This window comes from Rhinopithecus roxellana, chromosome 4, assembly GCF_007565055.1.
Source record: "Rhinopithecus roxellana isolate Shanxi Qingling chromosome 4, ASM756505v1, whole genome shotgun sequence".
NCBI classification, from domain to species: Eukaryota; Metazoa; Chordata; class Mammalia; order Primates; family Cercopithecidae; genus Rhinopithecus; species Rhinopithecus roxellana.
Genome location: NC_044552.1, coordinates 31,262,534 through 31,404,592, shown reverse-complemented (window position 1 = coordinate 31,404,592; position 142,059 = coordinate 31,262,534). Strand labels below are relative to the sequence as shown.

Here is a 142,059-nt window from a genome sequence, read left to right as displayed (position 1 = left end):
AATGTTTAAACAAGATAACATATTTCTTATTTCTCACGTATTTCTTCTTAACCTTCTGGAGGTGAGTGGTTCAGGGCTGGTGTGGTAGTTCTACTCCAAGAAATCCTCCAGGTTCCCTCTATCTACTATGAGTGGCCTCCATTCCAAGGGTTACCTCATGGCTTAAGATGGCTGCTTCGGCTTCAGCCATCACGTTAGCATTCCAGCCAATAGGAAAGAGGAAGGCACCAATAGTAGCATGTTCCCTCTACTTAAGAGGTCACTTCCTCAAAGTCTCCTATATTATTTTTGGTTATATCTCATTCGCTAGAACGTAATCCTATAGTTACAACCTAACTGCAAGGCAGTCTGGGAAATGTAGTCTTCATTCCAGGTAGCCATATGCCCAGATAAGTTTCTTTTACTTAGAAAAAATTATGGATATCAGGGGACAACTAATCATCTCTGCCCAGGGGAAGGAAACAAGCATTATCTTGATCACTTTAGGGAATGGGTTTGGGAAGGGGCTTAAAAAGCAGTTGAATATTAATATATATTTCTTTACATCCTAAACCTTTGTGTTGTTTGACTTATTTGAATCATTATTTTAAAAGTATGAGCCAGCTGGGTGCGGTGGCTCACGCCTGTAATCCCAGCACTTTGGGGGGTGGAGGCGGGCAGATCGTGAGGTCAGGAGTTTGAGATCACCCTGGCCAATATGGTGAAACCCTGTCTCTACTAAAAATACAAAAATTAACTGGACATGGTGGCGTTCACCTGTAGTCCCAGCTACGTGGGAGGCTGAGGCAGGAGAATCGCTTGACCCCGGGAGGCGGAGGTTGCAGTGAGCTGAGATTGTGCCACTGCACTCCAGCCTGGGCAACAGAGTGAGATGGCATCTCAAAAAGAAAAAAAAAAAAGTATAAGCCATGTGCAGTAGCTCATGCCTGGAATCCCAGCACTTTAAGAGGCTGAGGCAGGCCAGGCATGATGGATCACACTGTAATCCCAGCACTTAGGGAGGCCGAGGTGGCGGATCACGAGGTCAAGAGATCAAGACCATCCTGGCCAACATGGTGCAACCCCGTTTCTACTAAAAATACAAAAATTACCTGGGCATGGTGATGCGAGCCTGTAGTCCCAGCTACTCGGGAGGCTAAGGCAGGAGAATCGCTTGAACCTGGGAGGCAGAGGTTGCAGTGAGCCGAAATTAGACCACTGCACTCCAGCCTGGCAACAGAGTGAGGCTCCGTCTCAAAAACAAAAACAAAAAATAAAATAAAATAAAAAAAAGAGGCTGAGGCAGGAGGATTACCTGAGTCCAGGAGTTTTTGCGCCCAGCCTGAGCAACATAGTGAGATCCTGTCTCAAAAAAAAAAAAAAGAGAGAGAGAGAAGAAAAGAGTATTACTTGTATTACTTCTGAAATTTTAAAATCCCCAATAACATAGTCTTATTTTTTAATTATTTATTTTTTGCCCCATTCCAAACGTATTCTTAAAAATCTCTTGCATGGCTCTTACTATTCTAGTATGAATTCTAAATCTCCTAGCCTTGGATTTAGGCCCTCTTGGATCTGTCTGGGTCATCCTTTGAGCTTCCTCCTTCCTCCCTGCAGTCTTAATGTGGACACACTGATTCCCTCACTTTTCCCCATAAACTCCCTGGCTCTGTGACTTTGCATATTCTGGTTCCTGTCTCTACATGCCCTTCCTGCTCCCCATTTTGTCTTTACAAACACCACTCGAAAGTTGTTTCCCGGGAGAAATCTTCCCTCCTTGTCTGGGCAGTCCTCCTCTGCCTGCGCCTCTGCTGTCTTCAGCACTCTTTTTTTTTTTTTTTTTTTGGTGGCATGATCTCGGTTCACTGCAAGCTCTGCCTCCTGAGTTCACGCCATTTTCCTGCCTCAGCCTCCTGAGTAGCTGGGACTACAGGCGCCCACCACCACGGCGGCTACATTTTTTGTTTGTTTTTTTGGTATAGACAGGGTTTCACCAAGTTAGCCAGGATGGTCTCGATCTCCTGACCTCGTGATCTGCCCGCCTCGGCCTCCCAAAGTGCTGGGATTGCAGGCGTGAGCCACCGCGGCCGGCCCTTCAGCACTCTTTCTGAGCATGCACTGTGCCGTCCGGTGGTTTATCTCTTCTGCATGCACTTTCCCCACTAGGCCAGGGGCTCCTCCAGGACAGGGACTGCCACCCATTTGTTCCTCTGCTTGGGCACTCATGATAGCACCTGTTATATAGTGGATGAATCTGCCTGATGCTCTCTGCAAGCATTTCTCTCATTTGTCTTCACATCAACCTGTGATGTCAGTATCATTATTGGCCCCATTTTACAGGAGTGGGTGCAATATTGTGCAGTGGTTATAGATGAGAGCCAGCAGCCCTGGGTTCCAGTAATAATATTTAGGTAAATTACTTAACTTGCTAAAGTCTCAGTTTCCCCGCTTATAAATTGGAGTTCAGGTCAGCATGCCATAGGCACTCAATACATGGTAGAGATTCCTAGTAGATGCCTGGGGCTGGGATCTTTCTCTTTTCCCTGAACTCTTTACCCTTCTTCCAGCTGGGTAGAGTCATGTCACCCACACCCCCTGCCTAGCCCTGCGGCCAGTTCCCAGGTCATGTCAGGCCAGGCCCAGCCCATCCTCCCACCAGCCCTGATGTGGAAACTGGAGGTACAAGGCAAGAAGGAGGAGGGTGGAAGTTTGATGGCCCTTAAGTGACCTAATCCTCTCCCAGTGCATCCTCCCAGAGGGCACAGCCTATGCAGTGTCCCTGGTACTGGCTCTGGTTCCCTTCCTATTGATTAGAAGGGACATCCTACCCACAGGATGTCACATCATTCTTTTGGGATGGGATGAGCACTGGGCAGAAACAGTTCTTCAGGACCCTGAAGAAAACAGGTGCCCAAAATGGGGAGAGACTTTTACCCCACAGTCCCCAGTGTCAGCCGACGTCCTCCTCAGCAGCCTGCTCCACAGCCTCTGGCTGGGCAGCCCTCACCCATCCTCAGGTACCCATTCACTGGGTCTGCCACCCCAGGAAGAGAGAAATCATCCTGAACTTTGGGGAGAGGGACACCTTCAAGAAGAGTTTTCCATGCAGAGGAACTTTAGTGGAGGAGGGAGATTCAGGTCTGAGTGCAGGAACCCTGTAGACCTGCTCTGTAGATGTGTGACTGGACTCTACATACACAGGCTAGCAGTGGCCTCTTGGGAACCCCTTGGCTCCTCTCCTAAGTCCTGTGCGGCCAGAGGACATCAAGCCTCCCAACCCCCTCGCATACATTGTAGGCTATGGCGAGAAAAATGGCTGTCCTCTGGCACCGGCTGTGTCCGGAACCAGCTTCTCATTCAGTGGCACCTTCTGTGCTGGGTGAAGTGGCAGTCAGCAAACTGCAACCAGGTTCTGACTTTGGTCACACACACCCCCTGCCACCAAACAAACATGAGCAGAGGCACCTGGGAGACAGGACTGAGGGAATGAGCATGAAGGATTCTGGAAGGATCCCCTTTCCTCCTCTCAGGTGGACCGTGGCTCTGCAGCTGGGAGTACTGAGAAAATTGTCTGTTCATCTTCTCCCCTCCCCTCCCATCGTCTTATGGGTGAGGTAGGGGAGCCAGTGACCTAAGGCAGGTGGCCCTTCACTGGCCTGACTGGGTGACTTTTGGGTTCTGTGCTTAGAAGCCCTGGCTGTCACTTTTGTCACTTGTTTTCCCAGTTTCTGAGATTGTGTCTTTTTTTTTTTTTTTTTTTTTTTGAGACTGAGTCTCACTCTGTTGCCCGGCTGGAGTGCAATGGTGCTATCTCAGTTCACTGCAACCTCCACCTCACAGGTTCAAGCAATTCTTGTGCCTCTGCCTCTTGGGTAGCTGGGACTACAGGCAAGGGCCACCATGCCTGGCTAATTGTTTTGTATTTTTATTAGAGACAGGGTTTCATCATGTTGGCCAGGCTGGTCTTGAACTCCTGACCTCAGGTGATCCGCCCACCTCGGCCTCCCAAAGTGAGCCACTGCGCCCTGCTGAGATTGTATCTTAATAGCCAAGCCCTAACTGTTCCTCCAGAGTGCCCCCTCAGATGGACGGGGGTGGCGTGGGTGTAGGAACCTCGGCCTCCTCTGCCAGAAAGGGGCCTCCTGAAAGCCAGCACCTGTGTCCTCTGGCAGATGGGAAACCCAGCAAAGGCTGGGAGAGGACAACTCCTCCTGTCACACTGGACACTGATTCCCAGAGGATGAGTCCTGCCTGCCCCAACAGACTGGACAGCCAGCTTGGCCTCAGGGGTCCTCCAGCTGGGCTGGGGTGGTTTGGGCAAGAGGAGGCAGGAAGGGGGCTCTGGCGCCTGTCCTCTGTTTGCACGCAAATTGCCTCCTTCACCTTTCCCAGGTTGTGTTTACCTTGTCCTCCTCCCCCTGCACTGTTCTCCCAGCCGATCTGATTGCTGTAATTAGTTAATCAGTAACTGGCATAATTTCCCCCTGATTAATGCAGGAATAATCACCCGCCAGGGCTGCCAGCAATTTGCTTATCAGAGTCACTTTGAAACAGCTTTGAAAATGAACGATTGGCACCTTCCTCAGGGTTAAAATTAGAGCCCAAGGAGGCCGCCCTCTGCCGTGGGCGTCTGGGACTGTCGGGACCAGCAGGGGAGTCCCAACTCCACTGTCGGAGCCAGGGAACACCACGGTTCCCGTGTCTGGCTGGCTCCAGAAATGTTTGCTGAACGGGGAGAGTATGGATACTGTTTCTTCCCACTGTACACCGGCTGCACAGGGTTCCCAGGGACACAAGGGAGACAGGTGGAAGTGCTGGGGTTCCCTCCGGGATGAAGCCAGCAGTTGGAGACAAGGACAGGAGACTTGTCCTGGAGCAGAAGGAAAGGGCAGCCGATAAAGGGGCAGAGTGATAGGGCCAAAAGGAGGGTCCAGCTCTAGAGAGTAATAATAATAATAATAGTAATAGCAAAATAGCATCGTTCCCATCTTTTATGGAGTAGAGGAACTGTACTAGTTCTTCATATACATTATCTCATTTCATCTATTTTTCTCTTTTTTTGAGAGGGCATCTCACTCCGTCACCTAGGCTGGGAGTGCAGTGGCATGATCTCGGCTAACTGCAGCCTCCACCTCCCGGGATTAAGCGATTCTCGTGCCTTAGCCTCCAGAGTAGCTGGGATTACAGGCATGCGCTAGCATGCCCGGCTAATTATTTTGTAATTTTAGTAGAGATGGGGCTTCGCCATGTTGGTCAGACTGGTCTCGAACACCGTGCTGGTATTACAGGCATGAGCCACCGCGTCTGACCTCATTTAATCTTCATGCAATAATAATAAACACTTAATGCGCACATACTATGTACCAGTACTGCTTTACTTTTACAATTTTATTTCCCCCTACCCCTTTTTTTCGAGATAAGGTCTCACTCTGTCAACCAGGCTGGAGTGCAGTGGTGCAATCATAGTTTACTGCAGTTTCAACATCCTGGCCTCAAGTGATCCTCCCGCCTCAGCCTTCCAAGTAGCTGAGACTACAAGTGCACACCACCACATGCACCAACACACCTGGCCAATTTTATTTCACTTTGTAGAGACGCGGTCTCACTATGCTGCCCAGGCGGCTGGTCTGGAACTCCTGAGCTCAAGAGATTCTTCTGCGTTGGCTTTCCAAAGTGCTGGGATTACAGACATGAGCTGCTGCGCCCCTCCCCCGCCACTGAAATTTTGTTTTTAATTATGGAAAATTTAAATAAAAAGAGAATTGCAATAATAAACTCCTATGAGTTCAACACCCAGTTTCAAGTTATCCACGTTGTTTTAATGTTGTTTTATCTATCTTGCCCTCCATTCTTGTCCTTTTTGTTATTCAAGTATTTTAAAACCAGTCCCAGACATCATATCATTTCACCGGTAAAATGAGATGCAGGTAGTAAGAGCCTCTTCCCCATAAGACTGTTAGCAAGGATTTAATGAGATCATGCATGCTCAGATCATAAGCACACAGACACTCCATAGGTATTGGTTATGATTATTAAAGCAGTGGGGGAGAGTTAGTTCGCTTGCTTGTTTAAATCTGTAGGGTCTAGAGGAAAAGTGAAAGACAGCCAGGGTGTGCAGCAGGTATCCTGTGCACTGGTTACTTGCCCAAGTCTGGTGAGACAAAGCGCTCACACACACAAGTTACGTCAGGCAGGTTTATTACTCACAGATAGGCAGTAAGGGCAGCAGAAGCCCAGGAGCCATGATGAGCTGATCTCCCAAGACCCAAGAAAGCTATCCTGGGTGAATAGTCTTGTTTGTGTGTGCCGCACTTGCACCATAGCTGAGAGATTCTAGAAAGCAGCGTGCCCTGGGTTTTATATCCTGGAGGATGTAGCAATCACTGGGCTAAGCAAGGATGGGCATCCTGTTTTTAAGAGGCACCCAGCTGGTCTAGCTAGTCCCTCCTTTTCTCAGGATGTTGCATTCTCAGCACATTCTGCAGTTATTTCTGAGAACTACGAGGAAGAAAGGGGAGAGAACTGGTTGGTCCAAGGCCACCCAGGGAACAATCCTACACAAGCATGTGCAAGAATCTCCAGGTGCTGGTGCAGGAGTTGCTCAGATAGGTCTTGGGGGTACAGAGAGGCAAGGCTAGTGTGATTGTTATTAACATTTCCTGTGCCTGTGGGTTGTTGCAGGGATTTCATGAGATCCTGCATGCTCAGGTCTGCAATGGAGCTGACCTGTGGAGCTGTGATGGGGAACCAAGGGAATGATCACAGAGAATGCTGCATCCTTACAGCTGAGCTGTGGCCCCTAGCATGTTCCATTTGGCTCATGATGTATATTCCTTTATCTCTAGCTCTCCTTCATTGGCTTGAAGAACTGAGGGATGAGGGACAGGCTGGTAATCAGGGACACTGGAGGGGACTAGTTTCAATTCTCTCAGATGGGGGCATCACGGCATTGAGTTGCGAAATCTGGGCAGTCCGTTGGGTACCTCTTTGTGCTGGAGTGCTAGAGGTGCTGTGTCATATTTGCTCCCAGGCACACTGCTGGGTAATGAGGGAGATGAGAAAGAGATGACAGAAGCTGTTGCCCCTGCCCACATGGAGCCCACAACCTGGTTGGAAGACAATGAGTTAAGCAGCGATCTATACCAAGACAAGCATGATCATGTGGCGGTGTGTGGTTGTCCAGGTCCGTTTCCGCACCTGGCCTGCCAGGGCCCTGAATCCTGAACATGGGAATGCCATGTGTGCACGTGTTTGTGTGCACATATGTGTGCATGCATGTATGCACACACGTGGACGCACACTTCTGGCTTGCAAATGAGCTGTCCTGTGCACACATCATCAAGGAACACCTGTCACAGAGAAGCTTTTGTCAGGGTGAGAAATAATAAGAAGTTAATTTAGAAACACTTCTCTGTCAAATAGGTGAGACTGTATGACTAGCTACATTTAAAAAAATAACTTAAATTCCACAAAAGAATTTAAAAATGGCCTTTATTTTAAATGAATCAAGCTGTTTTCTGTGCTCGGGGAACTCCCATGGCCAATTTGCAGGGAGCACAAGCAAATAAGCTTGACAGATTAGGCAAGGGAGCCAGTGTCTCCCTGACCCTGGGTAAGCCACACTTTTCATGGGCGAGGAGCTGGGTTAGCCCACTCCCTTTGCACAGCTTTGGTATTTTGTATCCATCTTCTTCCTTGTTAAAACCTGACCCTCTCCACTTTGTGGACACGAACTCATTCACTTCTTTTTCTCTTTTTTGTCTTTGAACGAAGTTTTACTCTCGTTGCCCAGGCTGGGGTGCAATGGTGCAATCTCAGCTGACTGCAATCCCTGTCTCCCAGGTTCAAGCAATTCTCCTGCCTCAACCTCCCAAGTAGCTGAGATTACAGGCATGTGCTACCAGGCCTGGCTAATTTTGTATTTTTAGTAGAGATGGGGTTTCACCATGTTGGTCAGGCTGGTCTCGAACTCCTGACCTCAGGTGATCCGCCTGCCTGGGCCTCCCAAAGCCCTGGGATTACAGGCGTGAGCCACCACACCCGGCCTGAATTCATTCACTTCTCCTCATGCCTCTTTGATGACTCTTCCCTACTAGCTCCTTGTTCTAACCTCCCCTTAAATGCAGGCAGCCCCCTGAGACTCCATCTCAGCAGAGTTCACTTCCCGCACCAATGCCCCCTTGTGTGATCTCTTTGATTGTCTTGTCTTCCAAGTCTTTTATTACCACCAAGCAGACAACACCCAAATAATTCCCTACCCCTTGTTCTGATCTTTCTCCAAGGACGCCAGACAGCAGTTCCCCTTGCGTACCGGACACTTCTACTAGACTGTCCTGCTGGAAACTCAAATTCAATTTGTCTGTATCAATTTGTCAGACTCTTCCTCTGCAAATTAGATTATCCTTCTGCAATCCCCAAGCCTTCAACCAGCACCACTGCCCTTTCAGTCTCTCAATCCAGAAACATGGGAGTCATACCCTGTCCCCGCCATAACCATGGGGGTTCAGCTCTTAAATATCTCTTTCTTCTACTCGCTTCTCACCCTCCCCACTGAGCACTCTCCCAGCTGGAGTCTCAGACATCTCACAGGGACTCTGCCTCTCATCTTGTCCTCCTCCCATCCACCCTTCAAACTCTAACCAGGGTATCAAGTCCAGACCACTCAGGAAGGCAGATGTGAGCTCTTTAAGACTGACCCAAACCAACTCCATCCCTCATCTCCCTGTAATCGCTCCCCTCTCCCCGAGCCCTGCGCTCAGGCGTCAGCCCTGTGTTTGACCCCTCCAAATCTCATGTAGAAATTTGATCCCCAGTGTTGAAGATGGGGCGTAATGGGAGGTGTTTGGGTCTTGGGGATGGATCCCTCCTGAATGGCTTGGTGCCATCCTCACAGTAATGAGTGGGTTCTCACTCTATTAGTTCCCGTGAGGGTTTTCTCCAGAGCTGGTTGTTAAAAAGAACCTGGCGCCTTCTCCTGCCCTCCCTTCCTCTCTCTCACCATGTGACCTCTGCACGAACCTGCTCCTTTCCCTTCTGCCATGAATAGAAGCAGTCTGAGGCCTCATCAGAAGCAGATGCTAGTGTCTGCAGAACTTTGAGCCCAGTAAAGCTCTTTTCTTTATAAATTACCCAACCTCAGGTATTCCTTTATATAGCAACGCAAAACAGACTAAGACACCCTGCATGTGGCGACTTTCCCAGAACACACCAGGCATCTGCATACATTTGTCCCTCAGCCACGGTGATTTCTACCTATCCCATTCCTACTCTTTTATTAGTTAGCATTAGGTTCAGCTGCCAGCAATAGAGACCCCAAATAATAGAACTTAAGACAGATGCAATTTCTCTTTCAAATAAAATTCCATATAGTCTTCAGGGACCCAGGCTTATTCTAGTTTACTGATTTGTCTCAAAGGTATGGTTCCCATCCTCATAATCCAAGATGGTGGCTAGGGCTCCAGCCACTACCTCTGTGTTCTTTTTTAAAACATTTTTAAAATTAATTAATTTATATATTTTGAGTTGGAGTCTTGCTCTGTCACCGAGGCTGGAGTGCAGTGGTGCAATCTCGGCTCACTGCAACCTCTACCTCCCAGGTTCAAGCGATTCTCCTATCTCAGCCTCCCGAGTAGCTGGAATTACAGGCACCTGCCACCATGCCCGGCTAATTTTTTCTTTTTTCTTTTTTTTTAATGGAGAGAGAGGTTTTCACCATGTTGGCCAGACTGGTCTCCAACTTCTGATCTTACATAATCTACCTGCCTCAGCCTCCCAAAGTGCTGGGATTATAGGCCTGAGCCACCACACCTGTCCTAACTCTGTGTTCTAAGCATCAAAGAGGACAAAGGCATGTGTGGCTCCTTTTAAGGAAACCTACCCAAGGTACCATGCTGCATTTTCACATACATCCCACTGGCCAGCCGCAAAGAAGCGGTGTGACATTTAGTCTTTATTTTGAATCATGTACCTGGCTAAAAATCTGATCTGGGATTGTATTACTACGAAAGAAGGAGCGAGAGCATATTAGGGAAAAACTAGAAGCCTCTAATGTCATTTGACAGAGGCCCATTCAAATGCCTCCTCCTTTAAGTGCCTCCTCAGATCCCCAAATGGAATTAGCTACTTATTCCTGAGCCCTTATCTACAGTTTTTACCAGATCTCTCTGTCATCTACTGCAGTCAGTTCTGGAGTTGGTTTCCCTCCTAGGTTATAAGTCCCTGGGAGACAGGAGTAGTGCATTCCATAACCTTGAACCTCCCCCTTCTATAATCTTCTATAACCTTGAGCTAGTTGCAAATGGGGCAGGGAAGGTGCTCAGTAAACATGTGTTGACCAAATGGAACTGGCTCCTAAGCATCTCAGGTCCTTCCTCCTGGGGACCAGTGGTGTAACTTTGGAGGTGCCTGATAGGTGTCAGGATCACAGCCTGGAGCTGATGCACGTATGGACCTATTCTGTGTTTATGTCTTATTTGCTTTTATTTAATAGCACTTTGTGGAGGTATAACTTATAGATGTTAAAGTTCTCTAATCTTAAGTCTAAGCACAATGACGTATTATAAATGTTCACATTCACGTTGCCACTGTTCCGAGCAAGAGGGAGAACATTTCCAGCACCTCAAAAGGTGCCCTTGTGCCCTTAGTAATAGCCCCTGCAAAGGGAACCATTGTTCATATTTTTTGTGTGGCTTTGGCTTTATTGATACTTGTCTTAACTGCAGCAACAACAGGCTGCTTAGTGGCTCTGAGGAAAGCCTGGGCTGGGAAGCATCTCTCTCTCCAGCTCCAAGTCCTTCCCCAACTCTCTACATGCCAGTCAAACTAGACTTTAAGTTCCTTTAACTCACTCAGCTTTCTCTGGCTGCAGGACCTTTGCACATACCATTTCATCTTCCTGGGGTGCTCTTCCCCCACACGTGGCCTGTCTCGTGCCTGTTTGAACTTCAGGTCTCAGCTCAGACATTATTGCTTCATAAGATTGTACCTGCCCCCACTCAGACTGGGTTCTTCACTCCCACAGAACATTGAACTTTTCCTTCTGAAATGATGATCACTCTTGTAATTCCATAATTCCCAGCATGTTGGTTGGACACATTCTAAAGTGACCCTGTGCCAGAGAGTCATGCAGTTGTATAATCCCTTCCCCTCGAGTGTGGGTGGGACCTGTGACTTGCCCCTAGTCCATAGACTGTGTCAAAGGTTAAGAGATTTAGCAGCTCAAAATTAGTTGATTGTGATTTAATAAAAAATGGATATTACACTGCGTGGGCCTGACTTAATCAGGGGAAAGGCCCTAAAAGAGGCACTGATGCCCTCCTTGAGGTGAAAGACTCCTGTCGGCCTTGAAGAATCAAGCCACCAAGCAAGGAAATGAACTCTGCCAAGGATCCTGAGGGAGCCTGGAAGCAGATTTTTTTCCAGTCAAACCTCTGCTGAGACTGCAGCCCAAAGCTTACCTAGGTGTTGTGCTCACGGTCTCACTTGGCGGAGCCTTTCGAGACCATAGGCAGAGGGCCCAGGCAAACGACGCCAGAACCTTTGACTCACAGAAACTGAGATAACAAATGTGTATTGTTTTAAGCGTCTAAGTGTGTAGGAAGTTGTTACACAGCAATAGCTAACGAGTCCATCTTCCTTTACCTCTAGAATGAGCTCCTTAAGAGCAGAGACCTTGTCTTTTTCTAAGTTGGAGATATCCCTGTTCTCTAATACAGAGGTTTCCAAACTTTCTTGGGTCACAGTTCCCTTAGTGTCTTAATTTTATTTTCATGATGCCCCTAGATCAACAGAAATAGCTAACATTTCCATTTATTAAGTAGCTTTATCCAAAGAACTTAATGTGTATTTATATCCTAATAATTTAGTAGACATTTGAAAAACAATACACATAAATTGAAAGAAAACATATATTTATTTATTTATTTATTTAATTTTTCTTTTTCTGTTTTTGAGACAGGGTCTCACTCTGTTGTTACCCAGGCTGGAATGCAGTGGTGTGATCATAGCTCACTGCAGCTTCAAACTCCTGGGCCCAAGCAATCCTCCTGCCTTGGCCTCCCAAAGTGGTAGGATTGTAGGTTTGAACCACTGCACCCAGCCAATATTTTAATTTCTTTTTTTTTTTTGAGACGGAGTCTCACTCTGTCATCCAGGCTGGAGTGCAATGGCACCATCTTGGCTCACTGCAAGCTCTGCCTCCCAGGTTCAAGCGATTCTCCTGCCTCAGCTTCCTGAGTAGCTGGGATTACAGCTGTCTGCCACCATGCCCAGCTAATTTTTGTATTTTTAGTAGAAATGGGGTTTCACCATGTTGGTCAGACTGGTCTTGAACTCCTAATCTCAGGTGATCCACCTGCCTTGGCCTCCCAAAGTGCTGGGGTTACAGGGATTAGCTACTGCACCCGGCCTTATTTCATTCTTAATTGTAGTTACTAACTTGTAGAATCTGTGTGCCTGTTGGCAAACCTTTTGTTTGCTTTTGTTTGTTTTTGAGACAGAGTCTCGCTCTGTCACCCAGGCTGGAGTGCAGTGGCACGATCATGGCTCACTGCAACCTACAGCTCCCGGGTTTAAGCGATTCTCCTGCCTCAGCCTCCTGAGTAGCTGTGATTATAGATGTGGACCACCATGGCCCAGCTAATTTTTGTGTTTTTAGTAGAGAGGGGGTTTTGCCATGTTGGCCAGGCTGGTCTCGAACTCCTGACACCAAGTGATTCATCCACCTTGGTCTTCCCAAGTGCTGGGATTACAGGCGTGAGCCACCACACCCGGCTCTATTGACAAACCTGGAAATCAGGCTGAATACCACCATCCTCATCCTCATTTCTTGTTTGCATTGATTTTCGCATCAATGAAAATCTATCTTTGCAAAGATATGACATCACCAAAAGAAATGTACGTAGTGCAATCTAATGTTTAGTATGAATGTGAACTACCTCAAGCTTGTGTGGTGTTGCTGCTTTCTTTGAAAATTTAAGACCGGGTGTTGTAGCTCACACCTGTAATCCCAGCACTTTGGGAGGCCAAGGTGAGGGGATCGCTTGAGCCCATGAGTTCAAGACCAGCCTGGGCAACATGGCAAAACCCCACCTCTACAAAAAATACAAAAATTAGCTGAGCGTGATGGCACATGTCTGTGGTCCTAGCTACTCAGGGTGCTGGGGTGGGAGGATCACCTGAGTCCAGGGTTGTCAAGGCTGCAGTGAGCCGTGATCATGCCCCCGCATTCCAGCCTGGGTGACAGAGTGAGGCTCTGTCTCAAAATATAAAAAAGGAAATTTTAAAATATCCCATTGTGCCCCTATGAGTTCACTGTGGTGCCCTGGGGTACCTTGGCACAGAGTCTGGGAACCATGAACTTGCTAGGTACATGGGTGTCACTCAGCAAACAGTCATGAACTGAGTGACTGACTGAATGAGCAAAATAACTGTGGCAGGAAGGGAACCCAGAGAGGGACAAAGAGAGGTTTGGGGTGGAAGGACCTCTTTATTTTCTCCTAGCACAGTGGTTCTAGAGGGCCATCAGTCAGAGTCCAAACAGGAAAGTGGAAGCCACTTCAGATGTTTCCAACAGGAGGAATGCAATACAGGGGGTTGGTTATACAAGTGTTGAGACCGTGGAGAAGCCAAATAACGGATGATGGGGTCAATGTGGAGACTAGTGAGAGTAAGAAACTCTATGGCCCTTGAGTCTGCAAGACATAGGGAGGAAGGTATTAGTGGGCCCCCAAGGAACCACAGCAGGCCTGTCGGGCAGCAGTTGAAGCCACGAAGGAGATGCAGCAGCTGCTAAAGATGCCAACCAAGACAAAGTGGTGGGGGGAGGAAGGGAGCAAATACCCGGCTTTTCCCTTCTTCTTGTCTTCCAATCTCATCAGCGCCTCCTATTGCCCCAAAGTGGCAGAAAACTAGTTGGCACAGAGCCTGATGAATGCAGGTTGCAGGTTGCAGGTTGCAGTGTCACCCCCTGTTACTGAGACGAGTGGGGGAAGAAATGGACATTAAAACAAAACATTTGTTGGCTGGACACAGTGGCTCACGCCTACAATCCTAGCACTTTGGGAGGCCAAGGTGGGTGGATTGCCTGAGCTCAGGAGTTCAAGACCAGCCTGGACAACATGGTGAAACCCTGTCTTTACTAAAATATAAAAAATTAGCCAGGCATGGTGGCGGGCGCGTAGTCCCAGCTACTTGGTAGGCTGGGGCAAGAGAATCGCTTGAGCCTGGGAGGCGGAGGTTGCAGTGAGCCGAGATCATGCCATTGCACTCCAGCATGGGCCACAGAGTGAGACTCCATCTAAAAAAAAAAAAAAAAAAAAAAAAAAAAAAAAAAAAAAAAAAAGTTGTCATGGGACAGAGACTGGGCTCTGGGAGGAAGGTCATCACCCCCAGGCTCTTGGCCTGGCTTGGGACCAAGCAGACATCCTTCAGAGAAGGGCCAGCATGTCCAGGACTGAACCACAGAGGACACCCTGTGTTCTCCCAGACACCAGGGAGGCCCCTCTTTCCAAACCTGGTACTGAGACTAAGCCCAAATTACACAGCTTTGAAGCTAGACCTGCTGCCAGCTGGCTGTGTGACTGCCATCAGGTCACTCAACCACTCTGATCTCTGGTCTCCTCAGTGTCAAAAATAGGGCTTGGACAAGACGGTCTCCTGGGTTCTGCCTATCTTAAGCATCCTTCAATGTACAACCCAACCAGACTGTGAAGGAGGAAGAAGTACCAGAAGGGCGACCTGTAGGTGGAGAAATGGGTGGGCAAGAAAGCGGGGCCAGGTTCTACCCATTCATCTGTGAAACAGGGTGTGTAGGTAGGTGGGTCACTGCAGATCACAAGCCTTTGAACCTCAGGCCTTTCTGGGCAGGATCCGTGGAGTTGTCTTCTTTCTGGAGCTATTATCCAGGGCCAGGAGCTTTCTCTGGAGGGAGAGGAGTCCCAGGACAGTCTATCCCATGGCCTCTCCTCTTAAAGAGAGAGCTTACTGTCTGAGAGAGGGCACCATCTGACTCTAGAGGCATTTGCAGTGATCTCAGGGAGGGGAATGGAGACTGGGAGGCAGATTAAAGGGGCCCTGAGAGATTGAAAGAGATTGAAACAGGGATGTGAGGAGGGAGCTGGACCAGAAGTTGTCAAATGTTTCAGAGGCCTGGAGAATTTCAGGGCTGGAATATACCCCCTACCTAGTGCAGCACTCTTACCATACTGATGAGGAAACCAAGGTCCAGAGAGGAACGGTGACTTGCTTAAGGTTCCTGATCTATTTCTAACCAGCCTCTGGACTCCCAGCCTGGTTCTTTCCTAAACGAGAGCTGTCTCCCACGTCAAACCCAGATCAAAACTCACTTGTTCTGTCTCTTTCTGTCACAGCCTTTAGGCTGTGCTTTGGATTACCTGTTGCTGTTGCAAGTGAACCAAGCAGTGAATTTGCATCAAAACATGGGTTTAGGCTGGGCACAATGGCTCACGCCTGTAATCCCAGCACTTTGGGAGGTTGAGGTTGAAGGATCACTTGAGCCCAGGAGTTCAAGATCAGCCTGGGCAACATAACGAGACCCTGTCTCTACAAATTTTTTTTTTTTTTTAACTTAGCTGGATGTGGTAACAGGCACCTGTAGTCCCAGTTGCTCAGGAGGCTGAGGTGGGAGGATTTCTTGAGCCACACAGGTGGAGGCTACAGGGAGCTGTGATAGCACCACTACACTCCAGCTTGGGGGAGAGAGTGAGACCCTGTCTCCAATGAAACTAAACAAGCACAGAGACAAAAACATGGGCTTAATGTGCAGTGCTACCAGATATCAGTTCCAGGAAGCCCAGGATAGTATCTGTTTTGTTTCCCACTGTATTCCTAGCACCCAGAACAGTGCCCACTACCTCATAGGAGGTGTTCATCCCCTCTTGGAAATCAGAAACCTGTTGAAGATGATGTTCTAGACACAAAGTGCATCCAACGGTAGATGTTTCGGGTTTTGGTTAGGGGAGTTATTTGAGGTTTCCCTCCCAAATCAGGAGGGCTATGTTCCCCATGTTCATCCTGAACACCCTGCCAATGACCCTGGGAAGACGGTTCAGTCCTTCCTCAGTCCCCCTCTCTCGATATCTCAATATCCTCATCTTTGAATTTCTCCAGCTGGATCTGCTCCAGTGTCTCTTTTGCTCCATCCTCCCCACAAATGCAGAGGATCAGGAGAGCAGTAAAAGACTCTTCCTCCCTCTTGGCCACAGCCTGGCACCACCATTGGAACTTTTTCTTCTGAAGGTGTTATTTTCTCTCTCTCTCTCTCTTTTTTTTTTTTTTTTTTTTTTTTACAGAGTCTTGCTCTGTCGCCCAGGCTGGCATGCAGTGGCACAATCTCTGCTCACTGAAACCTTCACCTCACAGGTTCAAGTGATTCCCCTGCCTCAGCCTCCCAAGTAGCTGGGACTACAGGCACATGCCAGCACGCCTGTCTAATTTTTTTTTTTTTTGTAGTAGACACGAGGTTTCACCATGTTGGCCAGGATGGTCTCAATCTCTTGACCTCGTGATCCACCCGCCTCGGCCTCCCAAACTGCTGGGATTACAGGCATGAACCACCGTGCCTGGCCTGAAGATGCAGTTTTCAAGATGCAGGGCTGCATTCTCAAATGCCCATTTGGCATCTCCTCTTGCAGGGTTGCTGTGGGTTGAGTTGTGTCCCCAAAAAGATTTGCTGGAGGTACCCATGAATGTGACCTTATTTGGTCAAGTTAAAATGTGCCCATACTGGATTGGGGTGAAGCCTAAGCCAATGACTGGCATCCTTATCAGAAGAGAGAAAGCTGGACACCAACTTGGACACAGACGTAAGGAGAACCCCACGTGCCCACAGAGGCAGAGCCTGGAGTGACACATCCACGAGCCAAGGAGAACCAAGTGGTTGGTTCTGGCAACCATCAGTAGCTAGGAAGATGCAAGGAGGGATTCCTCCCTAGAGCCTTTGGAGGGAGCATGGCCCTGCTGACACACCTTGATTTTGGCCTCCATAATTGCGAGATAATAAGTTTCTGTTGTTTTAAGCCACTCAGGTTTGTGCTGTTTGTGATGGCAGCCCTAGGAAACCCATACAATGATCTGCTGGAACCTCTTGAAGGTACAGTAATTCTTTTCATGACATCCCCCCTGGTCTTTAACCAGGCTTGAAAGATCTCAGCTCCATCCTCATTTATTATTTGGCAAATCCTTGCCAAGTCTTGTCCTTTTGTACCAATCATCTGTCTTTGTTCTCCCTCTCCCCTGCCACTCTCTCCATTTAGACTCTTAATCTGGACTCTTATTTTTGTTTCTATTTATTTATTTCTTTGAGACGGAGTCTCGTTCTGTTGCCCAGGCTGGAGTGCAATGGTGCGATCTCAGCTCACTGCAAGCTTCGCCTCCTGGGTTCATGCCATTCTCCTGCCTCAGCCTCCCCAGTAGCTGGGACCACAGGCGCCTGCCAACGTGCCCAGCTAATTTTTTTGTGTATTTTTAGTAGAGACGGGGTTTCACCGTGGTCTCGATCTCCTGACCTCATGTTCCACCCACCTTGGCCTCCCAAAGTGCTGGGATTACAGGTGTGGGCCTAATCTGGACTCTTATAATCCCTGCTTTAAACCATTTCACATAGGAGTGAATAAATAACTTTCCATCATATAACTGTCACATGATGCCCCACTGCCCCCAGCTGAAACCCAAAACAAACACCTTTGTAGGGGCCCCTGCTGATGGCCCACCGGCTCCCTTTAACCTGGTGGGGATGCTTGTGCCGCTGCTGTGGGTTTTGACTGATAACAACGCAGAACTGCTCCATCTTTGGAGAACTGCCCTGGACCCTGGGACCCATCGTGTCCAGGAATTTATGCACCCCCTTGGGGGCAGCCCACAGTCAGTGGGGCACACAAGACTATCTTTCTTGCCTCAAGCAGGGCTGAATCTGTGATGGAATTCATGCTCCAGAGCTCCCTGAGGAATGGGGCTGAGGCCAGACTCCTCAGGAGACCACATCCTTGCTTAGCCCCTTCCCCCACCCTCCCCTGCTTCCCTTCCTGCCCCTCTCCTGAGAGTTCTTCCTCAGTGATCACATCACGTGAGTACCTGTCTCAGGCTTTGCTTTTGGGGAGTCCACTTAAGAACACCCTCAATAGAGCAATGGGGTTACTTAGTAAAACCTGCACTCCTTCACCCGGCACTCAAGGCTCTCTGTGGTCAGACCCAGAGCACCCACTTTCCCCACCTTGTTCTCATGTCCCTCTTCCTTTGGTCTAGGTGCTGAGCACAGTAGATCATTGAACTGCATACTGAGATGGAAACTTGTTCCTCCACTTCTCACCTCCAGCCTTTGCTACGCTCTTCCTTCTGTCTGGCCTTCCTCCTCTGCCTCCCTCAACCATGCACAGCGAGGGTAGCAGGAAGTTAAATTGCATTATTTCTGTCTCAGTTGAGGTCCCAAAATCAGCAGGTGCCAACTAGTCCACAACCAAAGTGAGGTTAGAGACAACCCCAGCAGCACTTGCAAAAAAGCTGCCGAGAGCTAAGACTCCTTCGGACTATTCATCTCTAGGCCATAGAGAAGTTGGGAGGCTCCGGAGCTGGAGATTCTGAAGAGAGAGGTATTGGTGAGCTGAGCCTCATCTCTCCATGTGCGGAAGGTGAGATCTGCTGGCCGGGTTTAGGACTCATGACTGGGAAACCTAAGGGTAGGGGCTGCACCTGGCCTCCTGCTTAGATGGCAGGTGAGTCTGCCTTTTTAAGAACAAAGGGCGCCAAGGATTTCTCATGGAGCATCTGGGCGCTGGTTGGGGTTGGCTTGTATTCTTTCCAAAGGGGTGGACCAGCAGGTGCCGAGATTGCAGGCAGATGAAACGACAGCTGGATAATGCCACACCCATGTCGGGGACTGATGACAGGCGAAAACACTCAGCAAAGTGTTGGGAGGGGGTGTCTCCAAAGAACCTGTGAAGGCCTCCATGACAGGATGGGGCAGCGTTATCCACATGCTGAGCCCACAGAAAGCCTTGCTAGAGTGTGTGACCATACCAGGTAAATACATCCTGTGTTGCTCTATCTTTCCCCCATCCCAAACTTGGAGGGGCGGAAGTGGCCTGGTGGGTGGGAAAGGGGAAAAGGAGCTCTACTGGGGAAAGTGAAGAGAAGCAAGGAAAACATGTCCCTCCCCTCACACCGCAGTAGGCTGGCCAGGCCAGTGCCCACCTGGGGTGGGCCGACAGGGAGACCTTTGTATTCATATGAAGGGGCTCCCTGGCAATATGTAGACTGGATTTTAAAAAAACAGACAAGCAGTCTGTAATCCCAGCACTTTAGGAGGCCTAGGCGGGCAGATTACCTGAGGTCAGGAGTTTGAGACCAGCCTGGCCAACACGGTGAAACCCCCCTCTACTAAAAATACAAAAATTATCCAGGTATGGTGGCACACTACTATAATCCCAGCTACTCGGGAGGCTGAGGCAGCAGAATTGCTTGAGCCCGGGAGACAGAGGTTGCAGTGAGCCGAGATCATGCCACTGCACTCCAGCCTGGCCAATAGAGCGAGACTCTGTCTCAAAATAAACAAATAAATAAATAAATAAATAAACAAACAAAAAACAAAAACAGACAAGCGTTATCATGCAAAGTTTCAAACACATCCCTGAGTAAAGAGAATACTATCACGGACTGGTATATTCCAGGGCTCAGTGTCAATAGTAACCAGCACATGGCCAGTCTTGTTTCATCTGCACCCTACTTTTTCTCCTTCCTCTTCCCTTAGGGGATTTTTGTTGTTGTTGTTTTCCATTTTTTGTTTATTCTTGCTTTTTTTTTTAAGATGAGGTCTCACTATGTTGCCCAAGCTGGTCTCCAACTCCTGGGTTTAAGCAATCCTCCCACCTTGGCCTCCCATAGTGCTGGGATTACAGGCATGAGCCATCACATCTGGCCTAATGGATGTCTTAATTACCAAATGAAATAGATTTTTTATTATTTTGAGACAGGGTCTCACTCCGTTGCCCAGGCTGGCATGTGGTGTCACAATCTCGGCTCACTGCTGCCTCAACCTCCCGGGCTTAAGCAATGCTCCCATCTCAGCCTCCTGAGTAGCTGGGACTACAGGTGCATGCCACCACGCCTGGCTAATTTTTGTATTTCTAGTAGAGATGGGGTAACGGGGTTTCGCCATGTTTCTCAGGGTGGTCTCGAACTCCTCAGCTTAAGTGATCCTCCTACCTTGGCCTCCCAAAGTGCTGGGATTACCGGTGTAAGCCACTGTGCCTGGCCTGAAACAAACTCTTCTTTTTTTTTTTTTTTCTTTTGAGACAGAATCTCACTCTGTCACCCAGGCTGGAGTGCAGTGGCACGATCTTGGCTCACTGCAACCCCAGCCTCCTGGGTTCAAGCAATTCTCATATCTCAGCCTCCCGAGTAGCTGGGATTACAGGCATGTGCCACCACGCCCGGTTAACTTTTGTATTTTTAGGAGAGATGGGGTTTCACCATGTCGGCCAGGCTGGTCTAAAACTCCTGGCCTCAAGTGATCTGCCTGCCTTGGCCTCCCAAAGTGCTGAGATTACAGGTGTGAGCCACCGTGCCTGGCCTGAAACAGATTTGTAAATGCAAATGAACAAAAGGTTTTTACTGCCTCTGAGTAGTTTTGTCTCTGTGTGGCCAAGGGGTAGTGGCTTCTCCTCCTTGTGCTGTAGTTAACGCAAGTTCATGATCCCTGTCCTTCTGACCTCACGTAAGAGGCTGGTCATGGACCAGCATCTTATGGTCTTGTGCCAGGTGGATGGCTGAGATGGTGATAATGACAGTGATGATGACAATGACGGTTACCAGGATCAGAGAATAAGTGGATGGTATACAGGTGGCATGCCGTTGGTGTGGGTGGCATGTGAATATAATGTGTGCGTGTTGTGTTGGTGATATGTGGGTAGAGTGTGGCTGACATGCAGTTGTGTGCTGGCATGCGGTTGGCATGTGGGTGCCGGCCAATTCGCCTGGGCTCAGGGTGTGTGATGATTTATCTGATTTGCCTTCCCCTGTGCCTTCCCTCTCAGCGGCAGCCGACTGCATGTCATACATACCAAGGTTCTTATTACATCAAGAATTCATAATCATCCCAAAATATTCAATGGGGATATGAAATATTTACACATGAGGTGCCATGTGAAGCGAGCCTGTCTTCAGACCCTGGCAGAAACCTCTCTCCTGCAGGGACAGGAATGGGGCTGGGAAGGGTTAGGGTTATCCTTGTGGGTCTCCATCTCTGGGGCCTCCACAGCACATACTGGGTGTCCTTGTTTGGTGGGGGGCAATCAGATCTCCGGCCTCCTCCCTGCCCCTTGTGTGGCCTCCACTCCCTTACTCTCCTACAGGGGCAAGTTGCCTCTGCTTGGCAGGGCAAGTTCGGGGGAGCAGTGAGACAGGAACAGAGAGAGGGGCTTGACCTAGATCATAGAAACCCAGAATCTTGGAAACGGAAGCAATCTCAGAATTGATCCACACCTCTTTCCTCAAAGTGCTGCAGGGATCCTTGTTTATCTGCTTGCTTGACTCCAAAAACAGGGAGCTCACTCCCTCATTTAATAGCTGGAGACTTGTGGTTAGGAAGCTCTCCCTTGTATTGCAGTGCCTACAGGCTCCACTTGCCAGCCCTCTTCAGCCCCTCTGAGGGGTCAGCTTGTCCATCCCCCTGCCAGTCTGGGTCCTCAGTGTCTTGAGACCCCCCCCCAGCCCTGTCTGCTGCACGGTCAGACACCCTAGCCCTGTCTGCTGCACAGTGAGACCCCCCAGCCCTATCTGCTGCACGGTGAGACCCCCTAGCCCTGTCTGCTCCATGGTGAGACACCAGAGCACAGATGGGCCCCTGAGCAGCCGTAATGGTCTTGTCTGTTTAATTACTATGCAATTAGCCTAATGCATATTTTAACATTGCACCAGAGCTGCTCATCAATCATCCGCAGCCGGAGACAGACAGACAAACATATAGTCGGCCTGCAGAGTCTGGAGGAAGAAGGTTTTGTCAGTAACTTTTTAGGGCTCAGCACCCCCAGAGGGTTATGGAGCAGCCTGGAGGGCTGTGCCATTGTTGAAAGTACTAACCTGATTTCCTCCAGCTTCCGTGGTAGGAAAATGAGGCCCAGGCTTCCGTTTCCCCATTGCAGCTCCACCCCAACTTGGGTCGGCAGAATTGCTGTGGCTTCCCGCTGGTAATCTCAGCTCCCCAGGGATGCTGTCTCCCCCAACAGGCTGGGAATCCTTTGAGGATACGAATCCCGTCTTCTCTTTCTTCTGTCTTTTCCCTACTCCACCTGAATCTAGCTAAGAACGATGATCTAGAACAGGAAGGGCATTGGACTGGGAGTCACTGAACGCATGTGTAATGTTGACTGAGCCATGTCTTCTGAGAATGTGTTTTCACCAGAGTGGAGTGGAGACAACAGTGGCTGGCAAGCTCTGTGATCCATTTCAGCTCCCCCACAGCCTAGCTGAGTGACCTTGGGAAAATGTCTCAACCTCTCTGAGCTTCCATGACCTCAAATGCAAATGATTCTACTAATATCTACCTTGGTAGAGAATTAAATGAGTTAACACTGGGCCGGCACTTATACTTCAGACACAATCTTTTCTCCCTCGCTCCCTCTGTTCTATCTGACTACTGAATTCACAGGTCTCTTCATGGACTCTGACCACTTTGCTGGTGGGTAGGGAGATTCCCAGAATACACAGGACCCTTGTTGCCAGTGCTAGGTGGAGCCCCGAGTAGGGAGAGCTGGGGAGACCTGGGGTTTGTGTTCAAAGGTGGGGTGCAGCCTCGGGTGGGTAAGGCAGGGCATTCCTGACGGACATATGTTCCATGAGGATAAACTGGAAATGTGACACTGACACTGTCAGACCCTGAGCAGCGGAGCACGGAGGAGACTAAATATTTCATGATCAAATTCATCAATAATGGAGACGGAGACTAAATTACATAACTGTCACCTTTCCATTAAATAATATTTTCTGCAGGGGGCTGGGCGGGGCCATAAGGCCTTTATTGCAAGTCATGAATGATTTAGGCCAGCAAATAAAGGGGATCAGGAAGAGAGAAAGAGACAGGGATTCTTTTAAGATCAGCTGACACATCACACGGGGATGGCTGGAGGGAATCTGCAAGGTGTGAGGGTCGTGGGGAAGGGGTACTGCAGACATTTACAGGGAGGTGCTGGGGGCTGGGTACACACCTTCCAGAGCCGGGAAGGTGATTAATAGACTGGCTCTGAGTCTCACTGTCACATTGTTCATTTTACATGGACATGAACAGAAAGAAGCTCGGAGACAACCAGAAAGCAGGGGCTACGTCTCCCTATCAAATAGAAAGGAACTCTGTTGCAGGGCCCAGTCTACCCCACCAGACCAATGGCTTACTGAGGGCAAGAGGTATGTCTTCTCGGTCAGAGTTGAAGCCTCTATAGACAGGAACTGTGTTTTTCCCCATTACATTGGGGACTTCCAAAGCCAGGGCAGGGGCTGTGCTATCCCTTACAGACCTGGGGCTTCCCGAGGACAGGGCGTGACCTGAGTGCAGGCATTTTGGAGTACAGGGATTCCTGCCCTTCCAATCAGAGCGGGGCACCTGCTGGCAGGGATGGTATCTCCTCTGTTAGGCTGGGGCCTTCTTCAGGTCTTGGCCTACGCCCTCTCCATCTGCTTTGGGAAGCCCTGAGGGCAGAGGCTGTGTCCCCCTACTCAGACTGGAAGCTCCAAGGAAAGTACCTCAGTCCTTTCTCGCTTCTCCTTTGTGTAGTGGAGGAAGGAAGGGATGAGGGGAACCAGCGCCGGGTCTTAGCAGCCGGTCAGCCCTCTCCTCCCCAGAGAGGAAGGCTCGGTGGGCATGTGTGCAAACTCACCCTGCACTGTCGGCCCTCCGTGGGAAGGGTGAGGGTTGGGAGCGCTGGGCCCGCTAAGTGTATAATTACACAGTACTTGGGGTAATTTTCCTCTTCCTCAAGAAGCGCACGTTGGCCCTGATTTTCCTATCTGCAGATTGTAAGCTCGTAATTAGCAGCAAATTACCCACACAAGTGACAAATTTTTGTGCTTTCAAGTAAACAGACAAAATACCCACAGTTCATAAATTGCCTCTTGGTGCAGCAGGCACCTGGTTCCTGGAGATGCCCAGCCTGCCCACACGTGTCAGAGAAGGGGGGCGGAGAGCCAGGGTGAGGACCGAGGCTGCAGCCAGCGGGCTTACGGGTTGACCAGTTGGTCTCTAAAGTTGGAACTTCCTGCTTGCTGACCAGCACCCACAGATCAGAGTCCTTGGCCCAGATCAGCTTCAAGGTCTCCAACATGGATGTGGAGTACTAGGGTAGCAGCACCAGCCTCGAGGATGAGAAATAGATCCCTATGCCCCATCTGTGTCACTGAGGAGCTCATGGAAACCGGCTCTGCGTCATCTCTCAGTCAGTACAACTTCTCTGGACACCAAACGCCTCTTACTTGTTTTTGAACATGATTCTTAACTTTGTTTGAATCATGGAACTTTTGGCAGCCTAGGGAAGTCTCAGAACCCCTTCTCAGTGTAATATTTCAAATGCAAAAAATAAAACACACAAGAGTACAATGTATTGAAACGCAGTTCCAGCCTCATGCCCAGGGTTGGAACCCTTCTTGCCCTAGTTCTAGCACTCAAAAGAAGCCTAAACTTCAGCATCAGGTAGATTTGGGTTCAAACCCTGACTCTGCCACTTTCTGGCTGTGTGACCCTGGGTGAGCCAGGTAACTTCTCTGAGCCTGTTCCCTCCTAGGTGAAACAGATAATAGTAGAGCCTGACTGGACGTGGTGGCTCACACCTACAATCCCAGCACTTTGGGAGGCCAAGATGGGCAGATTGTTTGAGGCCAGGCGTTCGAGACCAGCTTGGGAAAAATGGTGAAACCCTGTCTCTACAAAAAATATAAAATTAGCTGGGCATGGTGGCATGTGTGTGTAGTCCCAGCTACTCAGTGGGAGGATCACTTAAGCTCGGGAGGTTGAGGCTGTGGTAAGCTGTGATCATGCCACTGCACTCCAGCCTGCACAACAGAGCAAGGCCACCCTGTCTCAAAAAAAAAAAGAAAAGAAAAGAAAAGAAAAAAGCCTCCCACATAGGACTGTAAGGATTAAATAAGATAATGTATGTAAAATTTCTACCAGAGTCTCTAGCACATAGTGAGTTCTCAATGTTAAGTATTAACAATAATAATGTTTCAGGATTTTGATGATTCAGTTCTTATTCTTCTTGCCCTTCCTCTTCGTGTTCATTCATGTCATTCCCACCACATTCCCAGATTTGACTAGCGCTCGTTTAGTAAGAACTGATTTCCTGTGCTCCTGGATACACTCAAGTTCCCTAATCCCATCTGAAAACTACAGTGCTCCTACCCTCCTGGAGAGGAGATGCCTCGCTACCGGAAGCAAATAGGATCCAAAGCTTCTACTCTGTCACCCTTCCTGAGCTCAGCGTTCTCATCACTAAAATGGGGTTAATAATACCTACTTCACCAGGCTGAAAAGGGGTAATATTTGCAAAGTGCCTGGTAGAACATCTGGTATACCTGGTGGGCCACTGGAACTGTACCTGTGATTAATGTCATTGTCCCTGGTAATCCATTACTTTGGTGGTCCCCAGTGAAGCACACCTTCCAGTATTCACACCCTTGTGTACGCCTCTCTCACATTGATTCTGGGCTGGCCTTGAGCGCTGCCTTAACCAGTAGGACATGGCAGAAGTGATGTTGTGTCAATTCCTGGCCTAAGCCTTAAGAAGGCCTGGCAACCCTGGTGTGATGGAGCTGGCTTGTACCAGCTTGCAATAACTGATAGTTAAATTTTCTAGAATTTTATGAGCATATTAACATCAAGTTGGTAACTTGAAATTAGTACTGGTAGAAATATTTACACCACAGAGATTGGCAAATACTACACATCAGGGATCTTTCTTTCCTTTTTATTTTCTTTGTTGTAAAGTCAGATACCAGCACCCCACTGCCTGGTAACTTTCACTTTAGAACTCTGGTGAGCTCTGAACCACGACCTAAAATGCTCTGCTATTCTTTAGGAAAGACTACCCATGGAAAAGCCTAGTGGAGGGGAGGAAGCCCTGAGACCACATGCAGGAGAACCAGGGAACCCAGATACATGACCCAGTAGAGCCATTCCAACCACCTTCAGCCTTCTGAGCCCTCCTAGCTGAGGCACCCATCTGTGAATGAAGAAATCATGAACTTCAAGCTCCGGGAGACGTCACATGGATCCAAGATGATCCGTCCCTACTGTAACCTGTCAGAATTCTTGAATCACAGAATTGTGATCAAACAAAACACTTACTGTTTTAAACCATTACATTTTGGGGTGCTTTATATGTGGCATAGATAATCAAGCCATCTATCCTTGAGGCATAGAACCAGGTGGTCCCATGTCTCCTGTGATGGTCTCTTCATTCTGTGACTTCTCATCACTTTCTGCATTATGTGGGTTCCAGGAAGCCCAAAAGAGAGGTTCCCCAGCTCTCTTCACCTCAACAGGGGCAGCCTCCCTTGCCCCGAGCCGCCCTGATCTTCTAGGGATCCCAGGAAGTGTCCCCACCCACATACCACCCCCATCCCATATATGCAGACAGGGAGACGTGGAGTGAGGGATTCTTCTGGGGAGACTGGTGTGGAGCTGAGAGAGGGACAGAGCCCCCCTCCCTTCCCTGTTGACATTTGAAAAGGACAAAATTGGAAGGAAGGTAAATGCTACTCTTCTCTTCTCCCAGGGAGGGAGGTGGCAGACACCCAGCATTCTGTTTGCTTCCAGTTTAGCAAGGGTACTGAGGCGTTAGGCACCTGGTCGCTGCAGGATGACAGGGTGGCTGCTGGTGGGCTTGGCATCCTCCAACCAAGGTTGCTTGGGGCTGGTGTCTGGCAAAACTGCCCTCCCTATCCATCCAGTGCCCCTGTGCCTGGGTGAATCCAGTGGTCCCAACCACAGGGGATGCCACCAGTCTGCACAGTGTGTCCAAATTTCTGAGACTAACTTGGGGGTTTGGGGAATGAGAAACTGGAATCCCTAAAAATTCTTGGGAACTTTTGAAATCATATGTTATTCTGTATTTCTCATAGCACTTTATTTTACACATTTTATTTTATTTTATTTCATTTTTTATTTTATTTTATTTTATTTTATTTTATTTTATTTTATTTTATATTTGAGATGGAGTCTTACTCTGTTGCCCAGGCTGGAGTGCAGTGGTATGATCTCGGTTCACTGCAGCCTCCACCTCCTGGGTTCAAGCGATTCTCCTGCCTCAGCCTCTCAAGTAGCTGGAACTACAGATGCAGACCGCCATGCCCGGCTAATTTTGTATTTTAGTAGAGATGGGGTTTCACCATGTTGGCCAGGCTGGTCTCAAACTCCTGACCTCAAGTGATCCACCCACCTTGGCCTCCCAAAGTACTGGGATTACAGGTGTGAGTCACATCACCTGGCCAATTTTACACATTTTAAATAATGATGATGATTATCATTATTAATGACTGTGGCCAAACATGGTGGCTCATGCCTGTAATCTCAGTGCTTTGAAAGAACAAAGTAGGAGGATCACTTGAGCCCAGGAGTTTGAGACCAGCCTGAGCAACAGCAAGGCGTTGTCTCTAAAAAAGTTTTAAATTATCCGGGTGTGTTTGTGCATACGTGTGATCCAACCTACTTGAGAGGCTGAGGCAGGAGGATCACTTGAGCCCAGGAATTTGAGGCTATAGTGAGCCATGATTGCGTCACTTGCTTTCCAGCCTGGGTGAGAGAGTGAAACTGTCTTGAAAAAAATAAATCAGTAAACAAAATGATTGTAAATAATGAGTGACTGTAAATAATAAATAGTAAATCATTTTTCTGTGATACGGTGATGTTAAAAGTTTCAGAGGTCTTTTGTTTATAAAAAAGATATATTAAATTCCTGACTCATTATTTCTATGAGCCAATATATTTTGACAAGATTATATATTTTAATAACATGTAAATTTTCTCCCTACCTGATGTAGACATTTCATAAGAGAAAACATTAAAATAAGGGAACATTAACACACAATTAATACCAAATAAAAATCATTTAAAAATTGAAAGCTAACACAAATACTTAATATTAAAATTTTTTCATCTTAAATGTACATTTTATTTTATTTATTCATTTTTTTTTTAGAGACAGTCTCGCTCTCTGTCACCCAGAGGGAGTGCGGTTGCATGATCTCTGCTTACTGCAACCTTCTCATCCTGGGCTCAAGCCATCCTCCCACCTCACCCTCCCCAGTAACTGGGACTACAGGTATGCATGATCATGTCCATCTAATTTTTGAATTTTTTCTAGAGATGGGGTTTCACCATGTTGCCCAGGCTGGTCTCAAACTCCTGAGCTCGAGCAGCCTTCCTCCCTTGGCTTCTCAAAGTGCTGAGATTACAGGCATGAGCCACTTCACCCAGCCTAAAAATGAAAAGTTTAAAACACACAAAGCAATAATTAACCTAACGGTCTTTTTAAAAAGTTTTTATCTTATTTCATTTTTAGAGACAAGGTCTCACTTTGTTGCCCAGGCTAGGGTACAGTGGCACGATCATAGCTCACTGCCGTCTCGAATTCCCTGGCTCAAGTGATCCTCTCGCCTCAGCCTCCTGAGTAGCTGGGACTACAGGCGTGGGCCACCACACTCAGCTAAGATTTTAGCCTGACGCTCTTGATCTTTGCTTTGTAACAAATATCCCAGATGTGGAAAAAAATATTTTGCGTTGATGTGGGTTGAATCATTAAGCATGTGTCTAAGCGCATCTTCAAGTTGGGTGTTCAAGCATGTGATAGGTTATATGCTTCAAATAAGCTCATTTATTTATCTTTTAACGATGAAAGTACTTTGCTTGCCCTGATTTTCTTTTTGTCACTGAAATAGATATTGCTTTTGTTAATTCAGACTTTAGATCAGTTTCTGATTTTGTATCTGAGAATTCTACCACATTCCTATCTTCTTCTCTTTGCATTTCTCCCATAGCAAATATTCAAATGCTGGAAAAGGGTAGTGACCGTGACTGCACAGTGTTTGAAGAATGTAATATTCAGATCCCCTAGCAAGGTTAACAGTAAGTACTATATGTACTACAATTGCCAATTTAAGGGCTTATTTTGCTTCCAAAACTTATTTCTTGAAATATTTCTCACAGGATTGGTATTAAGTATACTGTACTTATAACTTATTAATATTTATTTTATTTGTAAGAATGACTCACCATTGGCAGCAGACAGGGCCACAAACATGCATTGATATAAGGGCAACAACTCCCAGTCAGGAAGACTGACTGATTAGACGGTGACATTCTTGCCTATGAACTCCTAGCCCAGCTCCCAGACATATTGACTTTAACCTTCAACTCCATGTATCAGGGTTTCTGGCTCTTGCTTTCAATTTGACATCAGTTGATTCCTTTGAACAAGTAACATCTCTATGTTGATTATGAAGCTCTAATTCTCACGAGAGAATTATAATACTTTTTTCCATTTTTCAGATTTCTTGACTAACTTTTCTGGGGATTTTCCTCGGAAATGTTGCATTGTAACACTAGGTCTATAGCATGACTGAAGGGAGGTGAGCTTCATCCAAGCAGTGTGAACTCTTGACACGCTTGTTCTAGACAGGATGGGATGCTGTTGCCCAGGGTTGGAGAGGTCACTAAAGAGAGAGTTGGGCTCTGGTAGAAAAACCACCCAATACTTCACTGGTTCCTCAGGGTTCCGCCTCCCCTGCTGCACTCTTACAAGGCAACGTTCCCCAGGGACTGTCTCTAGCTCTCTTCTTGTCTTCATCTTCATGTTCTCTGGGGCACGGCATCCATGATCTTGGTTTCAATGCACTGGTGAAATCCAAATTCATGTCTCCAGCCCAGATCTCTCTCACTCTTTTACCTAAAGACCCATTTGCAAGTCTTTTCCTTCCCATCCGCACGACTCCAAACTTTCCTGGTTTAGAAGACTAATATCCAAGGTAGGAATGCTTCCACTGAAAGACAATAATGGTTCCATTGAACTGGAAGGTGAGATTGTCACCGGGCCCTTTTAGTTTGTCATGAAAAAGGGAGATCATAGTGTTGTCTGGGATGACTGACCCTAATTATGAATGAGAAACAATGGGGGCAGGGAAGGATAGGACTTGTAGGACAAGTAGTTCTAAGTCAGGTGGTAAAAGTTAACAGAGGCTGGGCGCAGTGGCTCAAGCCTGTAATCCTAGCACTTTGGGAGGCCAAGGCAGTCAAGAAGTTAGTCAAGACCTGAGGTCGGTTTCTCCATGACCAACATGGAGAAACCCTGTCTCTACTGAAAATACAAAAAATTAGCAGGGCGTGGTGGCGCATGCCTGTAATCCCAGCTACTCAGGAGGCTGAGGTAGGAGAGTTGCTTGAACCCGGGAGGCGGAGGTTGCAGTGAGGCGAGATTGCGCCACTGCACTCCAGCCTGGGCAACAAGAATGAAACTGTCTCAAAATAAAAGTTAATGGAAGGCCATACCAACCTGAAACAGGCAACACCATCAAAGGCTCAGCCTTCTCCGGAAAGGTTAAGATGACCTTAACCTTCTTTGATGACCTTGACCTTAACCTCACCAGATAAAGACCTATGAGTAGCTGAGGTACTCGTGAAGACAAGTGGGACATGGGATGAAATGACAAATACCAACTATAGCCTGTGATCAGTTGCAGAAACAACAATTATAGTATCCACCCATAGTGTACTCCTTGCTTTTCTTATGGATATATTTATCTCTTTTAACCAAATTTCCTTATTTCTCCCATCTTTATTTCCTATTATTTTTATATAAGGATATTTTTGATAGCTATATTAGCAATTGATTGCATAGATTCTAGAAGTTTGAAACGGAATCATGACAGAATTAGAGGGAGAATGGACCTCTGTGGTCATCCTGGTGTAATTACTGATAGGGACATGCGTTGTCCCCCTTTGGGGAAAAGGGCAAGTTTTCATTGTGAGGAATAATGACATCATGTTAGGTTTTGGTGGTGGTCACCGTGGCGGGTAGATCTGAGAAGGAAGAAGGGTATATATTAATGTTGGGCAGCCAAGAGGTGGACTGCAACAGACATTTGTCATTCTTCTTGGCTGCCTGGGGCTTTTTTAAACCTTCTTTCTTTATTTGGAACCTCCATCTTATGTGTCTGCGTCTCCCCTAAGTAGAAGCCAGAAGCTTACTTTCCTAGGCTCCCTTATACCAGGTATGTAATTTAGGCTGTGCCAAACAAACGTATCCAGAGGAGTCTCTGAAGAAGCATGGCCTCTATTTTGGAGAATGTAGCAGCAGAGGCACCCAACTTCCAGAGGCTGTGATGGCAGAAGTTCTAGGGAGTACCACCCCTTAGACCTGGGCAAGAGGAGTCCCTGCTTTGGCCCATGCATTTATAGAGTCGTACTCTGGTCCTCCTCCAGCCACATTCCTCCCATCAGGGTCAGGAATCTACAGGACCAAGGGACATCCCTACCCAGAGCCCACACCTCTACTTCTACATCATGCTTCGAGAACCAGGATCCCAGATTTCCTGTCCAAATGACCTTATTCCCACTTCCAGGGCCTGTACAGGCCTCTTTCCTGAGTCTGTCTTCCGAAGCTAGATCACACTGCAGTGGTATGCCCTAAAGCCTGAGAGGCAGCCTGGGGCGTTTGTTTGTGGGGGATGTGAAGAGAACTTAGGCCAGTAGGCAGGATGTGAAGAGAACTTAGGCCAGTAGGCAGGAATGTCTACACACAAGCCCAGAGGCCCCTTGCAGGGCAGGACAGGGCCAAAGGGAAGAAAGAGAAGGGGCAGGGGCTGGAGGTGGATTCCCTGCACCACCCCTTTGTAGCACAGTTCTGAGGATTCTGAGTCTGAACCTGACCTTCCTGGCTGTTATAAAGGTTTATGTGTCAAGGTGTAGAATCTGTGGAAGATTGTATTTTCTAAAAATGGTAACGGCAGTGTGTCATCTCGCTTGCTCTTTCAGATCTTTACATTCCCCACCAAGAGGCAGAGTCTACTTCCCCTCCCCTTGCATCTGGGCAGCACTTTGTGACTGCTTTGATGAACAGAGTGTGACAGAAGTGGTACCGCATGACTTCGGATGCTAGGTCATGAAAGGCAATCCAGCTTCTTATGGGTGTCTCTTTCTTAGGAAACTTGCCCTTGGAATCCATCCATCATGCTGTGAGGAAGCGCAGACCAGTCCTCACAGAGAGACACATGGAGAGGAACCGAGGCCTCCAGTCAACTACCAGACATGTGAATGAGTAAGCCTACAGATGCTTCCAGTCCCCAGCCTCTGAACCTTCCAGCTGAGGCCTCAGCATTACAGGGCAGAGACAAACCATTCAGGATCTGACTTCCTGATCCACAAAATCTAGGAGCATAATAAATGTTACTTTTATACCTCTAAGTTTTGGGACTTCTTATTCAGCCGTAGTAACAGGAACAGATTCTAATATATTTCATTTAATAGATTGTGAGCGCTGAGATTTTGAAATATACTTGGATATAGAGTGTGAGAGTCTCCATTTGTCCTCCTTCTCTGAGCCTCCCAAATGTTAGGGATGATCTCTAGAGTTCAGTGCCCAGTGTCATTAGTATAGCCTGCAGAGTTTGTGCCAGTTGTGGGGGTAGATGGGCATCCACAGCAACAGGTCTAGGGTGTCATTTGGATACTGTTCCCGACTGTGGTTTCCAGGCCTCGTCCTCTAGTCCTCCTAGAGATTGTGTGAACTACCTGATTTCCTTTGTAAATTCCTTTTCTGCGTAAAACAGCCAGTGTGATTTCTGTTGCTTGCAACTTAGAAACCCTGATTCAGACAGAAACTGTTTCCAAGTTATTTAACTTTGATTCAGTTCAAAAGACATTAACTATCTGGCACATGGCTGGCCATATTTTTGGCAATAGTAATAGGAAGATGAAAAGACAGAATCTTATATTAGATAATAATAGCTAACATTTTTTGAGCGCTTGGATTGAGCTAGACACTGTGCTTGGCACTTCTCCTGCTACATCAAGATTCTCACAACCACTTTCTGTGATAGGTACTACCATTAGCCTGCTATCACTGGAGATCAGGAAACTGAGACTCAAAGAGGTTAAGTAACTTGCCCAAGATCACACCATTAGTAAACGGTAGAGCTGGAGTCAGAACCTATGACCATCTGACTGCAATGCCTGCTTTTAACCATCTGCCTCCAGGCAACATCTGTGTTTGGTGGGACAACACATAGATAATGTCATTACAATTTCAATGAGTTAAGAGTATTATTCTAGGAGCATGAAGGAGAAGCATATAGTGGAACTCCAGCAAGACTTCTGAGAAGAGATGTTGCCTGAGCTGAGTCATGAGGGATGTGGGGGGCTGGTCAGACGAAGGACGATGGGCAGGACTCCACACTGTGCGAACCACATGTACAAAGGGCCGGAGGAATGAACTGGCATGCCCAGAGTGGCCATATTGCAGTGCGTGGGCTGGGAGCAGAGGAGAGGAAGGCAGGGCGTAAATCCCACAAGCACTGGTGCTAAGCTGGAGAGTCTGAACTTGATCCTGAAGGCTGTGGAGGGACACAGAGGGATTTTCAGTGGATTTGTGATTCAGAAATCTCCTCTGCCAGCACAGGGGGTTGGCTTGTAGCATGTGTGGGCTGGAAGCAGGAAGCCACTGCATAATCCAGAGGAGAAATGAGCAGGGCTGGACCGAAGCCTCAGTGATGGGAATAGGAAATGGATGGAAGGATGGAGATGAGAGTTGGAGGAGGCAGAGCTGCTGCATTTGAATGTGCATTTGCAGAGGAAAGGAAAAGTCCAGGGTTAGGTTCCAAGAGTCTGCCTGGGTGATGAGAGAATAGCGAGCCATTCACTGAGATGAGAAACACGGGAGAAGGAAAGGAGTTGTGTGGTTTTCTTTGTTGTTGTTTGTTTCTTTTGGTGTTGTTGTTGTTTTGTTTTGTTTTGTTTTTGAGATGGAGTCTTGCTCTGTCACCCAGGCTGGAGTGCAGTGGCGCAATCTCAGCTCACTGCAACCTCTGCCTCCTGGGTTCAAGTGATTCTCCTGCCTCTGCCTCCTGAGAAGCTGGGATTACAGGCATCCGCCACCATGCCCAGTTAATTTTTTGTATTTTTAGTAGAAACGGGGTTTCACCATGTTGGCCAGGCTGGTCTTGAACTCTTGACCTCAGGTAATCCTCCTGCCTTAGCCTCCCAAAGCGCTGAGATTACAAGCGTGAGCTACTGCGCCCAACCAGGGTTGTGTTTTAAGCAGCGAGCTGGGCAGCTTCAGGGGGCTCAACCAGAATATACAGCTCACGATGGCTAAACAATTACCAAGTGCAGGCAGCACTCCTGTTCTTGGGCTAAGGGCCAACCTCACTGGATGTGGTGTAGATTCAAGAGTTAATACTTGTAATTACTGTAGAATAGTGCCTCTCACAAAATAAGCACTCTGGAAGAATTTGCTGTTATTTTTACTACTGCTAGCTTCGTTTTACAGACAAGGAAACTGGTGCACAGAGAGGTGATATAACCTGCTTAAGGTCACACAGCTAAGAAGCTGACAGTCAGACTCCAGAGAAATGCCCCTGGCCCCACGACACGTTGTCTGTGGGTCACTGAGTGGTAATCAGAACCATGGGATGGATGAGCTCATGAGGGGGCAGTGTGACAAGCATAAAAGCGGGGGCCAAGGTCCTGGGCCAACTAGGGAGACCCTGGAGCTCACAGTGGACCTGTTCACCACAGAAATGGTGCTGAGGGTCCTTCGCTGGAAAGTGGAGATAAACATAGCACCTCTTAAAGGGCTGCAGTGAGGGTGGAGGGAGATAATGCTGCACATGGACGCCATAAAGCTTAGTTATTAGGCTTAGTGGTGCTTGTGTTTGCATCTCCAGTCACTAGGAACCTCAGTTTCCTCCTCTATAGACTGGAGACCCTAATCACATCACAGGGTTCCCACGATTACATGAGCGAATATGTGACTGCCCTTTGAGCACTGTGGAATGTTCTACAAAGTGGTGTATAGTCATCCACCAGCAATGGATCAGGAAAGAGAGAGTGGGAGGCTGCCTTGAACTGATGGGCAGCTCAGGCCCTCATCAGGCAATCGGGTGAGGTCGGCAGGGTGGCTGGGACGATGCAGGCCAGGCATGGGCTGGCACCGGCTCACCAGGCCTGTGAGGAGTGATTGAGGCTGATAGAGACTGAGGCCTCCCCCATGCCTCTCCTATTTCAAGTTGAACAGTGTGACATTCAATGGTGCTGCATTCTGGATGTGCTGTTGCCTCTGCACATGTGTGTGTATATGTGTGTGGACATGCACACATGGGGGAGCCCCAGCTAACTTCCAGAGTCAGGAGGTGGCACGTATGAAGTCTTTGTCAGGAAACCTGCTTCTTGGATGAATTCTATCCTGACCTCCTGCAACATTCAGTAAAGGTAGTTGGAGTCCTTTAGAGCATTTGGTCTGTTTGGGTGTCTGTGAGCCAAGCCTGTGCATGTGGGTCTGTAGAGGCCAAGAAACAGTGCCAGTGAGCCCCACAGGGAGTGACGACAGGGTCACTGTCACTGCAAGGTTGCGGTGGTTATATACCGTGGCATATGCTGGGGGTGCCAATGGTGGTGGTGTCGAGGGTGGTTCAATGGTGGCCTCTTGGCTGCCCCTTTCACAGACTGCAGCCGTTTTTCCTGCAGGTCGGGACTTTCCTTGAGAAGGAATGGTGATGAGGGGGAGGTTGGGAGGAGAAGCAAGGAAGAGGAGAGGTGTCCTTATCTCTCAGTACCTCGTGTTCTAACAGCAGCCCCTCCCTGACAGCCCAGCTTTTGCAATATCAATTTTTTCCTCCAGAGAGCAGTTCACTTTTGCTGGTATGATCGGGAAGGTAACAAGTGGGGAAAACTCCCTCCTATGGCATTTTAATCTAGGTGGGGTGAACACAGTCTGCCCGGCCTCCCTCCAGACCTTTGCTTAAATTGTCCCCACCACCTGGAACACCCTCCATTGAGGCAGACATCTCACCTCAAAGCCTCAGCCTCAAATATGCCTCCTTTGTTAAGCCTTCCTAGGTCTCACATGCTAGAACTGATTTCTCTGTTCTTGCTGTGCTCCTAGGTTGCAAAGGTGATTGTGTAGTAGCTCTGGATGACTTTGAGGCCAACAAATCTGGGTGGGCAAGATTGTGTTACACCATAAATTGGATCAATGTCCTTCTCTGTTTTAGACTGTCAGTCATTATGGTTTGACTTTGTGTGGCCTGAGACACCAGGGCCTGCTACAGTGGTGTGTTGGTAAGTGTTCAACAACCGCCTGTCTGGGGGAAAGGTCTTGGTTTGTAGCCTGAACGTGGAATTGAGAAGGGATGCTGCCAGCTTCTGAGCTGGTATGACTGAGAGTACACAGTTGCTGATTCATCTCTCTGAACCATAAATGTTAACATCAGCTAGTGCCTAGCACATAGTAGGCCTTCAATGCATGGCTGAATGAATAAATGATTATATAAATGAATAAATGAAGCATTGGGTGGGTAGGTAAAATTCAATTAAGTGGCTAGAGCAGTGGTGACTCATGGCTGGCTTCGGGGTGGCGAGGGCAGGAGAGAGGGGGTTGTATTCTTCGGGCAGAGGCATTGGTGGCCAGCACCAGGCAGATCCAAGATGCCACAGCCCACCACCCAGAAGGTCCTCCTGCCTCCCCTAGGCTTCCCCAAATGCCGAGGCTGCTTCGCATTCTCACATAAATAACCTGTAATGCTGCTGAATGCGGTTTTCTTGTTGGGGGTTTTGTTTCTTCAATCATGACAAAAGCCGCACTAATGAGTTATTGGAAAAACCAAGCCCTGCTCCAGGCCAAATAGGCTGGGTGAGCACAGAGCGGGAGGTGCTGAGCATGGCAGCCAAGGCTGGGCAGGAGGCTGAGTGAGTCTCTGAAGAGAGCTGTCATGCAAGAGGGGATTTAAAGCACCCCAATAGCTTACAAGTGCCCAGGGCTTTACAGTTCGCACAGACTCTCTCCAGGAACCCTCCACAGCCTGGCTGGGTGGGTATCATTAACACCCCACTCCTCCAGGGTTTTCCAGCTCAGGGCCTTTGTACCTGCTGCTCCCTCGGTCTAAAACGCCCTTGCCTCCAGCTAGTCATCTGTCTCCCCCCTCACTTTACTCGGCTTCCCAGAGAGACCTTCCCTGCCTAAAGTGACATCATCCCTCATTCTCCACCCCCTTGTCCTAGTATCATTTTGTTTTCCTGGCACCCATCATCACCTGATGGCTTGGGTTAGATTTTCCCAGAAGCAGGCCCTGAGACAAGGATTGCAGGGCAGGTGGTATTTGGTGACTCCAGGAAACACCCACAGGAGAATGGGGGAAGTGAAATAGGGGAGGGAAGGCAGCTCATAAGGGGTGTAGTATTTATCCAGTTACCACTGTGGGGAGCTGGAGCTCAGTCTCACTGGGGAACTCTGGGGGACAGTGTGGGACATGTCCTCTGGGATGTCCTGCCTGAGGGGTGAGGGAGCTGGTATTTATGCGGCTCCTGTGAATCACGGTCTGAGGGCTGCTCCTGGGGACCTCAGGGTCCTTGGCCCTTCTGGCTTCCATGCCTTTGGGCAGGCAAAGAAGGTCTTGGGCAGAGACGTGCAGTGATCCTCCCATTTTCCCATTTAATCCCTCTAATAGCCCTATGACGTGGGCACTATTTTTTTTTTTTTTTTTTTTGAGACAGGGTCTCACTCCGTTGCCCAGGAATGCAGTGGTGCAATCACAGCTCACTGCAGCCTCAAACCTCCAGACTCAAGGGGTCCTCCCAAAATCAAGTCCAGCCTGGACAATACAGGGAGACCCCATCTCTACAAAAAAATTTAAAAATTAGCCAGGTGTGGGCCAGGCGTGGTGGCTCACGCCCGTATCCCAGCACTTTGGGAGGCCAAGGTGGGCGGATCACGAAGTCAGGAGATTAAGACCATCCTGGCTAACACGGTGAAACCCCGTTTCTACTAAAAATACAAAAAATTAGCCAGGCATGGTGGCGGGTGCCTGTAGTCCCAACTACTCCTGAGGCAGGAGAATGGTGTGAACCTGGGAGGCGGAGCTTGCAGTGAGCCGAGATCACACCACTGCACTCCAGCCTGGGCAACAGAGCGAGACTCTGTCTCAAAAAAAATTAGCCAGGTGTGGTGTCATGCAACTGTGGTCCCAGCTATTTGAGAGGCTGAGGTGGGAGGATCACTTGAGTCCAGGAGTTTGAGGCTGCCATGAGCTGGGATCTCACTGCTATACTCCAGCCTGGGTGACAGAGCAACCTTGTTTCAAAGAAAAATAAAAGAAACTGAGGCACAGAGAGGGTCCTCAGGGTCATGATGCTGTTTAGTAGCAGGTTGGTACTTATTACTGTTTAATGTTCTTTCCCATGTTTCATTCCCCCACGGTCTGTGCAAATGAACATGTGAACGTGTGGGAGAGAATCTGTGTGTGTGTTCCTCATTTGCTCATTTGTTCATCACACAGAGCTCAGGAACCTGTTGTCCTCTATAGATAGAATATAAATTATATAAATAAAGTTAATATCATCTCAATTATGTAAAAAGCTGTGTATAGAATAAAGAGGGAAAGGACAGATAATACCATTTTAATGATTATCGTGGGTGATGGGATTATAGGTGATTTACATCTATTTCTCTCCAGTTTTCTACAAGCAGCATGTATTATTTTTACAATCAGAAATAAATGAATGTTATTTTCAAATACAGTTTTTCAAAAAATTAAGTTCCTTTTGTGTTTCCCCTGCAGCCTCCTCGGTGTGCCAGGCAGTCAGGCCTCACCTGGGGTTTGGCTTTGCCTGGCCAGACCTCCAAGAGGCCTCCTGTGTGTGGCTCTCAGCTCAGACCCCTTCATCCAGAGGCCCTCAAATCCCTCTGCACTGGAGTGTGTTTAAATTTACTCTGCAACATCCGCATGCAATAAATGTCATACTGTGTTTTTTTGTTTTTTTTTTTAAGTCAAATAAATTCTGATCCCAAATCTCCAATTGCCACAGTGCTGAGAAATCAGCCTTAGTTACGTTCAGGGGGATTCTCTAGGGTCACAGAAGAATCTGTGCCCTGTGCCTTGTGGTTGCCATGGTAGTTGACTCCTATTGCTGTGGCTCCTGAACCCTGGGTCAGGTCTCGGTCAGGTCCCAGGCAGGCCCTGCAGCCCTGGACACCTCTGAGAGGTATTCACAGTAGCCCTCTCGATGACCACAAGTGGGGCCCGAAGACCCTCAGGGCCTCAGTACACAATCAACCCCATCTGGCACTGCAGGCCAGAGGGACACAAAGGCCTCATCTCTGTTGCTTCCCAGCTTAGGGAGGCCCCATCTCCCTTCTCCTTCCACTTCACTCTCCATCAGGAGACCTCCACCTCCTAAACCTAACTGAGTCGGGCATCCCTCTGCTTTGACAACAAAACCCAAAGCTACTTGAGGCAACCCACCCCGCCCCCCGGGAAAAAAACCCAGACTCAGACACTGACTTCAGTTCTTTTCTCGGGATGGAAAATGGAAGGTCGTTATTGCAAGCGCAATGGGAAAACACAAAATAAAATTTCAGGATAGATCCTGGCTGCACAACTCATGCCTGAACCTTAATTTAAGGTTTCTCAAGCCTCTCCTTGCCAGGTCAACCAAAGACACAGGAGCACGTATGTGCCGGGGGTATAGGATGGAGTCAGGGCAGCCCTACCTCCCCCTTTGTAGAATGGGGGTTGGAAATGGGAGATATTGAAGGGAAGCCCAGGAATTGGAGTCAGAGAGACTCGACATGCGGACCCTAAGTAGATGCTCAGTAAATTCCTCTCATATGAATAAATCCAATCTTGGGCACAGTCCTTCACATCTCTGAGCCTTACCATCTGTATCTGAAAAATGGGCATCCACTCAGTCAACAACAATTTCTTGATTACCAGGCACCCTTTAAAGTATGCGGGATATAGCAGTGAACACGACAAAGATCCTTCCTGACAGAAGCTCCATTTTGTGGGTAAGACACAATAAAGAGGTCATGTCATATCCACTCCAGTAGGATGGGTTGGTACCCAGCCTCTGTCCCCTCATCCTAATTTCATTGCCCTTAGTGGACTTCTAATTGCCTCCCCACTGCAGCCTCCCAAAGTGCTGAGATTACAGGCATGAGCCACTGCACTGGGCCCCTCAGTTTCTTAATCTGTACAGTGAGGTTGAGGAAACCTCAATTAACCATCTTACAACATTTTCGGGAGGGCCAAATTCGGAAGTCCCTTATTGGCTGTAGTGATATCAGTAGGCCATGCGGTGGAATAAAAACAATTAGGAGCTTCAGCATCTGGTATTTAATTTGCTGTGTGGCTTTGAGGCAGTTCCTTAGTTTTTCTGGTCTTCAGCTACCCACTTTGTTAAATAAAGGACTGGCTTATGATTCCTAACAAACTAACAATGTTTAGTATGCTTACTATATGCCAGGCACTATGCCTAGCACATTTCATATACATTTTCTCATTTAATCCTTCTAATAGCCCTATGAGGTTGGCACTTTTTTGTTTTGAGACAGGGTCTCACTCTGTTGCCCAGGCTGGAATGCAGTGACTTGATCATGGTTCACTGCAGCCTTGACCTGCTCAAGGGATTCTCCTGCCTCAGCCTCCCAAGTAGCTGGCACTACAGGTGCGTGTCACCATGCCTGGCTAGTTTTCTTAAATTTTTGATTCACAGAGATGAGGTCTCCTTATGTTGCCCAGGCTGGTGTTGAACTCCTGCGCTCAAGCAATCCTCCCACCTCAGGCTTCCAAGGTGCTGGGATTACAGGCATGAGGCACCATGCCTGGCCTTGCACTATTCTTATGGAATGTGAGATACAGAGAGGTTAGGTAACCGGCCTGCGGTCGCTCAGCTAGTAAGCAGTAGCGCTGATATGAAAATTAAGGACTCCTGAGCACCGCTCTCCAATAAAACTCCTGTGATGAGGGTAATGTTCTATATCTTTGTTGTCCAACACGGTAACCGCTAGTGTGACTGTGAGCACTTGAAATGTGGCCAGCGTGACTGAGAAACTGACATCAATAGCTACTAGTAGCTATGCCTTGGCCAGCGCAGCTCTAGTGTGCCAGCTTTTGGCCCCACTTCTACGTCAGAGGCAGCACCAAGTAGTGGTGAATAGTATAGACTGTCTCTGGAGCCAGATTCTCTAGTTTGATAGAACACAACTTACTAACTGTCTGTGACTGAACCTCTCTGTTCCTCAGTTGCCCTACCTCTAAAATGAAGATGACAAAGGTGGTCATGAAAGCAAATGGCCTTTATGCTGGGCATTTGATACTTATGAATTTTAGTATACTCCTTCAGATAAGCCTTGGGTTAGGTGATGAAAAAGGGGACGGATGGGCAGGCCGGATCATTCTTTAGTGACTGAGTGGGCCGGTGCCTGGGGGTTCCTTCCAAGCCTATGCCAGACATGGATCCCAAAGGCCACCTGGGATGGTGGGCATGGAGGGTCCCCAAGGAGAGCCAGGAGAGCCACATAATAAGACGAGTTAATCAAAAGGGCAGCGAGTCCCCAGGGCTCACGGCTCTCGTCTCACAGCGAGCATGCGCAGGAGAACTGCCCATGGCTCCTTCCCCCAGTCTCTCTCTCAGCCATCCGCAGCGTGGCCTGCAAGAGTTGGGGCCAGACCAAAAGCGACCTGGAGGGTGAGGGGCCAAGACAGGAGTTGGGGGCGGGTGCTTGGGGGTGGGTTGGGAAGAGAAGGAGCGAGGGAAGTGAGGTACAGGGTAGGATGACCCGCCAGCTTGTCCTGGGGTCAGGTCAGAGCCGAGGGAGTGGCAGCAGGGCCCCCACGTTGCACTGGGGGTGGCAGGACGGGGTTGGGGGGAGCGCCACGTCTGTCGTATCCTATGTGAATGGCGCCCTCTGTAGTTTATGCTACGCAGCGGTCGCGGGTGTGCTGAACACCTCGAAGTCCACGCCAAATTTCCCGCCCCCCTCCACCCTCTTTTACGTGGATCAAAAAGACCTGATGGCTAAAGGAAAAAGAATTGGCTGGGAGGATTAAACAGAAAGGGAGCAAGAAGAGTCTCGGGCCCTGTCCCTGGGGCCCGGCCCTGGCCCCTCCCCTCCCAATACCGCAGATTGGCCGCCCCTCCTACCCTTCTTTCACCTCACACCCCAGTCGGGCTTTTCAAGCTGGAGAACATTTGATCCTGCTTCCCGCGGAGCTGCTGGGGAGAAAGTGAGAAAGACCAGCTCAGCGAAACTTGATGCGTTCCACTGGGGCTGCTGAGGCCTGGGAGCAGATGCCTGAGGACAGAGCCACCCTCAGCCTGGCAGAGCCCCCGTGCCTCCAGGAACGCACCTGATTCAGACCTCTCCTCCCAGACAGCATCCCAGAAGGAAGCAGCAGTGGGGGTTGCTAACCCCCTGCCGCTTGTTTACAAGGGGGTTTGCCAGAAGTTCTGGGCCTCACCTGCCTGCTTCCCCTCCCCAAGAATCAGTTTTCCTTCAGCCTGTACATAACTCAAACATTTCTTGGATCTTCATTATTTGTATTTGTCCCTAATCTACATATTGTCTGGATAATTTGGGCCTCCGTTATCCTGGTAATTTAGGTCTTGCCCAACACCTACTTTTGTTTGAGTTAGTTAGTGTAACAAACTCAGCTCATTTTATTTTATTTTTTTTTGAGACAGGATCTCACTCTGTCACCCAGGCTGAGTGCCATGGTGTGATCGTGGCTCACTGCAGCCTTGACTTCCTGGGCTCAAGGGAATCCTCCCATCTCAGCCTCCCAGGTAGCTGGGACCACAGGCGCATGACGCCAGGCCCGGCTTATTTTCTGAGTTTTTTTTTTTTTTTTTTAGAGATGAGGTTTTATTATGTTGCGCAAACTGGTCTCAAACTCCTGAGTAAGAGCAATCCTTCCACCTTGGCCTCCTAAAGTGTTAGGAACTCAGGCGTGAGCCACCGCGCCCTGCCCCGTTCATTTTAATGAGCATAAATCAAATAACTACTGTGTGCTCAGCTTGGCACTGGGTATTGTGAGTGATCCAGGCATGAGTAGGACGCTCCTTCTATCCTTGAGCTCACAGCACACATGGAAACAGAGCACAGAGGACGAATGCCCACTCTAAGCCTGGGGTGGAGGGGTGTCATCCATGAGGCCAGAGTAGCAGGTGGGGCCTTTGGAGAGGAGCTGATCTCTAGATGCCCTACAGTCTCCTTAATCAGAGGTATCTCCCTAGGGGAGGTCAGTGGAGTCAGATGGGGCTGGGACTTCTTGCTGGGGTGAAGCCTGGCTTCCAGAGAAATGGTGCTCTTCCCTGTGGGTGCCAACGGCTGCATGCCAGTTTCACAGTATTTCCTTCGAATAGGCCACTTTCCCAGGAGCCCAGAAGGACATTTGCATTAGGAGAAAATAACCCAAATAAAACACAGACAACTTCCTTTGGGTTTGGCTGAAATTTGGAAGGCTGCAGGCAACCAGGCTTGAAGAAAGTTTAGGGGCCAAGGCGGGTGGACCACCTGAGGTCAGGAGTTCGAGACCAGCTTGGCCAACATGGTGAAACTCCGTCTCTACTAAAAGTGCAAAAACAATTAGCCGGGCGTGATGGTGGGTGCCTGTAACCCAGGTACTCATGAGGCTAAGGCAGGAGAACGGCTTGAACCTGGGAGGCAGAAGTTGTAGTGAGCTGAGATCGCACCACTGCACTCCAGCCTGGGCAACAAGAGCGAATCTCTATCTCAAACAAAACAAAACAAAACAAAAAACAAAAAAAGAGAGGATAGGAGGACGGCTGGGTGTGGTGGCTCATGCCTGTAATACCAGCACTGTGGGAGGCCAAGGTGGGAGGATCGCTTGAGGCTGGGAGTTTGAGACCAGCCTGGGTGACATAGAGAGACTTCATTGCTATAAAAATAAAAAACAAAAATTAGCCAGGCGTGGTGACGCGGGCCTGCGGTCCCAACTACTAGGGGTACTAAGGTGGGAGGACCAATTGAGCCTGGGGGTTTGAGGCTGCAGTGAGCTCTGACTGCACCATTGCACTCCAGCCCGGACAATAGAGAGATCTTGTCTCAAAAAAAAAAAAAAAAAAAAAAAAAAAAAAAAAAAAAAAAACTTTTAGTAAGAGCCTAGAAATCAGAGTCACCAGCCGGTGTCTTCCTAGTTCTCCATCCTCTTCACTCTTACCCATGTAGTGAACACTTGGTTGCTGTTATAGAGTATCTGTCCCTAGATCTATAGCCTAGCTCCATTTGTATTCCAGGATCTATAACCCTATAATAGCAGTCTTCCCCCATCAGACTACGGGCCCATAGGGCCAGGGCTGTCTCCTCCATCAGACTTGGGCCACCTGAGAGCAGGGCTGTATCTTTAGCTGTTGGATGCCTCCAGCACAATGGGGTGCCAAATGAAGAGTCAAAAGAACTCCACTTTTCCAGCCCGTTTGCTTTTTCCCAGACCCACCCCAGTGGGGAAGCAGAGCCTGGTAAACCAGTGTTCCTTACACCTGCTCAGAGTGGGAAGACCATATATTTTTCAAGTCAGTATTAAAACAAAATTACTTGTGATCTACTGAACCATCAACTCACAAAAGTTAAACAAAACCTCCCCTTTTCCAACATTAGTGTAGACAAAGGAAGCCCAGGTGACCCTCACTTGGGAAATGGTGGCCTCACATATCAGGCCTTGGAGAGAGCTCACAAGGCTTTGGAGTCTAGTGCTGGGAGCAATCTCAGAGGTGGTCCAGGCACATATGCTCATTGTGGAAATGAGAATCCAGAGGCCAAAAGGGGAAGGTCACACAGTGAGTCAGGGTGTAGTTGTAACATAGTGGCCAGAAGTGGGAGAGGGACTCCTGTCTCCTTTGCGTTCTTCCCCACACCCAAGATTCTAGGACTGGTCACTTCTGTCATGCCCTGTTAAGCCAGTCAGCAAATGTCTGCTTACCTCAGTCTTCACATCTGTAAAATGGAGGGGGCCACATGTCTTAATTTACCTCATGGGAACAATTTTTTTTTTTTTTTTTTGAGACGGAGTCTCCCTCTGTCCCCCAGGCTGGAGTGCAGTGGCCGGATCTCGGCTCACTGCAAGCTCCGCCTCCCGGGTTTATGCCATTCTCCTGCCTCAGCCTCCCGAGTAGCTGGGACTACAGGCGCCCACCACCTCGCCCGGCTAGTTTTTTGTATTTTTTAGTAGAGACGGGGTTTCACCATGTTAGCCAGGATGGTCTCGATCTCCTGACCTTGTGATCTGCCCGTCTCGGCCTCCAAAGTGCTGGGATTATAGGCTTGAGCCACCGCACCCGGCCCCCTCACGGGAACATTTTAAGGACCAGGTAGGATAATGGATGTGGAATTCCTTGGAAAGTTTCAATATGAGGGCACCTATGGAGATGTTGTAAAATAATTTACAAGACAATCTAAATAAATTGGCCTTTCAAATGTGGGCATGGTTCCTAGTCTTGCAATCTAGCCCCATCAGTATTCATTAATCAACTCATATGATAAGGATTTACTGAGCACCTACTACTGGCCAGGCACAGTGCCAGCTGCCGAGGATACTGTGGCACCCCCTTCAGTTTATTCCCTACACAGCAGCCAGAGTGAGCCTGCTAAGTTAAAGTTAGATCCCTTCCCTGCTCTGCTCAAGACCCTGTCACAGCTCTTCTCATTGCGGTCAGAGTAAAACCCAACATCCTGCAATAATCCCAAGACCCGAATGACCTGCCCCCTAAATCTCTCCGATCTCAGCTCCTCCTACTCTCCCCTCACCTTCTCAGCAGCAGCCACATCCTCCTCACCACCGCAGGGACTTTGTCCTTGCTGTCCCCTCTCTCTGCAATGTCCTCCCCCTAGATACTGGCATGGTTAGGTCCCTCTCCTCTTTCAGGTCATGACTGAAATGTTAGTGGGGTCCTTCTGGATACCTTCTCTGACAGTTCAGCTCTTACATTTCCTACTCCTTTCCCTAGCTTTGGTGTTCTCCTTCATACCCTGTACTATCCAAATACCTTATTTTCCCCATTTGTGTAGTCTATTGTCTGTCTCTTCACTAGACTATAGCTTCCACAAAGGCAGGGATTCTTGTCTGGTTTATTTACCTTGAGTCTGCTGTGCCTAGGGCAGTGCCTGGCACATAGTAAGCACTCATTAAATATTTGTTAAATGAATTAATGGTGAACATATAGACAAGGTCCCTGCTCTCACACAGTCTGTATTCTACCAGCAGAAGGTCTGCCGGGTGTGGGATGAGGAGGGGGGTGGTGTGGGCTACACACCCTGAGTGACATATGTCTACAGGGCCCCTTTTCTCCAAGGGTATCATGGTGGGATTGCATTCTTACCAGTCTTGAGCCACCACAGTTTATAATAGGAGTTAACAGCCTACTAATTAGCAGCTGAAGCCATTAATTGGCTATTTGTTAGAGCCCGAATTAATAAACTGGTCTTTCGGCGGGGTCATAATTCTCCTGTTCCTCGCCCCTCCCAGTCATCCTTCCCCCACACGACCGGAAAGTGTCTTGCAATGAGATTGAATCAATACCTGCCACTGTATGATTTTCAAGACAATTTCTCTCGCAAGGCGATGACACCATCTAGCAAAGACTCTTCCTCTCTCTCTCTCCTTCTCTCCTCTTCCAGGCTGTCACTCGCCGGAGGCCAGCTAGTGGCAGGAGGAGATGGGAGAGCTTTCTAGTAACATGCTCTCACAACAAACCGCAGTTGCCCTCCGCGCTCAATGCCTGGAGCCCCTGGTTCCCTGGCCCCTGGCTTATGGTCAACAGCGAGTTCCTGAAACCTCCTGGGGCCCAAGTACTAGGTTTTCTTTGAGGCAAAAAATACATTTTTTCCTCTAGAGGGAAGTGACCTTAGAATGATCTTGGGTGGAACCCAAAACTTGGCAGCTGGGTGCTGACCACCAAGCCTCCAGACAGCCTGGCCTCAGGCTCATCCTGTGCCCTATGGCCCATGTCAGGTCTAGCAGTCTAGCTCTCATGTCCCCCCTACCCTTCATGCAATTTGGGGGCCAGAGTATTGTTCTCTGTGTCTGTAAAGGGAACAGGAAACACTTCTTGTGGAAACGTTATTAGATACCTAGGCCCTTGCCCCTCTTCAGTATAGAACAGTGGGAGAGGGCAAGATCTCCGAGCCAAGCTACTGAGGTCAAAGCTCAGTTTGGCCCCTTAGCAGCTGAGTGAGCCACTACATCTTCCTACGTCATTCCATGAGAATAACAGCCCTGTCTTACATAGCGGTTATGAGGATTAAATAGTTAATACAGTGCCTGGCATATGGTGTCGGCTGTTATTCTTATTACTCTACTTTTCTCTAGGAAGAGAGGGATCTTACCTAGTTTATATCTGGGGAAACTGAGGCCTAGAGAGGTTAGGACTGGAACACAGGACTGATGTCTAGGGCTGTTTCCCTTCTCCGAGGTTGCCTCCCATTGTCAGACACTGGGCTCTGTTGAGGTAGCAGGCAGGGCACACTTGGGGGAGGAGACAGCTGAATTTACAGGCACACACAAACAGGCTGTCAAGGTATTTACACTGCATACAATTAGCTGTAGAGTATTCACAAGTGGATTAGCTATAGCAAATGTTCAATCCCAGCCTGGCTAATTTGGTCCTCTGTTCCCCCAACCCGCCATCATGAACCTTCTCTCTCCTCCAGGCTAGTGTGTGAGTTTAGAGAAGGCAAAGTCAAGAGAATGTCAGCTGAGTCAGTGCAGTTCCCTGTCCCCAGTAACTCACCCCAAAGCCAAAAAGGAGCAATTGACTGCTGTTTGGTGTTGGAACAGCTAATTGGAAAATCAGAGGGCAGTTTCCCATGACATGGAGAAGTACACATTCAGCTCAGAATGGGCAAGCCACAGCGGCTGTGATCACTCCCTGAGAGCTTCCTGGAAGGGGTGGGGACTTCCAGGAATCCTCTAATAATGGGAAGAGGATGACAATAGAAGAAGCTAGCCCCCATCACTCTCTCAATTGGCACCACTTCCTTTTCCGACTGGATGGGGGGGTGGGTAGGAAGAGGCATGGTGGCTGTGTATCTCTGTGGGACAGAAAATGAAATTTTTGCCTTTGAGGTAACAGTCGGGGGCTGGGGAGTGAAAGGATGGCTACTTTGAGGGTATCCCAGGTCTGTGATATCTGGCCATGATGGGCATCATTCGTGAATTCACTGAACACGTCTGCAGCTAGCATCTGCTGCGTGCACCGCACTGAGTCTGGACCCCCTATCAGCCTTGGACCCACGGGGCAGAAAGGAGAGAGAAGAGGGAAGAGGGCACAAGGGAGGCGCAAACGAGTGGAGGTGGGCTAGAGAACAGGAGTCTTCGGATGTTCTCGGGCTTCCCGAGAAGGACAGAAAGGGGGCTGAGAAAGGGAGATGGAACCCCCCATGCCACCAGGCACTTCCCGACACCTCCCACTCCCCTCCCAGCAGTCAGGAGCGCGCGCTCTGGTGGGGCTAAGCCCTGGAGAGTCAGGGGAGGAGGGATCCAGCAGGAAATGGGCCTGGGAAAGGGGTGGTTCAGTATTATTATTTTTAAAAATTTATGTTTCAATTTATATGCAGACAAATTAACCCTTTTGGGGTGTGGAGATCTTTGAGTTTTGACAAATGCATAGAGTCGTGGAACCACCATCAAGATATTGAGCAATTCCGGGGGTCGAAGCGGGGGGGGGGGGTTGTAGTCTCCCCGCTTGTTAGCTGCTGTGATTGCACTCCCACGGGCCGACCTAAAACAATTCTTGCGCACACGCTGAGATAAAAAACGGCGACAGGTGGAGCAGGTGAGATTAGCAGGACCCGGGTTGGGCGCAGGGCGGGATCGGAGGCGCGGGGGAGGCCACCCGCCTGGCTTGCCAGGCTACGCCCCTCCCCGCGGGCGTTTGAGAGGAGCGTTCTCCGCACCCCTGCTCCGCGAGGGCCCCTTCGAGCCGGCTGAGACCCGACTGCCGGACTCCAGCAGCTGGAGCGGGGCCCGGGCTCGGCAGCCGGAAGGAGGTGTGCCCCCGGGGCGCTTGGGGGCGCCTGAGGTCCCGAGAGGAGGCAAGATGGGGAGAGTGGCTAGCCGAGGAAAATGTGGGGTGACTTAGGGAAGCTCTGGCGGAGGGGTCGTGAGAGCAAACCTATTGGCAACCTGTGGGCCTCGGCAAAGGCAGGAGCTCTCAGCGCGACCTCTCCGCCAGCTGCTCTGGCCTGGCCCCCGCACCAGACGCCTTTAAAGGGGCGGGGGCCTCCTGAGCCGGGCAGACAGCCTTGCAGACCCACAGCCGCCGCCCGGCTCGCGCGGCTTCAGGACCCCAGTAACCGCAGGCGCCCGGCCTTTCCCCGGGACCCCCGCTTCAGTCCCGCCTCCCCAAAGTGCAAAACATTTACGAAGTGTGCAGTGCCCTGAGAGCTTGGGTCCCCGGAGCGAGCGGCCGTGCTTGCCCCGCGGGCTGCTGGCAATGGTGCTTCCGGCTCGGCCAGCTAGTCTGGGTGTGCAAGGCTGGCGAACAACGAGTGTGCGAGCGCGCGGATGCAGAGCCCGCGCCGAAACCCAGGTCCCTCCGCCACTGTCCTCGGGATAGATGGATCCATTTCTGCTTTCTGACATTTTCCTGCTGGGCGGGGTTGCGGGGGGAATGTTAGGGGGCGGAGAGAGTAAGAGAGGGAGGGAGAGGAGAAAAGGAAAGAGAGGAGAGGAAGGCAGAGAGAGGAGAGAGGGAGAGAGAGAGGAGGAGAGAAAAGAGGAGAGAGAGAGAGAGGAGAGAGAGAAGAGAGAGAGAGAGGAGAGAGAGGAGGAGAGAGAGAGGAGAGAGAGAGAGAGAGAGAGAGAGAGAGAGAGAGAGAGAGAGAGAGAGAGAGAGAGAGAGAGAGAGAGAGAGAGAGAGAGAGAGAGAGAGAGAGAGAGAGAGAGAGAGGAGAGAGAGAGAGAGAGAAGGCAGGCAGTCAGCTTCCCCCAGCCCTGTTTTGTTTTCTCTAATTGGTCCTGGGGGAGGCGAGGGAATTGGACAGAGGCTGGGCCAGGCGAGCTGGGCTGCCTTTAATTGGCTCCTTTTTTTAACTGGAGGGGAATCAAACAGGAGAGCGAGCGACAACGGGTGGGAGAGCGAGAGACCGAACGAGGAGACGCGAGGAGGAGGGAGGAGGAAGGGAGGGAGGGAGGCGGGAGGAGAGCGGAATGAAAACCTCGGAGGGGCGAAAAAGCAGCACAGCAAAGCCCAAGTTGCTGAGCGAGCGGAGCGCTCCCGCGGCCCGGAGCCGAGCGGCCGCCGCGCCCAGGAGCCCGGCCCGGCCCCGCCCGCTCTGGGCCCCCGCAGGCCAAGGCCGCCGGGCGGGGGCGGGGACGACCAACTTGGGGTGCGGCGCAGCCCCGCTCTCCCGAGAGCTCGGAACCCGGGAGCGCCACGGCCGCGGCCAGAAGGCGGGAGAGGAGCGAGGCGAGCGGAGGCGGCGAGCGGCGCCCGCGCCGCAGCCCCGGCCTGGGGGAGAGCGCGAATATTTTTCAAAAGACTCAAACTTTCCTCCTTTCCCCGTTTTCTGGGGCCCCTCTTGCCTGGAATTGCACTCCAGATTCCCGCGGGGCGCCGGGCTGCTATTCCTCCCCCGGGTTTCTCGGCGACTCGGCTAACTTCACGGACCCGGGGACCCGCGGCGCTCGTCCCTCGGCCGAACCCAGCCCGCGCTGCTCCCCGGATCAGGAGGGCCGGACCCGGGGCTCCTTCGCCGCCGCGAGTGCGTTCAGGCCGGCCCCCTGAGTCGGGCCGCTGAACCCACGGCAGCGGCCGCAGGACTGGAAACAGCGGATTAACTCGAGCGGAGCCCCGGCCTCCCCGACTCCGCTCCGCTGAGGGGCGGCTCCAGTGCGGGGAAACGACAAGTTTGTCAGTCGTCCGTGGCCTGTTGAATCGAAGCGCCGCCGCCGCCGCCGAGAGGTCCCCGGCGCCCAGCATCCCGCGCGGACAGCCCTGGGGACCCGCGGCGGCTCGGCGGCCGGGCTCCTCGGGTCGGGGCGCTGGCTGCTGCGCCGGGCGCGCCGAGGCACCCGGGGCTGGGCCAGCGCCCCCTGCGTCCCCACGCGGGCAGCGACCCCGCCGGAGGAGAAACCCGGGTCGCCGCCACCTCCGCCTCTTCAATCTCCTGGTCTTCGTCGCCACTCTCTCTGTCACCACCTCTCAGGGAAAGGGGGGACATAGGGGCGTCGCGGGGCCCCGGCGAATGCGCCCCCCGCCGCCTCTCGAGCTGCGCCGCCTCGCGGGGATGAAGCACCGGCCGTGAAGATGGAGGTGACCTGCCTTTTACTTCTGGCGCTGATCCCCTTCCACTGCCGGGGACAAGGAGTCTACGGTAAGAGCCCGCGTCCCGCTCCACCTTGGCTTAGCCCCGCGCGGAAACTTTGCAAGAGGCGCAAAGTGCGCGCTGCCGGGGTTTGGTGGAGACCTCGACTCGGACTCTGGAGTGGATACCCGCGTCCCCGCCCTCTCCAGGGCGCGAGGAGACCGAGCTAGCGGCTTCGGAACACAGGGGCGGGTCGTAGGGTCTGGTGTGAAGCCGGGATGTCAGGGGGAGGTACCCAGTTTCCCACACCCTGCTAGAGGCGGGAATGATTAGGAACCCTTGAGAGCACCCGGTCGGCTCGGGAGACCCGGACAGACCCAGCCCAGGACTGGTGCAGCGACTTGCACCGAAAGCTCGTCCTGCCTCGGCCTCCGGAGTGGAAGCCAAGTGATGCATAAGCCGGAGTTGCCGCGCGGCTTGCGGGTGAGCCGGCTGTCAGCACCGCGGCCCGGCGGCGGACTCGCCTTCCCCGCTGTTGCTGCGGCTTCGCTTCTACTCACGGCTTGACAGCCTGATCAGGATGCCGACATTCCCTGGCTCCGGCGCCTACGACCCCGGCATCCCTTTTCGGACCTTCCCTGAACCAGTTCTTCCCGTCTCCGGTTCCTAGCTACAAACCCCAGCCCCACCTTCCTTCTTCCTGCGCGCACACACAGACACATTCAGCCACATTCAGCCACTATCCCCGGAAAACGCAAACACGGCACGCACCCACCGGGATACGTGTCCAAACTCTGCCTCCTGCCACGTAGCCTTGCTCCTGCGTCCGCACGTCTCGCTCTGGTTTCCAAGGGAGACTCTGGTTACCCCTTCCCCCTTCCATCCTGTGGGTTTTCCCAGGGAAGGCCCCCGAGGCAGGCATCATCCATTCAGTCACCTGGCTCAGCTTCCCGCAGTGCCTTAACCCCACAGCACTGAAAGTCATTCTCAGGGGCCCAGTGGCCGTTACTTTGCTTTCTCTTGACTGCAGGATGGCTTGTCCAGGTCCCTTTTTAGTGATGTGTGGCTGGGGCGGGCAGGATTCTCTCTCTCCTTTTCTGTTGGGTGGAGGGACTAATGATTCCTCTTTTAGATCCAGGGGAGTCTGACCTGTTCTTTGTGGGGTGGTAGTCACTGGCTGCCAGCCTCAGGTGCTGAGGCTAAAGCACCCTGGAGGGTGCCTGGCCGTCTGCCTGTGCCTGGCAAGAGGAAGGGGTGTCCTGAAGGGTGTCTGGGAGGTGACATGCTCCTGGCCCTACCCAGCTAGCTGGCTTGGGCTTAATTCTCTGGTAAGACTAGCCCAGGCATCTGGCCAAACTCTGCTTCTTAATTAGTTTGTGTGTGTCTTACTGCATGGCCCCTCACAGATGCCAGCAAAGGCAGGAAAGAATGCAGCAGGGACTGGGAGAGGCTGGGTTTGGGGGAGGAGGCCACGGGACAGGTCCTGGAGGCCTTGGCCTCTCCAGGGCAGATGAGGTTTCTCTGCCCTGGGGTTTCTCTTTCTTCTTTCTCCCCAAGTCAAGGTGCCTAAGAGAGGTGCTGCTGAGGTCTTTGCCTTCTCAACACAGCCCTGGACTGGGGAGAGTGATGGAGAGCCCTTCCTGCATGCTGCTGTCCTCCACCCTACCCTCCTTCCCTGTGCCATTGCGTGCATTTGGCAAGACCCATTCCTGGTCATCCCTGTCTTCTATCCCCTCCAGCTTCTCTAACCTCTAGGCTGCTTAGGGCTCATCTTCAGGAGGTTCCTCTGTTCCTAGTCTAGTAAACCCAGCAATGAGAGTGGGGTTTGGAGTCAGGGGCAGTGGACCCTCATTTCAGAGTACTCTAGGGCCAGGATTCAGCCATAGGCTTATCTATACCCTTTTCTCTCTGTGTTTTCTCCCCTCCCTCCTGTGCCTAGGTCCCAGTTGCTCTCACTCAGAGCCAATCAAAGTGGGCTGGGTGTGCTGGGCCCAGGGGCTGATCCCGGGCCCTTGGGTGACATGCCACTTTTCCTTTGAGAGCTTGGCTTCAGGCAGTGTTGAGGCCTCAGGGGAATTGCTGGGTTTAAAAGTCTTTATTGAGGTGGATGAAGGTGGGAGAAGATTTAGGAGGAGGAGGAGGATGACAGGAGGTCACTGAGTTCCTTGTGATGCTAGAATCTTTGGCCACATTCAGCAGAAGGGAGGATCTCTGTAGGACCAGGACTGGCTTAAGAAGTAGGTCAAAGATCTGGGACTAGTTCTTCTGGCCCCTCCCCAGCAGTCTTTCTGTACCCACAAAGCAGAATAAACAGCATGAGAGTGAAGGCGGCACGTAGGGACCAGGGATGGCCACTCCAGCCCAGCATTGCATCCAGCACCTAGCACGGTCCCCGTCATAACAGCAGGAGCTCGGCAGGTGTTTGTTGAATGAAGAAAGGGCCATAGTTGGAGGCAGGCTGGAAATTCTTTCTCCATGAGAAGTCTCTCTAGGACTTGGTTTCCAGCAGGGTATGGGGCATTGTTTAAGGGTCTCTGCTTAGGGCGAGTCCCAGAGTCCCAGCCTGCAGCCCTAGAAGAGAGAAGAGGCTAGAAGCCTAGTATTGCCCTGGCACTGGGGAGGGAGGCAGCAGGTCTAATTCAAGACATAGGAGAAGAATGTGTATCCTGAGGAGGGATCCCCTGCCCCTGCCCCTCTGCCCCCAGGCCTGTGTGGATAAGGGAGGGGCTGAACAGAGGGGAGGAAGACGAGCAGGCAGTGGAGGGCAAACCTGACGGCATTTGGCCTAGACTGTGTATCTCTGCTGAGGCTGGTAGGAGGTAGGTGCCTAGAACCCTATGTCCTGCTTCCCACTGAGGTCCACCACCTGCCCTAGGATCCATGGTCTGCAATAGGGTTGGGGAGGCGGCACTCTCAGTTTGGCCAGGTGGCTTTGTTCTTCTTTGGGGCACAGATGCTACAACAGCCAAGTGCTGGACCAGATGGTCCATTTGGAGCTGGTTCTCCCTCCCTCCCTCGCCTCCCAATCTCCTGGCCCAGTTTGTTGTCCTCTGGGGTGGATCCTGTAATCTGTTTTCTGGCAAGCCAGGGGGCTGGGCTGGCCCCAGTGGCCTAGTTCTGGGGCAAAGGCAGTAGCCAAATGATGGAAGAGGAATATCTTGCATGCGGATAGTGTCTGGGAACACCCCGCCTTCTGTCCTGGCTTCTCCTCCTCTCATAGCAGTTGGACCACAGGTCGGTGGGATTCCTCTCCCTTACAAAAACATAACAAACCCCTGAATTATTTAATATGCAGAGGTGGGAATTGACATTATCCTTAAGACAGGTTGTTTGCAACTTACTGGTGGAAGTCAAAATATTTCACCAAAGGTGTCATCAGAAACTACTATCCTATGCTAATTTTTGTAGGAACATGAAGACAGATGTTGAATAATTTGACAAGAGCAACATAGCTTACAGAATTATCACCAAATCCGTTTTTTTCCCTCCTCTGGGGAGTACGGAGAAGGAATTTCAGGAAGTGAGTGTCCCAGTGTCGTCTCCTGGGTGTTGATCTGGGTGTGGGTATTTGAGGTTTTTCACTGGAGTTCCTACCCCATGCCTTGAAGCTTTGGTTCCCTGGGGCTAACCGAGGCTTGGGGTTCTCTTGATGTCCTCAAGAAGCTCTGCGCTTCTGTTCTTTCTTTCTTCTCACTTACAGAAATTGCACAAGCGAGGGAGAGCACCTTGTGTCCACAAATCCAAGCTGCTTTGTTTGCTTTGCTGGCGTTACCTCCCCACCCCAAGTTGATTTTGGCCCCTTAGCCAGCCTGAGGGCTCCCCAGACCCTTGGTGTCAGGCTGGAGAGCCCCCGCTTTAGGGTCAAGATTCTTATGACATCCCGTCCTACATTACAGGATGAAACCTGTGCTTCATGGTTGGGCGGGGACTCTAGGTCAGGGGAGGAGGTCGGTTAGAGGGGATTTTATTAGCAAGAAAGCATCCTTGAGGGGGTGGGCAGGGGATAGCTGAGAGCTGCTTGGCTAGGCTTGGCTGTCAGCTGCTGGGGCCAACGTGGCAAAGCCTCATTTAGAGCCTGGTATATTAGCTCTGCTTTGCTGGAACATGGAGGGACAGGCTTGGAGGGGAAGCGGGGTGGAATCTGTAGGCAGAATGGAGGGAGCTAATCACAGCCGCCAAGGCCCAGCAAATGAATGATGCAGGAAATCAATACCTGGGGGCGGGAGTGGAAATCCGGGCAGTGGTAGCAGCCCCAGCTTCTCCCAGCTGCCCAGGAGGCATGGAGGAGGGCCTGGGAGGAGTGAGACAGAGGCAGGAATGTGGAAGACACCCCCCACCCCAAATGCCACTGTCCCCGTGTCCCTGCCACTCCCCCGCCACCCCCCACTTTCATCTCATGGCTGGTCTCATGGAAGGTGAACTAGGAGATGACCCACCCAGTGAAGACAGAGGACCTAGGAGATGGAGTCTTGGGCTCTCACTCCTGAAGAGCCCTGCCTCACCTCCCACCTCTGGACACCTGAGCCTCACATGGTCCCAGGTCCCCGGTGTGTGTGTAACTGCCTAGGGGCCCTGCCCTGTGCGGCTGCTGCTGCCGTTCCAGATGTGGCCAGCAGGGGGAGGGCTTGGCCGCCACATTGCTTCTTGCTTTTCCTGGGCTCCCGTGGGCCTCACCCTATCTAAGGGATGAGTTATGCTCATTCCTCAACCTGGGGCTGAAAAGGGCTCCTCAGGGCCTTCTGGAATTCCAAGCCTCCCTCCAGCTCCCACGTACCCACCCCGGTGTCCCTAGCACCTGCCCGTGGCCAAAGCCAAACTTGCTGTGATCTCAGATGAATCAGGTTTTCCCTAGGCCCCAGCTGGATGCTGGGGCTCAGCTTAGCCTAGTGGGCTCTTGCTCTGGTAAGGCTGTGGCAGGGGGAATGGGGGTGCTTGTGCCCATGCAGAAACGCCTCTGTATAAACCTGGCACATGGCCCCTCTTCTGCATCTTCTCCCCATGGTCAGAAGACCCTGCTTTGCAAGCATACATCTGCTGCTAGAAGGTACTATGTACCAAGGGGCTTCTCTGGCATTTAAATGCTGATACAGGAGGCAAGAGCAAGGCTTAGCTCAAAGGAATGAATATTTTTGTTTTTCAACAATGAAATCTCGTTTTTCCTCAAGTCTATGAATAACACCATGAGTAACTGCTGTGAGTAACATAGTGCTCTTTGCAAAACAATCAAGGAATACATAGAAGTATAAAGAAAGAAAGCAAACCTCACTTGATAACCCACTATTCATTTGGTCATGGTTTTTTCAGGCATCCTTTTGTGTGAGGGGGAATGAACCTTTTAGGGAGGATTGTTTGTTAGAACAATAATCCCTTATAAGTGTGTAAGTGCCACATGACTTACCAGGCATTTTCATGCCTCTGCAGCCTTTGCTTCCATGACATTCTGAGAGGTCAGCACAGGGTATACTATTGTCTCCATTGAACAGATGGGAAAACTGAGGTTCCAAGAGTTTTAGTGACCTGCTCAACATTGCACAGCTGGTAAGAAGTAGCGCTAAGACTCAGTCCCACTGGATCTTCTGATTTGCAGGGAAGGAAAGCAGTGTGGTGTTCCTTTCACTCATCATTCATTAAATGTTTACTGAGCCTCTAACTTGAGCAAGACCCAGTTCTGGGCATTGGCAGGGCTACTGAGATGAATAAGATGGAAGGTGAAGGGGAATCACATGTAAGATGGGGGAAGATTTTGATAAATGTCATGTAACAAGGGCAGATAAAAGGTTGTGAGAATTTGAAGGGTGAAGTAATTGCTTCCAAGGCCTTGTAGAAAAGGGAGCATTTGAACTGGCCTTGACAAATAGAAGTAAGGATTGAGAGGGGCATTCCTGGTGGAGGGCAGGTTGTGAAACGCCTGGAAGCTAAGGAACCCAAGTGTGTGAGGAGTTCGTGAGCTGTTCAGTTGTGCTGGAGCATGAGCTGAAAGGGAATTGAGGCTGTTAGGGCTGGAACAGTAAAGGAATTTTTTTTTTTTTTTGAGATGGAGTCTCACTCTGACTCCCAGGCTGGAGTGCAGTGCCACGATCTCGGCTCACCACAACCTCTGCTTCCCAGATTCAAGCAATTCTCCTGCCTCAGCCTCCTGAGTAGCTGGGACTACAGGCACACTCCACCACGCCCAGCTAATTTTTGTATTTTTAGTAGAGACGGGGTTTCACTGTATTAGCCAGGATGGTCTCAATCTCCTGACCTCGTGACCTGCCCGCCTTGGCCTCCCAAAGTGCTGGGGTTACAGGCGTGAGCCACTGTGCTGGGCCAGGAATAATTTTAAACATTGCTAACATTGACTGTCCAACCTGTGGTCATGAGTATGCTTTATCTTCAGTCTCATCACAACTCCTTGAGAAAGTCATTTATCAGTCCCTTGTCCAAGTGGCAGACCTGGACTTGAACCCAGAACTGCTCATTGCAAAGCTGTAAGGAGGATGTCAAACAGGGAGCTGGGTTGATGCAAGCCATATTATGGGCTAGGTAGCCATGCCGCTATGTGTGGGAAGAGGCCATGCTGGACAGACTGTCAGGTGGCTTTGCAGTTGTCCAGGGGAGTCATTGGGAGCTTTGTGGGCATGTGCAGTAGGTGTGTTCCAGGCAGAGGAATAGCCACTGCAAAGGCCCTGGAGTAGGAACCTGCCTGGCCTGTTGGAGCAACAGTGAGGAGTCCAGTGTGGCTGGAGCAGCATGAGCCAGAGGGAGGGGAGTAGAAGGTGGGGCCAGAGAGTTAGTAGGTCCAATTGTTTGGAGCCTTGAAGGCTATGAAAAGACTCTGGATTTTGTTCTGCATGAGATAGGGGACTATGGCAGGGTTTTGAGCAGAGAAGGGACATGAACTGACACTTTTTTAATAGAACCGTTCTGGCTGCCATGTAGAAAATAGATGGTAGGGGTTTGAGGATGAAGGAAGGGAACCAGTTAGAGGCTGTTGCAAAAGGCAAGACACAAGATTGTACCATCATTAAGCACTGAAAGTGTATTGGAAAGAGTTCAGGCAAGGAATAGGAGCTACAAACGGCTCTGAGATTTGGAGCTGGGAGACTTGGCACACAGTGATAACAGGTTGAACAAAAGCCACTGGAAGTCAGACAGGTTTGGAGAAATGAAGTAGTTAGGAGCCTCGACTTCTGCATAAGAAACCTGGGTCTGAATCCCAGTTCTGCCCCACACCAGCTGTAAAAGCCCAAGAAGTTACATCTGTTTTCTAAGCCGTGGCTTCTCCGCTTGTCAGATGGAGATCATCGTACTCACTGCATGGGTTTGTGATGAGACGGTGCCTAAGAAGCTCTGAGCACAGTGCCTGGCACATAGCAAGGCCTCAGTAAATAGTTTTAGTGACAATGTGAGTGAAGTTTTGAACTTCATGGGGTTCTGGTGCTGGAATGTCTGGGGGGGATATTGACAAATCGGGTGGACATGAGCACTGAGCTCAGAACAGAGATCAACTCAGGAGAGGTAGATTTGCACATCTGGATTTATGTCTGCAGAAGGATGTGGGTTGAAACCATGAGGTGGAATAAAATTGCCAGGGATTAGAGAGTAGAGAGAAGGGATTGGGCTGAGGCCAGAGCCCTGGGGAGCACCAACGTTTAGGGGGCAGGAGGAGGCCTGAGAGGGGACGTGGACCGGAAAGTCTGTGGCAGAGTCTGTGAGAGGAGGAGGTGCAATGAGAAAGGGCCACCGGGGAACTGGGGAGCTCGGGGGCAGCTGCAGCACAGAGTGGGGATCCTCAAACTTCCCTGTGCACAAGTCTCCCCTGGGATCTTGTGGAAATGCAGATTCTGATTCAGCGGGGCTGGGGCTGGGCTGAGATTCTGTGTGAATCTGGGTGGTGCGGACGCTGCTAGACTGGGGATTGGGTTACGCATAATGAGGGCTTCAAGTAAGAAGACTGGACTCAGGTTGGAGAACCAGGTGGGCAGCCTACTGCCTCTGAGGGTCCTTGCCCAGTGGCCTCGCCTCTCTAAGCCTCAGTTTCCCCATGTGAAGGCTGATTCAGGCACACTTACCTCTTGGGATTACAGAGAAGCCCGGGAGTGATAGCACTTTGTAAACTCGAAGGTGAACTATGAGGACTCTGTTTCACGAGCGCAGAGGGGGTGGCAGGCAGATGGCAGGGAGCTCCGGGTGTGGGTGGCATGTGGCAACAGGAGGTATAAGCTGCGCTTTTGAGAAATGTGGAAGGCCAGGGAGGCTGGAATAGCAGCTCCCCTTCCCCAAACCCAGCCTTTTGCCTGTGAAAGGCTGGAGCTGCAGGGGTGGGTGACCTTGGTGGCTGGGTGGTGGCTTGAGCAGGCTCAAGGGCACTGCTTGGCTGGCTTTGAAGATTCCACCCCAGGCTCTTCTTGGTTCTTTTCCAGTCCCAGAAACTCAGCCGAGATACATTAATTATCTGGAGGACTGGAAGCTGTGTAGAGAAGTGCTTCTCAGCCCTGGCGCATGTCAGAACCACCTGGAGAGCTTTTTCAACAACAGATGCCCGGCCCCACCCCGGGCCTCCTGAATCAGAAACCCCCCAGGTGGCATCAAGGTATCTGTGGTTGTAAGAGCTGTTTAGATGATTCTTGGGCACAGCTGGTATAGACGGTGTGTCTGAAAAAGCCAGGCCAAAACAGATGTCTTCTTCCCTTGGACTTTCTGAGGGCATTTCCTGGTTTTCCAGGTCACTGCCCAAGCCTAGTTTCAACCAAGTTCATCTGAACCTGGAGTCTTAGGGAAAAAAAATCCACTGATTATTTTCTAAACTGTGAGCAGGGAGACTTTCTGGTTTAATGGTGCTAACTGGAAGGTCCAGGCCAAGAGTCTGGGAGACTGGCCCCTCTTCTGGCTTCTAACCAAGGGAATTCCAGTCCCAAACCTAGAGAGATGAAGGAGTCTCCTTCAGAAACACAGTTTTCTTTGATTTTTAATAGGTAAATTATGGTACCTTTTTGAAATGTGGCCCTTTTGTTTATTCTCTTTCCTGTTTGGTTAAGAATAAAGTGAGGCCAGGTGTTGTGGCTCACACTTGTAATCCCAGCACATTGGGAGGCTGAGATGGGAGGATCACTTGAACCCAGGAGTTCCAGACCAGCCTGGGCAACATAGTGAGACTCTGTCTCTATTACAAAAAAAAAAAAAAGAATGAAAATTTCAGAGCTGGAGAACAAAGTAGCAATTCAATGTAAAACCAGCAAAATTTATTTTATTTGAGACAGGGTCTCACTCTGTCTTGCAGGGTGGAGTACAGTGGTGTGATCATAGCTCACTGCAGCCTCGATCTCCTGGGCTTGGGCAATCCTCCCACCTCAGCCTCATGAGAAACTGGGACTACAGGCATGCACCACCATGCCTGGCTAATTTTTTTTTTTTTTAGTAGAGATGGAGGTCTCACTATGTTGCCCAGGCTGCAAAGGTTGGGAACCCTGCCTTTTAACATTTTGCCTCAAGGTCACCAAAAGGCTGATGGGGCTCAGTCATCATGACACATTCCAGGAAGGAAGACAGCGGGAACGTTTGAAAGGCAGGCCTGTCCGCTGAGTCTGCTGTCTTTAAGGAGCTTTCCCAGAAACACCCTACAGTGACTTCTGCTTACATCTTACTGGCCATTCTTAGCTTCAAGGGAGGCTGAGAAATAGGGTTTTTTAGATGGGCACATTCCCATCTGAAAAAATATCTATATTCTGTTAGAAAGAAAGGGAAGTGGGTATTGTGTGGGTAATGAGCAGTCTTTGCCACAAACACCCGTTTTAGGGGCAGTTGGTGTTTCTTGAATGAGAGGGGATTTAGACAAATGTGAATGACTGCTCCCCTCCTCACTCACCCCACTCTGCCAGCCTATCCTCACCTCGCCCCACTCTGCCAGCCTATCCTCACCTCGCCCCACTCTGCCAGCCTATCCTCACCTCGCCCCACTCTGCCAGCCTAGCTCAGGTAGGGGTGGGGCGCGGGGGGTCCTGGCTGCTCTGAAGATGCCCAGAAGAGACCTGAAAGAAGACAGAGACCCAGAGGAGGGAGGTGACTTGCTTGGGTCACTCAGACGTTCAAGTGAGAGTCCCACCAGCTTCCCGTCTGCCAGCGGGCCAGACACTGTCTGTTCACACGTCCATGGGATTGTTGATTTCTGCCGGTTGGTGCCTCTCTACTAGTAGGTGTCTCCTTTCGGTCCCAACAGCAGAAGAGCTCTGTGGTTCCAGAAAAAGCAGCCTCCTGATTTCTGGGAACAGAAACGGCCGGGCTGTGTGAGAGGCTCTGGTCCGGAGGTGATCTGCCTCATCTTTCTGCCTCTCAGCAGGCCCACTGCTGTTTGCTCAGGGTCTCTGGTCCTTCATTTTGGGAAGTTCTTCCCATTGACCTTATTTCAACTTGCTGTAACAATTTATCAGAAAGAAAGATTCAGGAACCGAGACCTCTGAGTTGAACTTGAGTAACTCCTTGGCCCTGAGACTCTCCCCAAGTGATTCTTTTTTTTTTTTTTTTAATTTTTTGAGACAGAGTCTCACTCTTTTGCCTAGGCTGTAGTACAGTGGCACCATCTCAGCTTACTGCAATCTCTGTCTCCTGGGTTCAAGTGCCTCAGCTTTTGAGTAGTTGGGATTACAGGCGTGTGCCACTACACCCAGTTAACTTTTTGTATTTTTGTAGAGATGAGATTTTGCCATGTTGCCCAGGCTGGCCTTGAACTCCTGATCTCAAGCAATATGCCCGCCTCGGCCTCCCAAAGTGCTCAGATTACAGGTGTGAGCCACTGTGCCCAGCTGCCAAGTGATTCTTTAGAAACTCGTGATGAAGGCATTTCCCCCATCTCTGAGAGGGATACTGGGCGGATAGAGATGGGGAAATGAATTGAATTTCAGTGGCCTCATCTACTTGGGTTTGATTCCAGTGTTCCAGTAAAATGCAGAGGTCCTTGAGGAGGCCAGGTTACCTTCTGGCAAGATACATAAAGCCACAAGGCAAGGTGAAGTTCTGTGCCGTGGCAAGACCTGAATTCACTTTTCTTTCTGGAATGAGACCACAGGGTAGACACAGAGAAGGCCATGAGGAAGGGCACAAGGGTATGGCAAGGAGTCAGCTGCCAGCCAGTGGCCTTCAATGACCCAAAAACAGATCTTCCAGATTGATTGCAGGAAGAAACTGAGACCACAGAAGGCAAGTGGCTTGTCAAGGGCACACAGCAATTAGGTGCCAAGGCTGAAGTTAAAAGCCATGTCAAAGGACTTTCTCCAGCTGGATCTTTCTCATTCTCTTGTGTCACCTCCCAGGCTTAGGAGAATCCAGGACATGTCTGCATGGCGTTTATAATCTCATTGTGTGCCCACATCTCTATAATCCTCCCCCTCCCCTGTGAACCTCATTTCTTTTTTTTTTTTTTTTTTTTTTTTTTCTTTTTTTTTTTTTTGAGACGGAGTCTCGCTCTGTCGCCCAGGCTGGAGTGCAGTGGCCGGATCTCAGCTCACTGCAAGCTCCGCCTCCCGGGTTTACGCCATTCTCCTGCCTCAGCCTCCGGAGTAGCTGGGACTACAGGCGCCAGCCACCTCGCCCGGCTAGCTTTTGTGTTTTTTTAGTAGAGACGGGGTTTCACCATGTTAGCCAGGATGGTCTCGATCTCCTGACCTCGTGATCCGCCCGTCTCGGCCTCCCAAAGTGCTGGGATTACAGGCTTGAGCCACCGCGCCCGGCCTGAACCTCATTTCTTATTCTCAGACCTCATTGCATCCAGACTACAGAAGCTGGGGCTCATTCTGGGTGTAGTACTCTAGTTAGATGTTAGAGGCCCTTATTGGAAATGTCGGGGCACCCCCCCACCCTTGTGGGTGGGAAAGTGAGCCTACTTGGTAGTGTGAACTGGAGGTTGCTGCCAGTCTCCACCGGGTCCAACATCTTGTCACACTGCCTACAAGTTCCACTTTAGAGTTATTAACAAGTTAGCTGGCAGAAGCACTGCCACTGTTTCCAGAAGGTTACTTTGGGAATACCCGACAGCCCTAAGCCTTCTCCCCATGGCACAGGTTGGTTGATCAGATGAGTTGGATCTTGAGCCATGAGATTCAGGCAAGGAGGTTTCCAGGGGAGTGATGGGTGGAGGAAGAGGATGATGGTGGGGTATTTGATATGTGTGTAGAGGGGTCGTTAGGCAATATGTGGACTCTGTGTTGTGGCCATGTGAGAAATTTCATAGTGGACACCATGGACAGTCAAAACACACTTGGACTCATAGTCTTAGTTTGGGTTCCCCCAGAAGTAGACTCTGAGATAAGGAGCTGAATGCTGTAATTATGTGGGAGGTAAGTCCAGGAAACTCTGGTAGAGGAATGGGGAAGCGAGACAGAGAAGCAAAGGAAACCAATGAAAGATGCCTTATCAAGTCAGTTACATCGCTGTCCCATGGGGGAACTCTGGTACACTGTGAAACACACACTTCAGAGTTATTCCACCATGGGGTGAGGGAACTGGGGCATGTATACACCCACCCTGTGTCTGTCATTGGACGAGGCTGCTTCTGGGGGTGTTAATTCCCGGTACTCCTAAACGACTGCACACACAGGCAGCGCAAGCTCTAGTGGCCAGAGATGGCCCTCAGGCACCTGGCAATTGGGAGTTGGCTGGTGGCGCACTGAAGTGTTTAGGAAAGGGGGTGCAGGTGGGGCAGCAGCAGTCTGTATTACATCTTGCCTAAGCCATGGTCTTGCTTTTTCAGAGCCAGCCTGCTGTGTGGAGCTCTTTGTTTTTAGATCTCATGTTCTGGGCTGCATGTACAAGCTTCCATTCCAGGCTGAAAACTCTTCCCCTGCAGCCACCAGACCTGTGCACTGCTCATTTGCTTCCTTGGATTTTGTAGTCAGAAACCAAGTGTGTTGATTTCTCCAAGACTCTCCTGATATAATTCAGGCTCTCCCGGAAGGATGCCTTATACCTGCGGAGGACGGGGTTGAGCATCACTGAGGACACACCCAGAATCTACAGGGTCCTTTGGGCATTGCCATGAGAGGCACCATGTTCTCCATCCCACTGCATTTAAAACCAACATAGAGGTGGGGACAGTCTAGCCTAGAAGACCACTCCTTCTCCCTGTAGACAGGATTCTGGGTGAAACAATTGTTAGGGGTCAGAGAGTAGTAAGGTCGACTGCATTCTGTCTACTTCCCTGCCCAGGAGCCAAGCCATGGGCTGTGACCAGAGTGGCCTGCACCCCTGAATATACCTGAGCCTCCTGAGTCTGGCTCAGAGCAGCACTTCCACCCTGTTGTATATTTGTCTCTTCTCTAATAACTGGGACCTGAGATTAATTAATTCAATATGTATTGAACCTCCCCTGTGTGCCAGACTCTGTTCTAGGTGCTGAGGATACAGCAGAGAGCAAGAAGGAGATGATCTAGAATCACAGACTCATCGAGTGACAGAGCCGGGGTGAATCTTAGGGAAAATCTAATCATTTGTCAGGAGAGAAATCTGAAGCCCAGAGAAAGCAAGAGAAGTTCTCAGGCCACACAGCAGAGAGGGGGCTCAGCCTGGAATCATGGAAGGTCAGAGGTAATGGGCTTAGAGGTTGCCTGTTTCTACCTGCTCAGTTTTTTGTTGTTTTTGTTTGTTTGTTTTTTGAGGCGGAGTCTCTCTCTGTCGCCCAGGCTGAAGTGCAAGGGCATGATCTTGGCTCACTGCAATCTCCGCCTCTTGGGTTCAAGGGATTCTCCCTCCTCAACCTCCCAAGTAGCCGGGATTACAGGCACCCGCCACCACACCCAGCTAATTCTGTATTTCTAGTAGAGACAGGGTTTCGCCATGTTGGCCAGGCTGGTCTCGGACTCCTGACCTCAGGTGATCCACCCGCCTCGGCCTCCCAAAGTGCTGGGATTACACGCGTGAGCCACTGCACCCAGCCTACCTGCTCAGTTTTTAGAGGCAGAAACCAATGGTCAGAGGTGAAGGGTCTCACCAAGCTGATGGCCCTGCTGTATCTGCCAGTGAATACTCTCTTCTCTTCCACATCCATCTCCCAAGCCAGATCTAGATTCTCATTTCCTGAGGGGTGTGTATATGTGATGTAGGCAAGGGCAGTAGGCAGGGGACATGAGTACTTTCTTTTGATCAAGCCATGTACCTCCTTTACTGTGCCTGCTGGCAAAGTGGCCTCAAGTGATACTAGGAAGAGCTTGCTACTGAGGGATGCCCTGATATGCTCAAAGCACTGACGCCCTTGTCTGGTTCACTCCCTCCTTTCTGGGGACTTCAGGGAGCAGGGGCTGCAAAGTCTGGCTGGGGTGAGGGTGGGCTTCATCCCCGCATTGTCCCCTCCCTGTCTTCTGTTGGAGATCAGTGCGTATGTGTATCTGTGTATGGGGGCCACTGGTGTGAGATAAACTTCTCTCGCTGGGTATGTCAACAGAAGCTGTAATATATTCCTCCGGTTCTCTCTGCCTCATGCGAGTGCACATTATTTGTATTTTTTGTGCATGTAATATATAATGGCATGTGTGTGCTGTAGGTGTGTATATGTGTGACGATGTTGCACAAAAGAACATGTATGTATGTGTAGGGAACTATGTATATGTGTGGTAGGGGGGCCTGCAGACCTCTTTGGGGGCTTCTCTGGGTCCACTTTTATCTCACTGCCCTCCAGATGGCCTTTGCCTTGGTTGCAAGGCAGGGGGTGGGCACAGGCATCCAGCATCCTGGGTCATCAGTCAGGGACTTATGTCCAGCCTGGGTATGACCCCACCACCCTTCCCAGGAGACCTGAAGTGGGGGGCAGGGGCGGGCCGAAGCTGGCCTGGAGCTCCTGGCTAATTTTCCTGGCCTCGATCGATCCAGCAGCTTCTCCTGAGTCTATTAGCAGTCCGCAAGTGAAAATATCCCCCATCGCGAGCCCTGACCTGAGACAGGGAGGAATCCATAGCAATTTGTTCAAACAGAGGAGAGCGTTTCCCTCTGATTTGTATTCCAATTTATTCCAGGCAGGAAGGGGGTCAGGGTAGGAGGGCAAACCCAGGCACTGCCAGAGCTAGCCCCAGACCCGTCCCCTTTAACCCCCCATGCCAGCCTGGGTGGCAGCTGGACCTGCCCAGGGTTCCTGAGAGTGGGGGGCTGAGGAGGAAGGGTGGACCCCAGTAGGGGACAGGGAGGGAGGTCCACCAGCCTTCCCAGCAGGCTCTGCTTGGCTGGAGAGCTCAGTTGTGGATTTGGTTTTCACAAAACACAAAGTCGCCTGCTCGGAGCCTCTCTCCCGGGCACTGGGGCCTGCGCCAGGTGTGTGCTCACCCGCTGCACCCGTGCCAGATTGGGGGCTGGGCTGGGTGTGTGGAGACAGTGGCCCCAGCTGGGCTGAGGGGCAGGGGGGCTGCTGAGGCCCAGAGGGGAGCTGGCACCTTTGAAAAGTGCTGGTGCAGCGTGGAGAGCTCCGGCACGGCCTTCCGATCCAGTGCTCATGCTTCCTTCCCAGCCGGAGCAAACTGGGGCTCTCTGGTGTCCTAACCAGGGACTCTTTTGAGCACCTACACTAGTTACAATTCTGGCTGTATTAAGTCCATGCTGTTTGCCGGGCACTGGACTAGTGCTGCTGCATGTCTAGTGCTTGCAGGGTCTGGTCTTCATCTGCCTCAGTTTCCTCACTGGTGTTCCTCCCACCCTCTGCATACCTCTGTCACCTCCTTCATGCATCTCTGCTCAACCCTTCTCACTTCCTCTTGGGAGGTGCTTCTCCCTTCTAAGGGTAGCCCTAGTATCTGAGGGTCTCAGGGCTGATGCCTCTGAGAAAGCTGGCTTCATTTCTCCCAGATTGCTTCCTTTGGCCCCACTTTGCCTTCCCCGTCAGGGCACAGGCCTCCACAGAGTGCCATGGCAGCTGGAGAGGAGGATTCTGGGAAGGGTCAGGCAAGTGGTCCCGCATAGCTCACCTTCCGTCCCCACCTTTGCCTTCCCTGGTGTGTTAGCATCCCCCAGGGAGGGGAGTAACCAGAGAAGTTCTTCACACTGAGGTGTCAGCAACTAGCAGCTCTGAGGTCAACTGTCGCACATGACTTGCCAGGCTCCATGACACCATCGAGGTCTAATTTCAGAATCAAGTAACTAAATATAACGAAGTCGATGAATAACCATCTCTCGTTCAGGTAGGGAGGCAGTGTGGCCGGAAGGATAGGACCAGAGGCTTCTGAAACAGACCTGGGGTGGAGGTCTGCTCGGCCACTCACTAGCCATGTGATCGTGGGCAGGTGTTGCACTGTGCCTCACTTACCCCATGCACAAGACAGGGTAAATACTGGTACCTTCCTCAGAGGGCTGTGATAAAGGGGAAATGAGGAATGCGTGGGAAGCCATGTGCCTGGCATGTGGGAGTCAATGACCGCCACTGCTCGGAGGAGGGTTTGCTAAGTGAGTGATTCCACCGCCGAGGCCAGGCTCAGGAAGCTGCCGCTGTCATTGGTTGAGGCACAGAGGCTGCCACCAGGGAGGCGGCATGGGAGGCTCTGTGTACAGGCACGTGACACAATATTGGGACAGAGAGGGAACAAGACTGAGGCCCTCGCCCAGGAGGAAGGGCAGAAGAATTCCAGTCCTCCTTCCATTTTCCGTTTGGGGAAGTTTATAGCAAGAATCTTCCCTTTTAGCTACTGTACAGGCTGGGAGACAGGTGTTTTGTACCAGCCCTTTACTGCCACCCACCCACTGTCCATTTCAGACCCCATTTTCCTCCCAGGGGGCAGCCTCCCTCCTCCCGCATCCACAGCCCTCAGCTGTCTCCTGATAGGGGCTTTGCTGTCCCTGGCTGTGATTGAACTCTGGTCCAGTTGTCCTTCTCCATCCGCAAGTCCTTTTTTCTCCCCCAACCTACTCAATTTCAAGTCATTTACAAGTTGTTCAGAGGCTCAGCATTATAATCAGATCCTATGGAGCCTGCCACTTATGTGGTTTCTAAAATTTTAGGCAAAAAAGGAGAGGAAACCCTTCAGTGATGGAGAAAAAATGAGAGACTACTTAAGCAGGAGGGCAGGTATTGTGTTTCCCAATTTATAAATATACCTGATGCTAAATAAAATATGTTCCTAAACTTTATGTTTCCTGAATTGATGCTTGAAAAAATAGATTGTTCATCCCTTTAAGGGATTTAATGTGCTTTTGCTCCCAGGGGTGCTCGCCTTTTGAAAAGGATACAGAAAGAGAATAAACAAGTGACTATTTAATATGCAGGGTGTTGATTTGATCAGGGAAAGGGATTGAGTGTGATGGAGGTGAGGGCAGGCGGGCTGTCTTAAACAGGGAGGCCAGGGACAGCCTCTCAGAAGAGAGCTGAAGGAAGGGATGGAGCAGGCTCAGGAAAGCTGGGGAAGAGCAATCCAAGCAGTGGGGAGGGGGTGGGGCTGTAAGTGCAAAGGCCCTGAGGTGGGAGAGGGCCAGGCCTGCTTGAAGACTGACAAAGAGGGCAATGTGGCTGGAGTGGGGAGGGCGGTAGAACGGGAAGTGGGGCCGGGAGCAGATGGCAGAGGGCATGGCAGGCTGTTGAAAATGCATTGGCTTTGACTCCAAGTGGGATGGGAGTCATGGCAGGGAGAGCAGAGGAGAAATGGGATCCTCTGCCTGCACGTGGAGAACAGGCTACAGCAGGCAAGGGAGGAAGCAGGGAAGACCTATCAGGAGGCTGCTGTCATAATCCAGGCAGGCCTCGGTAGTGGGGGCTAAGACTAGGGTGGCATCGCAGGGGGGCAGATTCCGGACTGGCTCTGAAGGTCAAGCCAACAGAGCTTGCTGGTGAATTGGGTGTGGGGTGTGGGAGGGGGAGAGAGGTCATCGATGGCTCCCAGATTTCTGGCTGATACTTGGTTAACGGGAGACAACGTGTTCCCACTAATACAGGTGTGAGGGGGTGAGGAGTGGCTCCCAACCCTTGGGGGTACTGGGGGGCAGTGAAAGTTGGCTGCTGGAGGTCAGTGGATGGAGGAGCCATAAAGCTAATGAGGTCCTTGTTACATTTCTGCTCCCTGGTTCTTTAACCTCAGAGCTAATTTTCCTGTGGTCTCCTGGGTTGAGGCCAAGGCCTGGCCTGGAGGAATCAGGTAACTCCATATGTAGAGATGGCTTTAGGGGTTACTAGAAGTTGGGGTGCAGCACCTCTATCTCCCCCTGCAGCTGGGTGGGGTGTTTTCCATGAGCCGGAGCTCTACCCACAGACCCACAGTGACCCGAGGTCAGGGGGGTCAGAGTCTGCCTGGCTGTGGGAGAACCCCCAGAAATGCTATCCTTCCCTTCCTTTCTGTGCTACTATGGCCAAGTCCTCACAAGCTCTCAAGCTGCAAGATGGATTTGTTTTCATTGCTGTTATTGTTATTATTACCCACTTAAACAACTTCATAGGAAAAAAAGAAGCCTGGTGACTATCAAACATTAACCATTCATTCTAAACTCCCTGCCCACACCTGTCAATATATTTTTACATAGCGGTAAACAGTGGTCCGTTCTGCTTTCTCGGCTGACTTTATCTCCTACACACGTCTCCTGTTATTGACTGAGCCCTCAGACCTGTCACTTTAATGGCCGCAGGGCACCCCCTGCATCGATGTGCTAGAGTTCGGGTCACCGTTTCTCTGCTGCTGAGTGTTTGGGTAGGAGCCAATTTCCCTTTCTTTTAAATAGCTCTGCCATGAATATCCTTATGTGAATTACTTTTTCCTTTTAAATTATTTCCTTGGGGCCGATTCCCCAAAGTGAGATTGCCTAATAGGTCATAGGATAGGAGCAGTTTTATGGTTCTCATTTCGCACTGTCGGGTTGTGTGACAGAAAGTTTGAGCTGGTGTTGTGCACAGCCCGGCCACAATGGATTTTATCATTTTAATTTATTTTCACTGGTTTAATAGGTGCATTATGGCCTGCTTTTTAACTTCCAATTTGCACCTCCTGAAGCCATACTTGGGTTGTTTGGCACCTAATAATAATAAGACCTGATCTATGCAGAACTTTACAGTTTACATGATACTTTCTTAAATGTCATCTCACTTAATAAGACGCTATGAGCCTAATGTTATTGGCCTCTGTTTTATATGGAGAAATGGGGGCTTAGGCAAGTTAAGTGCTGGAGTGGAGCTTCTAACTAGTTCTTGCAGGTTTGGTTGCTTTTCTTTTCTTTTCTTTTCTTTTTTTCTGTTGAGACGGAGTTTCACTCTTTTTGCCCAGCCTGGAGTGCAATGGTGCAATCTCAGCTCACTGTGACCTCCACCTCCCGGCTTCAAGCAATGCTCCTGCATCAGCCTCCCGAGTAGCTAGGATTACAGGCGCAAGCCACCACACCCAGCTAATTTTGTATTTTTAGTAGAGTTGGGGTTTCACCATGTTGGCCAGGCTGGTCTTGAACTCCTGACCTCCAGTAATCTACCAGCCTTGGCCTCCCAAAGTGCTGGAATTACAGGTATGAGCCATCATGGCCAGCCAGGTTTGGTTGCTTTTCTATTGCACTATGTGGAAAGGACTCCCTGCCACCTATCTCCGTCCATTCTTATGTGAGGGCTCAGGGTCCCCAGATGCCCACTGCAGCCCAAATCCAGTGCCTTAGCCTCATTTTCTCCCTTTGGCCCCTACATCCGGGCCTATGCCAGAACCCCACGCTGAGCCTGCTTGAGGGTTGGGGTTTAGCCCTGTGGGCCTTGGAGACAGCCATGTTCCATCCCTTTGCCTCACTGGGCTTTTTGATCGGGTGGTGCTTTGGGGACTTCTTGCTTTAGCAAAGCCACTGCCATCCCCACGTCCTGGCCCAGGCTCTGCCTTCTGGGTTGGAGACCTGGATCTGGCAGTGTGTCTCCAGTCCTACCCTGGTGGTGCACTATCCCTAGCGACTGTGCTGCAGACTCCTAGAGACCTGGGGCTGTCAGGCTCCACTCTGGAATAGGAGGACCTTCTTAGAGCAGACACACTCTGAAGCATGAGTCTAGTTTTATTCCAGCCCCTTCCAACTGTACTTCTAGCGTATCTACTAGGCAGCATGCACTGTGCACAGGGCATTCCATTCTCAGTGGGTTTCACACTCACAATAGGGAGCCCTGTTATGTCCATTTTATAGTTAGGAAGCTGAGGCTCTAGACTAGATGGGTAAATGATTTGCCTCGAGTCACCCAGAAATTACTGTTTCCGTGGGCTTGGTTCAATAGGTATGCTTTGACAGGTGCAGGCTTGGTCAGATCTAGACCCTGGGCTGCTGCCAGGGACCGGTGCCAAGTGAATCTTGGAGATGGGGTCTCCAAGACCAGCAGAGCTTGGTGGGGCTAGAACTTTCCTTTCTGGGATCCAGGAAAGGAAATTTTACATGAGTAACCATGAGTAACCCTCCTTCCATGGGTCCCACATCCCTGGGCCAGGAAGGCTCAGACTTTGGGATCCTAGAAGTCATTCTCTGCCCTGATGGGTGGAAGCCTCTCTTTTCCACTGTCATCTTACATATTCTCACGGGGAGAGCTTTTCCTCCCAGTGATTACTACTTTCAGCCCACCTTAATATTCCGATCTCTCAGGATTACAAACTCCTGGTAATCCTCCAAAGTAGACCTCATTCAGTTTCACATTTTTTTCTTGCAAGACTTTGGAATAGGTTCCCAGAGCATCCTGGGCTATATTATTAAATGGAAATGGAACTGAAATTTATTAAGTACCTGCTGACTACAAGTCATTGTGCGATGTACCCGATATGCATTTTCTCATCGAATCCTCACGACAACCCAAAAGTTATCTCCACCGAAGCCTGAGATGTAGTATTATTCCCATTTTGCAGATGAAGAAACTGAGGCTAAAGGAGGTTAAACAACTTTCCCAAGGTCACTTGGTCACTGAGTAAAAGGCAGAGCACTCCTCCCTACCCCTCATCCTATGTCGTTGAGCAGCCCTCTCAGATTTGCATTTAAAGCCTCTGATCAAGCGTTGCCCAACTCGTCCTGCCTTTACTGATTGGAGATGACCTATGTCCCCTCATCATTAACGGTTTTTTGTTGTGTTTTTGCTTTTTTGAGATGGAGTCTCTCTCTGTCGCCCAGGCTGGAGTGCAATGGCGCGATCTCGGCCCACTGCAACCTCCACCTCCTGGGTTCAAGTGATTCTTCTGCCTCAGCCTCCCAAGTAGCTGGGATTACAGGCACCCACCACCACACCCGGCTAATTTTTTGTATTTTTAGTAGAGATGAGGTTTCACCATGTTGGCCAGGCTGGTTTCGAACTCCTGACCTCAAGTGATCCACCCGCCTCAGCCTCCCAAAGTGCTAGGATTACAGGCGTGAGCCACCGCGCCCGGCTGTCATTAACAGTTTTAATTCTGGCATCCTGGGACCCACCAGGAGAAAGTCCCTTTATAGTTTTCATCAGGAGACCTAAAAGTCCTCATTAAAGGGCTTTCCTGGTGGCCTTCCAGACACCCTCTAGTTCTATAAGTGGGTGTGCAGATTAGACTTCCATTGATAGACAGTGAAGATTCTATGAGCATCACCTGCCACTCTCCATACCTGTGTGCCTTCCAGTGAGATCAGGATGTGGGCACAGTGGTGCTGAACATCCCCAGGGAATGGGACATAATGGACCGGCCAGCACTTACAGCAGAGGAGAGTTGTAAGGGCGCCAGCCTCTCCCAGAAGCTCCAGGCGCCACAGTGGCAGTGTCTGCAAATGGAACAAGGCTGTGCAAACTGTAGCAGGCTTGCATCTGACTATGAAAGCAGAGCTTGTTTTTGCACTCAATTGTGGTTGCAGGGTGGCGGCCTGCACACTGAAGCTTTCAGCTGTGGCTGGTTGCCGTATTCAGTGACAGCGCCCTTGTACCCAGAGGTCAGAGACACATGCACTCTGGTTAGGGAGAGATTTTTGCAGCCAAAGGGAAGGTTGGCTGAATATGGATTTGGTTTTGATGAGCAAAAAAGGCCTTGTATCGGGGAACAGGCTTTAATATGGTTTGTAGCAGGGAGAGGGCAGAGGTTCTTCGCCCAGAAGGGCTATGCCTCATTTGGCTCTGTGTCCCAGCGCTGAGGGCAGGAGATTTCACATAATAGGTGCTCAGAAAATGTTACAAAGCCAATTAATGAATCAATGGCAAATTAAAAGGTGATTGTGTGTGCCCTTTGAGGGACTGAGAGGACAGGGAGCGAGAGGGAGGATGGGAAGGGAATGGACTCAAACATGGGTCTAATGACCGAAGAGAGAATGACCAGAACTGGATGGGCCAAAAGTCTGTTGCTGCTTTCCCTCAAGATGCTCTGCATTAGGGCAAGGCTGGAGGAGATGGTGTGGGTGAGTTGGGGCTGTTTCAAGCCGGCTTTCCTAGCACAGAACTGGAGCCCTCTCCAGCCTCAGAGCACCCCTGAGAAGTCACCTGGTCCACCCCCGGCTGGTGGTGAACAGAGGACAGGCTCCAGCCATCTCTGCAGAGAGCGGGACTGTGGTAAGGGCAGAGCAAACCCCGATGCAGTGAGCACAGAAGGGCAGGGTTAATTTTCCCGAGAGGCCCACGCTCGATGCCTCACAGTCTGCAGAGAGGCTCGGAACATCATCCCTGGCAGAAGGAGGCCCAGGTGGAGCAGGCCAGGCGCCTGCCCAGGAAAGCCTCCTCCCAGGCCCCCGGCCACCATTCTCTGAGCAGCTAATTAAAAGAGAAAAGCCTGTTAATATTTCAGCACTGTTAACTCCGCTAAATTATTAAGTGTCCATTTGCATTACATGCATAAAAGGATCAATAAACACGTGCGTACCAGGATCGGGGAGGGCGAGAGGTGTCACGGCGAGGGAGGGACGGTTTCTGAGGATGCTGCACAGTGTCGGTCCTACCAGGAACGCGGAGACTCCGTCCTGAGCTGTGAGCCCTGCACTGGGCTAGGCACTTGGGAAGTGGAAATGCATGGGGGTTAGCATGAAAGATGGAGAATCAGACAGGCTCCAGACCAATGGGGTGTCCTTGGGTAACTTTTATAACCTTGCTGAACCTCAGCTTCCTCATCTGAAAAGTCCGAACCGTAATAGGCTTGTTAGGAGCAATAAATACGATAAAAGATATAAAGCACTCAATATATTGCTGGCAGAGTAAATGTCAATAAAGGGTAGCTATTGCAGTTAATGTTATATTATGGGGATGGGGGTGGGGTGAGGCCTGAGACAGCACTAGTCTCTAGTTCACTGCAATCCCTCCCTGCTCCCTCTCTGCCTCTCAGTAGGCCTTTATAGGCATCGTTCTTATTCAGCTTTTCCAGCTATTCGCTTCCCTAGTCCAGAGCCTGAGTGCCATAGCTCCCTGTTACCTCAGAATCAAGTTTAGCACCTCATACTGATAAGGGCTTGTTGAATGACTGTCTGAAGGAAACCAGGACCAGAACACAGATCGCAATTCTGTACCTCTCCATCCAGAACACTCAGTGATGCTTCTGGGAGGTGGCTGAGGTGGTGGCACTTGCTCTGTCATCTGTGGGCAGATAGAACTAACTCTGGACGGGGAATTTTGCAGCCCTTCCTTCTCCTTTTGTTTCCTTGCCCCTCCCTCACCCTGCTCTTTGGTCGTTTCCCAGCCCGCAGACTCACTTCCCCTGAAGGAGCCGGAAGCAGGAAGAAGGCAACGGTCCTCTTCATTGATTATTGGCTGAGCTTTTGTTTTTTTGAGATAGGGGTCCTGCTCTGTTGCCCAGCCTGGAGTGCGGTGGTGCAATCATGGCTCACTGCAGGCTCGATCTTCTGAGCTCAAGCAATCTTCCCTCTTAGCCAGGATTACAGCCATGTGGCACCACGCCCAGCTCATTAAAAAAATTTTTTTCATAGAGACGGGGTCTTGCTTTGATGCCCAGGCTGGTCTTGAACCCCTAGCTTCAGGCAATCCTCCTGCCTCAGCTTCCCAAAATGTTGGGATTACAAGCATGAGGCACTGCACCCAGCCTGAAAGAACTTTTGTTTTTCTTTTGTTTAGATGGAGTCTCACTCTTTCACCCAAGCTGGCATGCAGTGATACGGTCTCAGCTCCCTACAATCTCCACCACCTGAGCTCAAGCCATTCTCCCACCTCAGCCTCCCGAGTAACTGGGAACACAGGTGTGCACCACCATGCTGGCTAAATTTTTATATTTTTGGTAGTGATGGGGTTTCACCGTGTTGCCCAGGCTGGTCTCGAACTCCTGAGCTCAAGCGATCCTCCTACCTTGGCCTCCCAAAGTGCTGGGATTACAGGCCTGAAGGTGCTTTTAATCAAGGTTTTCCATTTGTCTTGCTGTCTGTCTTGTTTGGCCCTCACCCTAGTGTTGTATCCATGTGCATTTGGCAGTACCCCTACCTGTGGCTAGCAGCTGGGCATGGATTCTCTTATAGGGAGGGGATGGGGATCTTTGATGAAATTCCCCCATTCCAGTGAGAATTCTCTTTGGATCCTTAGTTGGCAGGTTGGAGTTTGTCTTAGTCTGACTCCCTGAGAGTTTGTGGCTTCCTCACTGGGCCTACTGGGTTCTGGAAGCCCCCACCATACCTGTACACCTTGGGTGTATACTTTTTGGGGAGGAAAAGAGTAAGCTGATAGGCCAGGAGCATTCCGCCTCGGCTGTGCACATTAGGATGCTGCCCCAAAGGTGACATGTCTCAGGCCACTTGGCTGTTCTCAACTAAGGGGCTGGGGAGGGGCGTGTTAACTCCTCAGCTGTCAGTTTTGTATTAAGCTTTTCTCCACTAGTTTTACAAAACATTGCTGTCTCTCAGGATGTTGAAGTGCTCTGCGAAGAAGGGGGTTTATGGCCAAATACATTTAGAAAGCACTGAGTGAAACCAAGTTACATGGATGTGTTTACTGCAGGACTTTTCAGAGCCTTTAATACTATACTTTGTGTGCTAAGTCTTTCTCACAGAGAGCGAGAGAAAGAACATGCAGTGTCCTTACTTGACAGTGAAGATCGTCTGTGATGGACTATCAGTGAACACTCTGTGGCACACAGGTTGGGAGAGGCTGTTTTCCTTTTCCATGGGGTTTTGTTGATAGAAATCAGGAGAGTAAAATAGCAAAGTCTCATAGACCAGAGGCAAGGAAACATACTTGGTTCTGAAATCCTGTTCAGTTTTTTATCCACCAATATGGTATCAGGCAAAGATGATCAAATCCAGCCATGCCTCTGAAATTCCTGGGGACAGTGAACAGAGTCCCAAGTTAGCAGGTGGAAGGCCTGGGTTTGAGTCTTGGCTGTGCTGCTGTTTCAGCGAGTGACTTGGACGAGACATTTCCTCTTCCAGGCGTTGGTCTCCTTCTCTGCCAATGGGGCTAAATGCGACTTTCCCTTTCTGCTTCACAGAACTGAGGCAAGGAGCTTGGAAAGGTACAGTGGACCCCAGGAAGGTACCAACCCTCATCATCTGTGACAGAGAAGGCAAGGTCCTCTCATGCAAAGGGCTTGAAGGCTGCAGGGGATGTGTGTTCTTGAGAGGAGTGCAGGATCATTTACAGAATAATAATGCTGGCTGACATTTTTAGATTGCCTACTGCGTACCAGGCACTGTTTTAAACACTTTACTTGAGTTTCCTTATTTATTCCTCACAACAACCCCATTTTGCAAATGAGAAAACTAAGGCTTAAGTAACTTGCTGAAAGCCACACAGCCAAGTGCACTAGTACCATGAGAAGGGGGATGCTTGGGGAAGGGCTCCAGTCCTTCCCACTTTCCAACCCCTCTGAAGCCCTGCACAGCCCTCAGCATGAATTTTGAACATATTCATGAAACACCCCTACCCGTTTAATGTCTGCTTGGAGCATTTCCACCCCTGGGTTGCATGTGTAGGGGTGCACAGCAGGTGGTCCCCTTTCCCTATCTCTTGCTCCTATTTCATCATCTTGGGAGCTGTCATTTATGGAGAGAGCACATACTATTTGACCAGGTGTTTTACATATATTGCATTAACCCCTCATACCAGCCCTGGGAGAAGGCATTATTGTTCTTATTTTATAAATGAAGAGGCCGAGGCTCAGAGAGGTTAAGTAATTTGCCCAGCACCACACAGCATCATCCAGCTAGTGGGTAGCAGAGCCAGGAATGGGCCCCAGATCATGTGACTCCACAGCTGTGTGCTTTCCATCTCTCTAAAGCAGACCTTTTCTCTCTCCACTGTTCCTTATCACATCCCCCTGTTTTCGAGTCATCATAGCATTTAACACACTCTGAAACCACCCTGTCCATTTCTGTTTCCTTTTTTGCTGTCCATCTCCCCAGCAATGCTCTTTGAGAACCATCCCTTGTTTGCTTTTCATGACAGTATCTCCAGCGCCCAGCACAGCGCCTGGCCCAGAAGCACTTATTGTTCGACAGACTGAATGAAAGGATTATGTCATGGTGTATCTGGAAACAGCCCTGCCCAGGTTGCCGTCCGAATCAGGAGATGCTGCTGCAGGCAGTGCCTCCCTAGGGTGTGTGGAGCTGGATGGAGGCTGAGGTTCAGTGGGCCAGGGGCCCTTTGGGGTTTAGGATCAGAGATATGGTTCTAGCCATTCCAGGGGTGACCTGAGCCAATGGGAGGCTGACTCATGTTAAGGAAACTCAGTGGGGGGTGATGAGCACATGGAAAGGCCAAGGCCAAGGGGCACTGGGTAATTTACTACTAGTGAGGACTCATTTCAGAAGGAAAACTGTACCTGGAACCAAATCAGCAATGGGAAGTGGCTCATCAAGTAAGAGTGAGAATAAAGGGAGCTGTAATAGTAAATGGATTATCCTGGATAATCTCAATGGTTAATACCATCCCAGGACGGTAGATGCTGTTTTCTAAAAACTGGGGTGTAATTTAGAAGGTATAATATGGTGAAGTCCAAAGCAGATACCTTGATATGCTTTTACTTGTGTATCCAGACACTGTACAACCACCACTCAGATCAAAATGTCCAACATTTCCATCTCTCTTCTTCTCCCCATGAAAGTTCTCTTGGCCAGGTGCAGTGGCTCACGCCTGTAATCCCAGCACTTTGGGAGGCCGAGGAGGGTGGATCACAAGGTCAGGAGTTCTAGACCAGCCTGGCCAACACAGTGAAGACCCATCTCTACTAAAAATACAAAAATTAGGTGGGCGTTGTGGCAGACACCTGTAATCCCAGCTACTTGGGAGGCTGAGGCAGGAGAATTGCTTGAACACGGGAGGCAGAGGTTGCAGTGAGCTGAGATTATGCCACTGCACTCCCGCCTGGGGACAGAGCTAGACTCCATCTCAAAAAAAAAAAAAGTTTTCTTATGCCCTTCCCAGCAAATAATCTCCCACCCCACCCAAGGGCAATCAGTGTTAGGCCTCTGTTACCCTAAGGTAAGTTTTTCCAGTTTTAAGTTTTGAATAAATGAAATCGCACACCATGTATTCTTTTTTTTTTTTCTGTCTTTAGCATTACAATACACTGTATGTTTGTGTCTGGGTTCTTTCACTCAAATTGTGCCTGTGAGATTCAACAGTGTCATGTCTCTACAGTTCACCTTTTTCACTTACGGTGAATATTCCTTTGTATGAAGATACCAGAACTTATTTGCTCATACAATTCTTGATGGATGACATGTAGGTTGTTCTTGTTTTGAGCTATTGTGAATAAAGCCACTGTGAATATTTTTGTGCTTATTGTTTGGTTGCCATAAGTACTCATTTCTACTGGGTACATATCCAGGAATGGAATTGCTACATCATGGGTTATACACCTATTTACCTTTAGGAGGTACTGCCCAAATTTCTTCCAAAGTGGTTCTAGCATTTTAGAGTTGGGTGGTCATCAAAGGGAGCTGGATCATCTTTTTTTTTTTAGACAGAATCTCACTCTGTTGCCCAGGCTGGAATGCAGTGGCATGATCATAGCTTATTGCAGACTTGAATTCTTAGGCTCAAATGATCCTCCTCCCTCAGCCTCCTGAATAGCTGGGACTGCAGGCACACACCCCCATGCCTGGCTAATTCTTGCAGTTTTTGTAGAGACAGAGTCTCACTATGTTGCCCAGGCTGGTCTAGAACTCCTGAGCTCAAGTGATCCTCCCACCTCAGCTTCCCAAAGTGCTGGGATTGTAATTGAGTCATCACATCTGCCCAGGAGCTGGATAATCTTAACAATGTCATCTCTGATATCCACTCATGGCCCCATCTCCAGTGGGGAAATACACCTGTCAGGTGACTAGAGGCCCTGTGTCTGCCGATCAGGCCCCATCTTCCCTGGCCTGTACTAGCTTGTGCCCTGAGAAAGTCCAGCTCTTCAGCTCTTTTTCAGTATTCCTTATCTGTCACCAAAGCTTCTGTCATTACAACACTGCCTTGCTACAGGCAAGCCACAGTGTCCAAGCTTACAGCTTATCTTCCATTGGAGCCTGTTAAATCGATGTCTTCCTTGTTGAGAGGCACCCCAGGCCTCTTGGTCTTATCAGCAACCAGCATGCACATCATCTTTTGGTGGGTTGTTTCTTGATGAGATTTCCTGAGGACTTCAGCCACAGATGGCTATCTCTTTCACGTATGGTGATGTTCATGCATTTTTATTGCATGAGGTGACAGTTTTGGGCCCAGTTCCCAGATTCTAGAGTGCATCTTATATAGGGACGACTATGTGCTGATTACAAAATTCATAGAAAGTGTGAGTTGAAAAAGACCTTAGAAGTCATCTAATCTACCCTTCCTATGGGTAGGGAAACTGAGGCCCAAGATGGTGAACTGGCTTGCTCAAGGTGTACATTGCTTGTCTCCTGACAGCCAGCCAGGTTCATTCCTCTGTGGCAGCCAGGCAGGCAGGATGGTCACCTGGACACTCAGACTCTGGGTTGGTAGCAGCTACCACTGTTTACCAAACCCACTACTGTTTGCAGAGACCCTCACTGTTAAACATAGCCTGTGTCACTCCCAATTGCTGACCAAGTTTAGCGACCTGCTACCAGGCTATCTCTGTGGACTCTACCTCTGTGATTAGTTCATGTCTGTCCCATCAGTGTTGGTGGAAGGCCCTACTTGCAGCATCTGTAAAACACATTACGACTCTACTAAGCTTTTTTCATTTATCCTGTGTTATCATCACATCTGCCATTGTGAGTTCTTAGGGTTGGTAGTGTTCTCTTCATTTTAGAGATGAGAAAACTCATGTCCAAAGGTCACTAGAGGTTTACTCTGTGTAATATAATTTGGGACTTTGCCCTGTCAACTAGCACAGAGCCTCCCTATTCCCTGAGGCCTGGTTCAAAAACTACCTCTTCCATGGAACCTTCTGTGGTTCTTCCTCCAGAAGATGGTGATGCCTGTTTTCTAAAATCCTAGGGCCTTCTATATCTCTCTTATGTCCCCCAGCAACTTCACCATGGGATATCCTTATAAATCCATTCATTCAGTGTTTGCTGAGTACCTGCTGTTTTCCAGGCCTTGTGCTGGAGATCCCAAGATAAAGCTCAAGGTCTGGTAGGCAGAAAGACAAGAATCCTGAATTTGACAGAAACACAGGCCTGATGCTTTGTTGTTGCACTAGGGGAGTGATGCACAGTGTAGACACATAAAGAAGGAAGGTGTCTGTCAGTCATGGGACATTTCCTGGAGGAAGTTGTACATTTTCTGTATTGGCTTTATCTTCTTATCTTCTTATCTCTGTTAACTGAGGAATCATGAGAATTATAAATTCAGAGAAGAGAACTTTATTTCTTATAGAGGGTTGAGTCCTGTGGGGTGGCCATCCTGACAGGCTGGGAAGTGTAGCCTCTGGCAGAGACTGAAAGCAGTCACTTTGAAAGAGGAAAGGTGAGACAGGAATTTCTGCTGAACAGGTGGGCCAGGTATACATTTTCAACAGGTTATGGGAGGAGCTATGAATATTCCCAAAGGGGGATGTACACATGCATAGTAAACAAACGTGCATGTTACATACATCTTATGTTCACTTTGGGGTGCAGACAACATTTAAATGCACCATAATCTGGCCTGTGTCAAAAGGTGACACAGAAGACACAAAGGCACTTAGTGGGCAGCCTCTGTCAACTGGCCAGAACCAGTCCATGGTTGCTGGTCTTTTATCTGGAGAAAGCTACTGAAATCAGTCTCTTGTCTGATCAAAGGTGTAGTTATGGCTGGTGGAACAGGAGGCCAGTTAGTCAGTGTCTGGCAGTAGATGGTCTGCAATTGTTTCAATATTGCTTATCTCCAGGCCAGTGCTTGTTTAGCTGCTAGAGAAAACAGAAGGCCTTGTGGCAACTAGAACATGGCTTATTCTTTAAGTGTAGGGGGTGTGACTTATTCCGGGCCTGGCATGACCTTAGGTCCTGTTTGTAATTTGATATCTCTTAGCCACAGAGTCTGTTCTATCACTCTTATGATTTCTATTTTAACACCACCGTGCCCCTCTTTAGAGCAGGGATGTCATTTGTACCTCCTTGTGTTCCTTATACCCAGTATCAGCTCTTCTACCTTCACTCTCTCCCTTCTCAGCTGTGAGCAGAACCTGTGAAGTTGGGGTCTTTTCCGCTTCCTAGAGTTTAAGCACTGGGGGGCTGGGACCTGGTTTGCCTTTAGGACAATGGGGCTAGACAATGAGGCAGGGGCTATGACCTTGGCAAGTTCAGTCATTTCCCACTGGGCCCATCCAGCCACATCCTAGCTTTGGTCCCCCAGCCTGGGTCACAGCCCAGCCCTGGGCACTGTGAGAGAGGTCGGGGAGGAGCCACAGCCTTTTGCCAGCTCCCAGGCCTCAAGTTCTGTGAGCACTTCTGTGCCTTGGAGAAGAAGCTGGACACAGCCTCAGAGAGCAATGAAAAAACAATGAAGGCCTTCGGGGAGGACAATGTGCAGCCGGGTGTGTGTGTGTGTGTGTGTGTGTGTGTGTGTGTGTGTGTGTGTGTGTGTGTGTGTGTGTGCGCGCGCCTATATGTCTTAGGTTTGGCTCTCTAAAAGCAAAGCCTGAGATGGTTGGGGCTGGGGAGTTATGGTCTAGGCAAGCTATTTGCTGGGAAAATGCTCTCAAGAGAAACTGAGGGAATGAGTGAGGCAGCCAAGCAAAGATGTGGCTCAGGAAGCTTAGCCTCAGCCTGTTTCCAGGGGAGCTCTGGAGTATGACAGCACCATAGTCACCCCACCTCTGTGTGTGTGTTTGTGTGTGTGTGTGTGTGTGTGTGTATGTATGTGTGTGTGTGTGTGTGTGTGTGTGTGTGTGTGTGTGTTGCAAGGGAGAGGGGGGTTATCTCCTAGGCATTTCTGGCCAAGGCAGCTGTCTTGGCTAAAGGCAATTCCCTGAGGAAGGCGAGTACCCTGAGCTGTCAGCAGCTGGGGATGGATGCACCTGTCACCTTGGGGAGCTGGGAGGGGCGCCGACGGCATCCACCGCCAGGACTGCTAAGATGGTGATGCTGAGTGACGACCGGTCTGTACAGATGACAAAGCCCCTTCACACAGTCAGCCCACTGAAAAGCACAGCTCTCTCGCAAGGGGTTGAGGAACTGTCCCTTTTCTGAGTTCCTGGCCCTCCTGGTTCTAGCCTGGGGGTCCTGGGAGGATTCTTTCCTGGGCTCAGCAGGGGCAGGCCTCTGAGGAATGGCCTGGAGAGATCTGGGCTGACTCGTCCCCAACACACTCAGGAGGGAGCCCCAGACTTCTGGCCTTGGCGCCTCTTCTCTAAACCTCCTCCATCCTCTCTTGCCAGCTCCAGCCCAGGCCCAGATCGTGCATGCGGGCCAGGCGTGTGTGGTGAAAGAGGACAATATCAGTGAGCGCGTCTACACCATCCGAGAGGGGGACACCCTCATGCTGCAGTGCCTTGTAACTGGGCACCCACGACCCCAGGTAAGCCCCCAGCCCAGCCTTGCTCAGGCCCCTCCTGCCCTCACCTTGCCTGGGCTCAGCACTTAAGAAGAGACAGCAGGATATGAGGACTTATGATGCACCACAGCATGGAGGCAGAGAACAGGAGATGGGGGCTGGGGAAATAGCTGGAAAATTAACTCTGTGGGGAAGGGCTGGAGGCTATGGGCTCATTCACCTGAAAACGTTGATGGCTGAGGGGAAAAATAGAATGCCGGTTGTTCAATTCCACTCCATTCCACGGATCTGTTGAGCAGACACATCCTTAGATGCACCTTCTAATGTGTCTGCAGGCAGACCATGTGCCAGGCACCGTGCCAGGCACTTTCTCCAGTGTTTTCCCCATGGAGCCTCACAGCTGTGCAGTGAGGAAGGCATTAGTGACCCCGTTTTGCAGCTGAGGAATTTGCGACTCAGCGAGGTTGGGTAAACTCCCAAGCGCACGTAGCTCTTGTGAGGATGGAAGCAGACATTGAATCCAGAACCAGTGTCCTCTTAGCTTACTCTGCTTCCTCCCAGCATGTCCATCTTTGATTTGGGGACTCCAGGAGTGGCAAGTAGCATAGAAAATGGGATCTCTATCTACTTCAGGCTTCTGGCAGGCAAGCTTCACACCCTTGAGGTTTAAAGAGCCAAAGCAATTAGAAAGAAACAGAAAATAAGAATCTGGGAATGCCAGATGAATTTTGTCACAGATACAGTGTATGGCTCAAGCAGGAAGCAGTGGCCCATGATCACTGAGTGCTGAAGGGAGGAGGTGGGCTGAAGGGATGGGAGGAATTTGCTGGTGAGCTGCTGTGACCTTTATAGTAGCAGCAGAAAGGGTGACAATTGGATCCTAGAAAGGACAGTGAAATACAAAATTCTTTTTCCTGGATCATTTTGGGAACATAGATGGCTTTAGTAGGTTTGGCCTTGAGACAGGCAGGTGGACAAAAAACTATGATCACTGCTGCTGCTTCTCAAAGGCATGTTTTAGAAGGGAAAACAATGCTGCTGGATTTAGGTCGATGTCTGTGTCAGGTGTGACCATTAAAGGATGGATGGTCCTCCCTACAAGCCAGTGAGGCCACTGGGTCATTTCTCCCTAAGGCTGCACTGGCCATCTGTGTGTGTCTCCTTATGTGTCCCTGTATGGGTCATGTGTGGTTGTGGCTATGTGTATGTGTACCTGGTTTTCTATTTCCATCAGTGGCTTCGTTCGTTCTACCACCCAGGCGCAAACCCTTGGGCTCATATTTGGCCTTGCATCTTCTCGTTCCTCACATCTAGCCAGACTCTGAGGCCTTGTTTTCTTTTTCCTTTTTTTTTTTTTTTTTTTTAGATGTGATCTCACTTTGTTGCCCAGGCTGAGTACAGTGGCAAGATCATAGCTTACTGTAGCCTTGACCTCCTGTGCTCAAGTGATCCTCCCTCCTCATACGACCAAGTAGCCGAGACCACGGGTGTGTGCCACCATGCCTGGATCATTTTTCCTTCTTTTTTTTTTGTAGATACAGGGTGTCCTATTTTACCCAGGCTGGTCTTGAACTCCTGGCTTCAAGCATTTCTCCTACTTCAGCCTCCCTAAGTGCTGAGATTACAGAGCCACTGTACCGGCATGCCTTTCTTTTTATGTCTCTTGCGTGGGTCTCCTCCTCTCTTTTCTTCATTAGCCCTCTAGGTCAGCCTATCAGTCCTGTCCCTTGGTCCATTGCAGTAGACTCTAAACTGACCTCCCAATCTCTCACCTCACCCCTCCTCCCATCTATTTTTTTTTTTCAAGACAGGGTCTTGCTGTGTCACCCAGGCTGGAATGTAGTTGTGCAATAAGGCTCACTGCAGCCTTGACCTTCTGGGCTCAAGCAATCCTTCCCCCTCAGCCTCCCAAGTACCTGGGACTACAGGCATGCGCCTCCATGCCCAGCTAATTTTGTTTTTGTTTTTTTTTTTTTTTTTTTTTTTTTTTTTTTGCTGCAGAGACAGAGTTTCACCATGTTGCCCATGCTGGTCTTGACCTCCTGGGCTCAAGTGATCCTCCCACCTCACCCTCTCAAAGTGTGGGGATTATGGGCATGCGCCACTACACCCGGCCCCCTTCAATCCGTTCTTGCACTTTGCTACCAGAATGATAACCCCTGTTGTGCTACATCATATCACTCCCCTGCTAAGAGATGTTCAATGGCTCCCCTTCATTTACCAGATTAATTCAACCTCCTAGGGATGGCATTGAAGACCTTCTACAGTCTGGCCTCCACCTGCCTCTCTTGTCTGATCTCCCACTGCCACCTTCCTCACACCCTGTGCTCCAGTTAGACTTGCCTCCCCATCATCCCCAAGTACAACCTTCCTGCTTTAGCTGCAGTTGCTTGCCTCTCCTAAAATGCCTTCTAGCTTTTTTGCTTGTTTCATTATAAGCAGTATTTATTGAGTACCTGCTATATGTAAGCAAAGTTATGGGTCCTAAAGATGCCCCTATAGTTTCTATTCTCATGGAGCATCCAGACTACTAGAAAAACAAGGAAAATACCATCTCATGACCCACTTAGTGGTCAAGATGGGGGACTGAGGGAACATGGAGTGCCTCACTCCAAACAAGCTGTGAGAAGGAGGGATATCTGGGGGCCAGAAATGCAGACAAAATCTACAGTGATGGCAGGGAGCAGAAGTTGAGGAACCTAGCCCGTGAAGAGACTGGCACTGCATACACACTGTACTGATAGTTGTATTAACACACACATAGGGGTATGCATTGAGGCTGCAGGTCCATCCATGGCTGGGAGCTGAAATTGAACTCTACCTAAAGCTGGAAGCTCAACAAGAGTGGCATCATCTATGAATGAGGACCAGAAGATCTCTGTCCTACAGCCCAGAGTCACTGCAGGGAACAGACTGTCCTTCAGGGTGTGGATATAAATGCAGCCACCTATGATATAGTATAACCCTAAACCTGTCTGTATTTTGCAATATTCAAATAGTGAGGAAACCGTAACCTGAGAAATCAACAAAAAAAGTTTTAGAATCTATGAACCCATGATCTTGGGTATAGGCAACCGCCTCTACCCAAGTAGTGAATGAGATCTGCACCACAAACAGGACCATAAAGGTCCAAATAGGACTTCTATGGAAGATGATCTCACTGAGTACAAACCTGTGGAGTAAAATTTTAAAATATTAAAAAATACAGTGCCAGAAGAGTTAGTCCATAGACCCAACAAGGTGAATAATTCACAACTGAGGAACCAGAGAAAATAGAGCAATTTGAAAGGATCTTCAAAATTAAAAAAATTTTAAATATTGGAAGAGATTATGGAAGGAATAGAATCCGTAAGACAGGAGATTATAAACCCTGATCAGTTAGGTACAGAAAGAAGCAAACAGAAATCCTAGAAATAAAAATATAGTCTTTAAAAAATTTGGCCTCAGTACTCTAGAGATAGCTAAAGAAAAAATTAGTGAATTGGATAATAGATCTGAGGAAATCAGCCATGCATTTCCAATGGAGTCCAGGGAAGACAAAGAGACAGGAGGTGTGAAAAAGAAGTTGAGAGACATGGAGGATATAATGAGAAGCTACAACATAAATTTAGCCATTCAAGAAGGAATTAATAGAAAAAGAGAGGAGGCAATATTTAAAGAGATGAAGGGCCAGGCTCAGTGGCTCACACCTGTAATCCTAGCACTTTGGGAGACCAAGGTGGGAGGACTGCTTCAGACCAGGAGTTCAAGACCAGCCTGGGCAACATAGTGAGACCCTAGCTCTCCCCCCCCCCCCAAAAACAATTAGCCAGGTGTGGTGGCACACACCTGTAGTCCTAGCTACTTGGGAGCCTGTGACAGGAGGATCCTTGAGCCCAAGAGTACCACTGCACATCAGCCTGGGTGATAGAGCAAGACCTCATCTCTAGTGATAAAAAAAAAAAGAGAGAGAGAGATAAAGACTGAGAATTTTGTAGAATTGAAAAAAGGTAGGAACTCTCATATGTATAAAGCATACCAAGGCTTGAGCAGTATGTAAACAAACTCCATCCAAACAAAATGTTTTATGTAAACATAAAACATCAAGTACAAAAGGATCAAATGTTTTCATGTCCCTATTATCTCTCCAAAGCACTCTCTGATCCGGTATGTCTTGCCTGAAACTGCCTCTAACTTTTCCTAGGTTTTGTAACCTCTAGCTCCATGTGGGTAGAGTCAAATATGGGCAGGGGACGAGAGCACCAACACTGTGGTCCTGGGTGGTCCCTCCCCGCATAAGAAAGGTTGCCTTTCACCCCTTCTCCCCAGCCTTACTTTTCTGGCCTCTGGCCTGACCTGTTCATCAGGTTTGGGCTCCCTGCCCTGTCTCTGTAATAAGCAAGCCTCCCTACTTAAAGACTGAAGTCTGTACCCACTGCCCCTGCCTCTGCCCCACTCCTTAGACTTAGTTATCTAAAACTGGTCTGTTTTACTTAAAACCCTGGCACCTTGAGTAACAGGCTCAGGTTTCTCATGCAATCCTTGATATTTCTCTATAATCTAAGACAATATTAATAATCATAGAAATTTGTTGAATGACTAATGTATACCAGACACCACACATAGGTGATTTATACACTTCCTTTGTAAACCTCATAATAAAACTTTGCAGAGTGAGTATCATGGTGTATTAGTCATGTATCACTGCATAACAAATACTCCAAAACTTAGGGGCTTCAAACAATATGTACTGCCTCACAGTTCCTGTGGGACAGGAACCTGAGAGCAGCTTAGCTGGCTGGTTGTGGCTCAGGGTTTCTCACAAGGCTGCAATCCAGGTGTCAGCCAGGGGTGCAGTCATTGAAGGATGACTGAGACTGGAGGATCTTCTTCTAGGCTAACTCACGTGGTTGTTGGTCTGAGGCTTCAGTTCCTCCCCAAGTGAGCCCCTCCACTGGGCTGCTCAGGACCTGATAGCTGGCTTTCCCTGGAGTGACTGACCAAGATGGAAATCAGTCTTTTTTTTTTTTTGAAACAGTCTCACTCTGTTGCCCAGGCTGGAGTGCAGTGACCTGATCTGGGCTCACTGCAACCCCTGCCTCCTGGGTTCAAGTGATTCTCCTGCCTCAGCCTCCTGAGTAGCTGGGACTACAGGCGCGCGCCATCACCCCTGGCTAATTTTGTATTTTTAGTAGAGACGTGGTTTCGCCATGTTGGCCAGGCTGGTCTCGAACTCCTGAGCTCAGGTGATCCGCCCGCTTGGCCTCCCGAAGTGCTGGGATTAGTGGCTCACTGCGCCCAACCGAATCCATGCTCTTAACGACAGCGCTGCGCGCCCCATTTAAAGCCTCTTCCCTCTGATCCCGGATTCCCCAGCTCTTGACCCCGTGGCATCCTACCCCGTCTGTGCATTCCCACGAGTCTGTCTGGGTTCGTTTCCTAGGCCTGCGTGTGCCCCACGTGCGCTTGTGAAAAAGTATGGGACAAAGGGGGTGCCGTTGCAGGGCACTCAGCGCTGAGGCCCCCACCCCGTGCGAGTCTGACAGTCTGACTCTGCCCCGCCTGGTGGCCCAGGTACGGTGGACCAAGACGGCAGGTAGCGCCTCGGACAAGTTCCAGGAGACATCGGTGTTCAACGAGACACTGCGCATCGAGCGTATTGCGCGCACGCAGGGCGGCCGCTACTACTGCAAGGCTGAGAACGGCGTGGGGGTGCCGGCCATCAAGTCCATCCGCGTGGACGTGCAGTGTGAGTTGAGGCCTTCCTCTCCCTGGGCCCTGACAGCCCAGCCTGGGCCAGAGGGCACCCCGGGGCTGAGGTGAGGTGGGGAAGTGGGGACGGGATGGGATGGAGAAGCTAACTTCGGTGGAGGAGCCTAAGAAGTATGGGGCGGTGTGTACCACCCTCTACCATCTACACCTTCACATCTGTAATCCCATGTGAACCTTGCAACATCCCTGTGAGGTGAGCAGGGAGGGCAGGATGGGTTGATTTACACCCCTTCCACAGATGAGAAAACTGAGGTCCCATGTGATTTGCCCACAGACATGGTGTGAGGTAGCCTCGGATCTGAGATGAGGACACAGATCTCTTCCCCACTGTCCACTGCCTTTCCCACAGTACCTCATATCTCTGCTTTTGTCCTGCGGCAGCTCTGAGATTTCCCTCCTTACTACATTACGTACAGAACCAAGCCCCATTCCCTGAGTCCTTGCTGCTAGCTGCATGAGAAGCCCCCAGTCCCTACCTGTTCTCCATGGGTATTCCTTTAGCCCCAGGAGCCTCTTTTCCTGAGTCATCCATCAGGCTGAGTCAGGTACCCAGAAACTGTTGGCCCAGCCCCAGGAGCCTGTGTGGCACCATTTTAAGGCTTAGAATGAACCTACCTATTAGCTATACATCCTCCCACTCCCTAAGTGGGACTCAGTAGAGTGGTGAACAGTGGCATCCCAGACCTCTCTTCTGTCCCTCATCGGCCAGCCAGGGTCCTGCCGACCCCTGGAGCTGAGGGCCGTTTCTCAGGTTATTGGCCCTGGAACAGGCTGGCAAGCATAACCTGGGCCCCACCAATGCCCACCTCCTCTCATGACCATGGTGGTGACTTCTATCCCAGTGGGCTGTGGAAGGGGCAGAATGATGGGCTGCTGGGACATTCGTTGGAGGATGTTGGAATGTGTACTGTCAGTGCCTGTGACTCACAGCCACACATTAAGATCTCTAAGGGGACCCTTTAAAAAAACGGATGCTTGGGCCCTACTTCCAGAGATTCTGATGTAATTGATCAGGGGTGGGACCAAATATCGATTCTTTCTTAAGCTTTTTAATTATTTTTTTTAAATTGAGGATTAATCGATAGAGTGTACTAATCTTAAGTGCAAAGGGTAATGATTTTTTACATATGTGTGTAAACAACTTCCAGTTCAAGAGATAGAACATTTCCATGACTCTAGAAAGTTCCTTCATGCCCCCTCCCAGTCAGTAATTCCCCCCGGAGACAACCATTGTTCTGACTTTTGACACTACCCATGAACTCTGCCAGGCATCAGTATTAAAAAGAAAATCTCCATGTAATTCTCTTGTGCAAACAGGGCCAAGAACTACTAAACTACCTTAGTTTGCCAATGAGGAAACAGGCCCAGAGAGAGAAGGGACTTAGGTGGGTCATACTACAAATTAACAGCTAAACTAGGATTTGAAGAAGCAGCTGCTTCCTCCATTCCATGATGGGAGATTGCAAAGCTAGACACCCTCATGCAGATCCCTGGGAGGCACAGCTCAGAGGAAGTCTGGGAAGGCATCAAGTCCTGTCATCTTGGCCAGGTGCGGCAGCTCACACCTGTCATCCCAGCATTTTGGGAGGCTGAGGCGGGAGGACCGCTTGAGCCCAGGAGTTCAAGATCAATCTGGGCAATATGGTGAAACCCCATCTGTACAAAAAATTCAAAAAATTAGCCAGGTGTGGTGGTGCATGCCTGTAGTCCCAGTTATTCAGGAGACTGAGGTGGGAGGATCGATTGAGCCCAGGAGGTTGAGGCTGCAGTGAGCAATGATTGCACCACTGCCCTTCAGCCTGGGTGACAGAGTGAGACTCTGTCTCAAAAAAAGAGAAAGAGGCCGGGCTCCCTGGCTGACGCCTGTAATCCCAGCACTTTGGGAGGCCGAGGTGGCCAGATCAAGGTCAGGAGATCAAGACCATCCTGGCCAACATGGTGAAACCCCTTATCTACTAAAAATACAAAAATTAGCTGGGCATGGTGGCGTATGTCTGTAATCTCAGCTACTTGGGAGGCTGAGGCAGGAGAATCGCTTGAGCCAGGGAATCGGAGGTTGCAGTGAGCCAAGATTGTGCCACTGCACTCCAGCCTGGCAACAGAGCGAGACTCTGTCTCAAAAAAAAAAAAAAAAAAAGGAAAAGGAAAAAGTCCTGTCCCCTGCCTCTAATAGGTTGGTTAAGCTTGCAGGGCTGGGAGGGCATCTGGCAATCTGGAAATGTCTGTTGAGGACAGCTCAGCTCTTCCTAAGGGCTGCCAGGAGCCTGAGCCCCCCAACCTTGGGGTGACCCAGTCCTGACTTCATGGGGGCTGTGCCCTTGCAGACCTGGATGAGCCAATGCTGACGGTGCACCAGACAGTGAGCGATGTGCGAGGCAACTTCTACCAGGAGAAGACGGTGTTCCTGCGCTGTACTGTCAACTCCAACCCGCCTGCCCGCTTCATCTGGAAGCGGGGCTCCGATACCCTGTCCCATAGCCAGGACAATGGGGTCGACATCTATGAGCCCCTCTACACTCAGGTCAGGACGGGCAGCTGGCTCACCCCACATTTTTTCTCCTGCACCCAACAGGGGAGGGGGGCATGGGGCTGAGTTTTTCGGACTGCCCTGATTTCAACAAGTCTATTCTCACTTTGGAAACACACATTCCGATTGGAGTTCAGACAGCCTGGGGCAGAAAAATCGGATGGAAAGTCCAGGGAGCAGCAGTGAGGACCGGAGTGTCCCTGAGGCAACATGTCCTCCAGAAACATTGCTAGTTAGAAAAGACACCCTCTAGGGGCAGACAGGTCATCCCAGTCTGCTGCTGGGTGGGAGAGTATTGGGAACCTACGGCCAGGCACAGCAGGACCTGGGGGCAGGGAGATGACTCCTCTTCCCATGGGCCCTGATAGTCCCAGGAGATGGTGGTGATGCCATTCTGCCAAGGAGAGCTTTCAGCGATGCCTGCGGGCCAGCCCCATATTTGTGTGGGTTGTAAGAGCAAGTTCTCTTCTTACCCCTCCATTTCCCAGATTGGAGAAACCAAGGCCTGGTCCTTGCCAGTGTGCACCAGGGCAACCTCAGACCCAGAGAAGCCCATGATGAGGCACTGCCAAGGCTGTGGAGAGTGTAGCATCCACCCCAGGCTCAGGACCCCTGGGGCTAAATGGTGAGGGTGGGGGTGGGGATGGGAAGAGAGGAATTAGGTATTTGTGGTAGGCTCTGGTGCTGGGTGAATGAGTATGTGGGACCCCTGGAGACTCAAGCAGGCACCTCACCCCAGTGGTCCACTGCTACCCAGGGGGAGACCAAGGTCCTGAAGCTGAAGAACCTGCGGCCTCAGGACTATGCCAGCTACACCTGCCAGGTGTCTGTGCGTAACGTATGCGGCATCCCAGACAAGGCCATCACCTTCCGGCTCACCAACACCACAGGTACAAGCGTTTTCCTCCCTATACTCCTTCCCTACCTGAGCTAACTCCCAACCGGGAGATAGTGCCCCACCCCACAGGGACTCCAGGCACGGTGCCACTAATGTCTGGCCCCTCCCCTCCTCCTCCTGCTCTGTCTTCTCCCCTCTCATCTCCCCCGAGGGCTTCTCCAGCCTCTATGGTTTTTCTAGCCCCCTACTCTCCCCAACATCCAGCCCTGCCTCACAGTCCCCTAAGATCCCACTCCTTGTCCTCTTAGCACCACCAGCCCTGAAGCTGTCTGTGAACGAAACTCTGGTGGTGAACCCTGGGGAGAATGTGACGGTGCAGTGTCTGCTGACAGGCGGTGATCCCCTCCCCCAGCTGCAGTGGTCCCATGGGCCTGGCCCACTGCCCCTGGGTGCTCTGGCCCAGGGTGGCACCCTCAGCATCCCTTCAGTGCAGGCCCGGGACTCTGGCTACTACAACTGCACAGCCACCAACAATGTGGGCAACCCTGCCAAGAAGACTGTCAACCTGCTGGTGCGATGTACGTGGCCTCAGAAGGGGTGGGAGGGAAGCTGTGAGGCAGACAGGGTCCCTGGTCTTTGGGAGCTACCAATGAACTAGGAAAGGGGCCTGTCGGCTTCACTTTGCTAGGTGAAGCGTGCAGAGGATGTTCCATGCCATTCGATTTGCCTGCAATTCAGCTAACTGCCAGCAGATGGCAGAATGAATAAAATTTGTATAAAGCTTTATTGAAAGTTTGGCAATCTACATTTCCAAATGTAACCTCAACAATCCAAGAAGTAGGAAGGGCTAGGATTGATTACCTACTTTTTTTTTTTTTTTAAAGATTGGGAAACTGAGGCTGAAAAAGCTAAATGGGGACATTCTAGGTTTCAAGAGTAATTTCCTGGCTTTCTCCCTGTAGAGTAGTTTCTATGTGGTTAACTGAATTTAAGTGAAAATAATACACATTTCCATATGCCCTATATGGAAATCTTTATTAGGGAAGTATTTAAGTGAATCTGAAGATAATTACTAAATGTAAAAAATGATACAAAACTTGGAGCACAGTCTAAAGAAGTATAAACATTTTTCTTATTAAACCTCAGCCTCAGTAATTAGCTGCTCACTATGATCTTGATTTTGACACTCTGAATTAAAGAGAAAACTTTAAATTTTTCTGCTTGTGCAGCTTTAGGAATTTTTGTTTGTTGCCTTTCTTTCTTTCTTTCTTCCTTTCCTTTCCTTTCCTTTCCTTTCCTTTTCCTTTCCTTTCCTTTCCTTTCCTTTCCTTTCCTTTCCTTTCCTTTCCTTTTTCCTTTCCTTTCCTTTCCTTTTCCTTTCCTTTTCCTTTCCTTTTCCTTTCCTTTTCCTTTCCTTTTCCTTTCCTTTTCCTTTCCTTTCCTTTCCTTTCCTTTCCTTCATGTATTTTGGCTACCTGAGAGCATTGATTCAAGTTGCCCTGAATATACACTCCCTGTTTGGTTTTGGTTGTTGTTTTTAAAGATCCAGGTTTGTTTCCAGCGCTTTAGCACTTGAACGTAAAGTACAGCTTCTGCCAAACTCCACTGAGAATCACTGATTACATGGACTCTCTTCATCTCTCACTGAGCAGTCAGTCTCTTTCTGACTCTCCTCACAGAAAGAAACTAGCTCTCTGTGACTTTTTACTTAATCAGAGCAAGAAAGAAGGTTAAAAATTGTGGCTAATGACTACTTTTCCTTCGATCGTACTTTTCCCATCAGAAGATTGTTTTTCTCCACCTGATTCCATTTGGCCTTTTAAGCCTGGGTTGGTAAGATCTCAATTTACATCAAATACTTACGGTCACCTCTTAGGGTGGCTGTAGAGCCCGCCTTTCCCAGAGCAGACCTGACTTGTGCCTGTTGTGCCAGTGTCCTGTCCAGAAGGTTGGGTACCTGATTAAAAACTCAGTTTAACTCTTGGCTTGTTTCAAACATGATCCACATTTTTTTTTATTTTTTTATTTTTATTTATTTATTTTTTTTTTTGAGATGGAGTCTCGCTTTGTTGCCCAGGCTGGAGTGCAGTGGCACGAGCTCACTGCAAGCTCCGCCTTCTGGCTTTACGCCATTCTCCTGCCTCAGCCTCCGGGTAGCTGGGACTACAGGCGCGCACCACCACGCCTGGCTAATTTTTTGTATTTTTAGTAGAGACGGGGTTTCACTGTGTTAGCCAGGAGGATGGTCTCGATCTCCTGACCTCGTGATCCGCCCGCCTCGGCCTCCCAAAGTGCTGGGATTACAGGCGTGAGCCACCGCGCCTGGCCATGATCCACATTTTTTAAAGAGGCCAGACCTTTTTCTTTCTAAAAGCTATGTTTTTATGTAATTGCATGTGAAGTGATTGTATTGGTCTCTTACTATAAAAATTACACACGCTTATTACAAAGAGTCAAACAGCACAAAAGGGTGAAACGTAAGAATTAAATTGTTAATTCTCCTCAGTTCCACTCTCTAGATAGAACCACTGTTAGATTCTAGTGCATGCTTCCAAATGTGTATTTTGCATATTTAAGGTTTAAAACAATGATAAAAAACAAAGCATTGTAGTGGTCAAAAGCTCAGACTCTGAGTTTGAATTCAAGATTGGCTACTTTTTTGGGCAAGTTACTTAAACTGTCTGAGCCTCAGTTCCCTGCTTTGTAAAATGGGGGTAATAAAGCATCTCCTTCAGAGTGGGATGGGTTAAACTAGTAAATCCATGTTGAGTGCCTAGAACAGTGCCTTTCACATAGTGTAAGTTCTGTTTGGTAAAACCTGCTTTTCTGCAGTGACCTTTTTGAACTTTTAAAGCACATCTGAACAAATGAAACAATTTCCAAGCAGAGAAAAGTGATAGTTTCACCTGGGAGAGTTGTAGCCCCTTATCCCCAGAAGGGCCAGTTAGAGGGGAGAAGCTGGGTCTGGGTTGGGGTGGCACATGGACCCCTGGAGTCAGGCCAACCCCAGCTACCCTTCCCTCCCCATCCACTCACAGCCATGAAGAACGCTACATTCCAGATCACTCCTGACGTGATCAAAGAGAGTGAGAACATCCAGCTGGGCCAGGACCTGAAGCTATCATGCCACGTGGATGCAGTGCCCCAGGAGAAGGTGACCTACCAGTGGTTCAAGAATGGCAAGCCGGCACGCATGTCCAAGCGGCTGCTGGTGACCCGCAATGATCCTGAGCTGCCCGCGGTCACCAGCAGCCTAGAGCTCATTGACCTGCACTTCAGTGACTACGGCACCTACCTGTGCATGGCTTCTTTCCCAGGGGCACCCGTGCCCGACCTCAGCGTCGAGGTCAACATCTCCTCTGAGACAGGTGGGCAACTGGAGGGGCACTAGGGAAATGTGAGGGGGTGGAGAGGCCCACAGACAGGAGGTAGTGGGGAGGCAGCGGCTTGGGAAAGGGAAGCCAGAGTGAGGAGGCCACCATTTGTTCATGCCACATGCTTTTACTGAGTCCCTGTTAATATGCCAGGCACTGTGCTAGGCCCTGGGGTAGAGTGGTGGGCAAAACAGGCTCTGCCCTCATAGAGCTTAGGAGAAAAGGCAAACACGTTTCAGATAGTCTCACAAATAAATATATCATTGCAAACTGCACACATGAGAGTCTGGAAAGAGTTCCCTGAGGGCAGTGCAGCCTCAAAGGGAGAGACCACACACCCTACAACTGTAGGGTGTGTAGAGGGCTTGGGAGTTGGAATGTCTTAGAGCCAGGGCAGGGGTCCAGAGGTGTTTCCTCCATTTGGCTCATAGGCCTGATGCCTAGGGCATGGAAGTGTCTTAAGGGCCTGGAAAAATAAAATAATTGGCTCCAAAATACAAAGAAACAATTGCACAATTACAGCCAATAAATGCATAAATGTTTATAGAGTATATATTATACTAACTAGATCACTGGACCTCAGCTGGCCCTATAGAGCTATTTAAAAATAAGAACTTTATATTTAATGTAGAACATGGGTACATTTTAATTTGTTTGATGTGATGTGCAATGGGACTCATGGAAGTCTTCAAAAAGACCCTCTGATTGAGCAATGTGTTCGGTTGCATTAAGTTCTGCCATGAATAAAAGAAATTAGCAGTGTTATTAACAGAAATAACCCTAACTAAACAGTGGCTTAAACTAGCTAGATGTGTATTTCTTCCTCATGTAAAACTTTGCTGGTAAGCAGTCAGGGCTAGTATAGGGGCTCTGCTCCACCAAGTCCTCAGGGCCCCAGGCTCCACCTGGCTTGCTCTTCCATCATCCTTAGCATGTGCCACGTTGCCCATGATGGCAGTTCCAGCTGCAGCTATTATTCTGCATTGTTTTCTGCAGGAAGGAAAAGAGGGGTACAGCTTCTTTTAAACACCCTCATTTTCCTTGGTATTCCATTGGCGATAATTTAGTCGCGTGGCTGTAGCTAACGATAATGCAGGCTGGGAGATGTAGTCTTTATTCTGGGTGGCTGTGAGCCCTGCTGAAAGCCAGGTATCCTATTACTTAAGAATAAAGGGCAAGGATGTTGTAGGACAGACTAGAAGCCTGTGATAACACACTAAGGCAAGAGAAGATGAAGTCTTTAAATAGGCCAGGGCCCGGAGTAGGACAGAAGGACCAAGAATGGATATATTTAGAAATGTTTAAGAGGTGGAATCCCTAGTACTTATTAGTTCTGGGGAACACGGAATATAGGCCAGGCTGACTTCAGGTCTCTCTTTGAGTTGGAAGACCCTGAGGTGGAGACCCAGGAGATGGAGAGGATTTGGGAAAGTGAATTCTGCTTTGGAAATACTGGGGACCAGTGGGAAGTCTGGGATGGGAGAGAGAGGCTTGCACCTAGGGGGAGGTAAGCAGGAGCCGGAAGGCAGAGCCCAGGGGGGAGCTCCAACTCCACTCCTACCTCTCTACCGACCACCATCACCCCCGCAGTGCCGCCCACCATCAGTGTGCCCAAGGGTAGGGCCGTGGTGACTGTGCGCGAGGGATCTCCTGCCGAGCTGCAATGCGAGGTGCGGGGCAAGCCGCGGCCGCCCGTGCTCTGGTCCCGTGTGGACAAGGAGGCTGCACTGCTGCCCTCGGGGCTGCCCCTGGAGGAGACTCCGGACGGGAAGCTGCGGCTGGAGCGAGTGAGCCGAGACATGAGCGGGACCTACCGCTGCCAGACGGCCCGCTATAATGGCTTCAACGTGCGCCCCCGTGAGGCCCAGGTGCAGCTGAACGTGCAGTGTGAGTCCACCAAGCCACTCGGACTACCTTCCCAACTTTCCTTCCGGCTCCCGGCCGGCCTGTCCCCTCTTCATCCCCTTACCCACCCCAGTCCAACCAGACCCCACCACCTACTCCTGATACCCCTAACGCTCCTTGACAACCCCGTGCTGTAGAACACGGAGGTCTGTGTTCTTTACTGCACTTCATCAAGTATCTCCCATCTTCATTTTCAGGGGCCCGGTGAACAAAAAAAATTACTTGATTTTGACAGGTGGAAATGGGATTTTGAAGGAGGAGGAAGGACCCTCAAGGGGAAACACTGTCTGATAACAAGATGATGAAAATTACCATGTGCCAAACACTGTTTTAAGAGTTTCAATGCACTAACTCATTTAAACCCCCGCAGTCCTATAATAGATTCTATTATTCCCCCATTTTTACAAATAGGGAAACCGAGACACGGAGAGGTTGAGTAACTTGCCTAAGGTCTCACAGAGTCAGGGCTGGGTTCGAGCTGGGATTTGAACCCAGCCCATCTAGCTTCAGAGATTATACGCGAAATCCCTGAGTTATCCTGCATTTCATTGCTTGGGTGAGGGTGGGGCAAGGGGTCCACTTAGGGCGTGACTGGAGGCCGGGTCTGGGAAGCATGGCTGGTGGGAATGGCCAGGAGGGAGTGGGTATCTGCTGGTTGGGAGGTACGAGCGTGGCCATTGGAGGGATGTGTTGCGAGTGTGCATCCGCTCTGGGATTTTTCCTGGCGGGGCTCACGGCAGTAGAGGCGAGAGCGTTACCTCCCCACGGGCCGCTCCTCAGATCCCACTCGCTGGGGAGAGGCACCGCTGACCGCTGCTCCCGCCCCCAGTCCCGCCGGAGGTGGAGCCCAGTTCCCAGGACGTGCGCCAGGCGCTGGGCCGGCCCGTGCTCCTGCGCTGTTCGCTGCTGCGAGGCAGCCCCCAGCGCATCGCCTCGGCTGTGTGGCGCTTCAAAGGGCAGCTGCTGCCGCCGCCACCTGTTGTTCCCGCCGCCGCTGAGACGCCGGATCATGCGGAGCTGCGCCTCGACGCCGTAACTCGCGACAGCAGCGGCAGCTACGAGTGCAGCGTCTCCAACGACGTGGGCTCGGCTGTCTGCCTCTTCCAGGTCTCCGGTGAGCGTCCAGTGGGTCCCTCCCCACCCACCACGCCCACCAGGGGCCAGGCTCTGCCCCAATCCCAGCCCGGGAGATTCTTTCCCTGGGTGGGCCCGCTGACCCCCTTGAAGCCCACCTACTCCAGGCTTAGCCCGCGCCTTTCCAAGACCTGCCCCTGCCAAGGCCAGGCCCCGCCCTGTGCCGCTAGTATACCAGCCTGGGCCTCCCAGCCCCGCCCTCCAGGTGCGGACCATGCCCCTCCACTCACACCCTATCTTGAGGTTGAGGCCTTCCCCTTCCAAGGCCTGCTTATGCCTATACCTGTCCTAAGCCCCGCCTATTACAGCTCAGCCCGCTTCCTGGGCGTCTGACAACTGCGCCACTTCCAAACACAGCCTTCCCCAGGCCTAAGCTTCGCCTCTCTAACTACACCCAAACCAGGCCTAGACCCCTTCAAAACCCATCCAAGCCACGTCTAGGCTCCTGCGTAAGGCATAGGCTCCACCCCTTTCAGTTTGGTCCAGTCCCAGCTTTGCGCTTCCGGCCGATCCAGCAGCAGGCAGCATTCCCTCCAGCCCCACTCCCACCAGCGTTAGAGCCCCTCAAGCCCTGGCCACAGCCCCATCTCAGCCCCTCCCCGCTCGTCCTTGACCCCTGAGGCTACAGATGGGGAACCGCTTCGGGGGTCTGAGGTGTAGTTTAGGGGAGAGCAGACGCCTCTCAACAGCTTCTCTGGAACGTTGTTGCAGGGGCACTGGGCCAGACAGCACACGTTTCCTGAGCTGGCACCCTAGAGGTGCAGGCCCTTCGGTGCCCAGAAACCCCTCTCAGCCCCAGCTCTTCTAGGCATTCTCAGGTGGGCTGTCAGGGGCTGCAGATGGCCATGGGTGGGTCAGAAAGGGGTGGAAGTGGTAGTGAGGGAGGCCTGGGGGAACACAGGGGGGCTGCCTGGGTTGCTGATGTCTTCCTCCATGTGGGGAGAGCCGCCTCCCTGCCAGAGCTGGTGGCAGCGCCTCTGGAGCAGAGCCTGGGGATGTCTGTCCCCCATTCCATGGCATACACAGCTTTCCCAGCAGCCCCCAGCTGACTGGGTGGCCCTGCAGCTTCTGTTTGAATCCCTCACTCAGCAGCAGGGGGATAGGACGGCAGGTCACTGGCCCTCTCCCCACTCCCCACCATCCAGCCCTGCCAGCCAGAGGCCCCTGTGACATTTCCCACCTCCTTCCCTTCTCCCCTGTTCTCCCACACTTTCCCTGTCTCCCCACTCCTCTCTCTGTTCCCCTCCTCTCCCTTATCTTTCTTTCCTCCCAATATCCCTGACCCTTCTTTGTGTCTTTCCCCCACTCTCTTTCCCATGTCTTCCCTCATATCCCTTTTCTGTGTTTTCCTAAATTTCTCTTTACTCTATTTTTTCTGGGCCTGCCTTTCTCTTCTCACCAATATCACCTCTTGGAATTTCCAATCTCTGTCTCCATCTCCCACTTTCCCTCCTATCCCATTCTCATTCTCCCCAATCCCCTCTTCGCCCAACATTCCCCAATCTCACAATATTCCCTTTCTCTTTGTTTCTCCATTCCCTCTCTGTTTTCCACCTCATCCTCTTCCATTTCCCTTTCCCACACCTCCTTTCTTTGTGTCTCCCCCGCACCCTCCACGGCCCAATGCCCCCCTCCCCATCCTCTTAGCCAAAGCCTACAGCCCGGAGTTTTACTTCGACACCCCCAACCCCACCCGCAGCCACAAGCTGTCCAAGAACTACTCCTACGTGCTGCAGTGGACTCAGAGGGAGCCTGATGCTGTCGACCCTGTGCTCAACTACAGACTCAGCGTCCGCCAGGTGGGCCAAGGGGGAGTGGGGGCCTGGGGGCAGGTGGAGGGTGGGGTGGCTGACCCTGGAAATGCTCATCAAGGCCAGAGGAAGGATCAGAGGTGGGGCTCAGACACGCTGACCCTTTTAGAGTCTCCCTTAGGGAGAAAAGTTTTGGACATAGCAGCAAGAGATTGGATGTTCTAGGGATCTGTCCCTTCTGGACCCAGACTCTAGGCACAGCTATGAGAATTGGGCAGGCAAGGGTCTGCTGGGTTCATAGAGGAGGGAGCCAGCGCTACTCACAGAACATAGAATCTACTCTTGGATCAAGAGCTTAAGAAGGGGTGTGGGAGAGGGGAGGGTCAGTCTCATCCAAGGGGTTTCCACCACGCAAGGCCAGGGTCTCTCTGCTGTTCTCGTGCCCAGTATGAGTCCATGTGGTTCTGCTCAGCCCAAGAGGTGACTGGTGGGAGGGTAACAGTGTGGCTCTGGGACAGACTGCCTAGGCCAGAACCCAGCTTTGTGTACAGTAGCTACAGCAAGCTACTCTCTTTGGCCTCAGTTTCCTTATCTGTAAAATAGGGGTAATTATAATATTTTGCCTCATAGGATTGTAATTTTGAGGATTAAATGACTTAATAATGGCAGTATACTTAAAACAGTACCCCACACTTATTAATGGTTCACTGTGTTGCTATCATCATTTTTATTATGAAGACGGCCCTGGGAGGTGGGCACGGAAGAGGTGATTGTCCTGTCTCACAGTTGAAGAAACTGAGGGGCTGACTTCCTAGGCATCTGGGAACTCCCTGTACTTACAGTTGAACCAGCACAATGCGGTGGTCAAGGCCATCCCGGTCCGGCGTGTGGAGAAGGGGCAGCTGCTGGAGTACATCCTGACCGACCTCCGTGTGCCCCACAGCTATGAGGTCCGCCTCACACCCTATACCACCTTCGGGGCTGGTGACATGGCCTCCCGCATCATCCACTACACAGAGCGTAGGTGACAGTGGTGGTGGTAGGAAGGATGGGCCCATCTCATGGCCAGGGACCCCCTCCACCATCCCCATGCGCTTCCTAAGCTTGGGGTTCCCCACCGTGTACTCTCCTACCTTGTCACTGCAGGCCAGACCCGCTGGCCCCCAGTCCTGGCTCTGAGGACCCTGTCCTCTGGTCCCAAGCAGGGTATCCTCTGCAGACCCCCACACCTCAGTTCTGACTTGGTTTCCCTGCTTGCTTTCTCAGCCGTCAACTCTCCGAACCTTTCAGGTGAGACTCCCCAATCCCCCATGACTTCCCCTTCCCTTTAGGGACACAAAGGCTCTCCCGGTGAGAGAAAGGAGATAGGCTATCCTTGAGACAGTCAGAGAGAAAATGAATTCCCCCTGCGTTGCCGTGGGGTACGGCCAGAGGCTAGAAGGAGAAGCAGTGTTGGTCTGGAGATGTTTATATCTGGGATTATTCTGGGGTTTAAAGGCCAGGCAGGTGGGGAGAGGCTCACTGTCCCAAAAGAAAAAAGGAGAAGCTGGGCTCATCTACACCCCCTGTTGCCTGAGTCAGGGGTTCTTAGTCTGTGACCCATGGACCTCCAAGGAATCTATGTATAGAATTCAGGCAGTCTATGAACATGGAAAGGCATACAATTAATTTCTTTTTTTCTTTTGAGATGGAGTCTCACTCTGTTGTCCAGGTTGGAGTGTAGTGGCACAATCTCGGCTCACTGCAACCTCTGCCTCCCAGGTTCAAGTGATTCTCCTGCCTCAGCCTCCCAAGTAGCTGGGATAACAGGCATGTGCCACCGTGCCCGGCTGATTTTTGTAGTTTTAGTAGAGACGAGATTTCACCATGTTGCCCAGGCTTGTCTTGAACTCCTGACCTCAGGCGATCCACCTGCCTTGGCCTCCCAAAGTGCTAGGATTACAGGCGTGAGCCATCATGCCTGGCCTCAATTATTTCTTTATTTTCCCTATCTTCTAGCAGAAATTTAACATCCCCTTCAATGATGAATGGAGGACCCAAACCACAGTAGTCAAATCAGGACCTGTGACTTTGTCAGCTGTAGAAATCCCATGTTTTCACCTCACCTTACAGTTGTTCGAGATATCTCTAAATATCATTTATATCCATTTGTATTTCAAAACTATAGTAGTTACTAGACCTAACACTAGATCTTGTGATTTAATTAGATACTACAGAAGCCTACTTATGATTTTATAACAGATTGAAAAATATTTTGACAACGGTATTTCGATATAATTGATTTTCTTTATAATCCTATATATTTCATTTTATGTGTCTAAAATCATTATTCTGAGATTACCCTTAGGCTTCACTAGGTGCTAGAAGGGACTATGGACAAAAAGGGTTAAGAAGTCTTGTTATGGCAACAACTTTGCTGTGGGCCCCGTGTCTGGTCTTTTGAAGCCTGGAATCCTGAATGCCTTGCTTGGATGCATGGGAGCTGCCTCTGCAGGGTGGTGACGGGGCGAGGCTGGGCCTCAGGGACTGAAGAGGCTGACTCTGTCTCATTCCCCCATGAAATGCAGACAACACCTGCCACTTTGAGGATGAGAAGATCTGTGGCTACACCCAGGACCTGACAGACAACTTTGACTGGACGCGGCAGAATGCCCTCACCCAGAACCCCAAACGCTCCCCCAACACCGGTCCCCCCACTGACATAAGTGGCACCCCTGAGGGTGAGGACCTGGCCTGCTGCCAGAAGTGGAGGATTGCTTCAGGGGGTCGTCTAGGCCCAGGGCACCCCAGACTGGGGATGAAGGGAGATAGCACCAGTCTGAGGGAGACACAGTCCTGTCCTCAGGGAGCCCCGGTCTGAGGAGAGACACAGCTCCGTTCTCAGGGAGCCCCAGTCTGAGGGAGATGCAGCTCCATCCTCAGGGAGCCCTGGTCTGAGGGGAGACACAGCCCTGATTTCAGGGATCCCTGGTCTGAGGTGAGTCGCAGCCCCATCCTTAGGGAGCCCCAGTCTGAGGGAGACGCAGCCCTGTCCTGATAGAGGATCAAGAGGAAGAAGAATTACAGTAGAGCCAAGAACCCATGAGCACTGACCAGACTCCTGTGCTGTGCTGTGCTGTGCTGTGAGGCAGGGTGCGTGGGGTAAGGCACCTCAGGTTCAGCCAGCAGAGGCTTAGGCAGAGAGGGAATCAGGTAGGAAGAGGCCCGGGTGTCTCGGGGGCTATTGGCGCATCTCCCCATTCCCCCCAGGCTACTACATGTTCATCGAGACATCAAGGCCTCGGGAGCTGGGGGACCGTGCAAGGTTAGTGAGTCCCCTCTACAATGCCAGCGCCAAGTTCTACTGTGTCTCCTTCTTCTACCACATGTACGGGAAACACATCGGTGAGTTGGGGGACCAGGTAGTCTCCACCAAGTGTATGCTGGAGGATGGGAGGGGAGTGGGGTCCACAGGAGGCCATGGACTGGACCATGTGAGGCCTGAGCTTCCCCACTTGGCTAAATGAGAGGTTCTTGGAGGGGTCTGCACAGAGAATTGGCAAGAGGAGAAGTTGAAAGCCAGCTTGTCCGAGGTTTTGAGATGATCAAGGAGTCCTGAGCCTGCAGATAGAAAAGACTCCAGCAGGGGACGGACATGGTGGCTCACAGCTGTAGTCCCAGCCCTTTGGGAGGCCGAGGCAGGCAGATCACCTGAGGTCAGGAGTTCAAAACAAGCCTGGCCAACATGGTGAAAGCCCATCTCTACTGAAAATACAAAATTAGCAGGGTGTGGTGGCGGGTGCCTGTAATCCCAGCTACTTGGGAGGCTGAGGCAGGAGAATCGCTTGAACCCGGGAGGTGGAGGTTGCAGTGACCTGAGATTGCACCACTGCACTCCAGCCTGGGCAGCAAGAGCAAAGCTCCATCTCAAAAAAAAATAAAAGACTCCAGCAGGATGAGATAGAAGTGGAGGGGATGGAGAAGACAACTAAGAGGATGCAAATATGGAGTGCCTGCCAGGTGATGTCCTGGGTGTGCCGAATCCCTGGTTGCATCAACCCTTACAGCCACCAGATGAGGGAAGTGTTAACCATCCAACTCAGAGACGTCAAGCATTTGCCCAAGACCACACAGTAAGCTAGATCTGTGTGACTTCTCCAAGCCCTAACCATGAGATTGGAAGGGTGCTGCTTTGTGGGCAGTGAGAGGAAGTCCTGCTTCCCAAGTGTGGGAGTGAACATAAGGAGTACCCTTTGGCAGGCAATGGTACTCGTAGGAGTGTCACATAACCAGTGAACTCATCTGTCAGCCATCACTTCCAGAGCTCCTGCTCAGTGCCGGGTGTCAGGTGCTTGTGAATGAGGTGGACGAGTTCCCCATCCTCTTGGCATTTACAGGCAAGTGGGAGAGACAGGTATTAAATAACCCATGCTACCAGCTGGGAGTTAGTGACCCCTGCAGCAGTGGAAGGACAGGGGCCGAGACTGGTGGTAACAGGGAGACCTGACTGACTCCGTGGCATGGTCATGGGAGACTCTGCTGAGGACATGATGATTTTTTAAAAATTGTTTTTGTTTGTTTACTTATTTATAGGAAAGGTAATACATTTCACAAAGGCCAAAAGGTACAAAAGGGCACATAATGCAATTGCCCTCCCATCCCAGTCCATCTGCCAAAGGTGATCAATAGACTAGATTTTAGGGCAAATTTTCAGAGATACTTTATCCAATAGAAACCAGTACATATGGCCGGGCAAGGTGGCTCACACCTGTAATTCCAGCACTTTGGGAGGCAGAGGCAGGCGGGACACCTGAGGTCAGGAGTTCGAGATCACCCTGGCTAACATGGCAAAACTTCATCTCTACTAAAAATACAAAAATTAGCCAGGCATGATGGCAGGTGCCTGTAAGGAGGCTAAGGTAGGGAGGATTGCTTGAACCCAGGAGGTGGAGATTGCAGTGAGCCAAGATTGCACCACTACACTCCAGTCTGAGCGACAGAGTGAGACTCCATCTCAAAAAAAAAGAAAAAAGAAAAGAAACCAGTATATACACATATATATTTTATATATATATATTTCTATTTCCTCCCATTTTACACATACTGTCCTATACTTGCTCTTTTCCTCTGAATTGTACATCATCTTGGTGATCATTCCTTGTCAGTCCACAGAAAGCATCTTCATTGTTTGCCTCAGATGTAATGGTAGAGGGAGTGACTTTAAGCAAATGTAGCTCTAAAGGCTCATCATGGAGAAGTTTCCACAGCTAGGGTGATGGATCAAGCTGAACTGATGAACAAGAATGGAGTGGGATAGAAGGTTCTGTCTCCACTGGGGCCCCCAAACCATTTGCACAGATCTTTTTCCCATGGCTTGGTCTGGACTTCATAAGAAGCTTCTTCTAGGGTAGGTGAGGGTGGATGACCAGGACTCCACCACCCTGCCCAGTCCTCTCATTTCCATTTGGCTTCCCCAGGTAGGACAACCAGTTCATTTTGGTTTACCCCATCTTTCCCAGTTTTAGCACTGGGTATGATTTATGTGGTGAATAAAGCTGGCTCTTAAAACTCAGGATTTCTCTAATACTGATGCTTAGGACAAAGCTCAAAAAAGAAAAAAAGAATGAGTGAGTTTAAAGAAAGATATTAGCACATGTGTTATATAACTTGGTCAAGATAGCGAGAGGGGAGATTGTGGAGGCATTAGCCTGGGGGTGCTCGGCCCATTTACCCACAGCCATAGGGACCTGGAATTCTGGGGTAACTGAGGGGTGCTGGAGGAGAAGGAGGAGACCAGAACTTGGCTAAGAGTGCCCAGGCAACACCAATGCCCCCTCCCTGTCCCTTCCAGCTCAGCTCCAGCCCCCAGTGGTATGAAATATCCGGCTCTGAGGGAAGGGGAATCAATCTTAGATGGTGCCCGTTGGCTGGCACTTCCCACAGACAAAGCTGTACCATCTGTGACACCAGATAGACAGACCCCCTGGTGGGAGAGAGCCACCAAATGTTACCTGCCTGGTATGAAAGGAGTTGGCTTGGACCAAGGAGAGCCAGCAAGACACAAGGTCTGGGGACAGCTGGTGCCCAGAGCTGCCAGGCAGAGTAGGAGGGGAGGAGGGAAGAGGAACTAGGATAGCAAGAAACACCCCCTCCTCCATGGCAAAGCCAAGCAGAGGAGCATATTGAAGGTTCCAGGCATATGGAGGTACCCTCACCAGCAGGGAATGGGCCCTTGAGAGGCTGTGCCAGCACCCAGTAGAACAGGAGGTACTCACCCTGGCTTTCACAGGGCCCAAGCCCCGGTGTCTTCCAGGATCCTCACCAGCCCCAAAGAAGTGACTTTCTCTTCTCCCTCCTGGAGATATGCCCGCTGTCCCCATTCCTCTGGGATCTAGCCTCAGTTCCCATACCATTTCTTCCTCCTCTACTGCCCTGCCCCAAGGACCCTGATGCAGAAGCCTGCTTTTTCACCGTCCCCTTCCCTCAGCACCCATAAGCTCCAGTGTACCCCCTGCTCAGGGGCTTCCTGACATCCCTTTACAGAGGACATCCAGGGCCCAAGACCCCCAACCTTCTGTTTGAAAAGGGCCTGCTCAGGCTCAGTGGCTCATGCCTGTAATCCCAGTGCTTTTGGAGGCCAGGAGTTCTAGACCAGCCTGGGCAACATAGCGAGACCCCCATCTCTACTAAAAAACTTTAAAAATTAGCCGGGTGTGGTGGTGCATGCCTACAGTCCTAGCTACTTGGGAGGCTGAGGTGGGAGGATTATTGAGCCCAGAAGTTTGAGGTTGCAGGGAGCCATGATTGTACCACCAAGACCCTGTCGCCACCCCCCACCCCCCCAAAAAAAGAATGAGCTTTGCTCAATATGCTCCTCCATATCTTTCTTGCCACATCTAAAACCAAACAGAGCTGTATGCTGGTGCCTGGATAGACTCCAGTTTTCCAGCCTCTGGGCTTTTGCTCAGCCTGTTCCCTCTGCTTAACATGCCTTCTTACCACATTCCCCTGGCCAAATTCTTCCCATTCCTCAAGGCCTGTCAAAAACACCACCTCCTCCAGAAGTCTTCCTAGGTTTGAGCTGGGAGCCCTCTATCCTTCCTGTGAACTCTGAGTCCTTAATGTACAGCTCCCCAGGCCCAGATCACTCTCTGCTCTGTGGTATGGTAGTCCCTGGGATTCACATCTTCTCTTCCCTATTTGACTCCTTGCAGGAAGGTCTGTGTCAAAATTCCTATAAGTTCCCAATAGTTAAATTCTAAATGAAGAATTTTCCATAACTCTCATCAAGGACTTTCATAGAATCACAGAGTTGGAAGGACCTCAGCGTTCATGAAGACCAAATCCTATCAATCATTCATTTATTCATCCATCTATTCATTCACTTAACTAATTGAGCACCATTATATGCTAGGCAGTGTTCTAGGACACTAGGACAAGACAAAGATCCCTGCTCTTGAAGAGCCTACAGTCTACTGGTGCCAAGCCTTATAAAGAAAAGAATGCAGAAAAAAGAATAGAGAGCTATTTTACATGGGATGGTCAGGGACTTCCTTGAGGGAGGGAAGAATGTTCCAGGCTGGGGCAACATCACAAGCAAAGGCCCTAAGGCAGGAACTGGCCTCAAGTATTGAAAGAAAAGCAAGGGTACCAGTTTGCTGTACCCGAGTGGGAGCCAGGAAAGAGTGGCGGCAAATGAGATCAGAGAAGCTGACAGCGTCCAGATCAGGTGTGGAAGTCCAGGAAAGGATGGCGATGGGAAGCCTCAAAGGGGACTGAGCAGGGGGGTAACGTGACTGGAGACAGGGGTCCCCTCCACAGCACCCCTGCTGGATAGTCCTGTCCAAGGACAGGATGCTCCCCCAAGACAGCCCACTCTTTTGCTGGGCAGATCTGATACATCCAGGGTCTTCCTTAGATGGAGTTCAAATCTGCCTCCTGCAAGCTTTCACTTGCTGGTGTTTATTCTACCCCATGGGGAATGCAGAGCATGGACGATCACATAGACTGTCCCCTCTGGCCTTCTCTTTCCCAGGGCCTTACTAGACCGAACATACTTCTCTTGCCAACTGGATATTAAACGTTTCAAAACTCCTTCATCTACCTCCACACGTCATGTACTGCCAACAGGGACACACTGTTTTCTTTGGAAATCCTGCTGTGTGCCCAGACAGAGGTCCCAGCGCCCTGGGACAGCTCCCTTATCTAGAGGGGAAGGATAGAGTGTGTGTGCATGTATGTGTTTGTGGGTGGGGAGATTAGCTGATTAGCAGGGCAGGACAGAAGGACAGAAATGAAAGAAAATTTGCAAGTCATCCTGATGAACTGAAATCCTGCTGAAGTCTTGTTTCCCATATTGAGGGTGTCCCTGCAGGAATGGGACATTGCACCCAGCTGGCCATGGGGAGGAGGTCCTGTCAACAGGGACAGGGCTGCAGCATGTGGTGGGAGAAGAGGGCTTGGTAAATGGGGAAAGGTGAGGGTGCCCTGGCCAGATCTCACTGCCGACTGTCTTCACACCCACCACAGGCTCCCTCAACCTCCTGGTGCGATCCCGGAACAAAGGGGCTCTGGACACGCATGCCTGGTCCCTCAGTGGCAATAAGGGCAATGTGTGGCAGCAGGCCCATGTGCCCATCAGCCCCAGTGGGCCCTTCCAGGTGAGTCCGCAGGGCCCAGAGGACCCTCCCCAGCTTCGGTGGTTGCTTCCCCAGCTTCGGTGGTTGCTTCCCCAGCTTCGGTGGTTGCTTCCCCAGCTTCGGTGGTTGCTTCCCCAGCTTCGGTGGTTGCTTCCCCAGCTTCGGTGGTTGCTTCCCCAGCTTCGGTGGTTGCTTCCCCAGCTTCGGTGGTTGCTTCCCCAGCTTCGGTGGTTGCTTCCCCAGCTTCGGTGGTTGCTTCCCCAGCTTCGGTGGTTGCTTCCCCAGCTTCGGTGGTTGCTTCCCCAGCTTCGGTGGTTGCTTCCCCAGCTTCGGTGGTTGCTTCCCCAGCTTCGGTGGTTGCTTCCCCAGCTTCGGTGGTTGCTTCCCCAGCTTCGGTGGTTGCTTCCCCAGCTTCGGTGGTTGCTTCCCCAGCTTCGGTGGTTGCTTCCCCAGCTTCGGTGGTTGCTTCCCCAGCTTCGGTGGTTGCTTCCCCAGCTTCGGTGGTTGCTGTGGTCAGGAAGCACTTAGGAAAGCCTTGTCCTTCTTCCTGGGGGCTAAGGATGGAAAGAGTCAGGCTAGGGGGAACTTCCAGGTAGATTAAGGGGAAAGGTGGGGTTGGGGGAGCGCTCTGGTCCCCAGCAGAACCTCCTCAACCCTTGCTCCCTGCTTTCTGACCCCACCCCAGATTATTTTTGAGGGGGTTCGAGGCTCAGGCTACCTGGGGGATATTGCCATAGATGACGTCACACTGAAGAAGGGGGAGTGTCCCCGGAAGCAGATGGATCCCAATAAAGGTGCACGATGGGAAGGAGGTGGGGGAGCTGAATCTGGAGGGAGCTGTGTGTGGCGGGGGTTCCTATCTGTTGGGGGAGGGTGTTTGTGTCTGAATAGGGGTTCAGAATGTCTGAGTGATGGGAATCATGTGGCTCTGACTGTGTGAAGGTGTGCCCCACCCTCACTCAGGCTGTGTGCATGTGTAAACAATGAGAAGCCTAGCCCCCACCCTCGTGGTGAGCCTACTGACCTGTTCATGGTATCAGAGCACCTCCTGTGCCTGTGTCTGAATACATCTGTGCATACCTCTGGCTCCAGAGGTGAACGTGTGCCTTCCAGGGCCAGAGGTTTCCAATACTAACAGCTCCCACTTACTGAGCAATTACTGTGTACCAGGCAAGGCACACAAACTTGCATATGCACGTTTCACTTACCTCACAACAGTTAATCCTCACAACAGTCGTTTGGGGTAGCACACACCGTTGGACCCATTTTACAAGTGAGCAAACTGAGGCCCACTGAGGTTAAGTAAATTGTTCCGAGTCTTAGTGAACCTGAAGCCTGGCAGGCTGAGCTAACCCCCACTCCACCCCACGCCATCTCATGTCTGTGCTGTGAGTTTGTCTGTGTGCTGCACTGAGGCCAGTGCACACCCTCAGGCCCTCCAAAGAGGTGGGCAGAGTAACAGTGCCCTGATGCTGCCGACCTGTCTGCCACTTCCTGCCCCTGCCAGAGCTGACCAGAGCCCTGGCCTGTCTCCTCTTTCTTTCCTGTTGCAGTGGTGGTGATGCCGGGCAGTGGAGCTCCCTGCCAGTCCAGCCCACAGCTGTGGGGGCCCATGGCCATCTTCCTCTTGGCGTTGCAGAGATGATGAGAGCTGTGTGGCCCCCCCCGCAACTTTGCCCCCGGCACACCAAAGTGTCCACATTGTACCAAAGACTGACCCCTGCCAGCTGGGGTGCCCAGGGGCAGGGCCGGCCTGCCAGGGAGGGGGCCTGCATTGGCTGCAAGGATGAGCAGAGGACAAGGACAGAGGCCAGGCACTGAGGCCCTGCAGACAGCTGTTCCACATGCACACACGCACACACTCATGCTCTCACACACAGAGATATTAAAGCACAAGTTTCTATCCGACCTGCCAGCACCTTCTTTACTGCAAAGACAGGGGACTTGCCTGAATGGCATCTGCCAACCCAGGGACCTTGGCGCAACATAGGCCTTGTCCTTGCTGCACTCGTGGTGTGCTTCTGACTTTCCCCTGTCCCCTAACTCAAGGCCGAACTCCAGCCTGGTGGCTTTGCCAGAAGGGAGCCAGAAGTGGGGCAGACATGAAGCCCCTCCCTTGGTCAGACTCTGGGACTCCTGAGATGGGAGAGACAGGGATCAGAGGCGGAACAGGTGGGACTTTGCAAGCTCTGTGGATGTCCCACGTCCAGGGGACAACCAGGAAGGTAGGGCACCTGCTGCACACAACTTTGTCCAGAGTGAGCACTGGATGGTGGAGACCACAGGTCACCCCAGATCCCTTGACCTATTTCTGGGACACCATATTTCCCTCCTCAGTGTGCGCCCTTTGAAGGGACCCAGCACAGGGTCTTGGGCCTGGGCAGTCTGAAGACTGACACCTTCCCCACTCCACCCTACAAGCAGTGGGACTCCTGAGAACACGGTTCCCTCCTAGCCTCAGCCGCCAGCTGGGTCTCAGAGGAGCTGGGGGAGTGGTGGCCAGCCCGTTTTCTGGGGTGAAGCTTGACTTTGAGAAAGGCAGAAGGGAAGTCCTGCCTCTGTGATTTGGTGCCCCCATATCAGACAGTGAATTTGAAGTGGAGAGAGGCCTTCCTTTCTTACCTACTTGGCACGAAAGGGTGCCCTGGGTAGGAGGGTGTGTGCAGGGCAAAATGCCAAAAAGCACTGTCTAGTCAAAAGTTCCCTTCTCCACCCAGGGGCAGTGAAGGAGGAGGGGCTTATAGAGCTGGGATTGGTGGAGGGAGCAGGTGCCAGTCCCCTCACTCTCTGGGAGCTGTGAAAGGGCTCCCTGTCCTTGGGTCCTGGGTTAGGCGCCTGAGATTGACATGATGGGATCTAGATCTTTCCTCCTTGACATCACCCCTGAGCCCCCACCCAGCCATCCATGGGAGAGAGAAGGCCCTTCTAGAATGAGTCTTTACGCATGCGTGCATATGTGTGTATGTGTGTGTGCCCGTCTGTGTCTAGGTACCACCGTGGGTACCTCGTTGAGCAGGAGTGTGTGCAAACACAGGTCTGTGTGTGCAATCACACATATTTGCCTGTGAGACTGGATGGAGACCCAGTCGTTTCTGTGAGTGTCCATGTACGTCAGTGTGTGTGCCCATCTTCCTGAGTGATGTGTTTGCTTGTAGGGTGCTGACTGAATAGATTCTGTCCAGCCCTGCTCTGTAGTCTCAAGCTGCCTGTGATGGCCTAAAATTCCACCTTTCATCCCCTATGAATGACAAAGAACTTACAGATGACCTTACTGAACACAAGCACCTTTGGTGAGGAGTGTCACAGGGCTCCTCCTGGAGCATTTGGTGGGGACAGCTGCAGAGAAGAGGCCTGGAACTCGGGCAGCACTGCAGCGCCAGGCGGCAGGCGGGGAACCGAGGCAAAGGCTGCCCATCTCCTCCCCCTGCCAGGCCTGTGTGATCATTATCACCAACAGCTGGTGGGTGGCCGGGCCAGGATGTAGCGGGGTCTTCTGATGCCTGATCAGCATGGCTGCCTTCCTGGCCCAGCCAAGGCCTCCATCCGAAATGAGTCGCTCCAGGTTCTCAGCATACACTTCCATTGCGTCTGTCGGGTATTGTTCCCTAATTGTCCCATCTGTGCAGAGTCTGTTGCCCCCAACTAGACTGTGAGCTCCTCCTCAGAGCCTTCCAAGTCCTCCCTCCACCTCCACCACCTCCCGCTGGTGCCCAGCACAAGTGGGCCTGGTGTGGAAACCACTCCATTGCCCAGTGGAATGGATTCTGTAATGAGTGGTTCCTGGCCTCGCCTGCGGAATAGAATCACCAGAGTCCTTTAAAAAGCATTGCTGCTTGGGTCCCACCTCAGAGGCTCTGATTTCATTGGACTGGAGCACAGTCGGACATCAGAATGTTGAAAAGCTCCTCAGGTTCTCCTGACAGCAGGAACCACTGGCCTGGCACCTCCTGGGTGCTTCCTCTGTGCCCTCGCTGGGGTAGGCATTGGAGCACCACAGATGAATAGCCCCAAGTGCTTCCTCTTTGGGGTTCCTAAGGCACCCTGTGCCTGCTTCCCTCTGAGGACCTTCCAATCCATCTGCCCCGCAACCCTGGCTACTCCAACAGGGGGACTTGTCTCCCTTGTTCCCCTCAGGATCCATACAGCCTGCCACAGTAAAGGTGCTCAGTACATGTTGGCTGGGCTGAACTGCATACATGTGGCCCCCAGATTCCTGGTCTTTATGGGTGGAGGGCACAAGGTGCGGGGGCGGGGGAATGCTGCTGGAGGTCTCAGTGGGTGCAGACAGCCCTGCCTGGAGGATGGCTTGACCCGGGGTTGATAGAGTGTGTCTGCTGAAACACTGAGGTCCCCACGTGTGAATGGGTGAGGTTGATGTGTATGTCTGTGTGTGCCAGCAGGTGGGTGGGGGATGTGGGTGTCAGTGTATGCCAGCGGGCACTGTGAGTGTCTAGGCACGTGCTGGTCTGTGTGTGTTTGCGTATTCCTCAGCAGAAATGAGTGGCTTTGTGTATCACCAGGTGACTTGTCAGTGTCAGTGTCTGTGTGTGCCTGTGAGCCAGCATCTCTGTATCAGTGTTGCTCATGCTGTGTGTCTTTGTGTGCCACGGTGTGTCCGTGTCTGTTGATGGGTGGCCCATGAGTGACCCCCGCCAGGGGAGACAAGGCTGGCTGGATCCAGCACATCTCCCCAGTGGCAGCCTCGCCCTCTGGGTCAGGGTGACTGAGGCATTTTGTGGCCTTAAAATGGGGTGTTAGCCCTCAGGATGCTGGGGCCCTTCCATCCCTTGTCCCCTTCATGTTGGTGAAAAGCACTCCAGGGGCCGGGTGCTGTAGAGCAGCTTATGGAAATCTCAGCTTGGCTGTCCTGCCCTTGGGGCCACAGATGGGCTCCTAGGGTGCTGAGTGAAGCCTGAAGACCAAGCCCCTCCTCCTGGAATGCTCCTTCCACCCCTGCCTCTTGGAGATGGGCCTGACACCTCTTTCCCATTCATTCTCCTTTTCCCTGTGCTCTGGGAAAGCCCCTGGCTCAGGCTGTCAGAGTGAGGATGGACCTCAAAAGTTTGAACCCCTTGTGCAGATGAAGAAGCTGAATCCCAGAGTGGGGAAGGGGAGTGGCCCAAGATCACACAGCTAGTTTGAGTAGAGCCAGTCTTGGGAGAGCAGGTACTACAGCCCTGGGGGTGTCACACCACTTATCACTGCCCCTGAGGTCTCCTGCCAAACAACTGCAGGGAGTTTGGCTAACAGTCCTGTCTCCAGGGTGCCGGTGGGGATGTTATAGATGTTGCTGGGATCCCACCCTGGGAGAGATGCTATCTCCCGGCTCTAAATTCTGGCCTCTCATCCCAGGCTGCAGACCCTTCTGCCCCATGGCAGGCCTGGGTGCCACACAGAGGTAGCCACCCTCCCGCCAGTGTCTGCAGCTGCCACCCCTCTCCCAGGCCCCCAGAGAGAAGAGACCCTGTTTCCCCACCTCTCCCCTGTGATTTCACAAGAGCTCGGGCTAGGAGTGCAGGTCAGCATGTCCTCATGTGCTCATCCTCTTCACTTCCCCAAAGACCAGGAGGGTCACGGGTGGGGCGTGCAGAATCTTTGTGTTTTTTCTCGCTGGGCAGCTCGAGGGACTGGGGAGTATTCCCAGGGTCTTTCCTCTGCTCTGGAGAGTCCCTGCAGAGCCACTGACTGAGGCTGGGTTCAGGGTTCAGGGGAGGCCTTCATGCTTCCAAAGGCCGGGAAGCACCTGCCTCTCTATCGAGTCAGTGCTGTGCGTGTGTGTCCGAGAATGTGGTGTGTGATGTGTGGAGTGTGCATGTGTGTGTGTTGGGGCAGAAGGACCACTCTTTCCTGGGGATCCCTTGACCCTTATAACTAGAAGGGACGTTAGGGAGCATCTAATCTGGTGCCCCCATTGTACAGGCGAGGTCCAGAGGGATAGCATCTGCCCACCCCACCCCTTGCCCTCTCGTTGCCTGCACTCATTTCCCAGGGACCCTCCCAGGATAGGAATGCCCTCCTTCCTAGCCCCCTCCCACCCTCCTCCCAGCCACCCACATAATCACCATCTCAGCCCAACTCTGGTGGTCCTCTAGGCCCCGGTGGTCTCCATGCATCCTTCCTGCCCCAGAGTAGCCAGCTCACCAAGGCCTTTATCCCCAGCCCAGGAGAAGGGGCAGGCAGGGAAGGGGCTGCTCCAGCCCTGAGGCCTCAAAGACTTGGGAGAAAAGCCAAAACTCCTCATGCCAAGGCCCACATGTCTGACCACCCCAGCCCACCCCACCACCAAGGTAAAAGCACAACAGGAGACCCCCTTATTAATGGGTGAAATGTATTGGGGTTGTTTTTTTAGTCACACGACCCCGTCCTCACCCCTTTGCCTTGCTGTCTGTCTCCACCCCAGCCTCTGTTCCCCATTTGCCTCTCTTTCACCTCCAAGCCCCCAAATGTAACCTCTAGTTGCGGACGCGGTTGTTCTATCAATAAAGCTGCAGTGTTCTAGCGCTCAGCGTCAGCCGTGTGTGTTGGCTGGGCAGAGTGGGCCAGGGTGGGGGCCGGGGCACTGGAGGGCTCCTCTCAGCTCTCTGGGGGCGGCCTTTCTTCTCTTTGGCACCTTTCGACAGGGATCCTGCTCTGTGGCCTGGACAGTGAGGACCTGCATCCTGGTCTGCTCCCAGCGAACTTGTGTCCTCGTTCGTTTGCTCATTCAGAAAATACGAACCAAACACTGCCTTTGTGGAAGCCCCTGTGTAACGGGAGAGATGGACAGTAAGCTAATAATAACACCAAGACGTATATAATGATGTGTACAGTGAGGGCTGGGAAGGGAAATTGGTGCTATGAAAGAAGGTAAGAGGAGGGTTCTTACTTGGGTTGGGGCTTCAGGGAAGACTTCTCTAAGAGACATTTAGGAGAGATAGAATGATTGGAGTTAGCCTGTTGGGGCTGGGAGAGGCTTCTGAGCAGAGGGAACAGAATATGCAAAGGCCAACAGGGCCCAAAAACTTAGAAGACTCAAGGAAGGGGAGTAAGAGCAAAGGAGGAGGAATAAGTTTGGTATGGTGGTTGGAATGCCCTTTTCCCGTCTCGGCACCCAGCCCTACCATCCCTCCTACACGCTTGGAGTCCCTTCCCTCTTAATCTCTATTCTGGCCCTATAGACCCCACCCTGCAACCTACTTAGGGCTGCCTCCCTTATTCACCACCAGCTAGCTGCATCCTTGCCCTAAAATCAAGTTATGCCAACCTTTCCCTTTACCCCAGACCTCTCAGAATTCTAGAATTTCAAAGCTGGGAGGTCCTTAAAGGTCACTTATTTCAACCATCTACTCCTATATTATAGGAGAGATGGGCTTGCCAAGGTCATGGGGATAGGCAGTGATGAGCATTTGCAAAGTGCCCCAAGTCAGGGGTGTGGGTGTCATGATGTGAACTACATCATATCAGGTGAATGATGGGAAGAGTCTTTCAGGTTACAGTGATTCGGGTAGTTGATTGGGTAGTTTCACTTCCATGTTCCAGATGGGGAAACTGAGGCTCAGATGACAAGACCAAGGGCTCCCTCTCCCTACCACCTAAGTTTTATTGGCCCTCATGTTGGGTAACTTCTTGTTGCCACACCTGGCCTTTATCTTCTAATAGAAGAGAAAGAGACTAAGGGACTCACCACCGCTGTAAGTTGGCTCATTGAGCACAGGAAGAGAAATCCAGTCAATCTCACTCAAGTGCAGGAGCATTATTGTGAGGACAAACACAGTGAGGGGGATGAGCACTCAGAAATCCAAACAGGAGTTGCAACAGGGATGGTTTTCCTGAACCAGATGGGCATTTTGGATTCAAGGTAGCTCTAGGATCATCGTCTACAGAAACTGCTGGTGCCTCACCTGTGGTAGAATAAAGATGGCTACAAATCCCTTGTTATCCTTTCTGTAGAGAGGCAGCGTCTAATTCCCGTCCTGTTGAATCTGGGTTGCTCTTAGTGCCTTGTGTGCAATAGAATGTGACATACTGAGTGGAAGATGCCTTGGAGCTTCAGCTCAGGCCTCTTGGAACGTTCTCTCTGGAAGCCCTGAACTGCCACATAGGATGTCCTCTGAGTTGCTCTGAGACCACCATGCTAGAGGGGCTCTGGCTGACCATCCCAGCTGAGTTCAGCCTTCCAGTCATCTCCACCAAAGCACCAGAAGATATGGGAGTGCAACCGCCTCAGACCTTCTAGACCAGCCCAACTGCCGCCTGAATTGCTCAGCCAAGCTGTCCAAATTCCTGACCCATCGTCATGAGATATAATAAAATAGTTGTTTTAAGCCCCTGCGGTTGGGAGTAGTTTGTGACAACAGCAATAGATGACCACCCTGGCATGACTCAGTCACTCCCCAGCATCTGCTGCTTTTTGTCCACGCAGTTCCTCTCCTGAGTCATGGTGTCTGCTTCCTCATAACTTCAGCTTTCCAGGCATCATGACCTCTCCAACTCAACTCTCCTTCATGGCCTTCCGGTGGCAGCTGCCAGCATTCACTGACTCAGCCGCTCAGGATAACGGGCTGATTGGACGGGCCCCTATTTCAGGTCCAGCCACACATACATCATTGGGCAACCTGTGGGTTGGCTGCCCTTGAGTCAGATGCCACCCTGATCCAACCAGCTGGGCTGGAGGAAGGGGTCACAGACATGAAACAAGGCTTCCTAGGGGCTGCCATTTCTAGGCAGCTTGTGGATGGACCCGCTTAGGAGGGGCAGGAAGCTGGCAGGCACCGAAAATGCACCTCCTTGCATCTTCCCTCTTTCTCCCCTCCTCTAGTGGCCATTCATTCCCAGGGGCACAGTAATGCAGTGTATGTCCCATGAAAGTCCTCCAGGTGACCCTGTCCAAGGGCAGGTCCCATTGCCAATTGTACAGGTAGGTCAGGTAACTTGCAGCAACCGTGTCCTGTGTTATAAGGACTTTGACATATATATTTTTAAAGAACATAGCCAATTTAGTTAGTTTATTTATTTGTTGTTTAAGACAAGGTCTTGTCCTGTCACTCAGGCTGGACTGCAGTGACACAATCTTGGCTCACTGAAACCCCCACCTCCCAGGTTCAAGTGATTGTCATGCCTCAGCCTCCCAAGTAGCTGGGATTACAGGCATGTGTCACCATACCCAGCTAATTTCTGTATTTTTAGTAGAGATGGGTTTTCACCATGTTGGCCAGGCTGGTCTCAAACTCCTGGCCTCAAGTGATCTGCCCGCGTCGGCCTCCCAAAGTGTTGGGATTATAGGCGTGAGGCACCGCGCCCGGCCAGGACTCTGATATTTTGATTTTCATGTTACAGATGAGCAAAGTGAGGCTCAGAAAGGTGATGTGGTTACCCTAGCTCAGAAAATTCAGAAGAGGAAGAACCTAGAGGGAGATCTAGGTTTTTGACTTCTGGTGCGATGTACATTCACATCAGCCAGAGTCCCTCCTCTTCTTCCTCTCCTTGGGGATCACTCTGCTTTTCCCCAGCTCTTTCCCAGGGGCTGGGAGAAGCAGGCCCTTTCCCTGTGAGGCCCAGGCTGCAGTCCTCTGCTTCAGATGGAGACCATGCCTGTTCCTGCTTTTCTATTTCTAGCTGCCTGACCTTTTTGCATGTCCTTTGTTGAGAGCTACTATTAACAGCTTTTTAGAAAGGGGTTGGGCATAGATAAATCCAAGAAAAAAGTCGAAACTCTCCTCCTTGAAGTCACCCCAAACCCAGGTGGAGGCATCCTTCCATACCGCTTCTTGAACCCCCGCTCCCAAATTCATCTTTCCTGGGCATGCGGCCCCGTCAGCGCCCAGCGTGGTTTCCTGTTCTGAGGTCCACTTGGCAGGGCCCCCGAATGCAACTCCTCCCACCGCATCCATCACCCTGTCTTGTCAGCTGCTTGGTCTTCTCTAAAGATGTTTTGAATTGCCCATTTTTCTCAGGTCCCCTGGGGCCAGCCACAGCTCAGCAGAGTGGACTCGGCACTCTGTGAGTCCTCATTCCATCTATATACGCTGCCCTCCCTAAGCAGAGTCCCTCTGTCACCCCCCGTGCCGTTCCCCCAGAACCACCCGCCGGTTCACTCTCATCTGAGAGGCGGTGAGAAATAGAGTAAAACATGAGTCAGAGAGACTGAGAGTGCCGAACATCCACACAGTGGGAGTCTCTGCTGCCATTTAAAGATGTCCATAATATATTGTCGAGAGAGAATGGCAGATTAGAAAGCGCATGCCTGTTACTATCTTTTTTATATAATAACATCTGTGTATATGTGAGCAAATGCATTTTTTTGGTCTGAAAGACTATTCACTGCAATGTGAATAGTAGTTATCTCAGTAGTGAAATTTCAGATGCTTCTGACTCACATCTTTAGGTTTTCTGTATTGCCTGAATATTTTTACATGAACATGTATTATTTTTAATAACCAGGGAAAAAAATCTATTTTCTCAAGAAAATAAAAGCCAGAAGTCATCAAGGACTATAGATTAGAAATAAAGGTCACTTTCTGTTCTTAGCATTATTTTTATAACTGTACATCACAGAGTTTGGGAAAGGACTTTGAACTCGAAATCATTTCCTGCTGATTTATTCAAATAAAAATGCTCATGCAGTGGAGGAGGAGGGGGGAAGAATTGGGTTGAGTTTACCAGGGCCAAGGAGGAGGGGATGTTGAGCCAAGCTTTGAATAACAGAAATTCCAAAGAGAAGAACACAACCTCTAGCAACAAACACTAATATTTAGTGTTATATCTGATGCCCATGCAGTGTGTGTGCCTGTGTGCACGAGTATGCATGTATGCTTGCACACGTGTGAGTGTATGTACATGCCCACACATGTAAGCCTACGGCAGACTTGACCATGTAATAAGTTATGAAGCAAGTGGCTAATTGAGATGCCCATGGTCAGCGGTTGCTGCAGTCAGAGTGGGAAGGACCCAAGAAAATATAAAAACTACAGCTCCTCTGCCTGCCCAACTCCTCACCTTCCTCCTCAGCCTCTCTTGTCCTCACCCAGACTCAGACTCAGGACCCAGGAGGGGAAACTGAGGCATAGAGCGAGGGAAGCAGCAGGGAAGAGGACCTGGTCAGCCAGAACTCCTGTGTTCTGTCACTCTATCTGAGGCCTCCCTTTCACCCTCTCCCTCTTTTGACTCAAGAATCCCAGGTCCCTGGAATCCCCCAAAAGCAGGAGAGTGGGGAAGAATCAGTCAACTGAGGATCAGTATTCTGGACTACTAGTTAGTAAACCCAAATATGCATTTAAAAGTTAAAGAATAAGCCCGCCCATGTGCACAGGTCTTCCAACTTTACACTGATTTCTCCTTTTACCCTCTCATTATCCCTGAGAAGACGTCAATAATGCCCACTTTACAGTTGAGGAAACAGGCTCAGGAAGAGGAATTTGCCTACATTCACATGGCTGAAAGGCTACAGCTGGGACCAGGAGCTGGTCTCTTAACCGACCACTTGGTGAACTTTCCATAGCTACCTTTATGTCTTTAAAAAAACATGTTTCAAAAGTAATATCACCCAAGCACCGTGTGTTCATTAGGGGAAAAAATCTAAGGGAAGAATAATGACAATCACAGTGCTTTCAGATGAAGTTAGGGAGGTCCTGAGTGGGGGGTGGGTGATGGGGGCTGCCAGAAGGAATGGAGCTCCCCTTGGCGGCACCCAGGGCTTTTTCCTGGGGCTAGTCCAGAAATGGGTGCTTGAGGCAGCAGGTGGGTTCTGAAGAGGCTATGTAGAGACAGACATTGGCAAAGAGGAGCCTGGTTAACAGTACAGGCCTCAGAGCCTCGCAGACCTGGATTTGAATCCAGGCGCTTTCCTCCACTTACTAGCTGTGTGACCATGGACAAGTTACTAAACCTCTCTGAGCCTGAGTGTTTTTCTCCATCTGTAATGTGAGAATGAGAGGAAGGATGAAATGAGATAACTTGTCTAAAACACTTGGCACAGTTGCTGATGCAGAACAGGTGATTAGCAAGTATTAACTCGTCATCATCGTCATCATCATTGTTATTTGGAAGGGCAACATTTAAAGCACCTACTGGGCGCAGTGGCTCACGCCTGTAATCCCAGCACTTTGGGAGGCTGAGGCAGGTGGATCACTTGAGGTCAGGAGTTCGAGAGCAGCTTGACTAACATGGTAAAATCCTGTCTCTACTAAAAATATAAAATATAAAAATTAGCCGGGTGAAGTGATGGGTGCCTGTAATCGCAGCTACTCAGGAGGCTGAGGCAAGAGAATCGCTTGAACCTGGAAGGCGGAGGTTGCAGTGAGCCGAGATCGCGCCATTGCACTACAGCCTGGGCGACAGAGCAAGACTCCCATCTCAAAAAAAAAGAAAAAGAAAAAGAAAAAGCAAGCACCTAAGAGCCCACTGCAGCTTGTTCACAGATGTGAAAACCTGGGTATCCATGGGCTGGGAGTGGGAAGAAACTCCCCTTTCCCCATGGCTTGGCCAGTCCCCAAAGGCTCCCTGAAGGAGGTCCTATTCAAAGTTAGATAGACAAAGGCCAGGAACACAGATGCAGGGAGGCAGCTGCTTGGCTTTGAGGGAAACCAGGGGCCTTGGAGATGACCAAGGGTCCAGATGGGCCTCTTGCTCCCCCTTCCTCTTTAGGACACCTGGGGCATTGGCAGCCCCCGGCAGCACTGGCATCTCCCTTCCTCTCATGAATATGAGCCATCTCATGAGGCCTCGCACCAAATAAGCTGAGTGTGTGAGCAAACTCACCCCACAGTGAGGGGAGCAGGATGAGCCGGCCTGTGCAGCCTAAGGAGGGCCTGCAGGGAGGAGGGGAGGGGGCAAGAATTGGGACCACCTCTTTCCTAGACTCCTCCTCCACCCAACAGGCAGAAAGCCCCCTTGGAAATGCTCAGGACCTTGACTAGAAGTGTCCAGGGCTTTTCCTGATGGTAAAAGTTCTCAAGAGGAGATAAGGAGATTTCCAGGACTTTCCAGGGTCCAACACTCATTTATTTCATTATCGCACTGCTCATACAAGTTTTTTTTTCTTTTTAAAATCTAACTTAATCTTTGCTACTGCAGCCTGGCCAGATGCTATCACACCAAGCTCCTCTGTCCCTCCAGCATCCTCCTGGCTGACCTGCCCACCGAGAGGCAGGTCGCAGGCTTCCCTGCCCTGTGTGGGTCCCATGTCCCCGGGTGGAGCCCTGCACTGCACCTGCTGATCTCTCCCTGAAGATGAGGGCTAGAGGCTGGGTCCTGTTTCCACAGAAAGAAGGAAGGGAGGAGGGAGAGAAGTTGGAGAAGAGGTAAAGAGAAACAGAGGCTGGGCCCAGACAGTGGGAAGAATACTGTGAGGAGGAATGCCTGGACCCACATTCTGGCTTGTGAGGTTCAATAAGCCAGCCCTTTCTCTGGGCTTGAATGACCCTGTAAATTGGGAGAAGGCTGGGGAGGCTTGAAGCTGAAGGTTCCTTCAGCTCTGGGATTCACTGAAATGAGGGAGTGGGGTGTTTCCAAGCAATGCAGAGAAAGGGGGCCCCCACAAAAGGGTAAATGGAAAACAGGACACAGCCCTGCTTCTGTTTGTAGTCCTGAGCGTCTCTGTCCCCACCCCAACACTGGGGACCCCCATTACCCATGCCTAAGTGGGAGCTCTTTAACCTTCTCCCGCTTCCCACCCCTATCCCTGAACCGGTCCCCATCCCCGCCAAGAGGCAAGCAGGTGGTGGGAGCTGCAAGACGGAGACCGGCGGCGTTTTGGCTGGTCTTGGCTAGGAGCCCGGTGGGGCGTGGGCACCGAGCGGCCTGCTGGCGACTGAACGGGGCGGGTGGAGCGGGCGGCGGCCTCCGGGCTTCGGGCTCCGCGCCCAGGGGCAGGCAGCCTGCTCCGCGCCAGCGGCGTCGGCCCGGAGATGAGCGGGGTCTGGCTGCATCCTGAGGCAGGGGGGTCTTGGCGAGGTGCACTGGGTGTCAGGAGCACTGGAGAGCCCAACCAAAGTCAGGAAGGACAGAGCTAGCCCCTAGGGAGGATGGCCACAGGGTGCGGGAGGCTGTAGGTGGACCTGGGCTGGGGGCTGCTTGGAGGGAGAATCCTGCCCTCCATGAAGCCCCAGAGGCATCAGAAAAGCCCTGTCCAGCCAGGACCCTCTACCCTGGCGGTGGGCATGGCGCAGTCCATCCAGAAGGTTCCCGGGAAGTCACTGGCCTTGCCCTGGACACCCTGTCCTAGAGGGAGGAGTGAGGGTGGAGGTTGGAGAAGGGCGGAGTCTGTCCCTTCACTCCCTTCACCCTGAGTCCAGAGATAAGGACAGGATGGGGGATGGGGGTTGGAAAGTCCCCCTTCCACTCTCCCTAGGGTGGGAATTTGAAGGTTTTTTGTTTGTTTGTTTTTGTCTAAAACTTGAAGAGCAGAGAAGGTTCTGAATGGGCCAATCTCACCCTGCCACTACCCTCCTTCAGGACGACTCCCCGGGGGGCTCCAGTGGAAACGGCATTGGGGGGTTGGGGAGTATGTGGCATCTGGGTGACTTCTGGCCTCTGGACTGGAGGGAGGCGGGGTCCAGATCTCCATCCTTTGGTGAGTAGGCCCGGCACTGAGGAGGTTGTTCCCCCTCTTCTGCCAGCCTTGGCCACACCTTGCCCCCAGGGCCTGTCTGGCACAGGGCCACAGCTTTGGAGGTTTCCACACATCTCTTTTCTTGTCTCTCTCACTCACCTGTCTCCATGGGAACAGCCTTCAGGGCTGGCAGAGGTGACTGAAGTCTGTGGCCCTCAGACCTGAGAAGGGTCTGGCCTCCCCGGCTGGTGAGAATCGAGTCAGTTTCAAGATGCTGCCAAGGTAATAAGGAGTGGGGAGAACCTGTAGCCACCCCCTTCAATGGCCGGCCGGATTCCTCCTTACAATATCCTTCCAGTCTCGCTTGAATTCTGCCAGTGACCAGGAGCTCAGTGCTTTGCCAGGCTGCTTATTCACTGCCAGCCAGTAAGCAGTGAGGACTATCCCCTCCCAGCCCTCTGTATCCTGGGCCATGTTGGGGGAAAGGCCACAGAAGAACGGAGGCAGGAGCTCTGCACCCCTCAGTGTTCCAGAATGCACTGAGAAATCCCAGGCTGTTGCCCTTGAGTCACTCCATGAGGCTATGACTCTGTCTTGAGAAATGGTGTCATGCCCAGTGGGAGAGGCGAGACGGGGATCCTGGGGTCTGGGTTCTGGTCCAGGCTCTGCCATGGATTTTCTTCTCATTTGTGGGCCTCAATCTTGCCACCTGCAAAATGGGAGGAATTAGGATTGAATTATTTCCTTAGGGCCTTCAAAGTCCTGACTTCCAGTGTTCTGTGTTTTATTTGCTATTAGGGTAAAGGATCAGGCATAAGGAACCATCACCAATAGCCCCAAACAGGTTTTTTGTTTGTTTTTGTTTTTTGTTTTTGTTTTGTTTTGTTTTGTCTGTATCTCTTGGTTAGCAGAGATGGATTTATGTAACACATCTAATTCCAGGGTTGCTGCCTGCATGTGGGACAGCACCTTTGTCTGTCCCCATAGGCTTTGTCCAGGTTCTTAGGCTTTTCTGAGTCCTGTTCTTTTTTCCAGAAACTGCGTCTTCCTCAAGCCATGGTGGATTTCTCTCTCTTCTTTTGTCCCATAAGTTACCCCAGCCCATCTCCCAGGTGCCCTGTGCACCCTGGATCCATCCCTCATCCTGACTCCAGGAACTCTGGCCTCCTTCCTGCCTCTAAATCCCAGAGGCACTACCTTTCTCTCCACTGTCTGCTTTTCCCTTCCTGGAACCTAATTCTGGGAGTTCTCCTTCCTACCAGGGCTGAGGAGAACATAGTTGCATTTTTTTCTACATGGGGTTTGTTCATTCATTCACTTACTTAGTCACTGTGGCAGCCACTGTTGGTTGCACTAATGAGGAGACTCGGGAGGATAATCCTATCTTGTCCCTGTGGCCCTCCCCCAGCTTCCTGCCCATGAGCATGACTATGTGACATCATCATGACTGGAACAGTGCTGGCCGACCTGTGACCATGATGTGTCAAGTTCAAGAATAAAAATCAACACTGTGAAGATGGTGAAGCAAAAAGGTGGAATGAGCCTGGGGTCCCTGATGACTGATTTGCTGTCAAACCAACCCTGAAACCACCCCCTCCATACTTCCTGTTGAGTACACAAATGTCATACAGTTAAAGCTTTATAAATGAAGTATTGTGGTCTTTTGCTGTCACTATAACAGCGAAAATGTAGACATTCACGTAATTGGCCATTCACTTACTCATGAATTCACTCACACATGTATTCACCTTCTTGTTGCATTGATTAGGATAGAGGTTCAGATGCTCTAACAGAGATCTCCAAATAGCAGTGGCTAAATTAAATATAAATGTAGTTCCCTCTTATGTAACAGTCTGGCTGTAAGTTGTCAAGGGCTGGGATGTCAGCTCCAAGATCTCAGGGACCCAGGACACTTCTAGCTAGTTGCTCCAACATCCCTGGGGTGTTCTCTTGTCCATATGGTTGGTCCGGTATGTTTCACCAGCATGTCACACTTCATCTGGAGGGAAGGAGGAAAGGTAAAGGGAGGGCCTGGTTCTTTTTTAAAGATATGACTCAGAAGTTAAATATCCCACACATTGCTCACATCTCATTGACCAAAACTTAGTTATATGGCCACTCCTAGCTGCAAAGGAAGCTGGGAAATGCATATTCTATTCTAGGGTGCTGTCTGTCCAGCTGTAAATTATGTTTGTCTTGCAATAAAAGAAGGCGAGAAACAGGTATTGGTGGGGGGAGGAGGGCAATTGGCAGTCTTATTAATTTTTCTCATTCACACCATTCATTCATTCATTCATTCATTCAATAAACATATTGAATACATACTATGTCAAAAGCACTGGGTGAGATGCCAGGATCCTAGATTTCAAGTTCCTCACGGTCTAGAGAGAGGATAAGGCAAGTCTAGACATTCGAATCCAACAAATTTTGTGAGCACCTGCTGTGCCCATACATCCAAACTGAAAAGCAAAAAGCACCAGTGACATTATGTTTTAGGTCAGTCACTGTCCCCTTTGACTACCTGCCCCCTCATGTCCCCTCTTCCTGACCCCAGGAAGGGAGGTCAGTGACAACAGCAAGTGAGAGCACGCCCCTCAGAACAAATGTTTGCTTAGGAAAATCCTTCTTTGTTCCTGACTAGAATCCTGTTTGCTGAAATGTGCTCTCACTTTTTGTTCTTGGGCATGATGGCCATTTGTTCTTGGGCATGATGGCCTTGGGGCCTCATCAGATGCTAGCAGTGTGGGGAGCAGTGGAGAAGACACGGACCTCCTAGCAGTGGTCCTGCCTGCCAAAGAAAGGCTGTCAGTTTCCCACCCTTGGGGTAGCATGGGGACTCAGTGTCTTTGGGAAGCAGAGATTCTGTGAGAATGGTCCCTACTGTGTGCCTGTTACACAGCGAGTGCACCGTGGGAGTCTGATAAATGGATGGATGTAGAATCAGTGGATGCACTGTTGGTAGATTGTATTTTTCAATATGGACCTCAGAAATATTTCTGGTCCTATGTTAGCTCTTCCATGACCTGGAAACTCATCAAAAGGTAGATCTGTTTTCTCTCCTCTTGAAATGGGGCCGATTTGTGACTGCCTCCATGAATAGAACATTTTTGCAGAAGTGACACTGCACAGCTTTGTAGGCTAGGTCATAAAAGGCACATAGCTCTGCCTGTGTCTGTCTGTTTGTCTGTCTGTCTTTCAGGAGAGCCCAGTCACCATGCTAAGAGAAAGCATAGGCTGTATGGAGACACCACATGTTTTGAACAAAACCCAAATAAAGTCTCAGCCCACAACCAGCATCAGCCCCAAATATGTGAATGAGTGAGTTTGAGATCATTCCAGCCCCATCCTTTCAGCCAGCCCAGATGTTGCTGGGTGAAGTAGAGAGATCTTTCCCACACCACATCCTGCCCAAACTGAAGAATCTTGAGCAAAAGAAATGCTGCCATTGTTTTAAGCCACTAAGTTTTTATAGTGGTTTGCTCTGCAGAACAGCGTGGTAGATTTCAAATGGCCACAAATTCTTTGCAGCGCCTCCCACCAAGAGATGGCGTCTATTTCCCTACCTCTTGAATCCGGACTGGCTTTGACCAAGAGAATACACCTGCAATGATGTTGCGCAACTTCTGTTTTCACTTACTTGCTGCCCTGAGACTGCCATGTGAAAGGGCCAAACTATCCTGCTGGATCCAAGTCCAGCCAACAGTCAGCAGCAACCTCCACACATGTGAGTGAATTAACATTAACCATCCTGCCCCAGTCAAGCCACTGGCTGCAGCCACATGAATGACCCCAGGAAGAGCCCAGACCAGATCGCTGACCACACAATTGGGAGTAAATAACATCGCTCTTGTTTTAAGCCACTTCGCTTAGTACACATCAATAGATAACTGATCACATCAACTCCCTGTTTCCCAAGAGGTATTTTGCATGCCCAGGGTTGTGCCAGGTGTGGGGATGGGCATAGTAGAAAACGATATTCTAGTCCTCCAAGAGTGGATTGCTTGGTGAATCAAGGCTCACACTGGAGTAGACTGCTAGTTGACAACGCAGATTCATTCTCCCTTCCTTATGCTGATGGAACTGCAGGCCAGGCGCTCATGGCTGCTCAGCTGCACCGTGCTTCCCAGCCTGCCTTGCCAAGCTCTCTCCAATGGCAAGTGAAAGGACGTGATGGAGGCTACTTCAGTCCCGAGCCTGCAGGGCAGTGTGGCTGTCCTTCACCCTAGGGGAATGGTGGAGGAAAAAGATGGAAGGAGCCAGGGTCTCCACATCACCTTTGGAGAAGAGCTGCTCACCACCCTAGACTCAGGCTGCTATGGGGGAGGTTATAAACCTCTCATGCGTATCTGGGTTTTGGATTCTCTATTACAGGAATTTAGTTTTACCCCAGTAGTACAGCCAGTCTCTCCTGCAAGGCGGCCTTCAGTGCCCATGTCTCTTCTCCAGACTGGGAGCTTGAGCTGGGGCTGAGGACTGGGAGGCAGTGGGTAGTGGGTGGTGCTTCCTTCCTGCTACAGCATGAGTCCAACAGAGCAGGGACTTGTTCTTTCTGTTCACAGCTATATCTCCAATCCAGTGCTGGAACACAGCATGACAGATAGATGATTAATAAATATTTCTTGATGGGTAAGTGAACCAGGGCAGAAATAGTGTTTCCTCATAATTCTAGGGGATTCCTAAGGACAAAGCTTGTATCTCCTGCCTCAGGCTCCGAGCTTCTCTGGTACAGAGGCTGTGTCTCCCTCAGACTGGGGCTCCCTGAGGACGGGGCTGTGTCTCCCTCAGGCTGGGGCTCCCTGAGGACGGGGCTGTGTCCCCCTCAGACTGGGGCTCCCTGAGGACGGGGCTGTGTCCCCCTCAGACTGGGGCTCCCTGAGGACGGGGCTGTGTCTCCCTCAGACTGGGGCTCCCTGAGGACGGGGCTGTGTCTCCCTCAGACTGGGGCTCCCTGAGGACGGGGCTGTGTCTCCCTCAGACTGGGGCTCCCTGAGGACGGCGCTGTGTCTCCCCTCAGCCTGGGGCTCCCTGCATTAAGGCTTCCTCCTCCCTGACTTTGCAGGTTTGGAGCAGAGTATTTGGGCGGCTGCGCCACACAGGGCAGGACTCGGGTCTGTCCCCACTGTCTCCCTGCCAGGGCCCCTTGTGGCGTGGGTAGCGACTGTGGCGGGGGCTGCAGATGGCATCCAGTGATGCTCGAGGGTGGTTAAGCATCCTTGGAATGAAGTTTAGGCTCATTAAAGCTTGTTCGAGAAAAGAGCCAATTAGGGAGGCAATTTTCCTTGAGCAGTCTGAAGAATGGAGTAAAACGGTGGCCGATCAGACAGGAAGCCAGCATCCGGGCCCAATTCGGCTGGCCTGCTGGGGGCTCTAGTCCACCTTCTTACCTCCTGGGAGCCCCCAGACACCTGGATGTGAGCCAGTGGGTAGAAATGGGGCAATCAAGCCCTACAGAGAGCCCAGAGCTCTGGAGGTCTCCAGGAGCAGCCCCTCTGCCCTGCAGCACTCCACAACTTAACTCCAGCTTCTCAGCCTCACACTCCTGGCTGTTGGGGAAGTTCTTCTTGATCACTAATTGCCTGCTTTGGGGTTGAAGTTTCTTTCTATTATATCCTTTGTAAGAAAGGAAAATAGGAAGCACTTTTAGGAAAGGCTCAGAGGCTCCCCTTCACCTTCCCTTCTCCACCGCGGAAGTCTGTACCTTGTCACGGGCAGATGGAGGAAAGGTGGTTTTCTGGGAGTTCTGTGTTGGCCAGGACTTGATGGGAAGCAAATGAAAGAAACCCAGTTGAAATGATTGCACGAAGGCAATAAAGTGTTTGATGAGAAGGGTTCAGAAGATCTCTCATAGTCAAAGGAAGGGAGCCACCGGCAGGAAGGAGAGCCTTGGAGACATCTGGAACCCAGGACTGGGATGCTGCCACTGCTCTATTTGTGCTCTGGTACCTGCTCCTGTGCCTATCGGCCTGAGTGCCTCAGACCCTCTCCCTCACATGTTAGGTGATGTGCTGCTGGCTGCAGCCCCCTTACTTTCTCATGTCTCATGGTATTGCCATCAGATAAGAGCTGAACATGTCCCAGCTCCAGTTTGAGAAATCCTAGGGAAGAATTCCAGTTGGCCCAGCTTTGAGCATTGGCTCAGCTTTCAACTGCACATCTGATGTCCAAGGGGTGGGGACCTGTGATGAACACCCTCTAGTAGAACCACAGAGCTGGGGTGCTGGGGTCAGTTCCCCAAAACAAGAGGAATGCCAATCCCAGAAGCAGGGCGCTGGCTAGGAAGACTGTATCATAGTTACCAACTACAGGGGCAGAGCTGTTTCCTCTCCTCACTGTATGGCTGGCATCTCATCTCCTTTATTTCTCAAAACAAGCATGAAGGAAATTTCCATTAGTGAAGCCCCCATCGCTAAAATCTAAAAAAAAAAAAGACTGAAATCACAATACCTTGGGAGACCGAGTTGAGCAGGTTGTTTGAGATCAGGAGTTGGAGACCAGCCTGGTCAAGATGGTGAAACCTTGTCTCTACAAAAAATATAAAAACTGGCCGGGAGTGGTGGCTCATGCCTGTAATCCCAGTACTTTGGGAGGCTGAGGCGGGTGGATCACGAGGTCAGGAGTTCCAGATCAGCCTGGCCAAGATGGTAAAACCCTGTCTCTACTGAAAAATACAAAAATTAGCCGGGGGCTGTGGTGGGTGCCTGTTATCCCAGCTATTCAGGAGGCTGAGGCAGGAGAATCGCTTGAACCTGGCAGGGGGGCAGAGATTGCAGTGAGCCAAGATCATGGCACTGCACTCCAGCCTGGATGACAGAGTGATACTCCATCTCAAAAAAAAAAAAAAGAAAGAAAGAGAGAGAGAGAGAGAGAGAGAGAGAGAGAGAGAGAGAGAGAGAAAGAAAGAGAAAGAAAGAAAGAAAGAAAGAAAGAAAGAAAGAAAGAAAGAAAGAAAGAAAGAAAGAAAGAAAGAAAGAAAGAAAGAAAATATAAAAATAAGAAAGCATGGTGATGCAGACCTGTTGTCCCAGCTACTCAGGAGGCTGAGACAGGAGGATCTCTTCAGCCCAGGAATTGGAGACTGCAGTAAGCGAGGATTGCACGACTACACTCCAGCCTGGGAAACAGAGTGAGATCCCCATCTCTTAAAAAAAAAATCATGATTTACAGATGAGGAGATTGGGGCTTAGAGAAGTTAAATAACTTGTGCCAGCTCACACAACTTTTAAGTGAGAGAGTCAGGACTTGAACCCAGAACATTTGGTGGCAGGATTTGGTGAGAAAGGAAGGGTCTATGTGATAAGGTGAAACTTGGATATGTGAAATGAAACTCCTAATAGCAGACAGTCTGTGCCAAGTGTCCAAAACAGAGTTGAAGGCAGCCAGAGCCAAGAGGCAGAGTTGGGCAGGCTCCAGGAGTCAGGGTAGGCTTCCTAGAGGAGGTGGCATTTGCAAGCACAGCAGGATGGTTTGGGCTGCTCTGGAGAGAGGTCTTGGGCAAAGGGCTGCAGGGATTAGTAGTCCAAAGTTGGGCTGGTGCATTGCAGGGAATAAGGTGAAGGGACCCGGGTGGGCCTGACAGCAGCTGCTTCCGTGATCAAGTCAGAAGCCTGTGCCACCCAGGTCAGGGAGGTGAGCTGTGGAGACCCTGTGAGCAGGGCCAGATTTCACCCTGCTGGCACTAGGACATTGGGGATTTTTTAACTAGAGGTGTAGACAGCAGGAAAACAGCATTTCTGGAGGATGGATCTGGAATACTTGTTGAGCACAGCAACCCACAGCCTAAGCTAAGGGGAGGGGCAAAGCAGCCAAAGTCAGGATCTCTGTCCACCCTGTGCCCCATCCCAAGGCAGCGTGGGGCTTAGACTTGGAACCGAGCCCTCCAACTAGTCTAACCACCTTGGGGGAGCAGTGCCTAGCACAGTACCAGACACACGGTAGGTGCTCAACAAAGAGGGGTAACTATTACCCAGCCCACTGGGGTGACAGTACTGCCAGGAGTCCTGGTAGCCTGGGGTGGTGGATGGAGGCTGTACAACTGAGTACTACCAGGACCACCAGGAGGTAAGTCTGGAGAGCAGAGATGTCTGGTTGGGTCATTGCTGTAGCCCCACCACCCTGCACATAGCAGGGGCTCACCACATTTTTGGTGAGTCTGCAAGGTAGGCCTCACGATCCCCATTTTACAAATGAGGAAACCGAGGCTGGCAGAATTAAAGGGAGTTGTCCAAGGCCACACAGCTAGAAAGTGAGGAAATCAGGTTCTGCTGATTTTCCAAACCCAGCTTTCCCTTAACCAGCACCCACTGCTGTCTGCCTGGAGATGGGCGGGGGCCAGGAAGATGCTCTGCCTCCCCCATCAGACTCAAAGGTGAGAGGTCTGTTTCATTCTCTCTTTCCCGTTGTTGGTCCTTGCTCAGGGTTCGGACTCTTTAGACCCAGATGGAGGCCAGAGGAGATCTTCAGAGCCACCTCGATGACCTGGGTCCATGCCAGGCCCCCGTCACTTCCTGGGGAGTCTGAGGAAAGCGGCCTCAGCAGCGGGCGGCCTGCTAATTAGGACACGGTCTTTATGACTCACTATTCTGAGATGTCATTTTCTAGACTTGGGGTTGGGGGTGGGAGTGGAGAAGGCACACACACAGTTGTTTTTAATTACATTTGGTTTGCTAATTTCTGATAGAAAATAAATATTTACCGGGAGCCATATTTCTTCATTTCACGCCGGCTGACTTCTGAGTTTATCGGGAGCCCAAACAGACACCTCCTGCTCACCTCCCTGCCTTCCCGAGTTCCCACCCCCGCATGGAGTCACACATCCAGAGCCTGGAGGAGGGGGCGGAAGGGAAGAGATGGAAGGAGTTGGAGAGGCAGAGGGGGCCAGGCCTGGCTTCTGTGGGCAGCAGGGCTGAGTTCCAGTGTGGACAGAGTGAAGAGGATCTGAGGACATGGAGATGCTCCTCCCTCCTCATCCTCATGTGGGCAGTGGCCAGCTTATGGATGGGAGTCTGGAGGTCAGGTGGCCTCAGCTCTGTGCCAGCCAGCCCCGAGCCTGTCCTCCCTTCCTGGGCCAGCATCCTCCTTCCTACTGGGATGATCTCCAAGGACACTTCTGCCTTGCACATCCTACGATGTGGTGATTCTGGCCCCCAGTAGCATCCCTCCAAGGACTGGCCTCTGAGGCCTGTTTGGGTAATACGGATGGGCAGGAAGGTTCAAAGGTCATCCTGTCCACTCCTCGGCCTCCAGATGGGCCTTTGCAAGGGAGTGGGAGGAGAGAAAGGAGTAAAGGAAGGAGAGAGGGAGAAAAGGGATGGGGAGGAGAGGAGGGAAGTGAGGACTGAGTTCCCCAGGCAGAGGGTAGGAGGCTAGGATGTGGTCCCCAGGAAGTAAGGACATCTATTCTTCTCTCTGCTGAAGGTCCAGGCCTTTAGGTTTACAGGGCACACACATCAAAGGGGGTGCCTCTCTGATGCTGGAGAGGGAAGAGGATAATAGAGGCTCCTTAGTTGAGGGTTGGGGCCCTCAGCAGAGTGAAAAGATGGAGTAGAGAGGGTTTCTCGATCTCAGCACTCAGCAATTCTTGATTGTGGAGGCTGTCCTGGGCACTGTAGAATACTTAGTAGCACCCCTGGCCCTACCCGGTAGATGCCAGTAGCATCTACCCCCTGCCCCCAAGTCATGACAACCAAAGTTGTCTCCAGACATTGTCAGATGGTGTGTGTGTGCGCACATGAGTGTGCAAAGTTGCTCCTGATCAAGAAGCCCTGCTTAGGATAAGGGGAGGTGAGGCTGGGAAGGAGAAGAGAAAGGGAGGAGCCTCAGGAGGATGAGGAGGAGCTTGTGGGGACTCTGGGCTGAGTGGTGAGGCGGCCCCCTGAGAGATGGGGAAGAGATAAGGAGATTTGGAGGCTGTAGAGTGTAGAGTCCCCTGCCCCCAGCCTACCTTATAAATCCATGTTAAGTCACGATTGGTTGTTGTTTTTTTTTTTTTTTTCCAATTACATTTCAATGTAGCCCAATTACTTTTCCATTATTGTTCAAGCGACTCGGTTTTAATTGAAGCTGCTGGTTCTTATCTCTCTCATTCCCCCACATACAAGGAGGGAGGGAGAAGGAGGGTGTGGGTTAGAGGGAGCCCAGGTTGGTGGGGTTCTCAAGGCAATGGGCGTCTTCAGCAGAAAGATGAAGGCTTCCAGAGGTGGGGCAAACTGGGAGCTCTCTGGCACATCGCAGAGTGGTCAAATAAATCTGCAGGGAGAACAAGAGAGCTACAAAGAAGGAAGGGTGTGATCATGACATATACCAAATACCAGACATCGGTATAGCCAAGGTACATTTAGTCAGCACAGTCCTGCAGCGGATGTACTATTAGCATCTCCATTTTACAGATGCAAAAACTAAGGCCCAGAGAAGTTAATGAATTCATTCTGAGTCATGATCCTGATAAATAGCAGAGTTGGGAGGCAGTTCAGTCCCCTGGCTCTTCGGTTTGTGTGCTTAACCCCAGGTTACACTCAAACCCTCTCGCATGGTTATGTCCACTGGTCCCTCCCAATACCTGTCCCCACTCCCAGACACCCCCTCCTTCCCTCCCTCCCAAGCTCTGAGTCTGACTCAGTTCCTTCTAGGGCATTTGGCTTTCCATCTGTGTCTAATTCCTGTCCAGGCTTCAAGACCCAGCCCTCCCTACCTTTTCCAGGAAGTCTTCCCTGATTGCCCTTACCCTCATGTATTCCTACAGCCCTGAGCTGCCGTCTACCTACCTGTGTTACTAGCTTCTGTGGGACTGGGGATGGCAGCAGGGAATAGGGTGGAGGATTGGGAAGGCAGTGCTTTTGAGTTGGAAAGATCTGAATTAAGCAACCTGCAAGCTGTGTGACTTGGGCAAGTCATTTAAGCTCAGTGAGTCTCCATTTTCTTGTCTGTAAACTAAGTATTAATAACACCATCTCTTGGTAGTGAGTGTTCTGTGAATTAAATTAAATGAGATGAAGTCTGTAAAGCACCATCAAGGGGTAAGAGGCCTAAACGGAGTAAAGTGGGGGGGTTCCTTATGTTGACCCTGAGATGCAGGTACAGTAGTATCAGTCCCCCAACTTCACAGATCAAACAAATGAGCCCCAGAGATGTGCTCAAGTGCTGTAGGGAGGTAGAAGAGAGACTGGACCTGGGATCACATTTTAACCTTGAATGTCATTAATTCTGTGGCAGAGGAGATGGGGGAGGAAGGATAAAAATAACTCTGAACTTTCTGGCCCATGGGAGTGAGGAGCCTGGACTCTTACTCTTCCTTCACCTCCCTTGCTCTGCCCGGGGGCCCAGTGGAGTCAGAGAAGGGCCACGCTGTGACTCTCATGGTGGGTGAGTGATAGCAGTAAGAGTAGGCAAGCCCCCTGCCATGCATTTGTGGTGTGTACATGGTTTTCTCGGTTGAGAGATGCTTTCCACTAGAACTAACAGCGTATTAGACCAAAAGGGGCTTTAAATGGTTTACTTTTTTTTTTTTTTTGAGAAGGAATTTCACTCTTGTCCCCCAGCAGGCTGGAGTGCAATGGCGTGATCTCGGCTCACTGCCACCTCAGCCTCCCAGGTTCAAGTGATTCTCCTTCCTCAGCCTCCTAAGTAACTGGGATTACAGGCATGCACCACCATGCCCAGCTGATTTTGTATTTTTAGTAGAGACAGGGTTTCACCATGTTGGTCAGGTTGGTCTTGAACTCCTGACCTCATGATTCACCCACCTCAGCCTCCCAGAGTGCTGGGATTACAGGCGTGAGCCACCATGTCTAGCCTGGTTTTTCTTAAGTAGCGAAAAGTCCGGAGGGGTTGGTTCCTGAGCTGGTCAATGACTCAGGCTCTTCACAGATCCCTCTGCTCTGCAACCTTCAGTGTGTTCATAGTGTCCATCGCCTCATGGTCACAAGATGGCAGCCAGAGCAGTTCCTCACAGCCTCACAAGACAACATCCTGAGCTGCAAGGAAGAAGAAAGAAAAAGAGAGCTCTCCTCATGCCCTCTGTCCTTTCATCAGGGAGAAAATTCCTTCCCAGAGACTGTCCTGCAGACTTTTGTGTCTCATTGGCCAGAACTGAGTCATACAGCCACCTCTGCCTGCAAAGGAGTTCAGGAAACCCAATCTCTGGCACCATAATCTTAGGGTGCACCCTGTGGCGGCCTCAGTTTGATGTGGAGAGGGTCTTCCGGAAGATCCCTGACTTCAGGCCTTGGTGGACTTTGATTTCTGTCCCTCTCATCTCAAGCCTCCCTTGATTTGAAGCCCGGTTGAGCAGTATCTGCAAATGGCCTCAGGATAAACAGCTTCGGTGCTCACCTCTCTGGCTAGATGCTTTCATTCCCACATTAACTTGGTATTCCCTGTTGCTTTCTCATCTTTTTGAAGCATTTAAGTTTATTTTGTTAAAATATATTTTATCCAGCACTTTTTGTGGTCTTTAGGAGGGTTGATCTGAAAAGTGCTAACGCATCGTTACCTGGGACCTGGACTCCAGCATACGGCAAAGAATGTCATATTTGACCCAGACCAGTGACTCATCCTCCAAGGCTGGGTACACGGCTGAACCTCAACAGAACGGAGAAGGAGAAGGACAAATGGCTGCCATGTCCACAATCTACAGCCATTGTCACGGTAACAATCATGATTGCCAAAACCACGAGGGCAGGGCCACAGGAGGCAGCTGCGAAATATGCCTTTTTATCTGTACTTTGAGATTTATTGATATTTTCCTCCAACAAGCATTGTATTCATTTTTTAAATTTTGAGATGACATACTCACAGAAGAGTTGCACGCATGGTACAAAGAACTTTTATTTTCAGAACGATTTGAAATAAGTTGCAGACCCGATACCCTATAACCTGCGAATACTTCACTGTGTATTTCGCGCACACAAGGGAGTTCTGTGGCGTCACTACCATCTGATCCTCAGACCCCATTCATGTTTTGACAGTTGTCTCTCTAATGCCTTCTATAGCAAAAAAAAAAAAAAAATTCAGTCCGGAATCACATGTTGCATTTAGTTGGCATGTCTGTAGCTTCCTTGACTCAGAAACAGTTCTTTGATCTTTTCCTTGACTTTGACAACTTTAAAGATTACAGGCCAGTTATTTTGTAGAAAGTTCCTCAATTCGGATTTGTCTGTTTCCTTAGGATCAGATTCAAGTTCTGCATCTTCGGCAAGAATATCACAGAAGGGATACTATGTTCTTATTGTCTCTTACCAGGTTTCAATTTGTCCCATTCCTGATGATGTTCATTTCCAGCAAACATGTTTTGGAACAGGTCTATAAGGCATGGCCTTTGACTTCTCAGAGTGTCTTGCAGCTGCTGTCCAGACCTGCACACAAAAAACAAACAAAGGCTAGGGCAATCCTGTGCCCTGCGATAAATTGCACATTTCAGACAATTTCATGGTTTATTCATTTAGGGGAGAGAGCAATCAGAGAGGGCTTCAAAGGAAAGACTGTGATTGAGTATGGCCTTCAAGAATGGGGAGGGTTTGTCAGAAACTGAAGAGAACCATTCTAAGGCGAGAGAAAGAGTATACGAAGAGGCTCAGAGCTAAGAGCAAGGCATGTGTGACAGAGACAATGTTATGTACTCAACAAGCTGGTCCTTTCTCTTGAGCACACAGAAAGACTTCATTTCCTAGACTCCCTTGCAGTTCAGTTGGGCCACGAAACTGAGCTCTGGACAATCGAATATGGATGAAAGGAATGAACACTGCTTCTAAGCTTTCCATCCTTTCCAAATCCTTCTGCATTCTCCTCCACAGTCTCTCCTTCTCTTGCATGGTAACCTTGGAGATGGCAATTTGAAGATGATGGCATCACTATTCATTGTCTCCATCACTAGATGGAGACAGCCTGGGTTGCTACATTTCTGTGTGGAGCAGAACTCTACTGCTCCCCCACTGCCAGCTACATTGGATTGTGTCATCGGTGGGCAATTAACCTTGGTTGTGATAAGCCACTGAGATCTGGGGGTTATTTGTTACAGCAGCCAGCATACCCTGATTAATCTAGTATGTGATGGAGACATCAGGGAAACCAGTCTGGTTAGCACAGAGTTGTGTGGAAACATATAAGGAAAGATACATCCAGCTGGTAGTGGTGCCTTGAGTGTCTGGCTAATAAATTTGGATGATTTTCAGTAGGAAATAGGAAATAACTTAAGGTTTGTGAATTGGGGAAAAACATGAAAAAAAGTGGTGTTTAAAGAGGAGGACGGCCGGCCATGGGGGCTCACGCCTGTAATCCCAGCACTCTGGGAGGCTGAGGCGGGCAGATCACTTGAGGTCAGGAGTTCGACACCAACCTGGCCAACATGGTGAAACCCTGTCTCTACTAAAGATACAAAAGTTAGCAGGGCATGGTGGTGCATGCCTGTAGTCCCAGCTACTCGGGAGGCTGAGGCAGGAGAATTGCTTGAACCCAGGAGGCGGAGTTTGCAGTGAGCTGAGATTGCACCTCTGCACTCCAGCCTGAGCAACAGAGAAAGACTCCACGTCAAAGGAAAAAAAAAAAAAAAAAAAGAGGAGGTGGTTTCTGGGATAGCTTAGGCTGCGGTGGAAGAAGCAGGGAGGCCATTTGGAGGCTGTTATGGTCGTCCAGGTAAGGGATGGTATTAAACAGGGTTAAGTTCAGGTTGACTGAAAACTCCCAAATAACAGTGGCTTCATCAAGATGAGCACTTATTTCTCTCACATAAATGGAGTCGGGGGTTATCAGTCCAGGGAGGTTACTCAGGCCCCTTCTGTCTTGCTGCTCTGCCCTCCTCTGTAGATGGCTTCTGGTTTATGACCTGAGATGGCTGCTCAAACCCCAAAGATGGGAGGTTCGCATCTACTTTCCAGCCAATAGGGAGGAGAAGGGAACAAGGAAAGTAGCGCTCCTCCCTTTAGGGACACGCCACAGAAGTTGCATCTGCCAATTCTACTTACATCTTCATCACACAGAGTTGCAAAGGAGGCTGGAAAATGCAGTCTTTATTCCAGATGACCCCAGGTGCCCGCTAAAGTTGGGAATATGAGGAGAATGGATTTTGGGGGATAATTAACAGTCTCTGCTTAGGGTGGCATTGAGATTGCAGAAATAAGGCGAGATCCAAGAATAATTTATGCCAGGCGCGGTGGCTCAAGCCTGTAATCCCAGCACTTTGGGAGGCCGAGACGGGCGGATCACGAGGTCAGGAGATCGAGACCATCCTGGCTAACACGGTGAAACCCCGTCTCTACTAAAAATACAAAAAAAAAAACTAGCCAGGCGAGGTGGCGGGCGACTGTAGTCCCAGCTACTCGGGAGGCTGAGGCAGGAGAATGGCGTAAAACCGGGAGGCGGAGCTTGCAGTGAGCTGAGATCCGGCCACTGCACTCCAGTCCGGGCGACAGAGCGAGACTCTGCCTCAAAAAAAAAAAAAAAAAAAAAGAATAATTTACAACTGAACAAATGGTCTGCAGTTCAAATCCTGATTTCCCCATTTTGCTAACTATGTGATTTAGTCAAGTTCCTTAACTTTGTTTTTTTCATTAAAGAGGAATGATACTACCTCTACCGTTGGGAGATTAAATGAAATATTAAGTGTTAAATATTTGGTACATAGAGGATGCCCAATAAATAGTAACTTATTTAGCTTCTGAGGGACAAGAAAGGAAGAGAGGAGGAGGAGGTTCTAATGGCAAAAAATTGAGGCTCATTCATTCATTCACACATACACTCATCATCCCTTTATCAATATCCCAGGCGCAGGGCTGAGCTCTGGAGATATTCAGGAAACAAGCCTCTGGTCCCTTTGAAGAAGTTCCCCAGCCACAGAGATAGAGAAGTAAACAGGCAATTAAAACATGCCAGGGTGGTTCCAGGCACAGTGGCTCACGCCTGTAATCCCAACATTTTGGGAGGCTGAGGCAGGTGGATCGTGGATCACCTGAGGCCAGGAGTTCGAGACCAACCTGGCCAACATGGTGAAATCCCATCTCAACTAAAAATACAAAAAAGTTAGCTGGGAGTGGTGGCATGCACCTATAGTCCCAGCTACTCAGGAGGCTGAGGCATGAGAATCTCTTGAACCCAGGACACAGAGGTTGCAGTGAGCTGAGATCGTACCACTTCACTCCAACCTAGGCAACAGAGCAAGACTCTTTCTCAAAAAACAAACAAACAAACAACAACAATAAAACACGACAGGGTGGAAAGTCTGGGCCCACAGGCTCAGCCAAATTTCTAACTCTCTCGTTCTTAGTCCTCCCCAAGACAGTGGCAGGAGCTCCCCAAGGTTCTGTCTCAGGCCCAACACGCCTGCTCTGCTGGCTCTGCCACCCTCAACCAGGGAGATGTAAAGTCATCAGTGGGGAAGAGTTCTCCTCTTTTGTCTCAAGGCTGAAGGGAACTTTCCCTCTGAATACAAAAGAGGATGAGGATGGGGCTGGATGGGGGAGGGGAGATACCTGGGTGTTTGCATCAGTGTATGTTTGTGACAGCTTGTGCCTTGGAGTGGTTGTTGGATGACTTTACAGGCGAGGTGGTCCTCAGAAGCAGACTGACAAGATGGCTGCCATTGTCATGGGGTTCCCTAGTGGGAGAATTCCAGACATTGGCTGAAGGAGTTTGATTTTTCCCCTTATAAGAATTTGGACTCTGGTTCTGAGAGGATAGAGTAAACATAACTCTATGCTGTGTCTCTCACTACATGAAACCATAAACCCTGAATTCATGGAGGAAATATCAGAGGATTCCGAAAAATACATGACGGCAGGTGGATTAAGAAAGAATTAGGAGTTTCGCCCCTCTGGTATTACCAATCCTGGAGTCAAAGGCAGCCTGAAACTCAGAAGTGCACAGAAAGAGCTCCATGAGAAAGTCTCTCTTTTTGGACCAAGGAGTAGAAGAGGATCCCTACCGGTCAGCAAGTGTAAGGGAAGTCCTGGTTGTTGTTGTTTTTTCTTTCTTTCTTTTTTTCCTTTTTGCTGGCTCCAGTTTCCAAATACTGTAGTAGCAGTGGTGACGGCTGTACAGCAGTAGCAAAGAGAGGCAGCTAGGCAGGTGCCTAAACCTATGAGAGAGGGAAGCTCTTATCTCTGATCAGAGAAGCTGTGACCCCCAGGAGCAAAGGGTGAATTTCCAGGGTTTGTTTGTTTGTTTGTTTGTTTGTTTGTTTGTTTGTTTTTCCTTTTGTTAGTCTTCAAACTGAGTGCAGTGGCACACATCTTCGGTCCTAGCTACTCGGGAGGTTGAGGTGGGAGGATTGCTTGAGCCCAGAACCAAATCTGGCCCACTGCCCTTTTTCATAAAGGAAATGTTAGTGAAAAACAGGTGTACTATGTTGAATAAGATCCCCCGAAACTTCATGTCCACTTAAAACCTCAGAATGTGCTGGGCGAGGTGGCTCATGCCTGTAATCCCAGCACTTTGGGAGGCTGAGGCGGGCAGATCACGAGGCCAGGAGATCAAGACCATCCTGGCTAACATGGTGAAACCCCATCTCTCCTAAAAATACAAAAAGTTAGCCGGGTGTGGTGGTGGCTGCCTGTAGTCCCAGCTACTTGGGAGGCTGAGACAGGAGAACAGTGTGAACCCGGGAGGCAGAGCTTGCAGTGAGCTGAGGTCGCGCCACTGTACTCCAGCCTGGGCGACAGAGCAAGACTCTGTCTCAAAAAAACAAACAAACAAACAAACAAAAAACACTCAGAATGTGACCCTATTTGGAAACAGGGATTTTGCAAATATAATTAGTTAAAATGAGGTAATATTCTCGTAGGGTGGGCCCTAAATAAAATAAGACTGATGTGCTTCTAAGCAGAGGAGAAGGCGATTTGGACCCATACATACAGAGAGACACGGAGGACAAGAGGCCACGTGAAGACTGAAGTAGACGTTATGCTGCCATAGGCCAAGGAATTCCCGGGACTGGAAGAGGCAAGGAAAGATTCTTCCCTAGGGCCTTCAGAGAGAGCATGACACGGATGACACCTTGATTTCAGACTTCTAGCCTCCTGAACTGTGAAGGAATATATTTCTGTTGTGTTAAGCCTCCTGGTTTGTGATAATTTGTTATGGCAGTCCCGGCAAACAAATGCAATGGCCATGCTCATTCACTTATGTGTTGTCTATGGTGGCTTTTAAACTTTAATGGCAGGGCTGAATAGTTGCAACAGAACCTGAATAGCACCCCAAACCTGCACTGTTGTCTATCTGTTCCTTTACTGCAAAAGTCTGATGGCCTTTGACTTAGATGAAATCGACCAAGTCCTTAAAAAACACAGACTACCAAAGTATGCCCAAGAAGAAATAAAAAACCAGAATAATCCTGTATCTATTAAAGAAATTAAATTTATAGTTTAAAACCTTCTCTAAAAAAGAAACCTCCTGGCCTGCATGTTTTCACTGATGAATTCTACCAAACATTTAAATAAGAAATAACACCAATTCTACATGATATCTCCCAGAAAACAGAGGGGAACACTTTCCAATTCATTTTATGAGGTTAACATTATCCTAATACCCAAACCAGATGGAGACAGAAGAAACTACAGACTAACATCTCTCGTGAACATGGAAACAAAAACCTTACATAAAATACTAGAAAACTGAATACAGCAATACAGAAAAAGA

At 50.4% G+C, this 142,059-nt stretch overlaps 1 protein-coding gene across 3 annotated transcripts; it reads left to right on the top strand.

The window, feature by feature from the left end:
- Positions 1-50,116: 50,116 nt before the first annotated feature.
- MDGA1 (MAM domain containing glycosylphosphatidylinositol anchor 1) lies at positions 50,117-115,411 on the top strand. 3 transcript variants are annotated; one of them, XM_010389716.2, is made up of 17 exons: positions 50,117-51,359; positions 82,898-83,037; positions 88,567-88,741; positions 91,089-91,285; positions 92,049-92,181; positions 92,438-92,707; positions 95,168-95,497; positions 97,094-97,390; positions 98,238-98,522; positions 100,190-100,341; positions 101,136-101,313; positions 101,560-101,583; positions 102,861-103,013; positions 103,543-103,677; positions 108,802-108,932; positions 109,597-109,705; positions 110,465-115,411. In XM_010389716.2, exons 1-17 carry the CDS (start codon positions 51,293-51,295, stop codon positions 110,554-110,556), a joined length of 2,868 nt encoding a protein of 955 aa, XP_010388018.1. In that variant the 5' UTR covers positions 50,117-51,292; the 3' UTR covers positions 110,557-115,411. The 3 variants fall into 3 exon arrangements, with proteins under 3 accessions (XP_010388018.1, XP_030785192.1, XP_030785190.1); XM_030929332.1 differs by lacking the exon at positions 101,560-101,583 and having other exon boundaries at positions 50,225-51,359; XM_030929330.1 differs by lacking the exon at positions 110,465-115,411 and having other exon boundaries at positions 50,225-51,359; positions 109,597-109,851.
- The last annotated feature ends 26,648 nt before the right edge of the window (positions 115,412-142,059 follow it).

Coding starts and splice junctions, on each gene's coding strand:
- MDGA1 (XM_030929330.1), top strand. CDS start 51,293: ATGGAGGTGACCTGCCTTTTACTTCTGGCGCTGATCCCCTTCCACTGC. Junction 88,742..91,088: donor CATCCGCGTGGACGTGCAGT/GTGAGTTGAGGC, acceptor GTGCCCTTGCAG/ACCTGGATGAGCCAATGCTG. Junction 101,314..101,559: donor CATCATCCACTACACAGAGC/GTAGGTGACAGT, acceptor TTGCTTTCTCAG/CCGTCAACTCTCCGAACCTT.